General features: G+C 40.6%; 3 protein-coding genes across 3 annotated transcripts; 1 reads left to right on the forward strand and 2 right to left on the reverse strand.

The window, feature by feature from the left end:
• Positions 1–4,613: 4,613 nt before the first annotated feature.
• Positions 4,614–12,656, forward strand: LOC306693891 (cytochrome c oxidase subunit NDUFA4; the record flags this gene model as incomplete). Its single annotated transcript, XM_079156551.1, has 4 exons — positions 4,614–4,655; positions 8,487–8,572; positions 11,520–11,583; positions 12,600–12,656. The coding sequence occupies 4 exons, from the start codon at positions 4,614–4,616 to the stop codon at positions 12,654–12,656; spliced, it is 249 nt and encodes an 82-aa protein (XP_079012677.1).
• A 9,626-nt stretch (positions 12,657–22,282) lies between these two features.
• shmt2 (serine hydroxymethyltransferase 2 (mitochondrial)) lies at positions 22,283–42,706 on the reverse strand. The gene is made up of 12 exons (XM_079183547.1): positions 42,604–42,706; positions 35,347–35,538; positions 32,493–32,572; positions 31,197–31,397; positions 30,906–30,987; positions 28,684–28,806; positions 26,935–27,074; positions 26,595–26,757; positions 26,108–26,207; positions 25,129–25,284; positions 24,252–24,359; positions 22,283–24,002 (listed from the first exon to the last, which is right to left on the reverse strand). The coding sequence occupies exons 1-12, from the start codon at positions 42,634–42,636 to the stop codon at positions 23,875–23,877; spliced, it is 1,506 nt and encodes a 501-aa protein (XP_079039673.1). The 5' UTR covers positions 42,637–42,706; the 3' UTR covers positions 22,283–23,874.
• A 3,372-nt stretch (positions 42,707–46,078) lies between these two features.
• On the reverse strand, positions 46,079–87,908 carry nxph4 (neurexophilin 4; the record flags this gene model as incomplete). Its single annotated transcript, XM_079156821.1, has 2 exons — positions 46,079–47,169; positions 87,855–87,908. The coding sequence occupies 2 exons, from the start codon at positions 87,906–87,908 to the stop codon at positions 46,357–46,359; spliced, it is 867 nt and encodes a 288-aa protein (XP_079012947.1). The 3' UTR covers positions 46,079–46,356.
• Between the last annotated feature and the right edge of the window lie 56,271 nt (positions 87,909–144,179).

Here is a 144,179-nt window from a genome sequence, read left to right on the forward strand (position 1 = left end):
TTGCTGATTCATTTTCTTTTGATTGACTGATCGATCAATCAACTAATCGTCACAGGTTTCATATTCATCATTTTAACATAAACACACAACATAGACAAACTGTTTTAATAACAACCCCTTCAATGTAGTTATTACAGAACTGTGACCAAGATGTACTCAGCAGGACATGCTGGAGTTGTAAATAAATAAATAAAATCAATGCCATAGTGACATTGTTACTGTATTACCTAAAATGTATACTTCTGCATAGTATCATCATTAATCATAAGCTGCCATAAAATCTGATAGTGTATCTGTGACGAGCTAAAATCAGCTGATAATATAGGTTTATGACTCGTTCCATGTCAAGCTCCTCTGGCCTCCACACCCATCACATTACTAGTCTTGGCTGGTGGTCTACCTAATAGCCCCTCACTCTGTACACTGACAAAGCTGCTCTGTTCATGCACCTCGCAGTCTTTGTGTCTGAGGCAAACCCACTGGAGGATTTAGCATTTCTCTCCACATGTTATTTATCATATTGTTGTTCTACGCGGTAATTCAAAGTGTTCGGTATCCAATGCAGTACGTGGCCAAAGATAAACAAAAAAAAATTGGAATTGAAATTGGTAAGTAGCTATCACGCTCTGTGGAAAGTCATTGACTTCAGACTAAACCTGAATAAAACATGAAAAGCAAGATTAAACTATGTTCATTCTAAAAGGACATGTTTTGCATTTGGGAAATATGTTCAGTTGCATTTTTTACGACATACACAAAGTGTAAAGTTTATTGAGTAGTATGTACTCCAGATTATGCAGACAGCAGGGTTTGTCTTACAGAACCGAACAATGTATACTCCAATCTGAACCCCACAAACCTCTATTGTCCTGTTTTTATGAATATTTTGCTTTGTGCAAGTTCTTCACAACTCAACTTTGTTAGTCTACACTGAAATTAATTGCAGCTTTGGGGCATGAAGCACCTATTATTAGAGGTGAAATTAAAACAGACCTTACAGTGCATCATTATTCCAGATAGATCATGTTCCCGTAGTGAAAGGACACGGGGAGATATACGCCTTTGGGGTCCATGTAAGAAGATGACACTGTATTACACTGAATTAACGGAATATTAGGAACATTTACCTTTTTCGTTAGTGAAAATATCAATTCCCATTCACAAAGGAATGTGTAGTCACAGTGACTATACAAAAACAAAAGAGTGTTAAATAAAGAAATGAGACAAAAAAGATCAGGAAGCTATGCATAGTATTTTGTTTATTCAGAGTAAATGTCATAGATCAGGGTAGGGGGCCCTGTCTCACCTTGTTATTGGGCCTAGAATTTAACAGTGGCATCCTGGTTCTGTGTCCAATATCTGAGGTGGAAATAGAGGTTACAATTCACAATAAACACCGTCACAGTGAATCTCTGTATGATCATGAGCCTCAATCCCAAGGAGAGATATCAGTAACACAGCCATCTATTATTCGGAAGCTGTCCAGGTGGGACCACATGTTGGGGCCAATACCACCTATTTGTACAGTGGGGCCGACTGAGCGACATAACGCTGCTGTATTCCCTGGACGTTTCAAAGTCGTGCCAGTGAGGGGACTCGCGACTACTCACAACTCTCTAAGGAAAGAAAGAAAAGCTTGTTCGAAATGTACAGGAGTTCAGTGTGTGTGTGTGTCCTGTGGTGAATTTTGCTGTAGTGAAGTATGTATTTATCGAAGTGTGTATATTTACACAAGAGTGAGTGAACGTCTGTGTCGACGGAGAGAGCAAGGCAGAGTGAAAGAAAAGAGAGACTAAATAACTGGTACCATATGTCTTAAACCTGCAATTACTGTCTTTTTGGACACTTGGTGGCAGCAGAAACATACTGTGAACACAACATTGACATTGACTAGTTAGCAAACACTTGCTTATTTAGACATCAAGCAGACCCAACATTGTCATTCATTTGGGATTTTGTGTCCGGACACCTGATGAACGCAAGGCCAATATTCACCTTCCTTTTATCTCAGTTTTGGTCTCACCCGACTCCTGAGAAAAACATATTTGGCTCCTTAAAAACAGGTATATGCTGCAGAAAAACGTTGTCTGCTGAAAAGGTAGGGCACAGTGGTCTTTAGAGCTTTTTCGCTGAAAGCGATGTATGAGAGCAGTGAGAGCATAATTACAGGAAAGCAAAACAATGAGCTGGAAGGCACGACAATGCTTCATAAACCTGAGGGGAGCTGAAGAGTCGGTAAACAGTCATTTGATCTATTAATATGAAAATATCGATTAGTGCAACTTTAAATAAATCCACCCAGCTACAAAGAATTGACTGGGAAAGTAGTTCAAAAGAAAAGTAAAAAACAAAAGAATATATATATATATATATATATTCCTCTTAACTATAACGCCAGTGGGAAACAGATGTGGATATTGCACTCTGCCTCTTCGTTTAAACATTCGGCCTGCAATCCGTTAGGGGGAACAATGGAGGAGACTGATGAGGGAGGGGGAGCATGTATTGACTTTTCCTCGCTCCTCTTTCATCTTAATGCATCTCATTTCCCCCCCTCCCCCCATCCTCTTTCGTTGAACACCTTTCCTTCCCTATCATCCTTCATCAATCTCTCTATCCTAGCTGGGTGAAAAATGGCACCTATTACTTTTGTCATGTGGTATACAGAAAATAGCATTCTTTCCACTGACAAACGTCAGGTAAAACAACTTATGGTGACTCACGAGACTGCAGGACCAAGGCCCCCGCAGCAGCAATCACTCACAAACTTACTGGGCAACTTTTACACAGTAAACAGAAGTTAAAAATGACTTTGTGATGCCGTTAAAAGTTAAAATTGTGGTTGTGTGAGGCTGAACTTGGCCACAGATATCTAACTATAAAGCAAGGAATCTCTGTCCGTCCGTCTGTCTGTCTGTGGGTATGTCCTTTGCATATCTCGAGAAACTTTCATCCGATCTACTTCACAGTTGGTGGGTGTATTGTTGGGGACCCAAGGGAGGGCTTTGTCGAATTTGATGCAATTTGGTCACGCATGCAGTTTACTTTACAATCAGACTCTTCTCCATAGCCAAACATGTTTCACCGGGTGTTTTTTTGCTTTTTTGTACATTTCCACGATGTAAGACTTGATACTTACAACACTGATAACGTTACCACCAGCAAAAAAAACTCCGCTAATTAAATCCATGCTCTACTTTCTAATTGCAGTGGTTGTTTCAAAGCAAGTGACTAATACGCCTATTTGGAAATTACCTCCACCAAATGTATTTCACCGGTGTTTCTGACCACGAGTAACCCCGACTTCATTTGATTTATTGATTTGGGGGCCCCAGGCAAACATGGTCTTGATTTACTTTTCACCTTTTCTCTAACTGGGAATGTTGGTATTGGCAGTGATAGAAGAAAAGTCTATGTAGTGAAAACTTCTAAACTACTAGTGGTAAAACAAATAATACTGCATCTGTAGCTGTTTGGGGTCCTTATGGTTGAGGCCCCAGGCAGTTGCCTACTTTGCCTAATGGTAAAGTCTGCTCCTGGGTTATTTTCCTGTAAACCAGAGTGTAAGTTGCTAACATTTGCTAATTAGCACTAAACACATAAGACCAGCTGCAGCTGATGGGAATGTTAGTTTTGGAGGTATCTCATCATAAAACAGTACTGAATATCTTAAAATATTGATTCATCCTCTGGAGACATAAAATGACAAAATACAAAACTGCAATCCATCCACTAGTAATGGGATATTTAAGTCAGTCTAGAGCCACGACAGCGCGGCTAAAAATGCAACCACTTTGCTTCCCCCACTTAAGCATGATGAATGGTGAGAACACAACAGGTACCTTAACTTAGGAAAAGCGACGACCTGTGCATTTTGCACAGTGTGGCATTGGTGTTAATTACATTAGGTTCCAAAGTGCGGTTAAGGAAAAAGTCTGCAGTTGCTGTTTCACTGACTAATCAATTGACATCATCATGCCAGGTACAAAGGTCTCGACCCGAGGGACGTGTTGGACGCCGCCATTACTTCTCTCTTCTCTGCTGCAGTGATGCTATTCATAAAACAAACAGTGAACAAACGTCATTCTTGGAACGACAACAGAACGCGAAATGAACCAACAGAGTGTGAGGTCTAAACATGAAGCCATTACAGGAGCAGGCTGCACCGCTGCTGCATCTCCGGGAGAAAATGTTTGGAAAATGTCAGTCTGTATCTGTCGTGTCAGTAAAAATCGGATTTTAAGTACCTGCTGTTTTGTTGTTGTATAACAACACACTTTAGGACACAGAGAACTCAATGAGCCTCAGTGGAAACATACAGTGTCCTCAACAGATGTGATTATGAGGATTAGGACTGTGTCTCACCCCCTCTGACCCTCTCATTCATCCAATGGGAGGGAGAGTGAGGGACAGAGCTGAGGGGATTGGCAAAAGGTTTCACTGCACTGGCCAACATACTTCATACTTCAGCTAACAAACAGCTCTTTCTTTTTAATCTGCACAGGACTTTAATTCACATGGATACGTCCGTCAGACATTAGCTGTTTTTACTTTTTATGTAGTTTTATTTTCATTTGGAGAATATATTCGCTTATTTCGGAATAATAATAAAGATGATAAAGACCATGATTGAACAAGCGAAGAAACACCCTGGGGTAGGTTGCATCATGTTCATGTATCTATTGAGCTCTGTGGTTATTTCTATGACTAATATCAAGCTCTTTTTGTCACATAACGACAAGGCCTAAAAATCTGACATTTGCAAAAGAAAGTTACGTCGTTTACTTTTTGTGGACAACTTTTCTGGGATGTTTGGTATTGGTTTTAACATTTTAGACATTTGGTCATCACTTTTGAATTCACTGAATGGTGGGAAAGCCTTACTTATCTATCTATAAAAATAAACATACTGTACATATATGTCTAGAAAGGAAACATGTGCAGTATACAGTATGTACAAAGTATATATGGACACACAAAGCAAATGTTCCACTAACTTTCAGTTTGTAATTACTATACCTAAAAGAGAAGATACATTTTTTTTATTATGGACCAATCTAAACCTAAAAATTGAAGACATTTGCTGATTTCCAGATAAAGAAATGTGAGGATTTGCTTCATTTCTTGGTCCATAGAAAATTGAATATCAGTGTTTTGTGCTGTTGGTTTTATAAAACAAGCATTTGCAAAATGTCTCTTTGGGCTCTGGAAACTTGTGATGAGCATTTTGCACCATTTTCTGATATTTTATAGACAAATCAATTATTCAAGAAAACTATTGGCAGATTGATTGTTCATGAAAATAGTTGCAGCGCTAATCAAGTGTAACAAAAAATATTATACTATAATATCTGCCACAATGACAATGTCAAAATATACCTGAAAAGGACGATATTCCTACCAAGCTGTTTACAATATAATATAATAATATAATAAATTATCATATAACATAATATTCAACTAATATACCCGTTTACATGCAGCCGGTGGCGGACTTGTTTGACCGTGTGAACACAGCCTCCCTCTTTCATTCCTTCAACCACCTTCTTGAAAAGGTCGGCGTTGTGATCTTTGTGCATATAAATCCAGTTGATATGAAAGTCTTTCATAATTTATAAAAGTAGGTATATCTCTCCTTCTGACCAGAAAGGTGGGCTCTCCTTTTGGGCATGCATATCTACACCAGCCTTGTAAACTGTTGGTTTGTGTACAATGCACAGAGCTGGCCGCAATGACGCAACTGTGGCAAAAACTCCAATTGAGACACTTATTCAGAATACGTGACCAAAGAATGCTCCTAAATCCTGTATAATATCGGCATGTCCCACATGTCTTGAATCACAAAACGATACTTTCGGAATGAGGCCTAATTGGCAATATCCAAATAGAACATGCGATCTACATGACCCGTATCAAATTAGTCATTTTCGATTGAATAGTAGAATATTAGCGTGCGTTGTCAATATTGACATTAATATAACATTAACACCTTAACCGGCCGTAAGTGGACCTTTGACCTTAGATTATTTTGTTACATAACATTAAAACAATCATCATTACTGTTTTGGTCATCTGAACTAAAAACAAGCACTGTGACTGCACATGATTACTGAGCATCATTGGCATGTTAATTTGCTTCATTGCTAGAAAAAGAAAGACACAGAAGCTGCCTGTGCTTGTTTTCTGTTGCCTCAGAGCGATGCTGAGGGTGACCCAAATTCATGGATTGACGGGCTTGGTTTGGCAGTGCACCAGAAAAGTAATAAGGGCAGCAACAGTATCGAACCCCAGCGACTATAAAACACTTCCTATATCGGTCAGACTCAATGGTAAAATGGGAAACTCTCTCTTGGGTGGCAGGATAAAAAGATATCAGAACTAGGGAGTGGACAGCTCCCAACACACAGGCCTGTCTTGATTATTTGTTTTGTGTGTGTGTGTGTGTGTGTTTGACTGATCAAAGCTGACCTGCTTCTGTGTTTTTGTGTGCGGGTGGCTGTTTGTGTTTACTTTAATGATCGAAGCTGAGCGTCTGCAGTCAGCGTTGTGTGTGTGTGTGTGTGTTTGAATGGTTGTGTGTGTGTGTGTGTGTGTGTGTGTATGCAGTGACAACGAGTTGTGCACAATAAGCATTTTTAACAGGGTTAACTTGGGTTCGTTCAAGTTGGTTCATTGTTGAGAAGCTCACAATGAACCTACTTGTAGATTTAGCAAACATGAAACCCCTGCTGAGGGAGCACCATGTGATATTTGGGTAAGTAGGGGAGCGCACGCATGTGCACGTGTGCACCCGTACAGTAAGGTTGTGGCTCATGTCCAGGGTTATGTTTCCTCTGTTCCTACGGTGGCAACCTGAGTTTACATACAATAGTTAACTATAACTGCCGATCAAATGTTGGATGGACTTCATGAATAGTTTCATCACGTTGAGAATATTGCGCGGCATACTGCCAACTTACCTTAAATGGCAATATGACTTCAACCATTGCATTTGTTTTTATATGCTCTCTTGCAAGCACTTGAAACTTCAAGCACTCGAACAATATTTTCAACCTGATTATGCAAACTGTGAATATTATTTCCTCAATTGGAGAAAAAAAAGTGTCGCTCCAGTGCACTCCGGCAGCATTACACCTATGGTTAGCACACTGCACAGTACATTACTAAGACAGCAGACTGGCATTAAACGGTAATTAACTTGTTATTAATTGAATAATCATTTAATTAAGTCATTTTTTCACGACAGTAATTTTCTTATGGATTGAAAACAAAACCAGTAATTTGAAGATCTCACTTTGGGTTCTAAGAAATTGTGATATTTTACCGTTTTCTGACTTTTAATAAACACAATTGATTTGAGAAATTAATTGGGGTTGATTGGCAATAAAAAAAAAAAGTTAGTTGCAGCCCTAATCTTTACAATACCGACACTTGGGCATCTGATCACTTGAGTGTGTGTCTGAATAGTTGTGTGCCGAGTGGTTCAACTATGTACCCGAGGGAGAGACATTTTCCTCATCTCTCTACTGCGGCTTTAAGGTAGTGAGTGTCAAAGTTTTATCATTCTCCCAATCAACAACAAGGCAAGTGGCATTGCAATCAGACAGAAAAACAGATGTCTAGATGCAGCTGAGAAGAGACATCCTTCAGTTCAACCTGATCAAACTGTCATCTCTCTACAGCTTGACTAGATCTGTGCAGGCTGAGAACAGCTGTTTGAATGTGGTGTGCCCCCCCCCCCCCCCTCTTTCTCTCCCTCTGTCTCATACAGTACACAGAGAACCATGTAGCAAAGTAGACAGGGAATGTATGGCAGCGTAGCGTTGATGAATAGATGCTGCTCGGTGAGAGGATTGACACAGCTTAGCTTTAGGTGTTTAAGATGACATACCACATTATCCCCCTGTCGCCCTTATGCGCTTTTCTATTTTAATTCCTGTCATCATCACTGCACAGCACATCAAATAAAAGTGTATGTGTGTGGGTGTTCACACATTCGTGCCTGTGTGTTTGAGTGCTCAGGCTGTGCGTGTGTGTAAGCTCATTTACGTGCATGTGTGTGCACATATATGCATATGTCTCGCTCTCAATTTTTTTGTGTTTGTGTGTGTGCGTGTGTGAGAGTGTGATGCTGTCGATCAGTCTGACAGGTATAGTGTTGAGGAGCAGAGGCTGGCACACACAGAGATGCAGCAGCTCTTCTTCCCAGCGCGTCCTTGCCCGCTCAACCCAGGCTGACAGTGAGCTTCCTCACACATGGCCTGGGCCTCATGCATATGGAGGAGGGCAAGGAGAGTAAAAACAGGAATAACAACTACCCGTGTACGTGTGTCTATACAGTGTGTGTGTGTGTGTGTGTGTGGGTATTCCACACAGGTGTATGTTTATGGTACATATCACAGCCAACCACTTGATAGAATATATTTGTTTATCCTCATATGTCTCTGTGGTCTGGGACTAATGCATTCCTCCTCTCCTCTCCTCAGCTAATCCCTCAATTTGTCTTCCTGACGCTGGGCATTACAGGTGCCACCCTTTATCTGCTTCGTCTGGCAAGAGGACCTCATGTCACGTAAGATGGTTGTCTGTGTAAACTTGTAGCCATTGTAGTAATCCTCCACCTTGCTTTTGATACTGTGAGAATTTACATCTTTTTTTTCCTCTATTATCTGAGCCAATCATAAGCCTGGGGAGAGGTTATGTCTTCAGACTGTCCGTCAGTGTGTGAGTCCGTGCGTCCTTGGTAGAGAGAGTCTGCACCTTTGTGTGTGTCCACGGTTAATCTTGCATTCTGCTGCAGCAAGCTGCATAATATTTTGGGTGCCCAGTTACGGCTGCATGCTCAAGGACCTCTGGTGGCTGGAGTGACTCACACTCTATCAAAACACATTTTATTACCTGTTTCATACTGCCATTTACTGCCTGCTTACTCCTCACTCACCACTCGTAACCGGCCCCTGGCTGCTAGGGGTCCCAAGTGATAACACAGGTGAGGTCATCGACCGCCAGCCGCTACTCTGCAGTTAGAGACACGGTGGGGTATTGTTTTGGACTGTGTGTTTGGCTAACAGCTAACGGAACTACAAGTACACAGTAGTACTCACTAATATGCAGTACCTGTACTTCAACATTCTACTCTTTGGCTATACTCTCTGCCCTCTCCATATCAAGTTATCTGGATGAGTCAAAGGCCATTTGAACAGGAAAACATTGTGGAGAGCATCTGGACAAGCCAACGCTTAGCCCGGCACGGAGGAGGGGGGGGGGGGGGGGGGTGAGAACTAGATGTATATGTGAGACCATATAATTCATGAAACAATATTTAAACATTTATAAAATATGATTTAACAGAGCAAACATTGCCAGAAGAGTTAAATGTGAATAATAAAATTATCATTTGACTATAGCAAGTTCTGTCTCTAAGCTTTTGGAGCTAGTAGCCAAAAATAATGGTCCAAAATTAAAAGTAAAATTGTATAATTGCATTGTCACAAACAGCAATGTCTGTAACGCATTGTATTCACTGTAGAAATTCAGCATAATATGTACGAGCATCCTGATACTGCTTCTAATATGTGAGGAAAAAAGATGCTGGGTGCAGCACTTTCTAAGACAGGCGCATGGGGCAGCACACACGCTTTCCTCGTTGGGAAAAATTAAGAAAGACACTTGCGCTCAGGAAAGAAAACGCTATATGCTCACAGACAGTGGCAACTTCTCACTAAACTACACTGTAGTCGACTTTATTCGCTCCAAACCAGCGCCTAATTAGCATTTCTTGTTTTTTCTTGTTTGCTTAAATTTGCTTGACAATTGAATGGAAACATGGCTATTATGAGCTGAATCCAAACCTTGGATACATAAAGCTGGGGCTCATTTGAGAATTTTGAATCGTGCCAATAGAGTCGGGTCCCGATAGCCAGTCATCTTTTGGATCTGTGTCCCGGCTTGAAATAAACCCAGATCGCTCAGATCGCTCAGCTTTGAAGCAAATAAATCTCACTTGTTCTTATTAGCAAAGAGCAGGAAGAAATAACACCAAGTGTCACAGACAGCAGATAATCAGTTATACTTTGTTAACGTACATTTTGTAAGTAACCAAAGGCAAACAAAAAGTTCTGTAAGACTGTGTGCGTACTTGGGAGAGAAAGAAGAAAAGGTTTCTGTCTCTTATACCAAGTGGACGGTTGGTCTTATTGAACTACAAAAACCAACAGACCGGTGATTCGTCTTTAGTAAGTCAGTTTCAGAAAGCAGAGTTACCCTTTTTTTTATTAATAATAAAACAATCTTTGAACCTTTTCAGCTAAATAGCTCTGAATCTGGACCTCCAGTAATTGGGACAAGTATGGAAGAAGTAAGGTGTGCAAAATAAGGAAGCTACATCTTTAAATTCAGTGCATCAAGTATCATCATGTTATGCAGCTAATATCATGTTCTACTTTGCTTCTTCCTCAGCCAAAACAAGTTGTTTATATTACAATTGAATTGAGAGCACAATGAAGTTTCTAAAAATGTATTGGACAATGGTCTCTTCATTTCTTTTTACTTCAACAACGGACATAAACAATTTGGATTAGGATATCAGATGAATACAAATTCAAATCTGCCAATAATTCCAGCCCCCGGATTTAAAGGTTGGGCTCTATTACAGATGTTAAAAGTGAAACAATACGATTTTGGTCAAGAATTTGAAAAATATTTGGATTCAATACGCGGACACTTGATTCAGATTCGATAAAATGCGATCGAACTCTAACTCTAAACGCCATGCACATGAGTGCACTGAATTTGATACTAAATACATTGAATTAAAGTTTAAAAACAAACAAAGCCAGCCATATTCTACTATCATATCTCAGAATATGCACTGAGCTCAGGGACTGCCCACATACAGTAAATGTGCACTGTTCGCGTCCTATTTTTGGCCTCACGCAACCACTTGTTCTGAGGGTCAGCCATAAAGCCTGACCTCATCACCGGCTGATGATGAGTGCTGTGGTCTGTGGCTGCCTCTCTCTCACAGACCGTCCAGTGTTTGTGGTAATGGGGCGAGAGGGGGGAGACATGCTCGCTCCACCACCAGTGTCTCGGTCTCTTTGTTTGTGCTTTGGTGGTGTGACATGTTGCCAGAGCGGGAGGAGGAGGAGGAGGAGGAGGAGGAGGAGGAGGAGGAGGAGGAGGGATGGACAGTCACAGTGGAGCTCTGTGAAATCCAGACTTTGGTTAATGAAGGGAGAAGCACAGCCAAGTCACTGGGCTGAGTTCACCTCATCTCATAATCACCTCTCTTTGTATCCAACTTGTGTCTCCGTCCAACATCCATGTATTTATCTCCTTTTGTCTCCGTCCTTCTGTTCCTCTGTCTTCTCTGTCTCGGCCTGTTTGTCTTCCTTTACGCTGCATCTGATCTGTATGTTGATATTTGCCTCCATCGTGCCTGCCTTGCTGTTCCTTATGTCCCGTCTCTTCTCTTCCTCTTTTTATTCTGCATGGCCTCAATCTTTCCACATTTGCAGCCTGTGGGACAAGAAGAACAACCCGGAGCCCTGGAACAAGCTGGACCCAACCTACCAGTATAAGGTAACTACTCCCCTCACACGCGCTCGCTCACACCATCACGCCGGCCAGAACACTGATCTAGACGAGAATACCATTGTTTCCTTGAGTCACTGTGAATCTCACATTCATCATCAACAGCCTAACAACCTACCAAAATAGATCTGGACTAACCAATGTTGGCAAAATTATGTCAGATCAACACGGCTGCGTCTGGCTTTCTTTTTGTTCTAACAAAAGGAAAACAAAGTGTCTTTCAAAAACAAATTAAGGCAGATGGAACCGGGAGCTGTAAGTGGTTGGTAATAATTTGCCTTACCTTTTAAACAAGGCCAGAGCCTCAGACAAACTAATGAAAATATTATCAATGATGACCCAAAATAGAGCAGAAAAACAACCAACTCAAAAGTCCCAGAAGAGGAGATCTGGCTGATGTGTTTTTCAAAGAAAAGAGAGTTTTTCTGAGCGTTTCAAGGCTTTACTGCTTGACAGCCGAATGAAAGTCGCTGCAGACAAAAGGTCAGGATACTGCATGTTTAATTCTTGATGGCAAGGCAAAGGTCTCGCATCGAAATTCCACAGAAGTCCAAACAATGATCATAATGAGGAGGGGGAAGTGGGAAAGAGGTGTGGGGCAGGGAAGGGGGGGGGGGGGGGCTGAGGGTTTTAATGGCAGACCAATCAGGAAAAATACACAGGAAAAAAAAGAATCACTGCCAGACGCAAAAATGTGTGTTTTTCATGGTTGGAGGGATGTGATGTATGCAGAACACATGCATGTTGTCACACAATATTTATATTATCCATTACGTATGCAAACTGTTGTCCTAAAAGACTCAGCAAGACAAAATCTGGTAAATAAATGAGCTAGAAAGCATATTTTTGAATAAGTGTGTTTCGGTGAGTGTACACTTGCACTTGAGGGGAGATAATGTTCACCCCTGCCTTTTCTTTTTTTCCCATGCGTTCTCCTAAAGACGGGACTGATGGATTTAATTTAAGCAAAACATATTTAAATCTATTCCTCCTGCCTTACACAGTTTGTGGCCGTCAACACAGACTACAAGAACCTGAAGAAAGAGGGCCCTGACTTCTAAAAGGTCCTTCGGGCAAATCCAGGGGCACCAAGTTTGGCAGGACCTCCTGCTGTCGCCTCAGTGATCAGTTTCACCTCGTGCTCCATGACAAGAGCTCTGAATTAACACTGTAACCCTGTCAACAATAACTATTAAAGATTACATGAGAAAAAAAGCCTGGTTTCTTCAGTGCACAATTTATGTAGCCAGTATTTAGATGCTGTGAATTCATCAAGGAATATTTTATATTTAAAATTAATCTTTTTAAAAAAAGAGTGAAAAAGCACAGAGTTTGAGTGAGATTTGACTGGCTACAGATGTCAGTTGCAAATATGAGTGTCCTGGTTTGTAAAATACAATAGAGACATAAATGAGAATCTAGTGACAAAGTCTCACAGGTTCTTAAAAGTTTTGGTTATAAAGTCTCAGGTCAAATGAGATAAAACAGAGGACGCCTCATCCAGGTCCTATAGGTTAATGACAATTGCACTGCTTACTACCGGACGCCACCCTGCTGCTACATTAATACAAGTGTGTGCCATTGCTATGCATAACACAAACCGCCAACATCTGTGTTGTGTTGACTGTGTTAAAGAATTCATACATGCTCTACACAACCAAAATATTGCTTTTAATTTCCAAGGGAAAAAACATTATTTACTGAGCTCATCACGTCACAAATCGAGCACTGCTGGGACAAACAAGTCACACATGCACACACGCTGAGATATGAAGAGGACCGAAATAGAAAACAATCATGAGAGACGAGTATTTTGTGTGGGTCACAGAGCTCTTTTAAACCGGTTTTCAGTCCCAGAAAGATGCAGTCCAAGGAGACAAATCACTGGATCTGTTTGATCACTGCTCCTCTGTAAAAAAACAAACACTATTTTCACTCAGGTAGGGAGCAGGAAAATGACAGAATCAGTCGTTTCTCCAAGTATGCCTCCTGCTGGCATAATTCTCCTGTGTTTGAGAGTTCATTGAATGATAAATGTTTGTGTCTGTGTGCGATTGTATATATATATATATATATGTGTGTGTGAGTGTGTGTGCTCACTCAGTATCACTGGACACCAGACAACAACATAAAATTCCGCTCTAATGGCACACAAACTGTCTCAATGCCAGACCCCTGGGTTCTCCTAATACACTCCTTAATAGACAATCTATGTTCCAGACCCTGCATGGGTCCATTTATGTTTTTGTGTGTGTGTGTGAGTGTGTGTGTGTGTGTGCGTCTGCTTTTTTTAAACAGCAATATGCTTCCCCTAACAGTGTGGTGACCTGCCCAGTGGGTATTGTCTGTTGCTGGGTGGTGATTTGTGTGTGTATGTGTGTGTTTGTGTTAGATGCACAAAACCTGCTGACAGGTAATCAGCCAGGCCAAAGCATCACACTGGGGCATAATCACAAGGTCACACACACACACCTACACAACTACACACACACACACAGACATAGGGGGGCAGTTATTATCCAACCAGAGCAGCTTCACAGGTTGTGTGTTAGTATCAGTATAAAACTTAAAGGCAGAGGGTGAGGCACACTAGTGGCTCGCCATCAAACAATTTACCTGTTAGGATAAGATGTAGGATATACAAGGACATTTTGTTTCATCTCTTTTTTATGCCATTCACATTTCCCCATTTATTTCCCAACATTTCAAATATGACTGTTTTCTAAAACATCGCCTGAACACACCGCCCCTTCTCAAATGCGTCTTCCAAGCTTTTCTTTATCTAATAACATGTTTTGCTTTCCCAGCCTTTGAGCAATTTTATCAACTCTTACCACCCATAAAATAGGACTACTGTGCCAAATTACTGCATTCATATGGCTTCAGCAGTTAGCGTCTGTGTCAACAAACCCACGCAGCCCTTTTCCAAAACAGCAAATATTAAAAGCAGACATGCAATCTCAGTCAGGCCTCAGTAGGAAACAAAGTATGGCAGTGTGTGATCAAGATCAGTTTTACAAACACAGGTTGTGTTTGTCATTTTTCTACGTCAGCAGCAGAAGTGGGAGCACTTTCTCAGATAACTTGAGCACTTGTGAGGGAAGGAGACGGAGAGAGGCCATCTACTCCTCGATTACATCCTCTCTAACGATCAAGAGTAGATATTTTTAGATGAGGATTAATTTTAATGGGTAAGATAAGAAGTGAGTCGTGGGTGGAGGAGGGACGAATAAATAAGTAAATAGGACATGCCACAAAACAGGAGGCGGCGGTGCGGTAGTGAGGCCCTGGGCAGATCCACTGATCCAGTGGAGATAGTGAGGCCTTTCATCCTTTAATGTTTTCTCCCAGAGGTGGAACTTCAAAATCAAAGAGCAAACAGTGTTTGTCCAGAACTCCAAATGAAGCGACCTTTCATAAAGCAGAGGTTGTTAGGTGAGATTTAGTTCACTGTCATTTCCAACAAATATATTTGATCTAATCTAGTGATGACAGAAACCACGTTTTGGGAAGAAAAAAAATATTTAATGCTATTTTTTAAAAGAAGACAATCTAATGAAGTAAGTTTAAAAGAAAAACTTAAAAATACCTAATTTCAGGGTTCAAAGAGCTTTAAAAGTTCATTTGATGAGCACAATAATATATTTCTTCTGACGTTTTCACAGCTGGTGGAGTTTCATTTTCACAATAGAGCAATACCCCCTATATATTTCAGACCAAGTCAGAGTCAGAAGATCAAAATATTTTGGAGAATAATTGTCAAAGTCATTAGAAGTGTCATAATGTGCTACTGGAATATTGCAATTACAGACAATATGGTGGATATTCTGGACACAGATGCCACTGGCACCGACCAACAGAAGCCTTAAACAGACAGCAAACCAGTTCCAGTCATTTGAAAGTGAAATCAAATGTTTAAGTTAAAAAGGTTGTACCAAAGATTTTAGTTACCAAAGGTGCATTTTACTACAGAGCTATACTTCCCGGTTCAATTTGTAACCCAATTTGAGTTTGGCAATCAATCTGTTGCCTTTGTTACATGTTTTGCCTGTTTCCTGAATTTGTATTTGTATTTCCTGTTTTAAGAAGAAATGCTTTTTTTTTTAAGGCGGCTCTCAGAGTAAAAACGGAAGTAGAACTGTGCGCGCGAAGAGTAAAGTACGGAGAATATGACGGTTGAGAACGTATAGAAACAGTTACGGTATTAGTAGCCCCTGAAGAGGCACATGGTTGCTTAATGTTTGAGTAACTGTAATAGCTAATAACTGTAATAACTAATAACTGTAACAACTAACAACTGTAATAACTGTGTGTGTGTTTTCAAGTAGCATAAGTAACTGACATAAGTAACGGCTCTGTGTGTAGGCTACAGTAATGCTAACGGGAAGGAAATGCTAACACATTTGTTGCTTTGTGCTTTGTACACAGCTCTTACGATGTTTGTGGGATTTAGAAATAAATTGTACAATCATCAGTCAAGTGTCGGATCATCTTTCGGAGGGAAATGCTACAACTGCCATACTTACATAGCAAATGACGTGAAAAAAATATCATAATTTGAGGCCCAAAGTCTTTTCAACAGCTTTTTTCAGTATATCTATGTATGAATTGCAAAACGACAACAAGAAGATCTTCTATTCAGATTTTTCTCATTCATATGGAAATGAAATTAAAGTAAGAATACTAATCCTTTTATTCATAAAAGGAAGATACTTACAAAACTATTCCGTCAACAAGGCAAAGACATAACTTAATATATAATGTTTCACAAACACTTTCAGTTTATGCCGTCTCATTACAGAAGTTCTTAAAAACACAAATGATTCTGTAGTTGTAAAATAAAAAAACTAGCCAATTTAATTAAATATGAATATAATGAAACTAATGGATGAATATATTTCAGCTGCTGTAGCCATAGGGTGACATGATGGTTTTGTATCCCAGTTTATCCGTGTGATAAGAACTACTTTAGTAGTTTTATTCAAAATTCATACAAGTATGCTGAGCTGACCAATGCAGATTGCTAAACCTCAACACAAGCAAGCCACACAGCTGCAGAGAGAAAACAAACAGCATATCTCACTAAAAATACGACAATGTAGGAGGTCACATCCTGCCTATATGAATTTCTAAATAAGCCAGCGGGATGTTTATAATATACAGCATGAGAATAGCTCGTGCTGTGTGAAAAGCAGGACAAAGAATTATGCTGCATTGGCAGTCTTGTTCTTGGAATCCCTCCGTACTTCAGGAGCGAAGACAGTTTCCATAAAGTTGGAGAGGTGAGAAAAAAAAGAAAAACAGGTTTCAATTCTTGGCTCCCCGCTGCAGGTTTCCTGCAGATATGACAAAATGTTTGTTTACCAAAAAGAAAAATGAAAAATGAAAATCTGCGTATAAAATAGGTAACTGGCTCTTTCAGACACGGATGCACTATCTCACTGCCTGCCTTAGCACACACGCACACACACACACACACGCACACACACGCACACACACGCACACACACACACACACGCACTTAATTGAATTGATGTGAAAGACTTTCTTGTCCTCCTGAGTATGAAGTATCATTAAACCGGCAATAATCTAAATACAATGAAAGAAACAATAAACTGCCCTATACTATACTTTCTAATTATCATTATGCCAATAAAATAAACCACTAAAGAAGTAAAGATAAAGGTGCAACAACATTGAATTAATGAAATGAGCAAAATTTACTTTTTTCAGACTATAACGACTTAATTCTCATTCAAATACAACTTTGTTCTCGTAATATTATTTTACTAAAAACACATGAGCTATTAAAGTGCAGGGGTTTATAGTATACATTAACTAAAATGTATTAATGTATAAGATTCGGATTACTTTATTGTCCTTTAGATTTGCATGAAATAGAAATTTGGCCTCGGCATGAATAGCTTCCTTAAAGAGCTTACGTCCCCAAACACAAGACCCTAAAGAGGACGGCAACAGATGCATATTGACTCAGTCAGCAGAGATAACATGAAATTAGAAAAGTTGATCCACATGAGAACGAATATTTGAGAGCAAGACAGAATGCCTGAGAACCTTGCTGCGTTATATTCCATCATGTTTAGAATTGTCATCCTTCTGTAAAGTTTTCGTTCACATAAATAAAGACAAATGTCTTCAGTGTTTGTCCCTAAAAATCTCCTGTTAGCTTTGCTGCATCAAATTTCACCTTCATCAATCGTATAAGCACACAAAGCTTTGCGACCTCGTGTAATTCCCATCTTTGCTTTGCATCTTGAAGCAGAATAGCAGAAAAAGTGAAAAACCCTGAGTGTGGGAGTTGCAGGGCTTTCAATATTGAGCATTTGCCCCACTTTGTTTACATTAGAGGCAGCAACGTGTTGCATGGAATCAAGATTGTATTATCGCTATTAGAAGTAGCAGCGACAGCAGGTGCAGTAGTATGGAAGGATTAGGACGGGGATTAGGATTATTGTACATACAGACAACACCTGCTCACACTGAAGAGATGCCTCTAACACTACGAGGAGCCCTCATGCCTCATTACGGGATCATTACAGCCCATTAGTGTGGCATGAATGTCTAAATATGACAAGGAACATCATTACATCCAGGCAGCTTTTCCCGGCTATATTTAGATATGTTTTTACTGTCATATCAACTTCTGCCAGGTTTAATTATGACAGGTATTGAAGTCACAAAGGTACATTCGTGCATACTACACGCTACACTACTCCGTGTCTCTCACACTCACCCACAGATATGACAGAGTGAAGAGACATTTCTAATTAATTGCTGACATTGTCATTTATTCGTCTCCTCATTAAACAGGCATGATTTATTGTTAGATTAGCTACCTAGAAAACTGAATTTGATCATCTTTTCATTTAAAACATTGTGTGTGTTTGTGTGTGTGTTTCGACAACAGCAGAGGGCAGATCAGAGGGGAGATTTAAGGCTTTGATAAATGACCAACATTATGAGGATATGTACCAGATGGGTAATACTGTGTACAATTATGACAATTACAACTGAAGAGTACTTTTTCATTGTTCTTTTTCTTGCTTGTGGACCTATTTATTTTACAGAGTGATTTTACGATCTGTTCTGCTGCTAAAAGATATCGCTCATCTGTGTCATTTCTGAGAAGTGGAATTTTTTTTGTTAACTTCCCCACAGGGTAAAGAGAAGACTCAATTATGTAAAATGACCAACAACAAAAACCTGCAAGAGGCCCTTAGAATTCCTCCACCTAAGTACATTTTGAATTTTTGATGCTGCCTGTGTACATTGCTTGCATGTTTATTCGTTTACGTATTGTAGCTTCTCAATGCAGTTTCCATTTACAGCCTTATTCATTATTCTGTTTAAGCATTGTGTCCCAATGCAAAGGGACTTTATTGGTCTACAGGCATTATTTTGTCCAATACTGATATTAGAGAGAAGTGGCTTATTGTGAACCGGATCCGACTCCCGGCATCCCAATTTTAAAGTCCAGCTGCAAATTACATTTAGTCAGCCCTTTTTGTACTCAAAAATGTCAATGTGTTCTTTTTAAATGTAGTGTTAATAGTTTTCTATTGTTAATAAGGAAGCACACAGGTCTTTAGGGGAAATGCTCCTTTTTTCTCTCAAGGAGAACAAAGGGCAAGTGATCTACAGAGCAGATACGTACGCAGCAGACAAAAAAATGTACTGCACAAACACTGAGGGGCTGTTACTGATTTGATTCTAAGGCATGCTGAAATGTCCAGGTTTTCCTTAAAAGATACATTTTACCCCATCAGACATTATTGCTGAATACTCTGTTCATCCACGTTTATTTCAAATAAACCAAAATATGGAATCCATGTGCTTCCACTAGCAACATATAAACACAGCTCCAGTTAGTTACTTTAACTAAGTCATTTTACCTATATGCCCTGACAACACACGTGTGGATGCTCCATTTTTTCTTTTTGCTCAAATGAACACAAATCAGTACATGCAACTCTAACTGATCTCATATAAGGATCATGCGCAGGGTAGATAGGGTTTTTGGGATTATGATGGTAAAAAGGCAGCGGTGTTACAGAAGAGCTTGCATGTGAGCAGACGTGCCAATAATTGACCTTCCTCCAAAACTGCAATGGATTCAGATACAAAACCAGCCTATACAAGCACTTCACATATGGCTAATAGCTCAGTCACCAGTGAGGGGAGCTCCACTGCTAAAATCAATATAGTCAGTTCAGTTTAAGTACTTGTTAAGTACAAGGCCTACTTTACACCCCTATAGTCCAGTATTTAGGAAACTGGTATGGATCAATCCAAGTACAACACTCCTCCTGATATACAGCAGCAGACTAAAATAATGCAGCAGATCCTGGGGAATTTATTGAAAGCCTCAGAGCAGACAAAGCCCTTATAAAATGTTACCTGACACTAAGTAGCAGAAAACATCAATATGTTGATGTAAGCTTAAGATTTACAACGAATGCAGCTGCAGCAGTGGAATAAACCCAAGACAAGGTAACCATTAGATTCAAAAGGGTGTGAGCAAACGCAACAGTGATGTTTGAATCCAACGTTAATATTATTATACTACATAGAGCGAGTAATAAACAGCAGTCTGGGGGAATGATGACACAATTCAGCCCATTAACACTTAACATGAATGTAAACTACTTAACAGAAGAAGCAAATGTAGTGCATACTGTAGGCAGAAGTCAAGTAAGAAGAATATAATCAACATCAGCAGACAACAAGACATCACTTAAAGCAGATGAGCCAACAGAGAAGAGGTTCAACAGCACAAACACTTCACTTTGGTGAAGCGGTGGTTCCCCAGCGTCTTGGCAGATAGTAAGGCCTTTGGAAATAGTCAAAATGGTCTCATTGCAAGTTGTCCACATGGATACTTTGTCCAGTGTAGGTTTTCAGTTAGCAGCGCTGAGCAGTGGAAACACAATGTCCACAGAGCCACAATCTAACATATTAAGCTAGGCTATGTTATCTAGTGGCAGGTTAGCTTCTTTATTAAATGGTACATGAACAGCAGAAGTGGTGGCTAACAGTGTTTTGTGCTACAGCAGTTCACAGAGGAGTATTTGTGAAGCCAGCGCCAAGAAGACAACCAGACACGTGGAGGACTTTAACGGATTAAATAACCCGTCCATCAGAAAGGGTGAGTTGGATTTGTGTTGCAGCGTGTAGAGGGAAACTGAAAAAGATGTTCCTCCAACTCTGTATTCCTGTAATACCACACGGGCTATTGAGGGAACTCGCCATTAGGCTTTTCTGTTGTAGTAAAGTTATTGCTGTGTGACTTCCAGTGTAAAAGGCCTAACGATGCAAATGGTTGGAGTCACGGAGTCACCAAAGGTCACAGCTCCTGTCAACCATAACTGGCTCAGAACTAGTTAGCTCGCACTCACCAGACTTTCAGCTGAATAATCATAAATATAATAATAATCCACTGGAAGGACGATGTATGCACGTCATTTATAAACATTTACAAACGTTAATGGAGGAACTTGGAAGTATACCAATACCGCACTGTGGAAAAGTTCTGCACTGACAGTATCATTTAAAAAAAGATATATATATGAAACATAAATACTTATTTTATAAGCTGAACATTTGTGTGTAAAATTGTATTAACAAAGTAACTAGATGTCAAATAAAGGTAGTGGAGTACAAGATACAATATCTCCATTCAAAGTTTAGGATGGATCTGTGAACTTACTTCACTGTCTGGTGGGATGTATTTTTATATCCAAACCCTTCCAGATAAAGTATATATATATACAGTTGTGTCCAAAATAATAGCAGTGTGTTTAAAATAGTGAGTAAAGCCCAAAATCCTTACAATAGCTTTTATTCCCATACACGCCAATGCATTGGGAACACTGCATTCTATTCCAAATCAAAACATCAAGAACATTTCTCAAATTTGTTATTACTTTACAGAAAGTGAAGAAAAAGTAATATAAGGCTGTTCAAAGAAATAGCAGTGTCTGCATTTGTCTTTACAAACTGAAAAATGCTTGAAGATTTAGCTTTCCTGTGAATCACTGAACTAATATTTAGTTGTACAACCACTGTTTCTGAGAACTGCTTCACATCTGTGTTGCATGGAGTCGACCAACTTCTGGCACCTGTGAACAGGTATTCCAGCCCAGGACGATTGGACTACATTCCACAATTCCTCTGCATTTCTTGGTTTTGCCTCAGAAACAGCATTTTTGACGTCACCCCACAAGTTTTCTATTGGATTAAGGTCGGGGGATTGGGCTGGCCACTCCATAACATTAATCTTGTTGGTCTGGAACCAAGATGCTGCTCGCCTAATTCAGGGTCTAGAGGCCGCAGACAGTTTGTCAGACGACCCCCAAACACTGAATTCAAGCCACAGTACACTGTGAAGACAGTGAAGCATCATGATATGGGGATGTTTCTCATACTATGGTGTCGGGCCTATTTATCGCATACCAGGGATCATGGATCAGTTTGAATACATCAAAATACTTGAAGAGGTCGTGTTGCCTTATGCCGAAGAGGAAATGCCCTTGAAATGGGTGTTTCATCAAGAGAATGACCTTGATTTTGACTAAAGGACATCTTCCTCCACACTAGATGTTTTTTTTGGTGACAAAATGTGTAATTAGTGAGGTGTATTGATATCAATGACAAAACACAAACTATGTAAGCATTATTGGATTTTATTTGGACTTGGCTAATACCAATTAAACGTTAATAAAATGTTCTGTAAAAGAAAGTTAGTTCAAACTGAGTTGATGTACAGTAAAAAGGCTGGCAACATATCAGAGATGATGAACAGAGTCATGAGCATAGTAGTAAAATACTTTTGGTATAGTTTGGCAAATGTTGAGTCTGTCAAAAACTTGTGATGTGGATAATTCATATGATTTGGTTCACTTTAGAAGCCGTGTTTTGTGCAAAGTAGAAAGTAACCATTTCTAACACTCTTTTCTCGATTGTGCTGTACGAACAGTTCACAAACAGAATTGTTGCTTCCTCACTGATGCAGTGATAATGACAACACTTCCTTTCTGTGAGCCAGACAAACATTCTTTTTTCCAAATAAAGCTGCTTCACAATTTCCATTATTGAACACCATTGTGAAAGAGCAGGCAGACTATGGACAGTCTTTCTTCTAGTACAGCAAATCAGCTGGTATTGGAAACCTCAAGATATATGTGAGATGATGGCGGTTACATGGTTAATTATTTTTAAATAATACATAGAAAAGTTTAGATACTTTGTAAGCACACTTAAAAGTATAAAATAATCCAGTATGACATTTGTTATTATTCCATTTGGTTATTCATCCATCATAACAATTTATTTAGCAATTCAAATCTGACATCACTGATATGCTGGAAAAAAAAAGAAAAAAAAAAAAGGCATTGCAGAAGCAACAGCGTCAAAAGAAAATAAGCAACAACTGTAAATATATGTGAACACAGTTTCTAGTGTTGCTTTAGTTGCTTAGTATATATATAAAAAAAATGTTTCAAGGATGTAGTCCACCTCCTGTGTAATCTAACTTTAGAGACAAGATGCACACATCTCTACTTAGTTAAAAGGTCCAACTTTCATAAATACTGTTTGACAACATTTTGGGTTCATTTCTGATCTTCAAAAACGGTGCCCCACATAAATCTAAAAGCCAGCACAACACTGTATGGCAGAACATTCCATCACCTCATACGATCTCCTTGTGTACCTGGTTTAATAAACAGAAAAGAAAGCTATCATGCACACATCTCCTTGTGAATATAATTAAAACAGTAGTGACATTAATTAAGACTCCTAACAGCATTAAGACCTCTCAGTGTATCTCATTATAAAAAACTAATTATACACCAATCAAGTCACACAGTCTGACACCAAGAGCTGTTGGTAGTTGTTTGATTTGACATGTTTTTTTCTTCCCACACACCCACATTAAAGAACAACTGAGATAGATCTTTACGCATACAATAGAAAATAGGTTCTTCAGCTCTACAAAATCCGTTACATTTGACTGTTTCTTTACCCCAAACTGAAGGCCAAGTTTTTACATGAAAATGAGATGATGGATTACAAGAAGTACAAAAAAAAAGAAATGTAGTATCCCCAGATCTGATTGGAAACAAAAAGGGAGTCAACCCGTTTCACAGGCAGCAACCACAATTCACTATCGTGACATTTTCCCATCTCCTGGTACACTTTTGCTCAGCCAGCTTTACGCCACCTGGCCGTTATGGCCCCATAGACTCTATAATGTTTGGTTTAATGGTCGTGGAAGCCTGGCATGGGAAAGGGCCTGGCAAAAGCTTCAACGCGATGGCGCAGGTTGGCGATGCGAGCCACGGTCTCTGGGTCCTGAAGAAGGAAGTTCTTGAAGTCCTGGAGCTTTCCTAAAGAGAAAGAAAAGGCTCAGCTTTCCCTTATGGCCATTCAGCTTCCTTTGTTTTATCACCATTGGGCTTTTTGCTCCAGCTAATGTTTTAGTATCCAACAATTTAATATAACACACAGCATATTGTACTTTTGTTGCCTCTCTGATAACTACATCATTTTAAAAATAAAAAGGCAAAAATCTGAGGCCCATGTTGTCAAATACCAGGCTACATTGTTATCGGTCTCCCCTCTCACGGTACGCTTACCGGTCTTTTTCTTGACATCCAAGGCGATCTTGAAGCCTTCATCCATGAGCTCGACAACTTGCACAAAGTCAGCTTCTTTGAACTGTCTGGACGTCAGGGCTGGAGCACCTGGGTTGGAGAAGAACACAAAATGTGCAGTTTGAAATACAAAGTTAGGACTGCTAATCACTTCCTTTTACAGGTTTAATGGTCTCTAAATACATTTTCCTGCATTATATTCTATTTCAGAACCATATGCTCTTTGGAAAAAGAAAAAAAAACACACAGAGCCCTAGAGCTTCTTGAAATATCAGTAATAAATCTACAGACTCCAGATGGGTCAAACCAACAATGATGCCGATGGCGATGGGTCGTTACGGTGCAGATCAAATCTCAATCAAATAAACCGTTGAGGAGGTAATAAGTGCAGTTTCTCGCCTTAAGACAATGCTAAAAATGTGGCAGTGTAGATGTGGAGCTCTTGAACTTCCCGGAAGATGATTAAAAACCCAAACATACTTAATTAATCATGATCTGCTCAGTGCTTGTGGCTTAATTGGTGGCTGACTAATTTCCATATGTAGAACTACATTTGTTTTTTTTAAAAGTGAGTGAAATTGAAATTAAGTAAAGAAGATGCTTCGTGAAAAGTAAATTCGACCACAAGAAAACTCACCTTGTGGTTAAATACAGAACACATAATGCTGAATTGTTGACGATCATATCAAGACTGATTACCTTGACATAACTTACAGGTATTTTGGGGTTGGAAACTTTTTGAATACACAAATAAGCACCATTTTCTTTATGTGGTTTCTGAAGTAATCCTCAATGATAAGTATGACAAGATCTTGTCTGAGTCAAGCTAAATGCAGTGTAATGTGAAGCTGCTCCTCACCTAGCCTGAGGCCACCAGGAGTCAGGGCGCTCTTGTCCCCGGGGCAGGTGTTCTTATTGGCGGTGATTGACACAAGCTCCAGCACCCTCTCGGCCCGAGCCCCGTCGATGCCCTTAGGCCGCAGATCAACCAGGACCAGGTGGGTGTCGGTACCGTCTGAAATATTCAGCATTCGTAGTAAAACACTTTTGAAGAGGAGGAAAGTCCTAGTAATCTAGTCTAATACAACATTTCTGAGGCTAAAGTTCAGGGTGCTGCTGATCTGTATTGCGTCATAGAGAGAGGTGTTTCTATTGTTTTGTCCTCCCTTTGAATATGAAGGAGCGTTGGCTACATCATACACAAACTGCATCCTCTGAAATGATCACAGTTAAATCAAAACCGCTCTTAAGTTTCAACAAATTACAACCTTCATGAAGGTCGGATGTGTTGTATTAGACTGCATTGATGTAGTAGGATGCATCTAATGAACTGAAGACTGGGTGTATATTGTAGATAAATGTAGTACATTTTACTTCAGCTATCAATATAACCAACTCAATTGAGTTGGTACACACTCCTTTTTACAAGTTTCCTGTTAACTGAAACCCTAACTCTCTTTTTACACATACATCTACAAAGAGATTGAAAGAAGGAGCATGCACACAATGCAGTGTAAGCACAGGACAAGTCTGTATTTTTTAGGGTATCAATTGAAGGCTATACATCAAAAAAGAGCTGAGGCCAGCGGATTAAATGCAGTACAAGATTCAAGCATTCGCTCACAACCAGCAAGTGACCACTTTCATCTGGTTTTATTTCCTTGACTGACAGGACAGCTACACTGGCATTAGCCTATTTGCACTTCATGAATTTAAATGCCTTTTTTTCCCTTTATTGACTAGGTTGTGTGTTTTTTCGGTGTTTCTTTCTGCGGTTTGCTGAGCCAGTGTCTCCGTGTGAATTACTAAAAACAATGTTTTAATACAAGTTAGATTACCTGATACCAGGGTGTAGCCTTTGCTGAGAAGAGCTCCGGCCATAGACTTGGCGTTCCTCAGGACCTGGGAGATATACTCCTTGAACATGGGAGACTGTGTCTGGATACAAACACACACAAAATAACAAAAGGGTTGAGCAAGACAGAAGAACTAAAGTTAGAGTTTGCTTGTTTTCAGTTGGGGCTGAGAAATTAATCAGATATGAAGAAAACAGCTTTCTATTATAAAAACATATGTTGTTACAAGTGAGAGACGGTTGTCTTTCCATCCTCTTTAATGGATTCAATTTTAATTGCTCCAGATAGTTCACAGTTGAGGAAGAGAAGTAACAGATGCCCACTGTAGCTCATGGAACAAGTTCCTTTGTCAAGTAGAACTGTTGAAATTGGATCATCAAGTTCTTATTAGGAAATACCAGACGACGGTAATTAAGTGTTACATCAATACAAATAAAGTTGAAATTGTGCGTTAGTGTGTTGCGCTGACCTGTCTGAGTGCCACAGCCACACCAGCGATGGCGTGATTATGAGGTCCGCCCTGCAGGGAGGGGAACACAGAGAAGTTGATCTTGTCCTCAAGATCGTACACGACCTCCTTCCCCTTCTTGTCCACTGAGCGAACGCCCTTACGATAGAAGATGAGGCCAGCCCTGAACAGAACGGACTAATTAACTGACAAAGCATTTTTACCGTTGTTTTTCTCTCCAACCCAACAAGGCTCAACAGCCACCTCATTAGAAGGGGATCAAAACATCACAAAATTACTATAAGCGCAAATAATAAAAAAGAACTAGCTAAAATAATGCAGCGGTGTGTCTCGTTCTTACCGGACTCCTCGGAGGGACTTGTGTGTGGTGGAGGTGACCAGGTCAGCGTGGTCAAAGGGAGAGGGGATGGCTTTGGCGGCCACCAGGCCGCTGATATGAGCCATATCAGCCAGCAGGTAGGCCTTAATGTCAGTACTCAGCTGAGGGGGAAGAGAGGGAACAAACACTACATTAGGATTCACATGTATACCATGAAACAGGACATTTTCAAACAAATTACTTTTGAACTTTTTCGGTACAAGACCCTAAGTCCCCAAGCTAGATGTAAACACACTCAAACCTCCACTCAGCTGAAATGCAGCACGTCAGCTTCGGTCCCTGCTTAATTTAAAATCTGGAGCACAGAGCAAAAATGTGAACTGACCAAATATTTATACCATATATATATTTATGCATATATTATCATTGATGTATAGGGTGCTACCAGAAACCATTATAGTTAATACAAAACTAAAACTATATACCTAAACTTGCTGCATATTATATTTAAATGTGAGATAAAACCTCTTTGCGCTAAAACATTTGCATTTTACCCCCACCGTTAAGATTTGATGATAACTCTACATCTGTAAGCAGTACCTATCTTCTCAAAGGGCAGACATTTCAAATAGGAGCTGCTGTTATTACACTCTTCGGCAGTCTTCAGAGGCCCGAAATATTACGGCGTAATTCAATAAATCCTTGCAGTCTCTTGCCAGCATTTATTGAAAAAAGCAAAACCAATAAATAGCTCGCTAACATGCAAATGACTCGCTGGCGAATGATCAGAGCAGTAAACAATCTTTTTAGTGTTCCAATTAATATTCATTATCATGACAATCTTCCTTTCCACTGATATCTAAACTGGATCAGCACATGTTTATTAGATTAAGAGGCAGGATAGATGGCAGGGTTACTGGAGGGGGTAAAGAACACAAGAGGGTGATGTGCAGTAGCTGATGAACGCCGATAGTGATACAAAATAAATAAAAAAAGGCTGCTCAAATCTAGGTAACAACACTCTGAAAATCTGGAGAGGAGCCCGGCCCGGCAGATTCTGCCATAAAACAGTAAATAGTTCCGCAGAGACACGCCAGGGGAAAAATATGGCCCCCACTTCAGGCCTAGTGGCAAAGTAGTTATGGTGCTTAATAAAAACACAGCTCCGTAATGGTGGGACACTCCATCTGACGGTACTAGCTAAAGTGGGGCTCTGCAGCAACAAAAGGGAAGCAGTCATGGAGTGAATGAAGTGAATCAGCGGGCGGGTATAACAAAACAGATGAAAGGGCCTCTTGTGCACTGCCAAAGAGGGCAGTGAAGTGTGCAGTTAAAAGTTGCTGCCGTGCACGCGCGAGTCAGTGCGAGTATACACGTTCAGTTTGGACGAGTCGGCAGGAGAAAAGCATCTGTGTTGTGAGAGACTACAATTTGGTTTGTGTCGGGATACGTTGAAGATTGTAAGTGAACGCTCAGTATTTAGAGCAGACAGGTCTCCACTGTGGGAAAGGAATTAGTGAAGATATGGTGGGGAGTGATCCTGGCTAGGTAACAGCCTGCTCTCAGTGAGAGGAGCAGGTGTGAGTGACAGTTCAGAAGAAAAGGTTGACTGAGTTTTAGATACGAGTAATAAGCTGCTCTGACCTTCATATTGCAGAATGAGAAAACAGGTAGCAGGAGAGGATGAGGTAGAGCAAAACACACACACACACACACACACACACACACAAAAGCTGGGTGCGTTTGGTAAACAGAGAGTTCTCCATGCACCTTCTTGATGCGGGCGTAGTCAATGAGGCGGGCATAGGCGCTGGTGCCAGCGATGATGAGCTTGGGCCTGAACAGCTTGGCCGTCATTTCCATCTGGTCGTAGTCTATGAGTCCTGTTGTAGTCTGCGGAGAAACGAAGAGGGAGACAGAATGAGAGACAAAAAAGAGGCGGAGAAGTGGAGGATGAATATGAGAATATTAAAGGGAGAGCAAGGGTCAGGAGGAAAAAAAAAAGATGAGAAAAAGTTGTCAGATGAAGAGCAAACATATCAACTCGAAAGAGAGGTTTTTCCATTTGAAGCAGCTGCATTTGAAGTACTTTGGCTACCTTAAAAGGGGGAAGGAATTTATGGAAGGGAGACATTTCAACCCATCATATCAACGAAGAAGATTGAGCAATTGCAGTAATGCACCCCTACTTATCCAAATTCAGCCTTTCAGAGATCTACTCAACTGGTGTGATGAGGCTGAACAGATCAGAGGTTGGTTTGGAGACTTTATCTGCTCGTTTCATTGGAATAAGAAATTTGAGATATGTTTGACAATCCATTATCCGGGGGATGAACATCTGAGTCACATGAAATGGAGTCAGACTGGAACAGTCAAATGACAAGTGTGCCTTGCGCCTGAACCTCCGGTTTCACACGTCTACTCCTCCTCCAAGCGTCAGAGAGGAAAGACAGCACAGGGGAGAGAAAGACAGCAGGACGGAGCAGAACAACAAAGTGGGAGACAGAGAGGATGGAGAATAAGGGAGACACGGACAAGAAAGAGAGAAGAGAAAAGAAGGTGGGAACGCTTTATTTAGACAACCTGATAATCTCCCATCTCCAGAGCACACCTATGGATGCCCCCTCACTCCATCAAGCTGCTCATTGTGAAGACAGAGCCAGCGGTGCTGGCCAGCCTGTCGATTTCCCATTATCTCCCGCGCAGAGGGGTCCTGCCTGCCCATACATCAGCAGGTCTGGACACGCAGACTCTCATGGCCATCCATCAGCCGCTACCAACACCACCACACAACTATGACCCCAGGAATAAAATACTATACACCAGTACACAATGCGCCCATATCTATGAGACCCTGGTTGTATACAGATTTCAATGCTGGTGGAAAACAGAGCACTTTCAATGTTGAACATGTACTAAACCAAGAGGACTGAAAGGTTGCATTGTGAGTGGAGAGGCCATATATCCACCAAAACACCTGCGTTTACGCCCCTCTTTTGCCAGCAAGTGCTTGTTGGGCTGAAGTTTGGACACCAACGCCTTGTATCGTCCCTGTCGGGTCACTAAAGCAAACAGGATTTCCCCAAAAAAGGAAGCTTTTCTCCTAAATTTTCTCTTTTTGGTTTATTTAAATCAATATCCTGTTTTTCTTCTTTTCTCGAAGAGAGCCTAAGACAAAAATATTTAACATAAATTTAGATATTTGTGCTCATTGTAGATTTATAATTTCTTCTTCTTTAGTCAATGATTCCAACAGAAGTAGTTGACCAATGTGTTGTTTTGCCAAGTTTTTACATTTGATAGCTTCAGATAAAGCCGACTGAAATCGCTGTGTACTATATTGCCAATATATTAGTAACATTCTAAAAACAAAGGTTTATTGTACGCAGCACATCCATTTTTTGGTGGTACAGCTGCACACTGGTCTTTATCCAGTGTAACCGTTTTCTCACAGTCACTATTACAGTGAATTGCAGGGGCAGCGCAAAACACCTTATATACAACATACTTTACAACATATTCACACAAAGTTTTTGTTTGAAAAAAAATTTGTTTGTCCAGCACAATTTCTTATTGACTGTAAAATTAGGGGAAGAAACTTACAAAGTAACAGAGATGATCAATAATACAACTGAAAGATTGTACATAGTGCTGCAGCAGAACAAGCTTTGCTTTGCACTGGCGAGTTTTAGACATCTGAAACGCCTGAAGCCTCCGATACACGGGCAGTTCTGACCAACAGTACTGGTTCATGTGGTGGTCGGTTCATAAGTCGGTCAACTGACTCTGAAAACCGTGCCTACATTTATCTTGACATTAAAAAATGGAACTATTGGAATTGAGAAATGTCTCACCGGACACTGAAAGAGGTATACATTTAAATAATATTTAACCTGTATCTGCCTCACAGCTTTTATAACACACTTTCATGGTGTTGTCCCATTCCCTTCACAACATGTTAGGTGATATCAGCAGAAGGGCTCTCTACTTACATTTAGCTTGTAAGGCATGGACTCAAAATAGATTGAGGTTGCAGAGATCCTCTTCACGTCAGACATGTAGCCATGGGTCAGACTGGGGTGAGAGAGAGGAACATGTAAACAGATGGAAAGAAAAACACAAAGTTACATTACCTTGAAACCAACTTGATTTTTTTGTGCAAATGGTGCACGAGTGTTGACCAACAAAGACACTAGGGCAGCTAACAAAATTATGAGAAATTAGAGATTATAAGTGACCGGGTGCAGGTCAAGAATAAAAGGAAAGCTGTGGCGACTACTCACTGTCCTCCGTCAGGCAGGTCCAGGCCCATGATGCGGTCATGGGGATTGAGCACGGCCGTGTAGACGGCAAAGTTAGCGGGGGAACCGGAGTACGGCTGGACGTTGACCCCCCACAGAGCTGGGTCCAGGTCGAAGGAGTCCAAGGCTCGTTTCTGACACAGCAGCTCAATTTGATCGACCACTTCTGCTCCACCATAGTATCTGAGGGAATGGATGGGGAAAAAGAGAGACACCCTCGGGCCATTTAATAAGAGATGCGTCACTCATGCAAATAACCTGCTGGATTAAACTATAATATGAATTAAATTGAATTAAACCGGTTATAAGTGGGGGTTTTTTGGCAGCAGTAAAAACAGTTATAAACTATGATCTCTCATCACCTTTTAACTTGACATGGCTATCTTTTTAGCAAATAGTCGCTTATTACACATTCAGCAGTTTTAGTGCAATATCATCCATTTTTTGGAGTTGTGATTTTACGCCAGCTAGTCGCTAACGTAACCCACCGTACAAGTACTAACAAGTAGTGTACATCGATGTTTTAGAGCCATTTCACTGGAAACATCTGCTACAAAGAAATAGTGACAGTCCACATTCCACCTTCCACCTCCTCTTCCTCACACACACACACACACACACACACACACACACACACACACACACACACACACACACACACACACACACACACACACACACACACACACACACACACACACACACACACACACACACACACACACACACACAGTGAGCGCTGCGTTGCGTCCTCGTCTCTGTAATTGTCTCAGTTTGCGATTGTGAGAATGACAGAGGAGCAGAACGATCGTGCCAAGTTCAATGCAATTATCGCACAGATAGCCTATAATGTTACACATTTATTATGCCGTTGTTTTATTTATTTAGCCGTTTTCCTCACAGACCAGTTGCAAATGCTTTGTGACCCGGTGTCGGTCCGCGGGCCGGTGATTTGGGGCTGCTGACTCAGAGTAATCTAGACCAACGTTAACCCAAAACTACCACAGCAAATTGGGGACATCTTAGGTGATAACGCTCATTCAGATGAAGGAGCAACAGATGGCTACTTTACAAACCACTCATTCAGTGAAATCATCCTTTTGTTTCATTGCATTTAAGTGCAAACAGCAGATGAGTAGGATGTGGGGGGAAAAAACATTAAAAATCAAAAACACATTCAGTGGGAGGGAGATTTATGGTAGGCTTGTATTGCAGGAATCAAAATGCATCAAATGAGAAGCATTTCAAAACAGGTCAGCTCTCAATAAACACACTCACCTTTTACCTGGATAGCCTTCAGAGTATTTGTTGTTCAGACAGGAGCCCTGAGCTTCCAGAGCTGCTCGACTGCAGAAGTTCTGTGGCGAGGACACACGCAAGCAAACACACACACACACACACACACACACACACACACACACACACACACACACACACACACACACACACACACACACACACACACACACACACACACACACACACACACACACACACACACACACACACACACACACACACACACACTTGGATCAATGGCTCGAGTGGACAGAAGGGACAAGGACGGCAAATTAAAGTCTGTTAAGTGATAGTAAGAAATCCCCCTCCAGCTAAAGGCAATCATTACAGTATTGAACCTCTGGACTTCCATAGACTAACACTCTGCACTTTACAATTCTTATCGCCTTGCTGCTGGAGGATACAAGATAATGCAATAAACTTCTCTGCACATGCTGAGATACATCGGTGTGGCCTTTTTTTAATCATTTTGCAGAAAAACAAATTTTTGTAGGTATGGTTTGTTTGCTGCAAAAGGGGTATAATACCCAAAAGGTTTCCTTTATATCTCGTCTGTGAGCTGGAAGATGGAAAGACAATTTCTGTTGAATATAAAATATCAGTAACTTGTAATGGACTCGCTGACACATTTCACTCGCCTGATTTCAGCAAAATGACATTAGAGATAGACAAATTATGATTAATATTTTAATAAACTTTTTTGTTATGTCATAAATTAAGGAAAGTAAATACCAAATATTCCTTTGTTCTAGCTTTTCAAATGTAAGGATTTCTAAGTTTCTCTCTGACTAATGTAATAATAAACGTGTATTTTTGGGGGGTTATGAATGTTAGCTATAGGAATTTGTCAGTTTCAAAGACCAAACGATTAATCAAGTCAACAAATGGTAGATTGAGTTATGATGAAAGTCATCTTTAGTTGCAGGTAACTGTTACAATCATACCGCTCTTTCTTCTTCTGAGAATTTATTTTTTGAGGAGTGAATTGTTACTGTTGGTTAGAAGTCATTTTGGTATTTAAAAAGGGTATTTTGAGGATGCAGGAGATGCAGAAACGTCATCCAACTCGTTTCCAAATGTTGCTGCCACAACAGATCCAAACGTCACCTTTCTTCTCTCCTCTCCACAGGATTATACAAATGTGTATAGTATAGCACATTATGCAAAACAAATTAAGGGAAAGCAGTTATCTTATAGTGAGCCTACTGTAAGCAACTATGTTATGTGGAAAAAGACATTAAAATATGCTATAAAACACGTTTCAATGTTTACATGATACTGACCAAAACGAATACTTTTGGAGTGACCACCTGTTGCATATACTTCACAATCCTGACTCTGTACAGTAACTGACCATGTGAACCTATTCTGGTACGGCCCCCTGCCCTGACGCAACACTCTTACTGTATTTTATCACACTGGCCAGTTATAAAGTCTGACACAAGAACAAATAGTACACTCTGGTCTCCACACTGTCCCCCTTGTTGAGGTGTGTGTGTGTGTTTATGCTAATTCTTCACCTAGATACCAAGAGGAGATCAAGGGAGATAACAGCTCCAGTAAAAGCTCTCTGCTGCATCCGTCTGTCATGCAGACAACTCTGCATATATTACAAAAGGAAATGCATGTACTTCTCAGCGCCTTTAAGTGTGTGTGTGTGTGTGTGTGTGTGTGTGTGTGTGTGTGTGTGTGTGTGTGTGTGTGTGTGTGGACATGTATGGTAGTCTTTTCATTCAAGGAATGCCTTCCTGAGCCGTTACTGTGATGTGCCTCGCAGAGTGAGGTGGGGAGGAGGCAGGATGAAGATATCAGCTTTATCTCACACTACAGCGGTCAGGCTTTGTGTAGAGAGGGGGGCCGCTATACTCCACTGAAAAACTACTGTGGCGAAGAAGAAACCGGAGGAGAGAGACAGAACAATACAAGATAAAAACCTCTTCTGCTCTTTTGAATAGTAACATTTTGCATTTCACACCATCCAGCCTTGGAATGGAAACAAAGAGTAACCCACATGTTTCTGCAACAACTGACGATCCTGGCTTACAAAGAGTACTGTATCCTGTGAGCGTTTTCACTACTTAGGAAGCTACATTTGAATAATAGGAATTTATTCTTGGCAGAGTTCATGATATCTGTTTTATCATTTGTATGTCTGAGCCAGAAGGTCACAGTTTCACGACCCTAGCAACCCCCTTAAACAATTAAAAAACAGCAAATATACTGCTATAAAAATATTGAAACATACAACAGCAAGATGAATTAGGAATAAATATGAATAAAGAATTAATACACTTGCAGTGTATGCATTTCAAATGCAATACCCATATCATTTTATACTGGATGTGCTGTGTGCACTGTAGTTATCTCCAGAATGAGCCCTGATGAAGCACTGATAAAAGCTTTTCTATCAATGCTGCCAGCAGTGATATGGGTAAAAAATAGATATCCATGAGGCTAGCAAGACTATTCATTTATCCAATCATTTTGCCGAAACATTAAATCAGACGTGATGAGATGTTCTCAGCCATCTCCATTGCCAACATGCGGTGGAGGTGCTGCATTGAGTAAGTGTTTACATCGACTGTCTTTCTTTAAAAATGAGAAAAATCAGTCGGAACAAAATGGTATAGGATCAGTCTTTATATTGTACTTAAGGCTGACTGAATGAAAAAATATTGCCGGCATTTTTAAGGCATTGGGCAAATAATGTTCTTGACAGACTAATCAAGATGTTGAAAGAAATATCTATACCATCCTTTCCTATCTCTCTGTTAACTGCTCAATTAAGTAGAATGTACATGAACAGTGAAAAACATCAAGCAAGATGTCTGACCTCAGATGCAATGAGCTCCAATCCGCGGCACTGCCGGTCCTTCTCCTTCAGCATCAGATCCCACATCTCGGGGTCGTCCTCGGCCAGGCTTTCCGTGCCCGTCCATGGACGATCTTCTTCCACCGCACGGGAGGCGGCGTGGGACTGCTGGCCACGCACACAGAGACGAACCGGGGCTTGCTGGCACAGTGGCTGTGAACAGGTGAGAGAGAGGGGAAAGGATCAATTGAAAGCGTAATAGTTGTATACTGACAGTTCTCGTCAACACATTTTCTAATCCTGGACCGCTCAAGTGGGTCTCATGAGTACCGACGTATCAACCAAAACCACTGCTTTAATAACAGTATGGTAACAGAGTTGTTGCAGCTACAAAATGAGACATATTTAAAATGTGGGTGTGTAGAAGAGGAAAGAAAATGAATAACATACATTTTGGAGTTATAGAGCTTTTCATTGCCATTCTGTTGCTAGGGCAACAGCTTTTGTCCAACTTTACTTCCTGTCCACTATTGCAACAACAAACATTGTAACAGGAAATACAAACGGGTCCATTGAGAAGGTTTATGTTGTCATCTTTAAAAAGGTCTTTATTATCTATGAAGATTAAACCAGCGGGGGCTCCACCCGTCAAGAGCAACCACAACGTAATGAAGACACGTTGCAACAGAGAAATGTGTTTCTACAGAACGTATTTGATCGTTTCACGTATTTGAGGTAACAACCTGATTTGTCGTATATAAATAAGGAGACTTTTGAAGTCCCCTTCTCTGTTCCTACACTCAGATATGTAGCCCGGTATAATTAGAAACTGGCGTGTTTGCATGATATCAATAATCAGCGTGGTTGTTCAATTATGCCTCTATCAGCACTTCCACAAACTGGGGGACTGACTTTTACAGCCCCAGTGTGCCGAAGGAGGCATATAGAGAACAGATTCAGCACTTCCCGCTTATCTAATCTGAACCGGGGCTGGCGAGTTCTGCTGCTGCTGCTGCTGCTGCAATGCCCGATCATGTGAGTGTGCAGAGTCCATACCATTTTCACTGTCTCTTCTTTAAACGTTAAACACGATTCCTATACTGGCTTCAACCCTGTGATGGATTCTCCAAACACTACATTTCTGGCTTGGTATGGCATACAGTAGACACTTTCCATAGGTGATATACAAACTTTGACGGCACCAAAAGATTGCACTGTATTCTAGCTGTACTTTATGTGTGCACTTCAACAGAGAGGCGCTGTGACTGTGTGGGAGAAGACAGAGATATAGAGAAAAAAAACCCTCTTTGACAGGTCGATAGCATTTACAACAAAGAGGCTCACTCCCGTCATTTAATCAACAATAAGATGACAATGTGTTGAGATCAATCCCACCACTGCCAACCTATAGTTATCATCTGTACAGGTGTGCTGGGGTGTGAGGGACAACCTCCCTTTAATGGCGCCATTAAAAAGCAATTAACACAATGCTCAGCACTGGATGAGGACACCAACATGAAAAAAGAAAATGCAATTTACGCTTATTCCATGTGGTGTAAAAAATGTCTGGGTACTTCATCTTTTGTTGTGACTTTAAGGTGCTTTAAATCTTGTGAGGAAACCAACTCTAGTTTTTCATACATTTCAAGAAAAAAAATTAAGAATTTGAATGTTGGGCAGAAATAATAGAAGCTTTCTGACCAACCTCAGTTCAACATTCTTTGTAAAAAAACAGTTAATAAGAAGACTTTATCCTCAGGAGCAGCTTGCAGATAGTTTATCTACTCCATCGCTGTTAGGCCCAATCCTCTCTACTCCGCCTCTTCATCTGCTCCCCGGGGTGGCAGAGGGAGCAGCGGTGACACACCAGGGGAGGCAACTTGCACATTAATGGCCGATTTCTAACAGTTTCTACTCTGGCCTTCTGTCACCAGTGGCGGTGGTGGAAAAAGGGAGAAGCCCCCCCCCCCCCTTCTGGGTTCTGGATGAGATGAAGGCCTGGGGAGACAGGTCGGGCTGCCTCTGAGGACAAGTTTCTCGCTGAGAAATCACACGGGTCATTAAATCTTGACGGGAACTGTCCTTCGCTGTCTGCACTTCTGCCAGGACACACCGAGGCTCTGGAAAGCAGCGGCAGAGAGAAAAACACAACACAAGCCAACACTGCCATGGTTACAGCGCTACTGAGGACTGCAAAACAGACAAGGGTGACTCTCCCTCCTCCTCCATCCCTGCTTTCCTTTCCTCACCCTCCTCCTGTCATTCAAAGCTGCTAAGCACGCTCAGCCAAGCAGCACTCATGCAGCGTTTTTATTAGTCCACCTTGTCATCGCCATCACTTCGGTGGCGTCCGGACGGGACAGCACTGAGCTTAAACAAACACTCGGGTCAGTCCCCGTGGTCTGCCTCTCCGCTGTCCCACCTCGTCTCCCAGCCCTGATCATTACGGAAGACTAATTAATGAACACAAGATAAACTGATCCAAGAAAAGTGAGAGCCAAGATACAAGCACCGAATATGTCACAGCTGGACTATTTTTAGGCGACAGATGACGCCGTCGTTTGAAGGTGAACTTGATGAAAACTTTGCTGTGAGAAAATGGGGCGGGACAGGCCACATCAACCGGGGCGCCGAGCACCAGATAATGGCAGAGTCACAGATGCACTGCATATGAGTGACAATGATAAGGCAATTGTTGGCAGTTTGCCTTCCCTGTCAAACATCTGTGGCCAAAGACAAACGGCGGAGAAGAAGAAAGAAAACAATTTCATTAATCCTAGTTCTGTATTATTTTGCCCATTTCCTGAAGCAGCTCCTGATGCGGGTCAATTTTACAGATGACTGCTGTCCATCAGAGGCTGTACCAAACAACAATCAGCCAGGTATCAGAAGCAAAACAGAGAGGAGACAAAAAAAAAAGAAGATATGTAAGGTTAGAGGGAAGAAGTGTCAACAGTCAGCGGCATCCGTCAGTCTGACACGTAGTTGCCTCTTTCCCCGTCACTGACTAATAGCAGGGCTGTCCGTTACAAATTGTCCTGTGATTCAGTTTAGATAACACCAGACAGAGATCTGGATGGGGTGCGGAGGCGTGAAGGGACGGAGGCCGAGTTCAGGGCAACTCCGCTGTATTCGGGTCAAAGGGTTGTCAAGGAGACAATCGGAGACATAAGCGATGCTCGCAACAAAGCCGATCTTCAGGAGGTGTAGGCGGTGGAACAATACATGTATGCTTTTTGTGGCGATGATGGTGAAAGAGCTCTACTTTGGGATTCTAGATGTGTGCTGTGGACTGTACTGTTGGCATTGTCAGAGAGTGCCTGTGCCCACAACCCTCTCATTGTCCCCGTCAAGTGCATAGTTTGTTAAATCAAAAATAGACGCACTTAAGAGGAACAGTGTGTAGGATCCAGGGGGATTTATTGGCAAAATACTCCTAGTATTTTCACCGTAAACGTAGAATCGTTATCTTAGAAATGGCCATTTATATCTACATAGGGAGCAGAGTCTGCCATGTTGCACTTCTATCTTGCATTGTCATGTTTCTACAGTAGAAGGACAAACCAAACACAAGATAGAGCCCGTCACGTCAACGCAGCTCTCCAGCTAATCTGCCAATAATTTAATAATTTTTGTCAGTAAAATGTCAGAAACTAAGTAAAAACGCCTGGTATAATTTCCCCTAACCCCATGTGATGTTTTCACATAGTTAAATATTCAATGTTATGAGACAGATAAAAGCAGCACACGGTTTTATTTGGATGCAGAAGACCTTCGTGTACCTTTCGTGATGATCAAGATGTGAGCAAACAAGAGCAGAAAAGCTTAAAACATGCAGTGGTGTAAAGTAGCTCAAGACACTGGCAGATGTTTGTTTGTCTGACGTGTGTTTAGGCTGGTCTTGGTTGAGGAACGCTTGCACATTTAAAAGGAAGTGGCTGTCATCTTTCATGGAATCAGAGTAGCTCCAAGCAACTTGTAAACATCGCTGTTGAAAAAAAAAAAAAAAAAATGGATGAAGTCATGACACCTGAAAAATGTGTTTCTGTTCAGTTCCTGTTAAATGAATTCAAATAGTTAAAGAATAACTCCGCTGTGACAGTGTTGTGTTAGTTTTGTGTATAAAAGCATTAAATTGGAGTTTTAGTGGTTTCGGTGTGGGAGGTGATGAAGCCAGACAGGCTGTGACTCTGAAACACTATTTCCGGGTCAATTTATAGAAGTAGATTTGAAGAAGAAAAACGTCAGTCATATTGCTGGGTAATACTGAATGCACAAATACCACTCAGCGGGTTCATGTTGACAACAGATGAAAACAAAAATGTATTCTCTCTTCCAAACGTGTCGACCCCTGTTGACTGTAACTTTGGAGAAAAGTTGAAAAAGCTGCTGCAAATCTTTCCCTCAGAACTTCAAAACAAAAGCACGATGAGTAGGAGTTAAGGAGGGCAGCAGATCCGCTCACAAACGAAAAACAAAGCCCTGCAAAACAAATCTCTAATCTATCAGCACGGATAAGTACGAGTACTTTTAGTTTGGATTTTGACGACTAACCATTTGTTCATACATTTGTATTTACATGTAACCCTAAGTTACTCTTGGTTTTCACTTGAGTACACAATATAACTAAAGATACATAGGAGGTCAATTGTCTATGAGGTCAATTTCCCGGATTACATTTTTTTCTACTTTTCCCTATTTAAACCAAACATTTTGTCTAGCATTGATAAGAACCAGAAGGTAACTGTCCAGATAGGTTCATAGTTTTCTTGAATATCTGTCTTTCAGTGTATATTGATACAGGTTTCCTGGTTACGTCACAGAATGTTGACTCTCCTTGTTGTCTAGCTGCAGTCATTGACTAAGGTCATCCCGGTAAATTATTATCAAGCAGGAGCAGAAAGTTAAAAAAAAAAACAGCTTCAGACATGGGAGCGTCATCTTTCAAAGCTTCTTACTTTTCTGCATGTTTAATCACTGAAAAAGTAAAGACCACATTTATTACCAACAATGAAACATTTCTAAGTATTCAGCACAGCAGCCCTTAAAGTTAACGATGTTTCAGCAGTCTTTCTCTAATGTCTCACAAAGCAGAACCTACACATTCAAAAATAAAACCTGAAAATTGAAATGCTACATTCTGTGATATTCACACCCACTTTGCTCTACTTAAGTCTACCACATTACAATTTAAATGTGTGTCATTTTGAACTCGTGGATTAAAAGCTGGATTGTCCAGGTGCTTCATCCATCACAACACATTGAAACTAAGCTTGAACACCTCTTTATTTGTTGAGAAGTGAAGATCAATGCGGAGCAAAATCCATGTAATTCAAGCATCATCTGCACAGAAGCTAAAGTTATTTCAACTGCCTAAAATTGATTAAAAAAAAAAAGAAAGCTTATAGAAAAGTAGATGAAAATATATAGAAAATAATCTATAGAGAAATGTTCTCTTCAGCCATTACCTGCAGCAACCCGGCCTGTTTAAGAGCAAGCGCCCCCATGATGACCAAAGTAGTCGGTTTTCCACGGATATGCAGATAACAGCCACAGTAACAGATGAACTACTCTTTCATGCTACAAGTCTCAAAAGTTGAGTTTCCCTCATCTTTAGCCATCTTTACACCAAACCTAAAACTGTACGTCAACAGCAACAAGAGAAACCAGGCCATGGCCTGAAATCTGCCTCTCTCTTCCTCACACGGACACAGATCCTGTGAGGACACTGCATTCCTCAACCAAACAAAGAAACAAGGGTCTAGTGAGTCCTTTTAAAATTGGATCAAGATGCACACTTAACCAATTAAATTACCACCAATAGGAAAGGCATGCATGCGAATCAGTCAGTTGAATGGGAAACTTCAAACACACTGACAGTGACTTATAAAACTAGGTCTGAATATATGCCACACAGCTTTGGCACAGACGTGGCTTAGCCTAGTTGTTTCTGAGAAACTACATGAAATTTGCACCATCTCCAAAATGGGTCACTTCATGAAGTTCAAAATGAGGGTATTAATAGCCCTCAACCAACTTGTTTTTTTTCCCCAACACCTCTCCGTCACCCTGATGCCTCAACCCACCAAGCAACTTATTTAATTAAAAAATCTGTCAAATCACAAAACTGGATTTCTTTGAAATGAGATCACTGGGCAACTAATTTCTCAATAAAAAAAAGTTTTAATCAACAGGGAAAAATAGTTAAAAAATATATAATAATAATACATGCTAATAATTAACTAGGGTAATTGAACCCACTCCACATTGTAATCTGTGATCTGTACTTCAGCACATCTGTAAAGTTAAATTATTAACACGTCAAAGATAATATTTACAAACCTGCAATAAATACTTGGAGGTTGTAACGTTCAGGTTTTGATGGATTGGGTTCAGGAAGGGTGAGTGCCTTTGAATTGTAACGCTTTTATGAAAGGTATTTCAAATACTTTACTCGAGTTTCATGATTAGTTTGAGCGTGCAAGGTATAAGTGCACCTTTGATTCACCATACATATTAAGATACTATCAATTCGGAAAACTAAGCTTACGTTATCCTTGTAGCTACCCTAAAGTAACGTAACAATCTGCTGACTCAGCTGAAACAAAAACACAGCCTTATCTGTTACATACTTACCTCAAAGTAGAAAGTTAATATTTTCTCAGTACTCCTGCAGTACACTTTATTTTGCACTTTGAACGTTATCGGGGGCCTTTCTGAATACCCATCCTTGCATTATTTGCATAGAGTTACCATGACTGAGGCTTTCACTTGAATCAATAACCCCCCAAAAAGCAGCTTGTATAATTCTGATTGATTATAGAATAACTTATTTAAGTTACCGTCACTAAATAACCCAAAAGAGCTCGTTACATTGGGATTTGTTGTTGGTACAGAGACGCGTGCTGAACGCTGATCTGTTTCTTCCACATGATGAAACTGAGCTGTGGCTGTTGCATCATTACGTGGACACAACTGCAGCTACATAACACTGAGAGCTAGCCTGCTAGCTTATCGCCTAACAAGCGACCGACGTGTCACACAAACAGGGCAGAAAAGACAGCTAACGTGTAGCTGACGGAGTTATTCTTACATTTGGTGACTTGTTAAAGCACAGGTGGACAGTTAAACCCCTCACACCTGTAGTAACCACATTGACGTTAAGCTAGCTAACGGGTCAACCGTACAGAAACGACTGCTAAGGTAACTTAACTACCCAACTCAAACACATCGTAAAAGAAACATTGACTCAAAACCAGTAGTCTATAACACACGTACCCGCGTGACTCGTCTCAGAGCGAAGGACAGCATGTTTCCAGTTCTCAGGGCAGATGAAGTGGAAGCTCAGGCACAGCTGACAGGCTCTGACAAGAAGAGTTGGTGGCAACGTGTGGTTACGTTTAACCTGCCGAAAGGGTTGCTGGGAAATGTAGGTCGTTGTGGAGAAATTACGCAAGACAGCAGTGACAGGTACTCACTACTGCTGTAGCTCAGTGGTAGAAGAAGTAATCCAACCTTTTACTAAAGTAAAAGTAGAAATACCATTACCGTGTAAAATAATACCAATTCTTTCCTTTTAATTAGCCTAAATATTAGTAACGTTTTATTATCAGAATATAGGCTACTTAAACTTCTTATATTTCTTATATATAGTCTATGTACTTAAAATACCAAAAGTAAAAGTTCTCAATTATAAAGATTGACCCATTTCACAATTATTTATATTATGTGATTCTTGTTATTGATACATTAACGTGTATATAATAATAATAAAAATACATTTTATTTGTATAGCGCTTTTAAAGGTACTCAAAGGCACTTTACATGGTAAACACAGAAACAATAAAAGCAATATTGATATAAACAAGTACAAAAAGTAAATTTGCTTCTGTGTAGAGGAGTAGAAATAATATAAAGGAGCAGAAAATTGAACTATTGAAGTAACCTTAAGTACAGAACGTGAGTAAATATAAACTACTTTGTTAATTTCCAGTATTGATTTTATTCATTCTTCTTCATCTTCTATATCATTTCATTTTAATGGCCACAGGATGACTGAGCCTATACAAGTGAAGAGTGAAAGCAGTTATCACTTAATCATTATTTTTGTGATATTTTATTTTTCAATACATATCTATAATTGTTAATTATGTGCAAGTCTACATCTGTGACATGTGAATGCACACCACACCTCTGAACTTTGTCAAAGCAAAGAGATTTCAATCAAAACATTTGTCTTTGCTTGCTGTAAGCAATTGTGTTATCTTGTCTGAGTCAGGTCTCTGTTCAAACCGGTTTGATAACGCATGGTGCTTTTTGCCGACTGTCCAATGACTGTTGAGAAAGGCCACAAGTGCTCTTGCACCACAGTATTAAGTAGAGTACCTCGTTGGCCTAGGGATTAAAGTGCCCACCATGAACGGTGGTTTGAGTCCAGCTGCATGTTTTTCCTCATCGCTCTCCTCCCCTCATATCTTTGAAATCATGGGACTCTAATCGACACAGAGCAATGCCCAAATTCGTATTTTCTTGTTTCATGCTTGAAATCATAAACTTTGACACGAAGAGCAGGTCATGATACTATTAAACTTCCTTCCAAGCAAAGAACGAGAGGTGGCTTCACTAGAGGTGCCTTTAAGGGCAGATTTCAAACTAATTCCATTATCAAGACCAAGTTCTGAGACTTTGTGTATTTGTGTACTATAAATGTTGGTAATTTATTTTTATGAAGATTTCTCATAAGAGAAAAACTGATAAGATGATCGATTTCCATTATCTGCAATAGTTTACAGAAGGAAATCATTTAAAATACTGACAAAAAAAATCTGTTTTTGAGATACAGTTCTTAAATTTACCACACAATGCACATGTAATTAGTTTTTCATGAACGAGATGTATTTAGCTACGAAGCGTCTAACCATTTCTGTTCACCAGGGCATACATTTTGGTGAAAGTTGCAAAGTGCTGGCACGCATGGCTGATTTGTTATGAGTTTCCTTTAACTTTAGACAGTTGCTGTAGCACCACCATCAGGACTACTGGTCCACAGAGCCAGTCGATGAAGTTTGGTTTAGGAGCTTCTGGCCTGCCCTGAATAATCTGGCATGGAGAACATGGATGAATTAAAGATAAGAACATTTTGTGAAAACATGAAACATTTGGCAACATAGAAAGAGATGTTCTGAATGTAATATTTTATTTCTGATTGGTGTTGCCTAGTGATTAGACATTTTCCCATAATAGAGGGGGTTACACGTTTCACATGTATCACCATATTTATAAATTAATGTGTTAGTTATTAGGTGCTGTCAGTGTCTGTAATCTCAGTGGATTAAAATGTCGGCGTCAGACACACACACACACACACACACACGTATGGCCACACACAAAGGAGTACATAAGCATCTGTCCACAACAACTAGTGCAGTGATTCTTCACCAACCCGCTGTAGAGAATCTGTGTCACAAAGAGGGGAACTCTGGAGAATCGGGGTTGCGGCGACTTCATCAATCTCTGTGTCCCAACTGGCCACAGCAACTTGTGTAAGATACACGGACTTCCCTGGACCTCCATCTCAATGCCATTGATCAAAAGCATAATAGGCTATCGAGCCTGAGTGAGATGAAGATTCAATTAGCGTCGATTGTATGTTTTCTAATGAAATTTTGAGCACCATTAGCGTCAGATCAAAAAGTGTGGAGAGCAAAGAGTCTGTGTTGAGAGAGAAAAAAGGGAGTTTGTGAACAAGGAAAAGGAGAGACAGTCTGAGATAGTTGCAAGGTGGATGTGCTTAATCTAATCAAGAAAGAGGTGGGTGTTTTCAGTTGTTTCCTTTAATCTGGGTGCATATATTTATATATAGCAATGATGAAACTATCCTGATTCATTTTTCCATAAGTTGGAAAACAAAACAGTTGGAATAAAGAAAACAATGAAGTAAATATTTCTAAGTAGCTGAGATCATAACAGTGGCTCCAGTAATACAGCAGTCAGGAAATTGTGACAAAGCCATCTGGAGGTTTAGGTGCAACTGAAAAATGTGCAGTACTTCCTTTGCTCGCACGATCAAACAAACAAAGTCTGTCAGTCATATTGCCTCCAATGCAATTGTTATTTTTCCTTTCAGTTTCAGGGTGAATGTAATTAAAATTATATCAGTCACCTCGCTAGGATTCAATTACTGCACACACCAACTCCCTCAAAAGGAGTTATCATCATTTTAAGAATGTTTCACGGTTGGTTTTCAAGTTAAAATTAAATTCTCCCCTTCAATATGTTTCAGAAAATTAAAATGACATATCTTCACAGAAAGCTTGGGCACGAGCTCCCAATCAGAGTGAAATGTAACTTAATTCATAATTGCGTCCTTGCTGAGTTAGATAACGTGAACATGCTGCACAGCTTGTGCCCTTCAATTGTGCTTGTAGCTCTGAACAAAAAACATTCACCCAGTAAAAGACAGACAGTTTAAGAGATTTTAATGTGCTTTTTCATACAGTATATTGTATGCATATCCAGCATAGCATTTCTCATACATATAACTCTCTTATATCCAGGGAAACGTAGAGCTGAGAGGATGATTAACAGTCAGTCTACCATAACATTATGTCTGCCATACAGTGATGGCACAGCCGAGGCTCCCTATGTACTCGGAGGGCATAATACTGATTCCAGCTGTTTTCAACCGAATTCTCCAACTGCAAAAAGTAATAACACAGAGAAACAAATATCTAAAAACAATAAGTGTGCTGAGGTTGAGTACATTATTTACAGAAAAAAGCAGACGAAAACAGAAGTTAACAAATACAAAGTTGGAAAATAAGTCAGAGAAATCAGCCATATCCTAACCATCCATAACTCGATTATACTTGGTTTAAATCCACAATTCACAGCAGTTTAGAGGCAAAAAACTGTCCCCTGCTTCTTCATCGTAATCAATATGACTATGATTTCCATCATTATCATTATAATCATCATCGTCATAAACATTGTCTCTTTTTTTTTTCGTCTTTGCATTTCAGTCTCACTTACTTATCCCAAGTAAGGGTGCTCACTTTGGAAGTTGTAGTCCGGACACACTTTTTGAACCAGCTTGTAGTCGATGCTGAAGAAAGAGATGAAGATGCAGATCACCTTGAAGGGTTTGGCACAGAGCCAGGCAGCGTGGGACTGGGTGTGCTCCGTGAAACAGGTCTGAGAAGGGTCGTACAGGCAGGGTTTGGGCTTCTTGGATCTGTTGGTTTTCTCATACTCCACCCGACAGTTAAAGGTCTTTGTCTCCTTCGGGTTGATGGTGGTCTGATGGGTCTCCTGGATCTGGACGTTCTGCTGAGTGTGGGGGTGCAGATGCTGGACGACCTCAAACTCCACCACTTTGGTCGGTGGCACGATACTGACCGACACGTTCCCCAGGCTGGACGAGTTGTGGCGGAAGTAAACAGTGAACGTCCCATTAATGTGGTCCACAATCTTCCCTGTCACCAACAAGCTGAACTTCATGGTCTTGACGTTGAAGTAGAAGTCTCCCCAGCCGAAGATCTTCTTGGTCTTCATGGATGTCTTTTGTGAGGGCTTGCGCTTAGGGCGGTATCCTGTCTGGTCCATGAGCAGGGACTGGTTCCGGGCCGAGTCGTATGGGTTAAAGAAACTGTAGGTGGGTGGCTTGGATTTCATGGGTGTCTGGTCAATGGAAGTGGAGAAGATACGGGTTTGGTACGGAGGCTTAACCACCCCTCCTGTTGTTCCTCCCACTGTGCCTCCACCCATCCCATACGGAAGAGTCTTCATCACCGACCCCACTGGGCCCAGTTCTGAGAACTCCACCTGCTTCTCCAACCCTTGGACCTGGAGAAAAGAAAGACAGACAGAGAAGAAGAAAATATTATTCACAACGGGCCAAAGACTATTCAATTTAAATGTTCACATATTCTGCAGGAGAAAAAGCAACAGCCGTTTTAGTTTAATCTCTACTTAAATGTTTTGTCAACACCACAGTTTGCCACAACTTGTAAAATACAACTGTAATGATGTTAAAACAAACTGGCAGTAGTTTAAATTGTATTAAAAGCCAGATTGCTGATTGTTTGGGAAATGAAAATTAACGACAACTGATCAGGCGGGAATTCGACCCAGTTGAGGGAAACCAATTCGGGATTCATATCTGTCTTAATCCTTGCAATGTCTGTCCCGCATCAGCCACAGTGCTGCATCGTGGTTAAAGGGTTCTACACCTTGCTCAAGGGCACTTATCATTACATTGTGGGCAATATACGATGCATGTAATACCAGCCCTGACAAAGCCAGAATACACTGCTCTCAGTACTGGAAGTTGAACCAGCAACCTACAACCTCTAAGCCACGCTGAAGACATCAGTTATTCAGAAATTTACATTAAATTTGATCTGGACAAATAAGCAATGTCCCATTTCATTTCACAGACATTATCATAATCCGAAGTGTTGTATAGGTCACTCCTCTTTTTACCTCTATTTTTTCTTCCCCGAGCATCCAAATTGTTGGATGTTTTATATTTCATCCCTTGAATTCCAGAAAATAAAACCATCTATTTTTGTTAACACACTTTAATTTTGTTGTCAGTGTTGCTCCGGAGAGAAAAACAACTCTGCATGTAAGGTAATGGATGTGAGCCGTTGTTAGTTCAGACATCTTTCTGCCTTTAATCCACAGCCTAGGTGGTTATTCGCCGGGCTGATTGACTAGAAGTCTTCCTCTGCTCTCTTTCATGTCTCATCAATCACATCACTGCCATGCTACCATCCATATGTACATATGAGCACACTTTAAAACACACACACACTGGAGCACACAGGCGCATTTGTACACATGCAAATTTCAAGCTCAAAGCTGTCATGAAGTGACAGCGAGAAGTATTACAGCTATTCGGAGGGGTTACATGTGGATCCCCTGAGGATGCATTTGGATAGAGTTATAAACTGTTCTAGTAGATAAACAAACTAAAAAATAAATGAAAACAGCATTTCAAAACAAATACGGGATCAGATCTTTGTGTCTTCTCATGCAAGGACAGTTTTCGTCTGCCTTCATTCTTATCCAGGGCAGTGGAACCGACAGGTTTCTGCCAAAACGCTCCTCATCTTTCATCAATCACTGAACCTAATAATAACTCCATATTGCTATTCGCAGAGGCAACAATGCAGCGCTCAATACAGCTCCTAATGTATTCAGTCATTCAATTAATGTATCTATGTCTGTTGGCCATTCATTAACATGCCCGCAGAGCTGATTTCTAAGTAGATTGATTGAGGGGAAAATAACTGAAAGTTTATTGACTACGGGAGGAATGAATTACCAAAAAACGACAGGTGCTGATAAATGACCAGTGACTGGGATAATGACCCACTGAAGATTTTTAACAGACCTCAACTCCCTTTGGTGTCATGACAGAAGGCCGATGCAGTGGTCTTGCAATTTTAAGCTGGTGAATTGGTGATGTGAGCCGACTTTGGCGCTGACAGGTAGGAATAAGCCACAGTTGATGGCAGAAAAACACCACAATATGTACAGCAACAAACAGTGTGTACAGCGCATGCTAGATAGGGACTTCCTGTGAATGCGCTGTCAGCAGTGCTGTCAGCTAGCTCCATGTGTTGCCATCTGTCAGACTAACACTCTGCTGGTGCAGTCCTAATCATTTCTCTTGCGGATGGCACGGAGCTCGAACTAGCACCATCATCATAATCCTTAACAATCTTCAGCGGCAACATCCCACTAGGAACCTCAACCTAACCTTCAGGGTCAACTGTATGAAGCTCAAAAATGATTTTGTGAAGGGGTCTGAGGTCGGCGGGTCTTTTTGAAGGGGGGAAAAGCAACTGTCCACAGTCAGCAACTTTAATAAACATTGATTGAGTGGAAAAAGATGAGTATGGAGAGAAGGCTTCTTCTTCTGTGGCACGAAAGTAATACAATGCCAACAGAAACCAATGAATAGATGGACTTTCTATTAGCATAAATATGAAATCTTTTTTTGTGCTGGACAGTAAATCCATTTAAAGGGTGAGGATTTGTTAGAAGAAATATCAGATATTTTTTCTTGACATGAAATCCATATACTATGGACTTTTTGCAAAACAGCGGATGTTTGCTATAAGGTCACATCAGGCTGCCGCAACTTGCAAGAGATTGACGGTTTGAAAAATACAGCTTCATGCTTTTTCTTCCTCCTCAGCCTCTATTCAGTTAGGTTACAATACGTGAGAAGTAATTCAGAGCCAAAGGGATGTTGCTGGGGATGATAAAGAGGCTCTGAATCTCTGTGGTGCACACAGTAGATAGATACACTATATTTACATACTGAGCAACTCAACTAGAGAGAATATTTTAGTCCCATACATGCATGTATTTAATTTACTTTAGTTACTTTTATCTAAATGCAATTCTGGGAAAAGCATAGATTAGCAGGAAAATTACCTCAATGTATTTTCTTATGTATCAATATAGTCCTATTTATGCTTATACATCTTCATAAGAATGTAAAGTATCAAAGTAAGTACTGTTTCAATTGCATAAAAACTGAAATTACAGACAGGCTGTGTGTAAATTTAGGGGAAGATATATAGTAGAGGCTTGTTTAGGAAACAGAAGGTAACCTTTGTAATGATTACCACCTGGGAGATGTGTATCACATTTTGTTTGAATGTTAAGCATGCAATCATAATGAATAACAGGAAAAGGTACTTGACATACTATTTGAATTGGCCATTTAAACCCTAGGCCTGTTTTGAGACCTCTGCTCGAAAATGTCATACTCAAACTCTAGAGAGTATAAATCTCTAACTACAAGGTCTATTTGAATAATTTAAATGGCAAAATAACACAAATAAATGTGAGCTTTGTTAATATGTGTTAGTTAGTTAGTATGTTTCGCAATTACAGTGGGATAAACCAAAGATTACATGCAAATTACGTGTGTTCCTCAAAAATGTTTTGTCTCTGATGATGAGGTAATTCATGTTCGCTACCGCCTCTGTGAGGCAGTACTTAGTGACAGCAGTGCTTTGAGTTAATGCTAAAATTCCCATAACATACAAATGAAAACGTCATTAGTCTTGCAGGTATTTCGTCAAAAACGTAAGTACTGGATGAACTAAAATTACCCGCCTTACGAGAAAGGGATGGATGGACGGACGGACAACCCAAAAACATAATGCCTCCGGCCGAATAAGGCTTCTATATACAAAGTTATTACACATGCATGTTTGTACCAAAATGAATGGCAATCCATTTAATTGCTCTTGAGGTGTCTTACTAAAAAGTGAACCAGATGGTGGTTCTAGAGGAGAAATCAGGAGATCATGAAGGTCATTAAGATTTATCCTCTGGGGACCATGAATCTCTTTACAAAATGTCATGACAGAACGCTAGCATGGCTTGTTATCTGAATCCAATAATGGTAAAAGTTGTGCTCCCCAAAGAAGCTACACAACTCAATGGCTTTACCTTTCCGATCTCTTTTACCACATTCGATACAAAACCAACTGTGCCATGGAAAACAGCACCTTTAACAGAGACAAACCATCTCAGGGTTGTGTGACTTTTACCCATTCAGACCACTACAATAACTAAATAAAGGTAAAAGAAAACTTGACTTGGGGGGGTGCCTTGGGTTCTTCCATGCTGCAAAGTTCCCCACATAGTGAAGCTTTACACACATCAACATGGCTTTAGTGTTTCCTCCATTTAGGATTGAGATTCCTGTTTGGGAGCATGAGATGGAAAAAGTATAGTGGTGGACTTATACATATGTATGATATAGGCAACTCAATAACAGCACAATCATAGAAAGAACAATCAGATTACAGAGCTTGGGAGATAGAGGGAGATAGTGAAGAAAATGTTATTAGCGGAGAAGTGAGATGAGCGGCGGAGAGAGAGTAAGGAGATCTTGTACATTTTCTAGGAACAGGGAGCATTAATCATCGATAACTTAATTTGGAAGTTCATATGAGCAAAAAAGCATCTTCAGTTGCTGCTTAGATGGGACGCCTATAATCTAGCTGGAAGTACATGCAAGAATGAAATGTAGGAGATGTTCAATGAGGAGATTATGAGTGTAGCTCAGAGTGAGTGACAGAAAAAGTAGACACACATATTGGCAGATAGAGAAGGGCTCAGAGAGAGAAAGAGAACGACAGAATGGAGCGGTGAAGGGATTCACACATGCTTATTAAATAGCAGAAGGTCAGATGACTCTCTAGAATTGACTGCTGAAACCTGACATATCACATGCCACCACAATTAAGATCTCTTTTCATCGTTAAGGAAGCGTTGGATCAATGGTAGCACCTCTGCTCTCCCTTTCTTTCACACTCTCTCTGTCTATCGGGTGTCTGATCCTCCGTCGGGCAGTTCGCTGTCTCGCCTTCATCCATAACTTCCACTCCTCCTTGATAGCGAGAGTATTCAGAGGGAATGGACCTCGCTTACCGGCTCCCCAACACACATTCCGACTTCCTCTCCTGCCTCCCGCCCTCCGATCCTTCCCCTCCAGAAGGACTGATGAGAAAATGAAAGCTACTTGTCTCAGAGCTCTCTCTCCCAGGCTTGTTTCTTTGTTTAATTGGAGTTTTATTGGTGACAATCAATTTATTTCTATCTGTGCTCCAGGCTGCATTGATCGGCTGTCACAGAGAAGAGTCAAATGTACAGTTCCACTCCCACCACACTACAGACTCTGATGCCAGCTACTGACTTTTACTACTTTACGGCTTGTTGTGATTAGAAGCAGAAATGGATTTTGTTCTTTCACATTTTTCAGGTTAACCTCATAGTTCCTCGAGAGGAGTAAGAGAGGCTTCAAACTATTAATAAGCAGTGAGAGGAGACACTTTCAGGATGAGATGTTGAATGCACATCAGTTTTTATTTTGAAGTCACTATTTACCTTAAACACTCCCAAATGCCATTAATCTGTTCAAGCTGATGGTGGAAAAGCCTAACATCTTAAGTAAGAAAAAGTTATCTTACTGTAGTTCTGGACTTCAAGGATGAATTTGTTTTTTAACTACAGTAAGGAAGTCAATGTAATCAAGAACTGTCCTTAAGTACAATTTTGAGTTATTACTTGTACTTTACTTGAGTTTCTCCATTTTATGCTACTCTACTACTATACATTTACATCACTACACTTGTTTGGCAACATTAGTTACTGGTTAATTCATATTATTAATACAAAATATAATCTACTAAATTTGATAAAGTATGTATTGTTATAGATTAAAGCAGGATATAAAATGACTTAATTAGCAGCATCTTTACCAGCAACAACATTAGAGGGATGAACACATTAATGCATCAATAATGAGAATCACATGATATAATAAATATTATTGTGAAATGGACTATAATGATTACTTTTTGTACTTTAAGTGTATTTGAAATGTTTGTACTTTGAAACATTTTGAATGCAGGACTTTTACGTCAAACAGAGCATTTCTACACTGTGGTATTACTACTTTTGAGTACTTCTTCCACCACTGTAGGTAATACTGAGATCCAGAAAGCCTTACAGTGACTAGGTAAAAGGTCATTATTAAGGGATATCTCCACAGGACTTTCCCCATGATGTAGTTCAGTTGGCTTCACTAGGCTGTGACGTCCGGTGCACGCTGGGGCAGTATGTTGCAGCCAAGTGTGAAGCAGATGAGACGAGGGTCAGCACCTCCAAGTCAATGTACTGCTGCCCCTAGTGAAGGAGTTCAATTATCACGGAGTCATGGTGACAGCTGAAGGTAAGAGTTCAAGGTCAACAGGTGGATTGGTGCACCATCCACAGGAAGCAGCAAGAATGCTAAAAACGTTCATCTGGCTTGTAGTCCATGAATGCGATTCATCTGTGTGTTGGAGACAGTTGATGGATAGCTGTTGCAATAGCCAACTGTTCATTGTTATTGTACTGTTACTTAACAGCTTCAAGTGGATTTCCACCTGCAGTAGGGCCAAAACTGGATTTGCATGTAGCCTAGGAGAACCAAGAAGCATCTGGTAGATAGAGGCACAGTTGGAGATCTGAGTTACCAGAACATCGCAGGGTGTCCCGGCTCACCTTTGGGGTGACGGGTAAGGACCTAAGACCTCCAGAAGAAGCGCGGCGTACATGTGCTTTGGGCATTTACAGTTGTTCTATCATCATAGACGCCTCCCTGTAGCACCTCAGGGCAGACCCATAGGTCTCGTCCCAGGGACTACAAATCCCATCTGCCTCATGAACATAACAGGAAGTGACTAATAAGAAGAACGCCTGGGCCACCACAACCTTTAGCTGAACGGTTTGTCTTATAGATAGAGCAGTCTACAGACATATAAGATATAAGTTGAAGCTATGGTTATTTGGTTAAAGGACATTTCATAATTTTTTACAAAGTGCTCATTGTTGTTGAAACAATAGAACAAATTGGTGAGGCAAATAAGTCAGAGAAAGCTGAATTGAACATATTTAGGAGTTGGTAGTGAGGTACTGTGGCTCAGACATTTTACCAGCAGTGACTTTACTCTGTTTTGACAACGATCATATAATAAAAAGATTCCAAAAAAATCGGAGAACTGAAAATGACATTTAATTAGAAAAAGCAAAAATAAAGCCAGGAGGAAAAAAGATAAACCAGTAGGGGGAAAATGGAGAGAGAGACGGAGAGAGAGAAGGGAAAAAGAAGAAAAAGAAAAGGCAGTAAAAGCGATTTCGCAGTCCAGTGGTGTCGCTGGATTATCATGAAAATGAAAGCTTCTGAGTCAGGGAGTATCAGGGAGCAAGGAAATGGAGCCGAGACAGATAACACAGTAAGGGAGAAGAAGAAATACGAATAAGAGGACGAGTGTAGAGAAAGCAGAGAAGTGTGTAAAACAATGTGAGGGGAAAGTGCAAAGAAAGAGAGAAAAGGTAAAAAGACAATATATATACGACACACAGTGAGATTATGAGTGCAATAAGACAAAAATGAGAATCACTTCACCCCCATAGAGAATAATCAGAGGTTTCTTGAGAAGTAATATCTGTAATATTGTTTCGAGAAGACCAGCTCAGCTCTCAAATATTTTTTAGTTAAAGTTTTTCCCATGTATCAGGCAAAATATAAAAAGTATGCTGGTTGATCATGACAAAAGTTTCATATAGGAGAATATGTACTTTCTCTATAGATCAACATCTTGTAGCATATACAGCAAATAAAGCTTTATTAAAGTTTTATTTGGATCAAGCATCAACTGAGGAAGAAAGAAAGAAAGGAGTGAGACGGTACTCTCTGCCATCTAACGTCTGGATAAGAGGATTTATGAAGGTATTGTGTGCTAGCTTAAGTGTTATATGCTGACAATATTGCACAATATTGCAGACGCCACTAAGATTGGACTGAAAATGGAAATGTAGAAATCCCCGGTTGGCATTCAAAGTAACACGTGTAGTAAGAAATTTAACATGTGTCGCAATGCAAACCTTCAAGACAATTTTCTGTCTCTGTTACTTTGCTTTGGCACTTTTAAAAGTGTTATGTCTCAATCAGCATCTTAAATTTAACTTAAATAAACATTAAAGGTATTTGTATTTGAAAATGTTAGAATATTTGTACAAGCCATATAAACTCACCATCCCTAACAACAAGAAAGAAAGTCTGCAACAGAGATCCAGTGGAGGCAGATGTTGGGACACAATATATTGCTTTACAGGGTTTATGTTTACCTTTACTATTACAAAGACAATCTACCACCTTGCTAAAAGTCACCATAATACACCATAATACTCTGCAGTGGACACATCATGCACAAAGACTGTCATGTATTGAAAGCTATAGCACGGCATTTTGGCAAACACAGCATTTTGCTTTCTTATCAGCTTAGCTTAGTTTACAGTTGCACGATAGAGTGCTGCAGAGAAGACGTATTTTTGTAGTTAGCGTCACACTCCAACAAAAAGCCAATGAGATTTTTCCCATAATGTCGTAGAACAAAACATTAAAATATCTTAATCGTGTGTTAACCACAGACCTTATTTCAGCCATCTAACCAAAAACCCATCAAAAAAAGCAATGAATTTAAGATGAGAGAACATAAGTGCAAAAATGCTGATTCACTTCAAGGTTTTTAGGACTCATTCCTGCAGCACTCTATTGCAGGAAACAACCTAACAGCACCTTTAAAACCCACAAATCAACAGATTATATCTTGTTTGTTTAATCCATACAAAAACAAAGGTGCATTATACAAAAACATTTGGGCTAATGTGCTTGGTCGGTAGCAGTAACTTCTTAAAGTGACAACAAACACGAGGCTAGCTGTTTCTAGTCTTTATGGTTAGCTAAGATAACTGGCTGAGGGCTGAAGCCATATACTTTAAGGACAAACACAAGTGTTTTCGATCTTCTCATCTAAGTCACGGAACACAAAAGCAAATAAGCGTGTTTCCCAAAATGTCAAACTATTCCTTAAAACATTCCCCTCTTTACCACAATCTAACAATCCTTTTTACTGTTACTCATTAAGATCAATGCAGTTACGTTTCAAACTCTCTACGCATCATAAATTGTCAACTATCACACTCAGCCGTAAAGCACTTGCCTGATATCAGACAGAATTGTCAACTCAGTTTCCATCTTCAGTCTGACATTGCGGCCAATCTATTGTTTTTTGATTTTCCTAAGTAATCAATCAGTAGAAAACAACACATCTGCCTGAATCTAACGTCGTTTTAAGTTGACATAGATGCACACTGGTTGTTGGGTGATATCGAGACAACATGCCGTCGCCAGCGCACAGCTTAACGATGCTTCACAACAACTTGACAATGATGATGGACCCCCCCTGGTGCTTATTGGCTAATTGATAGCCCCACAGCTGCGCTCATTGGCTCAATTGCTTTTTAACCGAGAAACCGCTGTTTCATCTCACGATGCAGATTTAAAGGTCTGGACCGAGCAAGTAAACTACTCCAGTGCACATCAGTATCGCCGTGCAGTGAATCACACATTTAAAAGTAACAGCCACAACCAAACACTGGAGGTAAGGAGGACGAAATGAATACTGCCTCTAAAGCACAAGGTGATAAAGTGAGGTTATATACTCACATAGATTGAGTGCCCTAAACAGACCATACCGCTCTCTTCAACACCACCTCTTGCAAAAACAAGGTGGGATTATGTAAGATATTAACCCAGGAGACTGCACAATTACCCCGTGAACATGAATCACTGCCACATAAGCACACATTCAGTGCCAACATTGTGAGTGGGAGTTTTCAGTCATGTACGTTAAACCAATGCTGCTGCAGCCAAATCAGAGAAAACATGAATCCCAAATGTTACAACCTAACTTAAGTTCTTCGGACCGCTACAGTCCTCCAAGAAACTAAGAAATCAAAATGTAGCAACGACGCTTTAGGAACATCAGTCAGGCTTTGGTGTATTTATATACGTAAGGTTAATGTTGGTCACTACGAGGGATATTGATAGCAGTAAAACAGTAACTGACACCTTGTGGCTGGATTGGCTTCCTCGGGGCATACAGTAATGCATGTGGCAAGGTAGGCTGTCTCAGTGGTCACTCTCATTGAAGGATAACATGCACTTTAACTCTATAATCATTGACATTCATTTCATTTCATTTAAAAGGTGCAAGATACAGGATTGGGTGATTGTTTTCAATGAGAGTGAAGCTTTTTGCACACTGCTTTGCGTTTTTCTGCTCACTGCGCCAGGCTGAATGCCTCGAGTTGAATCGGAAAAGTGCTTCGATTTTTTTCTCATTGTGTTGACATTTTCTGGAACTATATGACTTTACCAAAAGACATTTCGGGGTTGTTTTCGTTAATGTAAACGGTACTAATATTAAGTACCGTTAACAAACTGCAAAAATGCTCTCTGTCTGATCAGGCCCTAACAATGAGGTCACTCATTTTGTTGAAATATCTACATTGGTAATTATGTACAACATAACAGTATTACTGCAGAATATCAGAATCAAAGACAAAACTAAAAAAACAACTAAAATATTTATATATCAAAACAAAACTAAATATAGAAAATAGAAGATGAAATTACAAATTGTGGCTTGGTGAACTACTTGATTCTTCCCTCACCTTTTCATCTGTCTTTTACAATCAATTACCAAACAGGACTGTGAAAACACAGCTAACGCCTCATGGCTTCTCTCACATCTCTCTACACCGTCTGCTGAACGGTGGACAAGGGAGGCAGTGAATACAAACCGAGGTATGCTTTATCTATAAAGTCATTAGAAGATTTTGCTCTCAGGAGCCTGACTTAGGAGGCCATAGATCAACTGTGTGCAGGAGTCCTCCCTTGTTCCTCCTATCTCACTGATCACATCAGATCAGCATGCCGGGGTGTTTTTTGCCTGGCTGGCTGGCTGGGTGGGCAGACTTCCCACATGTCTCCAGTGATGCCACGGCACCTGATCAATCACACAAGGCAACTCTTTGGGGACCCGTCGGAGAGGAAGGGAGGGACGACGGAGCGGGGAGGCATTGGTGGATTGAGGGTGTCTCGTTTGCATGCGGGATGGCAGGCAATGCATCAAAAGATGACAGCTATCCCATTCTTCCTTAAACAAGAGTGGTGAGACTCTCGCTGGCTGTGCCTTAACTTTAATCATTCATCTAAATAACTGTTGCAGAAGTCTGAGAGGGCCGCAGCCAGGCAGGCTGCCATGGGCGTGGGGAATATGAAAACTGACGTTGCGCTACTGAATTGCTCATTTGTAAATGTGTAAACATATATTTGACTCAGATTGCAAAAGCACAAAAGCGCTTGTTCTCATCACCCACAACCCTCCCCCTTCCCTCTTCCCTCCCTCTCTCATAGATTTATGTATTGAACTAGTTTGAAATTCATCAAGGTTAGAGTGAGCAGGTTCGGAGGAGGTGCAGGGTTCTCAAGCTCTGGCAGCATGAGCGACGTGTCGAGCGGCTAAGTGACAGTGATTGATGCCCTCTTTGTTTCGCAACTTATCAAGCGCATATACACACACGCTCCGCAAACAGATAAACAGCAGAAACATTTGAGATAAATAAAGAATCGAATGAACACAGGGGAATGGTAAAAAAGAGGAAGAACCCCCCCCCCCCCCCCCCCCCCCCCCCCCCCCACCCACCCACCCTCCCGGACTATCTGCATAATGACTAGACGAGATGGAAAGAAGGAGGGAAGAGAGGCAATGATTCCCAGCGGGTGAAACTGAGCCTGAGACGTCTGTTGGTGGGGGATACAGGGACACATGGGCCTGTGACGACTCCGACAAGTCACCCAGGCGGCAAAATAAAGCCCGGCTTCCTCCCATTTGTTTCCAGTGCTCATCAGTAGGAGAGCTGGATGACGGATGGACTGGCGCTGGGCGCAACGCGAGCGTGTCAGAGTTACTCACCATAATAAAGACCTGCTCCTTTTCCTTTGATTTCTTTTTTTTTTTTTTTTTTTTACCAGCCTGCGGTCACACTGCCTACAACCCATTTAATTTCATTTTAATCTGCCTTTGTTTATCTTCCTTCACCCCTCAATTCCTTCATCCTTCCTTTATTCCATCTCTGATCTGTATTCCATCCCTTAGTTTTTTTTCATGATTTTCCTGCATCCTTCCACATCTTTATCCGTCCAACCATGCATGACTGGCTCCAGATTTTTTCTTCCTTAATTATTTTGTCTTTCCCAATCCCAATCGCTTTTAGTCCTTTATTTCCAGCATCGTTCTTTTTTTTCCATCCTTTTCTCCAACAATTGATTCACAACATCATCCTGACACTTGATCCATTCCTTCCTTAGGCGCATCCTTCCCCGTCTACATCCACACATCCTTCCTTCTACTGCCAATCCCTCCATCCTTCCATTCAAAGTCCTAAACCGTTAAAAGATGCACCTTTCACTCCACCCCTCCATTCAACCTTCCTTCCCACTTTCCTTTCATCTTGCTGCCAGGGCCTCCCAGTCTGTCTCCCTGATTTGGGAGTCAGCCGACTTTTGGGACGTAAAAGGATGATTAGACAAAGATGAAAAGACTAAGCGTTTCCATTTCTGCTGCTTCCCTGCTGTGAAGGATGCTCTCCATGCTTTTGGGAGCTTAGCCGAGTGGGGCCTTGCAGGGGGGCAAAGCTCAAGCCTGCGAGGAGATGCGTGGCTCTCCAGTTTCAGGCACACTGTCTTCACCGGGGCTGATGGCAGAGTTAATTGGAGAGAAAACAGTAGGAGGTGCCAATGAATAAAACCCCTCAGAGGTGCTGGCAGCAGGACACGGCGGCATCCCCCTTTCACTTCAAGGTTATGCACACACACTGAAACACACACCTGCTACTGACGCTGAAGCGACAGACAAGGTTCCTGTAATATAATTTGCATAGAAAGCACAAGATTAGCTCCACTTTATTCTATGCAAGAAATTTGATTAAAAAGGAGCTGGAAATAACACGATAGATAAGATAAATGAAGATAAGATAACACACATACACATTCGAGCGCACAATATATGGCAAGTTTTCTCCTCTACTGCCTTTTGGATGCCTTTGCCAGTGTATAAATCACCCAGCTTCAAGGACGCAGCACTGGGACCCCTAACTGGGATCTTTCACATCCACCATCTGGACGCAGAGTGCTGACCAGCGGCCGTGCTCTCATTCTGTTCCTCAGTACGAGCCGCAAGATGGGGGGCGGGTGTATAGAGATGGAAACCTAATCAATCCAACGACTGCTTAGCTTGTACTGGACTTAATAGAAAAATGCACTCTGGAGATGAGGAGGAGTCGAATAGAGCAGTAATGATATTTTGAGAGAGAGACAGCGGCCGCAATAGACAAAAAGAAAGCTCATCCAGACCTGTCGCACATATTCATTCACACACTCCCTCCCTCTCTCCTCTTTGCTCGCCCTCCTCCAGAGACGGTGTCCTTCCATCATTCGACTTGGTTTCACACTCCGAGAGCCAATATCAGAGTAGATATGAACAGATCAGAGAAACACATGATTGTCTTTCCACAGACAATTGTGTCCACTACGGTTATTTGTGTCATGCTATCCACTGGTGTAAGTAGACCGATATCTCTCTGGCCCGCCTGTCTGCCTGCCTGCTGTCTTTCCATCAGGCCGAAAACATTACGGAGGACAGCAGTATTCCTCTCCCCCCCCTCCACCTGATGGGACAGCCGCTTTGTTTCAGCTCAGGTCATCTTACCTGCTGTGTGCTGCCCGGTGGCTCATCACTTGGTCACTGTCAACACCCAGATGTGCACACACACACACACACACGGAAATCATCCTTGACCACAGATGCCCACATACATCATACACATATGTGGTGTTAATGCTGAAGCCTATTCTTCAAATGTTGAAATCAGTGATTTATATTCTGAAAATGTATTTACTTCATCACAGTGATGAAAACAGGGCTATAACTGAGTAACCTGCAGATTATTCTTTATTATATTGCCGCGTTCACATTTATGCAGACGGAAAACACAAACAAAACGAAGCACGCTTGTTGATATGTTGCTATGTTGATGGATCAAAAGTATTTTAAATAAAATGATCTTGTGTCTATTATTTTATGTAATTATTCTAGGTATGCATATAGCTATAAAATGCAGCTTTCTCTTAATATTCTGTTGCAAACTTAAACCCCTTTCTCTGGTGTAAGGAAGCTACGGTTGTAAAGAAAAATACTTTGGTTAACCGTCAACCCTTAACAATATTCCCACCTAATTTACCGCTCTGCTTTCGTCCACTAACATGATACGGTATCCACCTAACGATATTTAGTTTATTATCACAATTTTGTAATTATGGTCCCATTTAGAGTGAAAAAGACCATAAAGCGGAGTACGCTTTAGGGCGTGGCTACCTTGTGATAGACAGGTTGCTGCCACGGAGTTGTCCGTGTGTTTGTCTTAGAACTTTCACCGTTCAGTGTGTTTTCTCTTCATGAAAGTTAATTGTAACCTTTTTAAACACTGAAAAATCTTGCGTTCGTTTGTACTTAGTGCAACATTCTTGTATCACTTCCAGTTGCGAAAAAACCAAGATGATGACGGACAAAATGCCAAACTCAAGGCTTCAAAACGGCACCACACTAACAAATGCGTGACGTCACGGTGACTACGTCCACTTCAGTTTATTTGTATATTCTGTGTATGTACGTGGAGAGCAATGAAAAACCGGAGTCAAATTCCTTGTATGCGTATGCATACATAGCCAATAAAGCTGATTCTGATTTTAAACAGTCTATGGTCAAGACCTTCGAACATTATATTCATGTAATAATACATTGCAATATTTATTCTAAATTTATTCTAAATACATTCCTCAATATAAACAATAAGGTAGAAACTAATTGTTTTCCTCTCATTGACACATTAGCAAACCTTAACTTTGTAACACTTGTGTTCTCAGATAAAGGGAACATGTAGCGGAATATTGGTATAAATTGTACAAATTGTGGCACTGCTATGATAGCTACATTTGTATTACTGACCTGCTCTCGTTCACACTGCTTGTGTTGATTCAACAGCGATAAAAGACTCTGGACAGACCCAGACTTGTGACTAATAGTCCAGCAGGAACTGTGGTTCAATTACCGTGTGGGGCAGCGCTCCTCTGTCCCTGGGCTAGATGCTTTACTGCAATAGCTTCAGTAAACACACACACACACACACACACACACACACACACACACACACACACACACACTGAAGCACACGCCAGAGCCCACGCACACACACAGCCTTTATAAATGTGATGTCACTGACCAAAGGATATCAACACTGATACATTTCTCTCCCTCGTTTTTTCCTTAAAGATATGTCCAGAAGAAACATATTGGAAGATTGGATATTGGCACTATCTAAATGAATGTTTTCAGGCCCTGGGGAGGCAAAGGCTCACTGCACCGTCTGGGTCTTTAAAAACCAGGGGACAGCTGATGAAAAGCTTGGCTGAAGCAGCTTATCCACAATGAGTGAGAAAACTCAGGAAATGAATAGTGACCTATGAAGTCAATTCCAGCACTTTCATAGAAGTCTTTTGACAGTTAGTGGGTGCAACCAGTTTCAGCTGAATTTATAGCTTCACTCAGCTGTTACCTGATCTTTTGTATGTTTGAATCCAAGGACTCGTCATGTGGATCTTAAGTGAACAAACTTGTTTTACCAAAATCTCAATGACATTGTGTTCCGTGTGGCACAGCCTCCGTTCGGACAATATGTGATTAAACACCTTCTGTCAATAAAACCTAGCTGGGCCTTGGCAATCACAGGAGCAAAAATTGATGAATGAAACAAAAGCACAAAAGAATGTCTTGAGGTCCCCCACTGGTCCAACCAGACCTACAGAAAAAACAAAACAAAACTGAACCGACTGACAAACGGCCACCCGGTGTAATAACACAAGACAGGTCTAAGGATCTGGCCTGCTTCCAGAGCAGATGGGTGGGTTGGGTAGGGGAGTGGGTTTGGCCTTGTGGGTGGTGGGTGCAGGAGAGCGCCAATCTGTCATTTCTAACAAGCTAGGAGACTTGCAGCCAGGGCAGGTCACAGACACAGGACACACACACACACACACACACACACACACACGTCCGCTGCTCGTCCTTACGCAGGCGTCACATTCCAACTGTGGCATTCCTGCTAATTAGAACACAAATTAATGATCCAAGCAAGTGAGACAGGCTCCTTCCCTCTCCTTCCCTCCAGTCAACATTTAGCCTTCCTCCCGTTTGCATCTTCCTCTGCATTGGCTTCTCACACTTATTTATTCCTCTTCTCCTTTGTTTCTCCTTTGTCTTTTATAAATCCCTTTTCCCTTTTGTCTCTTTATGCTCTTTCTCCTCCTCAAAGGCAGGTGAGAGAAACACTTTTAGAATGACGTTGTTTCTAATTCCTAAATCAAGAAAAAACTAAATTATTTGCAAATTGGAAAACATCTTGTAGGCGAGGGTAAACAAACCAGCATTACTGCTGTTTCTCGTAAATATGCATGTAACACTTAAATAAATGATTTACATTTTTTAAGTGCTCTTTTTCAGAAATCTGTCACCTGAGGGATCGTGTAGAACCTTTTGATGCTGAAAATATAGTCATCAAATGTCATTGAGATACAGATTTGAATCTGAAGAAACTAAAACATTTCAATGAAAGCTCACTGTCTTTTCTGTGCTGCTGTCAGCTGCTCTAACAACAAGCTGAGACTTTGGTAAAAAAAATGGAAAATAAAAGCCAGCCTCTCCTCCATCAAATCAATTCTACTTTATAAATAAATACTTTATAAATCTCTATGCAGCTTTTATAAATCTTCATTAAATTGTTGGCATGCTGATAAAGGAACGACCAGGGACATCTAATGACTGACGGTCTGCCTTCATGGTGTCGATGGCGAGACGCCACTCCACACCTTATCTCTTTTAGCTAGCTACTCCACACAGCACTTTGACATCCCTACTGGGAAGGTAAGACAGAAGCTTTAACATTACGTTAATGTTATTTTTGTCATAGTTAATTGGATTAGTGCTTTGACACCATAGTCTGTATGAAATGTAGAATTTTCTAGACGTTTCTGAAGAGCTTACCCTTTAATACAATTAAATAATAAACGGGTGAGTAAAAAAAAGCCCAAAACAGTTGTCATGAGCAGGGATCGTAGCTATAGAAAACCGCAATGTTTTTTTGTACCAGGCTGTAAACACGGGGGTCTACGGGGATTGACTCGCTTTCGGAGCCAGCCTCAAGTGGCCATTTGAGAAACTGCAGTTGTATGGCTCTTTGGATACATTTCTCAGCACCAGAGGTTTCCGCTTGTTTGAGACTGAATAACTGCCAGAGTCACATAGACTACCATCAGCTGTTGACTATGAACAACCCAGACATATGTCGTTTCACTTTCAGTGTAAATGTGTTCAATTCAGAGCGCAAAACCTAAATTGGCTGCCGGATTTGCAGAAGAATTTGGAGGAAATGTTAATGATGCTAGCAGTAAAGTTAGCCATTTAGTTCAACCCCACATTGCTCTGCCCCTTTTGTCTCCCTTACATTGTTTTTCCATTAGCATTAAATTATCGGTACATAACTTGGAGAAACTGTGAAAAATCACGTGTGTGACTTGCGGAACAAGTGCTGGTATAGTTCCTCTTCAGAGCTGCACCGCTGAATAAATTGCTTGTTCTGTGATTGTATCTGTTACTCTTTCAGGAAGAACAGTGATAGATTCTGTGGCAAAGTCACAGAAAACAACAACAAACTCGATCTGGCAGTGCTCTTCAGCGGTCCAGGACACCTTGTGCTAGGCATTAAGGTCAGGAGGCATCGTTAGTCCTGCTTCCCCACTACACCGGCTAAGAATAGCAACATGAACACAATCACTCACTCATCATCTCCATATATCTTTCCTTTCTTGCTTTTATTTCTTTCGGCAATTCATTACTTTTGGTCAGGGAAAGACTAAAACAATTAAATATCCAACCGTACATGTGTGTCTAAGTGGGATTAAATGAACAGTAGAACGGTTATGAACATCATCTAGAACTCCTTTTTCTTTAATACTCTAAGCAAACAAAACAAAAAAGAATACAAAATGTTTCGTATCTCTCTCTCTCTCTCTCAGACTGCCTCCTCCTAATTATATCACATATACAGGAGTACCTTTGTAGCATTGACTGGTTCCTGTTGCTACATGTGTCACACACCTATTGTTACTGTTAGATTTCCTCTACATGCCAAGTCGTGCAAAAAATGTCCCCATGGTGTTTTTGTCAGGGACTGAAGTACGACTGCTTTGATTTATTCAAATAAATAAATGCACGCCACTCATTTAACTGGAGTACGTTGGAAGAAAAAAAAACACCTTACAAGATGTAAGAAAGAACATATTATTATAAACAGATCACCTGCTGGTAACGGCCCACACCCTCCATCTCTGTTTCTTTCTCTTCAGTCCCAGTTGGCGCTCTGGCTGACAATCAATACCTTTCACCACTAAGCTAATCTGCAATAATAAAGGCATTACAGACGGGGAAAAAATAACACCAAATCTTATTAAATATGGGAGATGGTCTCTTCTCTTTTATGTCTTCCTGTCTCTTGTTGCCTAGGTGAGCAGGAAACTGCTCCGTTGGACAAATCGCAGCGGTTGGATTGATCCCTAAATGTTCTGTGATGTCCGGGCTTAGGATCAGCCCTGGTATTGTTGGGTTACAGGTAGAGTTTGGAGCTTAGCATTCTGCTCAACTCTCCCACCAGCCATGTATATTTCACAGAGTTGTCTTTTATATTCAGTCTGTGGCTCAGTGGAGCACTCATCTTTATTTCATTTTGTGGCATTTTCTTTAATTTTAGCAGAGATTTTTCTTTTTTTGCACCCTCCTCCTCTTCCTCCTCCACTCCCTCCATCCTTCCTGACAACCCCCTCTGCTGACTGAATCAGTAATGACATTATGCATCTTCCACTCTGAAGCTTTCAGCAAAGCAAACACGAACTTCTAGCAATCGGATTTCTGCCCTTACTGCACCAAGCATGGGAAGAAAACTATTCACAGGGTGAAAACACAATGCGTAAAAATATACCAACCAGTCGTTCTGCAACTCACTCTCTGACTGCTGTTTAGAAATTACACATAAAATATGATATATTACATTTACAAAGTGTCGTTTCCATAAACAAGTAACTATCGTAACTATTTCTTTGGTAAAATTGTGAGGGTGATCTGACCCTTTAAGGTTTTTTTAGTCAGTGGTGTAAGAAATATTCAGATCTTTTACCTCACTAAAAGCAGTTGTAACACTCCATAAAATACTCCATTACGAATAAAAATCCTGCAGTTAAAACTGTACCAACTGTAATTAAGTAAAAGCTAAATTTACAGCATTAAGTACCAAGTGCAGGCAGAATTTCCTTGTTCTCAGTGCTAATGTTATAATTATGTTTGATGCACTAACATGAAAGCTGAATTTTAATGTTGTAACTGGACGAGGTGAAGCTTATTCCAGTTATCTTATGCACAGTACTGGTTACTTAAATTGACTGTATAACGAAGCATCACATTTTATATGTAGATTACAGATTTGAATAAGCACTATTACGAATAAGCTGTAAATGTAGAGGAGTGAAGAGTACAATATTTATTCATATTCTTAATGTGGAGAAAAAGAATTGCATAAAAACAGAGGTATAAGTACTTCAGAATTGTACACTACTTGAGTGAGTGTTACTTTCTACGACAGACAAAGATTTACAGAATTGTGATAAGAAGAAAAGACGATATTGTTCTCTCCATCTTTAATCCCAAACATATCAATCTAAAACGTGTTGTCTCTGAGCAATCACACCTTCTCTGCAGTGTCTACAGTGACTTTCCTTTCACACTTCTAAGCTACCACCCTTTCCAGAGGCCTCATGAGTGACCGGGAAGGACGACGGAGCTTTTCAGATTGTCTCATTACAGTTGGCTCTGTTAGCTTTGCCAATACACCCTCAAGTCAAGACAGCCAGCAGCAGCCCACTCTTTATTTACACTTGTGTTGGTGGTCTTGGTAAAGCGGTTCAGGGGCCCCCTGGACTTTCCCAATTAGCTGGGAATGGAAAACGTAACACTATATTATAACAAATCCACAAAACGTCAATTTACTATAAGAGAGTAGCCAAAGCTAATTTTACAATACAGTGTGTGCAAGCTGCTGCTCCGATCAAACCAAAAATAGTGTTTGGAAAATTCTGCAAAATACAATGCAGTGTGGATGTATTTTCTACACTGACATCTACTGCTGCTGTTGCACCACCTCGACCTTTTCCTCTGAAACTGATACATCTAGGAGTCATTCATTTTTAAAATACAGAGTTTGCTTCTGAGTCCTGATTCAGCAAACCTTGTCCTAAGCTGTTAAACATAAGACTATAAACAGATGACAAGGAACCATTAATAAGTACTACAACTAAAGCTGTATTGCTGGGTGGAGGAAACTACGAGGTAGCATTTTGTGTTGATTTTTTCGGTCCCTGGAGACAAAAGCGGTAGTATTTCAGAGCACCAGAGTCCATTTGGAAAACCTCTTATTTTACTGCAACAGGGTCTGAAAGTTTGCCCCACTCAGTCCTGGTTGTCTCGTGCCTCGCCTGATTTTGCACTCAGACCCAGTGGTAGCGATGACGAGCATTAAGAATAAATAGAAATATCCAATCTTCTTGCTGATCATCTCGTTTTCTTATGTACATCATAAAGAGGCTTTCATAAACAATTAAAAGTTTCTCACAGTAACTTAAATAAAACTAAAGCGGATGACTGGATTTAAATGACTGAAACACGTATCTGATAAAACTGTCAGCTGAGCGAGTCGCTGCATAACATTAGTGAGAACACGTGTGAGTACAAGCTAATTTTACACAAACTCAGAGAACTCGACAGAACACGTTCTCTCATGTTACAGAAAAAAGTGATTTTAGCATTAACTACGTGGCGTATTTGCAAAGCTCAGATATAATGGGTGAATTCCAATAAGCACAAATATCTATATGGAATCATTAGCGGTGCTTTGAAATAATCCTACAAAAATAAATTCCTCATAAACAAGTTGATTAAATTTAATTTAATATCATGTCTTGTGCTCATCTCAAAAATCCTCTTCACTGACTTAATGAGGAGCTTGTATTGTAATTTTGCATACCACATTTCATTGTTGAAAGTAATGTCATTTTAATTATCTGCCTGCAAAATAATTTTCCAGATTTTTCTGATGCCTAAAAAAAGAAAGGGGAACAACATACATACACTACTGCATGTAGCGCTACATGTAGAAAACCGTCGCCACTTAAGGGATTGACACCTCTTTATCTAACATGACATTCAGACTGATCCACAAAACAAGTCTGAAATTATTTGGCAACAGATTGCAATCTCCTTTTCTACAATGAAAAGGAGACGTGGGGGTTTGATATCTCAATGATGAACGAGAATGAAATCATTAACTAAACCATTTGGCGACAGAATCTAATCTTTGCTACATCAGAAGTGGTAAATGAAAACGGGAGGGTGGGTTAGTATCTCAACAAAGAACATTTGTTATCACAGATGAAAATAAAATCTCTCCAAAATAAAATCATTGTAGAGGCAATGTGCATAAAGACACCAGAGGTGTTTGGTGGAGCTGGTTGGTAAAAAAAACAAAACATGTTTTTATTAAGACCTTAAAAATGATCAGAAACACAATATTTAAGAACACACATTAAATCCCAAAGCCTTTTGTAATCTATGTCCTGTAAAAGATAATAACTGGAGCAGGTATGATGCGGGAGGAATGGGAATTACAGAATTGATATGGGTGACACATGGGGGCTTGTGGGAAGCACTGACCTTGCGGATTAAACATCCGAGAAAATTACAAAAAACATTTATCAGCAACATTCATTTGTAAATCTCATTTTAATCTCTATTTAGTGGATGTGGCAATCTCCAAATAATGCACATCCAGTTAAATACAAATTGCTTTGCCTGATGAGATTTTGTAAGATGTGATAAACCTTGAGGCACACAATAATGTAGGAGCGAAATTTGTGTACGCATCATTTTAGACATTACTCTAAGGTTAAGTTCTCAAGTCCATCTCAAGAATAATGTTCAGATAGTAAACTACGTCATAAATTCTGTGTGTGTGTCGCTCTCGAAGCGAACGATTACTCATTCAAGGTCTACACAGGGATTGTTGATACCAGACTACCGCACAGGTACACACACTAGTATGTTTTTTTTTAACCTTTTGGCGGTTCTATTTTACAAGGCAACAGGGTAGTCAATCTCTCACAGATATCTTTTTAATCTCTTTCTTTCTGTCCTTGCATGTGTTTGATTTATGTGGCTCAGCAGGCCATCAGGACACGGAGCCATCCCCTCAATACTCTCCTGTCTGATGTAGCAAGACACGAGCTCACGCTGGCCTGCTTATCTCAACTACAAGAAAACATCCAACCACAAAGTGTGACAGAGAAATAATACAAAGGAAAGGAATACCTTGAAAACAAGAGAATTTGGGATTACACTGAAGAGTAGAGGAGGAGGCGGGACATAAGGGAGAACTAAACAAGACGCTAGCGGCCCCGTGAGGCTGAGCTTTGGCGAAGCTGTGAGCTGAATGCCAAAGCATGGCGACATGCTCGCATGCTGATACTTAGCAGGTATAATGTTTACCACTGTCACCATCTACATTTAGCATGTCAGCATGCTATAATTTGCTTGTCAGATAAAACGTTAATTGAGGGGAACGTGTGTACTAAATTACACTGCAACACGTCCGAGAGTTGACAAAAGACGTCACTAAGAAAACAGAAATGTCAACTGCATGGTGATATAAGAGGAAAAGTGAGGAGATCACCAAAGTCAATTGAATCAACCATGTGGGCATCATGGTTATCTGCACACAATTGAATGCGATCCATCTAGTTGTTGTTGAGACATTCAGTGTAAACCAAAGTGGTGAACCCAGCAACATGCCATAGATTGACCTTGCACCCTAAAGTGGTGGACTTTAAAGGGAAACGTTACCGATTTTCATCCACCTCTGTGTCACCACAGTGTGTGCAGACGAACGGCGTTGGAACAGCGGCCAACATCCCCCAGAGCCACCAACACACGGAGCTCCCTGCCCATCCGCCAGCAAAAGTCCACCGGCAAAAGAGCGAGAGATGTTACATGGAGGGAACCAAACACCATTCATCTGCACACACTGCGCTGACACAAAGAAAATTGGTAAAAGTATCCCTCCAAGGCCACATTAAAATCATAAAAATCATTCCTTTATCCTCCAATATCAACGTGATTTTCAAGTTTTATTAGGAAAAAAAAGATTAGGACCCCAGGAGGACAAACAACCAAGTTATGAAAGCTAATGGAGATCTAAGAAAAGAATAAAGAACAGTAAAATTAATGAAAAAAATAGCTATTTAAAGAACATCAGTAGAGAAGGAGTACATCAGAAATGCTAGTCATCCGGCCTCTGAGTGGGTGGGCCAGTGTCCATGTTTGATTGACAGCTGAGCCAGCAGGGGAATGGAGAGACAATGTAAACAAACAAACAAATGCAAATCATGTCTGTCAGTGTAGACAAAGTAGCAACAGTCTGAACAGACTGGGCACACTGTCATGAGACCAAAAATATGAAATATAAATCATTCCCTTTCGGGCATTTTTTTCCTCAAAATAGCACACAGGACACGTAATTTACAGAGCGGATCTGTACCCTGTAGCAGAAAGCAGAAAACTATTTAATTTCAGACTTTAAATCCAGTAAACATAGAAAATCGGTTTACAACTCAAAAGTTTGATACAAAAAAGAGAATGTAAGAAATAAAGACTTCTAAAGTCCTGTAGTGTGTACAGGATGAGTCGAATGCATCACAGAGCTCGCAAATTAACTTGATTCATTCAAGCGTTCACTGCCTTTTCATCCCTAAACTGTAGTTGGTTGAACTTCACGCAGTCACTCATGCAACAAATCTCACTACAGCAGACATGCGCTGACAGTTTAAGGTTATTCTGGTGCCAACTTCTCTGCCCAAAGTCATAAGAAGGAGAAGAATAGTTTGATCAGCGTTGCCCGCTGGGTCCTTCAGGAGGTTACACGGATTCTGCTGGTGCCCTGCTTGTTTATGCTGCATTACATTGTTCACACTCTCCTCAGCTGAACATGCAGAAGCACAGCTGTCTGCAGAGAGGCGTCCAGCCTCTCGCTGGTGCAGCATATGTGTCCGTTTCTCCGTCTGCCGGTCACTTCCCAGCCCTCATTCTCTGTCTGCCTGTTTCTCTAGGTGCCACATTATGTCGGTGTCACTGACTGGTCATGTCGCTACATGCAGGTTGGGGTCTGGTCCAAGTGTCTGCCGACGGGAGGGTGACATCCGGTGAAGTGAACTGGGGCTTCATCTGGAGGTTTTCTGACCAGGACACACAGAGAGAAAGCTATCTCTATTTTTCATATGAGCGGGTGTGATCCAGCTGTGACTCAGAATGAGTGACGAGGACTAAAGTTCCAGCTTTCTTTATTAAGGGCAGAGTCTGAATTTGCGTCACAACCTGAACTTTCATCCACTGGGCTTGATGTAAAAGAGCTGAGTTGTTGTGAGCTGGTTCTGGTAATAAATAAAGGTTTTAAAAAACGGAGATGACAGTTATTTAAATATACATTGAAATGGTGACACTGTGACAAAACAAAATCTTTACAATCCAGGTAATGATATTCTAGCCTAAATCTCACAAACTCAATTTTTGACAGTATGGATTAATATTGTAAAACTTTCACACAGTTTTGGTGCCTTTTTTTAGGTAAAATGTGAGAACATTTTCAGATAAAACAAAACCAAAAAGGATAAATCTTACATCGTCTGTTGGTGCTTTACAAAGTGACCCCCATGATTGTTTTCCCTCACCATAACCTCTTATTTCAACCTCTTAGTGAAGGTTAAGGAACAACTGGGAACTTGTTCGCCCAGTTGTCATGGGCGAAATTCAGTTCAATTTCCATATTTGTGAGCACTTTAAGAACTCATTGTTAATGTTGACTTAAAGAAGGTTTATTCTTTTCCTTGGAAACAGTTATTGAAAAAGCAATCTCACCAGAAGGTCATGGAAGCAGAATATGAACTTAAGTTTCTACCCCACCCTTACACAGTTACATAAAAGATATTCATTCATTTTGACTCATAAGAATACATCAGTGAGTTGTATAGAGAATCTAAATGTATACAGTGTAGCTACAAATTCAATTTTCTGAAAAGTGAGTTCCATACGTTCTCCAAGTTAAATATGACAAACACAAATTCAAGATATCTTCAATGAAGTTCTGACAGTTCAAACACCAAGAAGAGCCAAGTGAGTGACATGTTCCTCCCTCCAGGTTTTAAATGATCAGTTCATTTTATAAAATGGATGCTTGGGACAAATAATCTGCCCTGGCATTTTGGCTCAAACCGGCTCAAACCGGCTCAACACAATCAATCACACCCCACCCATCTTTGCTAGATTAAAAAAAAAAAATCATCCAAGAAAAGAAACCCAGCCCAGTGTTGGCAACTCCTTTCCAATGAAAGTAGCTAGCAGCACTAGCTCCAAAAGTCGCTAAATCTCGCGAAACCCTGCCAAGTCAGCAACACTGACAGCTCGTCCCTTCAGGCCTCCCTCCAAAGCCACTCTCCCAAAATGATCATAACGAACATAAACAACAAATATGGCTATTGTTAGTACTCACAGGAGATTGTGGAAGCAACGTGCAGTGAGTGCACAGGCGGAGTTCACGCAGGTAGGCAGGCAGGTAGCCCAAATTCAATTATTTAACAAGATTATTACATTCCTGCAGCAGCCGCAGATTTTGTTTTTTTTCAGGGAAATAGATTTATTGATTGCTGTTGGGAAATCAAGAGAATTTCAATAAATATAGCAAACTAGAATTACTGTCTTGCGGTTGTTTGCCTCCGCCAACCAGTCAAGTTGCAGTGTCTATCCAAAATGTCATCACTTCATCATTTCGTCCTATGAGACTCATAATTAGCATATGTAATATTGTGTTATGGGCAAAGATATGTTTCGTGAGGTCACAGTGACCTTTGACCACTAAAATCGAATCAGTTCATTCTTGAGTCCAAGTGGACGTTTGTGCCAAACTTTAAGAAATTCCCTCCAGGTGTTTCTGTGATATGATCCTAACCCACTAGAATGGACAAAACGAATGTACAGACGCACATCCTGAAAGAATAATGCCTCCAGCCACTGTTACTGCGGGCGCGGAGGCATAAAAAGGTTTTTGAACACCATATGAACCCGAGCTTTAAGCTATGAAAATGCAGCGCTTTCAGTGGACTTTTGAATGCTTACTGCACAGTCGTCAAGTCGCTGCCACCGGTGTTTTCCGAAGTAGCCCGTCTAATGAGGATGTCCCCTGTCTGTGCAATCAATGCAGTTCGTAATGTGTTTTGTCATCAAATATTTTGCTAATATTTGTCAGCAAAACTGAAGAGGACTTTTCCCTCTCTACTCGGCAGGACACAACCTCTCAGCTGAGCGTACGCACACACACACACATATTCATTTAGAGCATGTGTGAGCGGATATATACAGATAGGCACGTTTCTCTATCATCATCACCTCTTCGTTGTCAATTTAGAAAAAAGAATTAAAACAATGGGGCGATCTACCTGTTTTATGGGCCGGTCAGACAAAGAAAAGGGAAAAAAGACAGTTGTGTCGGCCTAAAAGGCACGTCGGCCCACCGGGAAAGTGCCCGGTCTGCCAGATGGCCAGTCCTGCCCTGGGTCGATCCAATCATCAACAAAGAGATTTTGGTCTACACCAGCTGATATTGCCTCTAACCCAAACAAACACATAGTGAGCCTTGTCAGACTGCAGTGAGTGAACTAAATTTGTGGATTGTTTCTACAAGGCTCTCATATTAACTTCCTCACTGACAGCTGCAGCCCTCCAATATGTAATTCTCTTGTTCACAATCTGTAATAAGATCAAAAACATGCATGTCAAGGTTCTCTAACACACGCTGACAGTTAAGCTCTTTGCATGAGGAGTAACCTCAACAAATTTGCCAATGTGAGGGCAGTGAAGTTGTTTGACAATTTTCTGATGTTCCCCTTTTGCCCGCACAGCTTCAAGTTCAGTTTGCTCCGCACTCTTCTCCTTCCTTAGTCCTGACCTAGACTCCTTCCCCAGCGTCCTCCTTTGGGCCAACTTGGACCGAGTTAAAGGAGGGAAAGTCTACCCTCGCCGCCTCCGCATACACCACTCCTTCCCTCTTGCCATCAATCTCCCCATCCCCCCTGCTTCTTCTTCGATGCTCGGGCTAATTAACTAAAAACCAAGAAGAGATTTAATATAATTCAGCAGCGAGAACTGCCATGTCTTGATCCAGAAACACCCAGAGAGAAACATGGTGGCTGGAGCCAGAAACCACCAGGAGAGGGAAAAAAAGGAAAACACGCAAATCTCTCCAGCAGCACAAGCTATCAGAGCACTAGGAGCTGGAAGCTGAAACTATGAAATTCTCCTCACATATTTTATATCTTCCAGGGCTACATTTTAATCAGACACAAAAGTAGTTGCAGGCCGGGCATGACCAGTATCAAGGCAGGGGGGGGAGCGGGAGTGAGGCGGATGTGGAAAAAACATGCAAGAGGAGAAATGGGGCGATGGAGTGAAGGATAGAGGCCCGATTGTGACGGTTGTGACAGGCAGGTGGCAGGTGAGAAAGGTGTAAGATGAAAGACAGTGAGAGAGAAAGACTGAGAAGTACTATAGACTGAGAGAGGAGCCAGCAATCTGTGACCAAATGGTTCTGCAGAGTGCTCGCTTCTCCCCTGCAATCTCCTGACCGTTCTCCATTAAGCTCGCATCCAGGAAACAATATCTATAAAGGAAGTTTTGACATGGGAAAACAGTCCGCAGGAAAACAAATCCTGCCTTCAAAGAAAAGAGAAAAATCACAGCTTGCACAAGCATACTGTCTTTCTTTCATCTCAATAATGTACTGTAATGTAATCCCATGTACAGTAGCTCCTGAAATCCTGAAATGACAAACAACAATGCAAAAAAGACTCCATTATTTCATGTCTTCTTCAGAAAAACATGAAATCCCTGAGATTCTTGTATGTGCAGCATATTTCCGCAGGATCTCTTTTTTATTAAGATGCTGAGGTTCAGTGCATAGCGAGGCTTACCAGAGAGGTCACAATCCGAGCTGCGTTTCCTGTGTCTCTTATTTTTTTTACTCTCACCCCGCCTCAGTTCTCCAATAAATTCAATGCATGTCTGAATTAATGCATTACAAGCCACGCTGGAGATATTAAAAAATGATTTTTAAAAAACTAAAAAAACTAATCCCTCCTCCACAGTCTCATCTGTGGCGGGGTCCTCACACTGAGCTGACCCTGAGCGCTCTCTGCTGTCTGCACCATGAGTTATGATATTTGGTGTCACTCGGATTACACTTAATATTTCATTTGCACATAATCCTTTTCTATATTTCTCCCCTGGCTGTGTCACTATTAATCATTGGACGTTGTGAAAACCCAAGGCTGTTTAATACTATAGGTGCTACACTCATTTACAAATATTGCTTGCATACGTAGGAAAACATAAAAATAAATCAAACACCTGCATCTGCAGTATATATAGCGGTAATTTCAAATTGTGCACGTTAACAGCCAGGCGCCAACATTGCACACACACATTTTCTTTTTTCTTCAACAATTCAGCGCTCTGTGTGAGCCCGTGTTCAGTTCTCATGCTTGTCTCTCGCACCAGTAAACACACATGAACGCATCAGAATACACACTGCTTTATCAAATAGAAAATGTACGAAGCACAGCGTGTTTTCTCCCAGGGGGAGCTGGAGACTAGGCAACACACTGACCACGGGCAGCGGCGGGATGCCATAACTGATGGCCCCCGCCGAGAGCCGAGCTACTCATCATGCATGTATGAAACAAACACGGTGCCCATCATCGGGAGCCAAGTGTCCATTCTGATGTGATTTATCTCCAAAGCTCAACTCTGCTCCTTGCAGCCAGGAAAAACAGAGAGGGAGGGAGAGGGGGGGGGGGGGGGGGTCGAAAAGAGAGATTAACACACTGCTCACATCACGAAGATGACTGGGGACCTCTCAAAGTGGAGCAACACCAGTAGAGCAATCCAAAGTAGGGCTGACCCCTTTACACCCAGAATCTCCCCCTGCTGCTATATTTATTAAGTCATGCAAAAGAAGACAAGAACAACAACAAAACCGCAGTGGAGACTCAGCAAACTAATAGTTAAATACATAACTAGAGAAAACAAACAAAAAACACACAACCTCTCAAAAAAGAGGAAGTGTTCTGATTGACAAGAACTTTCAACTTTTCAATTCTAGTACGTACCACTATGACACCTGAGTGTCAGTACATTACCAAAACAATACTTGTTTTCCGTGCCATATATTGAGAAATATAAACATATTTTTCCTAACGCACCAAAGTTATCAAATATTAAATATTAAGCAAGACTAAAGTAGGGTGACCATATTTTAAAACCCCAAACCGGTGTACCACACGTTCATGCACTAACACATGCAAGCACTAAAGTCTCATCAGGATAGGGAACAATTATTTGAGCTCTTAGTATATTAATACACGTAAAAAGCTAACTGTAGCGTTTTTTAATAAGATGATTGATTGAAAAACATGCAGACAAATACAGACGTGTTTTTATACTGGGTTTGGTAATAATGAGTGGGACAAAACATGATAAACATCTATGTAAGCGCTTGAAGCAAGTATTACATAGTAAATATTATTATAATTTTAATTGTGACGAAAACCAGGACATTTTAGTGTTTTACAGGTATTTTTCGGGACACAACATGAACCTGGGACAAACAAACAAACTTGGACGTCTGGTCACCGTAGACTTAAGAGTCCCCAGTCATGCTAGCGGCACTGAGAAGATGCACTTACAGGGGTGCTTTGAGCTAAAAGCTAACATTAGCATGCTAACATGATGATATTTAGCAGAGATAATGTTTTCCATGTTCAAGATCTTTTTTTGGCTTGATAGTAACGTTTGCTGGTTAGCACTACACACAAAGTACGACTGAGGCTGATGGGAATGTCTTCAGTTTTGCTGGTATTACGTCATAAACCAAAGTGCTGGAAACACATCAGACCTGATGATGGCACTAGAAGAAAAGTTAGGGGATCACAAAAGTCATAAGGAGTCATCCTCTGGGGATCACGAATGCCTTTATAAAATGTCAGGTTAATCTATCCACTAGTTGTTGAGAAATTTTGGTCTGGACAAAAGTGTTGGACCGACCAACATTGCCATGAAGCCATGACTCCAAGGGTGCTAAAATCAAGTAGTCATACGCAATATATGTCTAAATAAAATTAAGTCTAAAAAAAATGAGGAACTATCTAATCAAACATCAGGAAACAGAATTACAAATCTGAACAGATATTCAATGACTAACCCCAAAAAGTACAAATACCCAGCCTTACTGCCTGCAGTAAGTCACTGTTAATATTTAAAAGTGTACTCAAACATTTTGGTCTCACTCTGAGTTCAAGTCAACATTTAAAAGGTGAGATGATGGATGAAGTTGTGGAGCTCCTCCCTGCCCTTCTTCTCTGTTCCGGAGGACACCGTGCGGTGATGGATGTGTGCCCTCCTAGCAGACAGCGTTACAGGGCCATGACACAGCCAGCTGTAATGTCCCTTTATCGGCTGCAGCTAAGTGTTCATTTTCTCCCCTCTGCCTTCGTGGCCGTATAGTACCTCAATGGTAATTGCTGTGTAATAGATAGGCTCTTTGTCTATCACACCTTGGTCATGACAACATGAACAATCGGGGACTCGCATACACTGCATTCCTGAATTTCCCCTCTTGGTTGTATACGTGTGTTTATGCCTGTGCTTGGGGATAATTAGTTTTTATCAAAGCTCCATTCTATGCATGTACGTCTGTGCCATGTATTTTTTCGGCAAACAGATTACGAGTAATATTTTCGAATTGATTCCTTTTCAGACGTTATCGCCTCCACATGCATTTTTGCACCTTTCTTGCCCCCCACAACTCCTCTCAGGGAGCAATTTTCCACAGTCGCTCCATAAGGCTTGGTGAGTCATACACAGTACTATTGTAATAATGCTAGCCCATCCATTGGGGCAGGCCAGGATGCATTAAAATGCTATGTGAGTGTGTGTTCTGCGCTGAGGGTAGAGCTCAGTTCAAAAAAGATCAGGTGTGGTTATCTTGACCTGGACCTCTATATGTGCTTTGCCTGCTCTGCCCTCATCCTCCTTCCCTTCACTCAAGGCGAGAGGGGAGGCAGAAAGAGGGAGAGAGCAAACAGAGGATACAGAGAAAACACAGAAGTTGTGTCAGTATGACTGCCTATGAGCATAACAGAACAACGGGAAACATGAGAGTTTCACAGACATCCTGTTTGCTCACTATCATCCCAGCCCACAAACAATCTCCAACATCACCGCTTCCTCCTCCACGGCCCAAGCTGGCAGTTACACAGAGAGCCGTGTTTGGAGGCTGGGCGGTCGGTCAGGCCATGAGACACGAGACCCTCTTGGGGTTGAGGCAGCAGCTGTCCACAGGTCTCCTTCTCCAGACTATCCTGGCAGTGAAGCTGCCTGCCATGGACTGATGTGGAGCCCGGCATCCAGCAACAGGTCAGGGATATTTCATGCTATCGCATTAAAGCTTGCGCTGTGCATTGACTGTTGAAACACTATTTCCCCAAACTGTGTTACCGCTGGACTTGTATGAATTACAGAACGGAACGATTTTTTTTCTCACCTCGAATTTACATTTGGTTTCAGCCTTCCCCTTTAGTATATTAGTTCATTATTTGATAAACTGTTACATTGAAAAGCTGACTTTGTTTTGAACTTCCCCATATTGACCAGATTGAAAAAGCTAATTTCGCACAGTGACAGTCAGCTGATTATACTTCTGTACGTTCATTAAAGGTATAATGTGCAACAGTTTCCTAAAAAACAATGTATAGACTGATACAAAAATAATCCTTCTATTCACTTATGACCCACTATTAGTGTGTGTGTGTGTGTGTGTGTGTGTGTGGGGGGGGGGGGGGGGGGGGGGGGGGGGGGGGGTCTGTATCTGCAAAGATCCTGCTTTCTGCCTTTATTATCTGTTTTCTCCTTATTTTGCTGTGTGTTTTCTGGGCGTCAACAGAGAGCATTTGGACCCCAATAAGCGGAGTGTGCTGCCCATTCTCATTCACAGGTCAAACACCTCCGCTTTGTCCCGCCCCTTGGCGACAGACAGGCACAGGGATGGATGAAGCGTGCCTTGGGCTGCATTCATTTTAAATCCGGCACCTTACCGCAGGTATATGGATAGGTGTCGATGTGTCTATTTTTTTTTAAACGTAACCGCCGTGAAACATTTCGAGAATAACGTTTCATTCTCCTGATTCACAGTTTGTCCTCTTCGTTCACTCTCTAGCTCGCTCCACCACCACTGCGCTCTCTCTCCCTCCCTCTCTGGCTCGCTCATTGAGCCGGAGAAGAGGCGTACATTTTTAATGCTGTGATAACAAACAGAAACCGACAATGTGACTTCATATTATACATTTAAGATTCTGAATTCAAGACTTTTAATTGAATTTTAACAGTTGCATTATTGCTTTTTTCTTTTTGGCATATGTTTGACGGCGGACAGTGTAGGAATGAGGTGGTGGAGGTGGAGGAATGCAAAAATGGTCACACGGTCATAATTTAATCTGGGGCGCACCTGCATTACCACTTTTACTAAGGTTAAGGATCTACAGTTGTATTGTTTTGACATATTGAGGAGGGGGTGATGGGAGGGGTTTAAAGAAAACATTAACAACCAGATCATTTTAGAAGTGAGACAGAAGGTTCAGCCTCCCTCCTTGATCGAATATACCAGCGCTTCACATTGGTTTGAAATTCATCAGCTGAAGCATGACTTATACGCCTTCTGGCAGATACAAACTGAACACCACATCACTTTATGACAGCCTTGACATTACGCAACACAGTTTGTTGCTTTAATGCAAGTTTATTTGGCTACTTGTTTGACCGGGCAACCAAACCCAGCAAAAATACTGGCATTCCCATAAACTTTCCACAAACAGTTGACATTGCGATATTTTGATTAGGCTTTGTACACCTGGAATGGTATTTAGAGTAACAACACAACTCTCAACTATGCAAACACAATCTGTGCAGCCATTTAAACGTTCCCGTTGTCAGCATGATTGCAGTTCATATATTCAGATATGTGACAATTTTTATATGCAAGCAACATGAATAAAGCAATTTTTTTATATAGACCACACATTCAGAGACTTAACTCAGCCAGTAAAGATAGTAAATCACTGAACAAGAACCAGATGGAAATAGGTTTTGTTGTATCTGATCATTGCCATCATGCCATAAATTGTTAATATATGAAACACATTTTGTTTACCATTTTATATTAACTTGAGCTTTCTGTAAATCCACAAGAGCCGAGACGAGACAGGAGGAGGTGTTTTATTCAAGTTGTCAGCTTCTGCTTCTCAGATTTCCATATTTTTCTTTCCAACATTAAAGCTTCAACCAATTGCCAACGTTATTTGCAGTTATGTGAAAGCCCACCATCTGGCATTCACAACCGAGTCAACCAAAGCAAGACACTTATGACAGCTGGAGGCGAGTTTGTCAAATTAAACAGAAAAATGTACTTGATTTTTCTCAAAATCCTGTCTTTTCGCACTGTGAGTACCTTGTCCTATTTAAAAAAAGCATTCATTTAGAAATTAGTATGAAAAACAGATATAGATAAAACAAAGGACAAAAGGAGAGCAAATACCTCACAACATAAGTAGCCTAAAGCATTGTAAAAAAAAAGCCAGGTGATGTAAAAAGAAAAGTGGCAGACAACAGGAATAATAACATAAATCATTCCGCTGTTCGACTGTGCATAACAGGAGATATTACTACCAGGCTGAAAGGAGGGAGCCAACAGATCATTTAACTGTGGTGAGTTTAACTGTGTTTGTACACAGGGCCTCCTGTGACACCTTCTGCTCAATGATTTGCAGATTGAGAGCACAACTAACTTCACTCCATCAACATTTGTTGGTCTTAGGATGCAGATATTAATTAGGTGACCTGGACCGATCAAAAAGCCCTGAATTTTTGCTGGTATTTTAAGCCATGCTAACAGTATGGCTCTAAGGATGGCAATGCCAGTCCGTTGCAATGAACTTGTGATGTTCATGTCGCCCGGTGGTTGATTCATCGTGACTTTGGTGATCCCGACTTTCCCTATGGCACTGTATCCCCAGTTGGATCTAGGCATAGCTGGTATAGGCGAATTATAGCCAATTAATCCATGGGGGGGGCCCCATAGTCCTGTTTTAATATGAATTTTTCAAAAGATTACAATACTACAATTACAGTCTCGCGGTTGTATGCCTTCGCCAACCAGTCAAGCTGCAGTTTCATGTCATGTTTTTCTTACTTGACATTTGTTGGAAATTGTCGTAAGAGCATATGAATTCTTGAGTTATAGCCCAAACATGTGTTGTGAGGTCACATCGACCTTTGACCATCTAAATCTAAACAGTTCAACTGGAGTCCACGTGGACGTTTGTTCCAAATTTGAAGAAATTCTCTCCAGGCCTTCCTGAGATATCGAGTCCACGAGGATGGACCGGACGGATGGAGAACTTGATTACATAATGCCTCCAGCCACGACTAGTGTGATCTGCTTCTAAGCAGTTTCTGTGTGAGAGTATGAATCCAATGATTGTAAAGGAAAACCACCTCTGTCTGGCAGATTGGTCAGTATTATCCAAGATGATATAACCTAAATTGTCGGAATAATTCTCCTGATGGTGGCGTAACAAAAAAACAGCTAAATTTTAATATGAAATTAAAAATATATGTATATAATCAATTGAGGAATGAAGTGTTTCACAATTAATTGAAGACATAAAAAAAACATTTAATATATTTTTTTGCTTCATGTCTAAATTGTGACACAGAAACCTGGTCGCCTTATTGCCGTGTACAGCCATCATTGTTTCTATCATTTTATAGCCAAAATGATCTCACGTGAACATGAAAAGCTCCCATGTGCATATAACAATTTATTAAAACTGATGTAATTCAATAACCAAAGATGATATTATTGGCAACTTTTCATTATTACAAAATTTGGCAAAAAGATGTTTAGTTATATCTGTAACGTTAAAAATCGTTTTAAAATGAATCAAAATTCTGAGTTCTAATGTGGGTCTTGACTTTAAGAAGTTTAATAAGGAGCCAACCCTTACATTAGTTCTTACATTAGTCCTTACATTAGTTAGATGCCAGTTGCATGTATGACAGTGAAAACAACACAGCACCTCTTCCCAGCTGTTTCCTGTCTACCCAAAGAAGTGTGATCTGCCTCTGCAATTAAACTTGAGACACATCTGCTGTTCTCCACACGGACGAGAAAGGAACTTTTTGGAAGACGCTGAAATGTGAAGACGCTCTGAACTGATTGAGATAAAAGTGTCCAACACATTTATTTTTCAAGTGTGTGGCAATAAAAAGTCCACTCCCTTATTATCCTCTCATTTGTGTTCTTCTCACATTTATGTTTGAACATTTCTAGAAGGACTTTGAGATATATTTGAAATGTGCTTTAGACTTACACACAAACTTGATCCTGTCCTCCTGATTTACTCTCCTCTTGTTTTTCTTGCAGCAACACAACAAATAGGACTTATGCATTACAATGTAGAAGTACTATTATTATTATAAAAAGTGAGAATCAGCCGTGTAACGCAACTAACATTTACATTAGTACTGTGTTTAAGTACACATTTGAGGTGCTTTACTTTTGTACCTCCATTTCATGCTGCTTTGTACTTCAACTCCACTATTCTGGAGGGAAATGTTGTGTTTTTTTGTCCATAAAATTGCAGATTCAGATTTTAAATACAAAATACATGATCAGTTTATAAAATATGACGCATTTTTATAGATTTACCTATTGGTTAGCTTTATGCTACTTACACATGAATGCATCAGTAATAATAATCCAATAAAAGTGTAATTGTCACAGTTTGTGAGACAAACAGTTGCCGTCCCTAACCTGTTCCAAAGAGTATAGAAGCAAAGAGATGAAACTCTGGTGCTTTTTTGACAACCGCTGCTAGGATTTTTGGACCCTTTTGCATTGAAAACGCCTGTGATTGGAGTCAGTGGCTATGGATGTAAACTAGCAGATAAATTCTGTTTTAGGTAAATCAACTTCCCATTCTGAACCCTAAAGTAGGTCTCATTCAAATCATTATGTCCTGTTGTAAAGTTCACTAATACCCGAGTCATTTTCCTCTGCTTATTGAACGTGCATCAGACCCACTGGACTGCGCCGCCCTACGACATCCTGTTCTGCTGGTTTCCTGCTAGATGTATGCGGCTGTTATAATGAATATACTGGCTGTAACCAGCACTTTCTTAATTAAAGTATCTTAAAAACACACCAATGCTGTAAAACCTGTGCTATGTTCCCAAACATGAGACGGGCATCCTTTGATATAGAGTCCTGCAGGAATGAGTCCTAAAACCCAGAAATTAGTTAGCATGTTTGCACTTCCGGTTCTCTCATCTCAAAGTCAATGGTACAGTATTAAATACGTCAGTAAATATCCAACTCGTGAATTGAGAAGCTTTTACGTGACTTTAAAAAGGCGGTTGCTTACAATTGGCCAAATGAGACGACTTAATGTCATCAATCCAAACTCTTCGCCTTTAGCTTAATGGTGGTGAAGTGACGTCATGTGACGTCAGCTTTTTACATCTGGTGATTGTATTGACATTTCAAACCTGTGGAGTGTTTGTGGAGATTATCTTGCTGAACAAAACATGTAAGTTTAATGAATATTTGTTTGCCACAGAGCTTTTTTTCTGCAATAATCCAAAATCCAATGGACACATCCCATTGGCTTTTTGTCAAGGGGACCAGTATGAAAGGTTTGGGAAACACTTCTTTAAAGGCTAAGCACCATTCAATATAAGTTCTTTGCCGCTTCGCCAGACTTCCACATTCAGATGCTCACCTGCTCCCACTTCCCTCATCAGTCACTCACTACTTATACCAGCCCACTTCCTTTGTTCCTTTGTCGCTTTATCATTTTTGCTGTATGGAGTTTTCATTACCTGTTACCTGCCTGCCTCTTGGTAACTCAGCCTGAAAGCCATTTTCAATAAATCACCACATCCATCCCGCTGCCTCATCTGTTTCATCTGTGTTTGGGTCCTTCCCTGCTGCCTGCCCTCCCCACCAAGAGAGTAACACTCAGAAAGGTAACTCTTCTGCATTATGAACACCTTTTCCTTTTGATACCTTATGTACAATTTGATTATAATACGTGTGTATTTACTTAAGTAATAGTTTAAATGCAAGAGTTGAACTTGTAATGGAGTATTTTCACAGTGATACTTTCACTTTAAGGTGCTACAGGTGAGGATTCTTCCTCAAATCGTTACTGAGATTATCTAAAACAAAATAGCGATGAAATGCATTTACTATGGTTTAATAGTAGCCAAATCTCTGACCGAGGAACCCCTTTAACATCCCTATATCCAACATGAACTGTTGGCTCCAACAGGAAGAGAACCAAACACCAGCAACAGGCCTTTTCAGCAGAGAGCGTCAGCAGCCGCAGCTGTCAGAGAACCAGAATATGTTCTGGGTTTCTCTTCCTTTGTGCCTTAAAAATAATACCATCGCCTTATCAATAATTTCTGACATAATGCTCCCTTTCTTGGAAGCTCAGGTGCAGTCGAGCTGTCAGTCAAACACAGGGTGCACACGTTGTTTGTAATTGAATTTTGGCAGCGTAGTACTTATTGTTTTTGCCTGCTGTTTGCCTTCAATATTATTACTGGATCCTCTAAGAATTGCAGAAAAGTAGTGGGATTATGACGCAGTTATTATACATACCATACTTTGTCTTTACATTTTAATAAAATGTTTTAATCAAATCAACAACAGTGCAATTATGTTTAGGTTTACAGTCCTACATGAGCCCCTCAACCTGAACAGTGATGACAGGTGCTTGTACAAAGCAGGACCTACAGGTCCATAATGATGTTTTATTTTACATTAGTCTAAAATATATGACATCTTCACACATTTAAATTAAATTCCCCTCTCCTTAAGGCTAATACCAAGCCTAGGGTGGAACTGTTCACTGCACCAAGCAAGTGATAAATCATTTCTAAAAGTAATGGGTTGTCAAAAATGGGGCACAGGGCTGTTGAAAGGGGAGAAAAACAAATTAAATAAAAATGGATTGTTGCTTAACCTTAAGCAAACCATGTTAGAATCCATTAAAACACTGGATGAATCTGTGCCATTTTTTTGGGTTAAAGAATGCTTTGATCTCTGGGAACAATTTCAGAAGCAATAGATATAGCAATAATGTGATTGCTTCTATCATCATGTTTCAACAGATTACATATCTAATCGGTTTGTGAATAGAGAATATAATTTGCGCAGATTACAGACCAGTGGTGCCTCCTGCTTGTTGAAACTGGGCCGTTTGACAGTTTAGATGATCACAGACGGACAGATGGATGGACAAAAAGACATAGAGGGTGTGTATGTTTGTGTGCGTGTGTGTGTGTGGGGGGGGGAACCAACAACCACCTGGTTTAATCTGTTGTTTCCAATGGCGTGAATATAAATACATAATGTGGGCACGAACATGAGGCGTGGAAACAAACGGCGCTGGATTTCTCATACAGATTTCACCGCGACAGAAATGCAAAACTATGCAGAATATACTATGAGACACGATTGCAAAGGAAGGAAGGATATACAGCATAATGATATTAAAGTGACTCAGTTGCTGTAATATCCCTGGGGTGTATAGCTAGTTGTTTTATGGGGGGAGATAAGAGGATTTTGTCAGGTTGAGATGCCGGCTAATGCTATTGTTCCTACTGGGAGCATTAAACAGCAAAGAAGCTTTTCACACATCTTTTCTTCTTTTGTAGTGCTGTTACTGTAGATATCGTTTCAAAGCAAAAGGTGGAAAAACATTTCGAATATTGCAGCGTTGGACATCATATGCAGGATTTTTTGCTCCTTTGATAAAAATATGAGAACCCACTCGTCGCCCAGTGTGTTAAAAGAAATACTTTTTTCAAAACACATTTCTAAAAATGACATTTTTGACGGAGTTAGAAAATACAAATGATAAGAGTTTGAAGCTATATCATGAGAGGATTCTCATCCTCTCTCACTTTCTTTTCCCGTCTCCTCTTCTTGCAAATGCTCACTGATGCACTTACTCATACTTAAACTGGCCTCTAGGTTAAGGGTGGGTTTTGTTCAAAGAGACCATGAAATTAAGTTAGAGAGATGGTTAATATTACCCTTTATTCCTTCCCCTCCGCTGACTTCTGCTTCTCAGATTCCTCGCCTCTCTGTTTACCAAATGTTACACCTGCCTTCACTTCTTCACAGCCTCTTTTACCTCTTCACTTATTAATCCCTCAAGCTAATAGCGCTCCCAAGGATGGAACTTGTCATCTTATGTCAGCCGAATCACTGCGTCATCTACACAGCATACTAAACAAACAAGACTCTTATTCCCACCCGACTCCTACATCTTTTTTTTTTTTAAACCCCGATCCGACACAATTTCAAATGGCACATTACTGAAAAGCATGGCTGATATAATCTAATACCGAGTCAATCCTAATACTTGAACCAGAGTTGCACTCTCATGCGGTGGAGGCTCAGCAGTCCCACTTTGCAGCAGAAATGATTTGCATTCAATCTTCAGAAAAAGCGTAGGTGTTATTACCTGTCACAAAACAACATAGCCCCAATCTGCTAGCAGCCAACAGGGTGTTTTTAAAAGAAAATCTGTGTTTGCAGAGAATGCTGGCTATATGGGCCACCAAGCAAATCTGCAGTGAAAGTTCCCCATCCGTTCGCCCCCTCAGCTCTTTAGACCTAACACTCCAACTAAGTGATGTTTATCTGCTAATCAGACTTGTTTTACACTTTCATGGATGCTTTTCAAATCTTAAATAAAAAACTGATTAGGAAAAGGAAAGGAACAGGAGAGGGTATAAGAAAATGAAGGAGTCAGAGGTGAGGGAGAAAAAAAGGAGGATCATGGTGAAAGGTCATGTTTTTATTCTCTTTCATTTCTTGCTGCGGCCAGAGACATACAGACGACAGATGGTGTGTATTTGCTGGGTCAGACAATGTTTCTCTTTTATTCTGTTGTATTGTATTCCATTATGTGTGGATATTTTTATACAATAACTACCGCTGTCAGTGTAAAGCAATCAGAAAAACGCTCTGATATAGGCTAATGCGCACAAACACAAAAACGCGCACGCATTCAACCAGACTGCATCAGCAACATCAGAGCCAAATTAGCCGTAGCCTACAAACTCTTTGCCATAGCGATGCCGAGATAAAAAAAAAAAGAAGCCACGGGCGGGTTTAACTTCTGAAGAAATATATAGAGGAAGTTGCTGGGAGCGCAAACAGATACGTAGATAAGAGAGGCTGCTTAACTGGGAATAAAGGGGGAAACGCTCAGACGGCAGAAAACTGCGCGTTTGGAGATCCGGAAAAAAGTCCCACACCCGTCTATTCAAACTAACAAAACACCATTTAAAAACGTTTAACAACTTAAATCAAGTTCCAGCCAACAGTTTTTTGCAGTTGAAAATACGGCACTATCAAATCAAACCTGCTGTTCCTGATTCCGATAAAAAGAAATATTTCAGTGACCCGATTAAAAACGTTATTGCATGCACCTTTTCCCCCCAGCGGAGTGATTTCTAGGAAACTGACCCTTTAAAATGAGAAGGCAGGTGTTTCTCTCCAAACGCAGCACCCACCTCTTTGTGGTTGGATATTTAAAAGAGAGAGTATTTTTTTTAGTTTTAGTTTTTTTCCTCTCAGGATGATAATAAACTTACCTTCCGTAGGATCCACTGGCACAGGAGAACTACGGTCCAACCGAGAACCTGCATGTCACCTTCCTTATAGCGGACCACCCCGAAAAACTACACGTCTCCCCGGCTGAACATATAAAAGAAGCACCGCGGAATCCAAGCAATCCCAACCGGCAGGCGACAATCAAAAAGTGTCTGGAAAGCAGAAACACGCACAAAGTTGTGTGTTTGTTCGGTCAGTGTCACAGTGGTCTCTGTTGGCAAACTTTGCGCGGTGGGCTTCAGTTTGTCTGGTCCGCCTCATGTGGCACATCCATGGTGTTTTTCTCCGCTCATGCTGCACGTTTGCTGGAAGTTTGCGCGGAGGCGAAGTCAGTTTGGAGGGCGGAAGCAAAGAGAGGATTTCATTGAAGGTCGCCAGCGCTTCTTGTGTTTTTGGGGATACTGACTGGTTGGTTTAGAGAGATGATATCTAACTCACTCTCTCTCTCTCTCTCTCTCTCTCTCTCTCTCTCCCTTCCTCGCTCTCCTTCTGTCCACGCGCGCGTCACGGCGCACAGCAGCTCTCGATTAATTCGTAAAACACACTGACCACGACTCCATGTATGATATTTTGTTCTATCAATGTTTGGATAATGAGTCGACGATTCTCGTCACAGCACTTGATGGGAGAGAGCATTCCAAGAATTGTGTTTTAGACTCATTAAAGTTAGTGTAGTGCATCTAAAGAAAGTAAGAGGTTGGCTTACAAGACGACTTTCAGATGCTAACTTTCTCAGAAGAATTATTACACTCATTGTTTCAAACTAGAGCTAAAACCGTCCATTGATTAAACTGTTGGTTGATCGACAGTTAGTATGATAATTGTTCATTTTGAAGTAATTCTTTCCGCTCGACAAATGTGAGGATTCACTGCCTTTCTTTGTCGTTTATGTTAGCGCATTTGAACTATTTGGGTTTTTTTATGGATGGATAGATGGATAGATGGATGGATGGATATACCGACGACAGTACCTTGTGACTTTCTTGGCAGCTTAAACTCTAGTATACAAGCAAATGGAAAACAATTGTTATCTTAGGCAAAGACAAAAACCTTAACAATTGCTTCATTTATGTGACCATGTGTGATAGAGCCCAGCGGCTAGCCAGACTATAAATTCCCGGAAAAACAATTTTGAAATATTAATGTTGCATGGATATATTGGGGCAGCGCGGCCCCACATCTCTCCCTGATGGCCAGTCCAGCTGCCGCCTGCCTGATTGTGGACCTTTAAAATGAACTGATCTGGGATGCACAGTGTTTGCTCGCCTGTCTCGCGAGTTTATCTGCGTGGAGATCAGTGTGTCTGTCAGCTGGATTGTTAAGAGTGTCTGTCTGTGTAGCGTTACATAATGCTGTCAATCAGTCATACGTATCTGACTGAGTGACTGGTGGACGTCTCTTCCGTATAAGCATAATATCTGTCTCGACTTTCTGTCTGCGTATGATGACGTGTGTCCCTTCTGGATAACTGTCTGTCTGAATGACTGACTGACCAACAAACTGTTTGTTTTTCCCCCCCAATGCCCCTTTATCTTCCTTATCTGTCTTATTGGTTTTCTTTTTTTTATCTGTTTTTCATCTGTGTCTATGCCTGTCTTTTCCAAATACTTACAGCATTCAGTACACCAAAATACCTTTTTTGTCTTACTATTCTTAACTACTTTCCCTGTGTCTCTCAACACTATTTGGCCATGAACCCAAAGATATAAGTCTACACATCAAACGCCGACGTTGCAACGCTTCCTTCTTGAGATAACAGTAATTCTAGCTCACCTGTGGAGTGTCCTCATGCTTCATCGACAAGGCCGGTTTTTGAGACTGCTGGCCAAAGTGTACATCATTTTGATGGGCCTGTTCTGCTGGACCCTGTCACAGATGGAGAGGAGTGTCAGTGTAAAAATGAGCTGCTTTGTGGTTATGTGTGAAGCTATATATCGTATATTAGCAATCTGTTATCACTCTTTGAAATGCAGGCTTTTTACAGTGCGTCTGTGGCGCTCTCTCATCAGTGTGAGAATGACACAGCACTGCCTCCCTGCGAGGTAAAGAGTCATTGCATGCAGAGGCAAACTTCAGTGCTGAGAATATGTGAATACTGGGTTTCTACAAGGGAGGAGAATGAGAAAATTGACATTTACATAATCTGGCAAGAAACCAAGAGACTAAACTCCAAAGTCAGCTAAAGTACAGGAAGTGACACAACATCACATTTCTATTCTTAAAGTAGGAGTAAAAGTATTCAGATTCATTCAATCCTATCTGAAATAAATCGCTTTTTTTTTTTACCACAAATCTTCAACAATTGTTTTTTTTCTCTGACATAATGAGGAAACATTTTAATGAACATATCTGCCAAGTCGAATGGTCATGCTGAACGCATCTGCAGACATTCACTGACCACATATTTCCTTTGTTTTCCCTACAGTATCCGCAACTAAAGCATGGTTATATTTGTATTGTGTTTTAACTCATAGCACTTCCTCCTGGTCTGGAAAGATCATGGTCTTGGTTATATATTGAAAATATCAATTGAGACTTGAAGCACAACACGTTTAATATCTAAATGAAACCACAATTTATTAAACCTAAACCTTCAGTGAGTAAAAAGCAAACGACCACATGCGGGACTCAGGATAAAAACGACAGATCTTTTGTCAAAGTAATTTGTTTTTATGCCCATCATCCACCCCGGCCACCTGCATAAGTACTCCTGTCGTACAAAACCACAGCAGTCTTTCATGCAAGAAACCTTTGCCTCTGAAACATATTCAGTTAGAAGTGACATTTCCCTGAAAACTAATTCTGGCTAAAAATAATCTGTCGGAATAAACAAATTTTCTTGTCAAACATTTCAAAACACACAAAATCTCACTCAGATGACAAAAAACTAATACAACTTAAAACATGCAATGGGTGATACCAGGTCACATGCTCCAAACAAATAGGGGGCAGTTGCCTCTACTACTTGGTCCATACAAATTCAATTTACAGTCATCTGTTATTTTAAAAGAGCAGGGCAACAATTCAACCGAAATACTGAAACTCTGAGAGACAGTCAACGTAACACTGCAATCTTATAATCTTCACTTGTGGCGCCGGCCCATATTGTGTTTACTGTGCCACAAACCGGGGGCTGTATAGTCCTTGGATGGTCCTTCCTGCCACCAGAAGATTACTTCGCCAGGAGGAGAGTCTAAAAGAGACGGACCTTCAGTTATTTCAGAAGAGATTGATCAGCGGCAGTGCTGGGTCTAACCTGTGCAACTAGAGCAACAGAAAGTTTACTGATCTGGTGAGTTCTCTGGGATCCGACCCCGGGCGCTGGGATTTGCTCTGTCTGAATTCAAGCTGCTAACTGATGGTCCGCCTCTGCTGGAGCTGTCGATCGCTCTCCTCCTGGCGAAGTAGTCTTAGTAGTCCCATAAACAAACTATCAAAATGTACATTCAACGTGATTGACAAGCCTTCAGGGCAGCTGTACTTCTTCGTACTCTCATGTCGGGCTGAGGACAGGCTGGACTATTACAAGACAGGAGGGGCTAGCTGGCTAGCATGCTCATTTCAGTAGATATCTCTGCAACACAATACATAGCTGCCTTGAGACTGTATCACCTCTTCACATTCTGTTGATAACGTTTGAACTCAAATTCGGGCCATATCTTACACATTGCACCTTTAATGTGTCCTCATTTATAAAGAATAAAACACTTCACTGGGGCCGTGGTAAGTTACTCTTTTTTGTTTCTGCCAATCTTCCAGCTGCTGTAAATCAGTGTGTTGCACCCATTGCTTCATCTTCAGTAGACCATGAAACCTTGTCTATCAAACACAGCAGGTCTCGAAGAATGTGACCATTTCCCATTTCCATCACTGCCCTCCATTCAATCTACTGTCCGTGATTTGTATGGCCACAGCACACTCTGTCCTCCTGTTTCCCTTAATTTTTCCCCACCACTGTCGGAAAGGGGCTGCCGGTGTGAGTGCAATTTCTGATCCACATTGGAAGTGGCAGGTGAATTTCGCCCAGCTGCTCCCCTTCTCTGTTCCACTTAGCAGCAACGCTCCTGTTCCGAGTCACTTGGTCGCCGCATGGTTATAGTAAATGAATGAACATGCTCTGAGCTCAAGCCGAGTGCATCTACTTTCACAAATATCATCCTCACATCATTATTCCTCTCTTTCCTCCCCAAAAGTCAAGAGAAAGTTTTTTATCATTTCCAAAACTGCACACTTAAAGGCTGCTCGTTTTTATCATCCTCGTGTTTGCAAACTAATGAGAAGTAGTATGTATCATTGGGGACAATACATTACAGTCAAGACTAAGTGCAGAGGTCTACACATGGTTAGTATTAACCAGCCTTAAAGCACGTTCCCATTAATGCCTTTTGATGGATCGACAGAAAAGCAGATGTAGGTGGAGGTGGCAAAGAAGGATAAGTAAGGAGGGCAACAATGTGAGTACGGAGGAGGATGAAGCAGTAAGTGGAAACAGGAGAATCAGCAAATAAGGAAAAGTAGAAAGGTGACGGGGAGGACGATTGGGAGAGAAGGTGGTGGAGGAACAAGGACATGGAGCAGAAGGAGGGAGAATAGAAAAGAGGACGTGGTTCTGCAGATTCAAAGAAAAGCTGGGTTTATACTTGATGCTCGTTCCACTGTAGATAATCTACAGTTTGGGTTTTGATTTATAACTCAGCTTCATATCACAGCAACACCAAACAGATGTACAGCAGTTCGTGATCAGGCTGTGTCGGGGTTTAATTACTTGCTTGGCCTTTTTTACACTTGTCATTACAAGGGTCTCATATCTGACACACATGACAACTGAAGGTTGGGAGTCCAGAGAGTAGTGGTAATGTACCTGAAGCTGTTTAGTGGCCAACAAAGCCAGAAGAGGAGTAACTTGTGCACTTTGGCAGTTTACATTGATGCTACAACAACAACAGTGAGGCTAGCTTGCTAATAACAATCAAAAAACAAACACATGAATGGATCATATTTATGGACTGCGAACGATAACAAAGTAAAAGGATAAAAATAATGTAAAAACCTTTTTAGAGGAGGTACACGTCGGCTCGTCCTCAATGCCGATTATAAATTCACTTAAACATGGTGCAACAGTAGGACGATGGAGGCAAAGCAGAAGAAGTGGAGGGAGGGACAAGAAAAGATAGCAGATGTGGGGAGAGGGGGAGGTCTGTCTGTGGAAGTATGTACTTGTTAATGTGTTAACAAACACACACTCAGGCAGTAGACACACTCCAAAGATTACACAAAATTAGATACTATTGCAGAGCTGGAAAACACTACATGTGTCATCCTGAGTCTATAGAATGAAGTCTCTTATCTTCTCAATAGGGTAAAACAATAATTAAGGATACCTATGAGTAATTGCAAGCATAGATGGACAAAGGAGAAATGCCGTTGGCATTTTTTGAAAACAGGAATTCTAATGCTAAAAATAGAGGGGCCTGCAGTCAATACAAACATAACTGCAAAAAGAAACTGAGAAAAAAAAAATAGATATGAATGGCAGATTCCTTGCCATTGCATGAGGAGCTCTGGTACATACACAATCACACTGCTCAGTCCCACACACACACACACACACACACACACACACACACACACACACACGCACACATACTGAAGCACCGATACTGGGCTGTGTAACTCTGGGGTTAAAGAACAGAATGACAAGAGGTCACCTGGCAGTAATGGAGCCTTTTGTGTGTGGAAATAGTCATTTCCCTGTGTAGTCTCGGGGTATCACAGCAGTGATATGAAACCCTGTCATTTTGTTTCCCTTTCAATTGATTTCAGAAAGGAGAACGTGTGGAAAGGAGAGAGGGCGAGAGAGGCACAGGAGAAGAGCATGAGCGGCGTGCCTGTTGCCGGTATTAGGACTATGCCATTGTCATTCAAATATTTTGTTGCAGGAAGGAAATCTGAGAGGACAATGGGAGATGAGCGCTAATGGGGAGCAAAGGGAGAAGTGGTATAATTGGATTTGATTACGTCTGTCTGTCAGAACAGGACAGGACATAATATGCGACTGGAATTATTTTGACAGTGTCACAATGTGGAAGATTCTTTGTGAAGTTTGTCCGATGTGAAGAATGAGAATTGTCTAGAGCAGGGGTCACTAATAGGCGGACCGCGGTCCGGATGCGGACCCAGACGCCGTTGTATCTGGACCCAGACCTAAACGAAAAGATAATTGAGAATTGTTACATTTTGACGAAGCGCCTCTATTTCAACCGGCGCAGATTTTCTAGCCTTTACGGCACTCGTTCAGCTGTCCAGGAAACACACCGACCAATTGCATGCGTTGTAGATTTTCTCACGTGATGCTACTCGGCCAATCAAATATGTGTATTCCGATCATTATCGCCCTTGACCATTGATCATTGACCTTGACCATTGATCATTGACCTTGACCAGAGTGAGTTAAACACACACACATGGCAGAGACGTGTGTGTGAGAATCTTTTGAGCAAACAGATGTACCGTTAGACTCTGCACACTAATTTATTTTATTAGAAGATGAGAAGAATATAATATCGTGGCTTTTTTGGATGACATCACTGAACACCTGAATGACCTGAATTTTAAGCTGCAGGACAATTCGGTGAAATTCATTTTCATTGAACAATAATGATACTCTCATCAACCTCAGCTCTGTACTTTGCATTTAGAGTTATTTCATCAACGTGTTAACATTTTCATCGTGAGCATGTTAGCATTTTAACTTAAAGTTCCACAGTGTCTACAGTCAGTGGTGCCTCACGGTCATCACTGCAGACTCTGTTGAGGGCATTCAGATGAAAACAGCCCTGGAATAAAATTGAGAATGTAAAAAACAACCCGCACCAGTTACTGGATCATGAATAGATATGTGTGAATGTGATCAACAGAAAATATTCATTCAGACTCACCCCCTCTCTCTGTCAAAGTCAAAAAGGTGAACAGGTGAATGCGATTACATGTAAACGCTATCATTTACCGCCCCCGAGCTCCATGAACAGGCCCACCACCATTAATAACATTGCAGTTAACAAGACAAGACTATAAACAGAGAGACTGTACATATGTGGCTCCTAGTGTATCAGACACCAAAACTGCCATTTGTAATGCTCTGACACAGCATTTTACAACTCTTCATCACGATGGCAATAATCTTTTGTCAAGTTGAACAGTAGGAATACAACATCACAAAGTATTCTACCAGGAAAGTGAGCTTACACGTATTTAGTTGGCCACCCACACCAAAGTTGAGCTTAGTTTAACTTGTTTTTCTGAAAAACAGTGTTTCTTTGCTGCAGCCCCCTGCGATGACGCCTGCTGCATTCCAGGCTTTGTTGGAATGAATGAGAGGGCTGCGTTTATCACACAGATAAAGCTGGTCTGAATGTAGCCTTACTATTGTTACATTTGCATTGGTGAGAAATGTTTGTGCAGCACATCTGCCTGTGACTGACAATAAAAAAAAATCTGAGCATCTTATGTCAGTTTTTCTAATACTGCTGTTATCCACAACCATTTTGTTCCAATAGTAGCAGCGTTTGTTTTTTTTAATCTACCTTATTTACAACTGATACCAGAAGTTGTAAAAAAAAAGGCCTCAGGATGGCCATGAATAATGAAGACTGATGCGTGGACTACAGATAAGACTTGGATACAAGCTGCGAACTGATCGATTCTAGCCTGTAGGCAGGGCTGAGTGTGTCTAATGTTGAAAGACCCAAAACACTTTGTGACCTCAGGTTACATCGCTGATGTGTCCAAATGCATCAGATGATGTACAACATCAAACTCACCTGACAACATGTACAAAATCCATCTAATCACACTGAGGCTGTAGACAAAACATCTTAAATAGATACATCTAAAAGCCACTTTGATCAAACATAATCAGATTGCCCCGTCTGACTCGGCCGTACACTCCAGTTTCCACAAATCCTGTATTTGATTTACACAGTTTTAGGTGCATGTTGTACTTTTGCCAAATATAAAACGGTGACTCATTGACAAAGTGACTCTACAGTTTGAGCGTCTGGTGCAACAGGATCTATTTTCTTCTTACACATTTAACACAGAAATATAATTATATGTTATATAATTAACACTGGGGCTCAGTTACCAAGTTTCACCACATTTGCAACCATTGAGATCAAATGTGTAGGACTCAAATTTGTCTGCAATTTCCGAGCGTCAGTCGTGCTGCCATCGTTTGCAATCTGCACTGCTCACAAATTGCTTTTGAAACGAGCCAGCATGGCCCGACATGAGTCATGACAGTCTCCAAAAAGGTGACATGTACGAATACGTGTCACATATTAGCTGCTCACTTGACTCTTTGTAAGTCAAGAGGGCTAACAGCTGTTAACTAACCTTCATAACGAAGCTAACAGCCAACACTAAAGGAGGTTACATTGAGTTGCATTATGATGCGTTCAAGCTCTACTCTAAAACTAGTATTGGGCAAAGGTAGATTATAACGCTATCATAATGGGTTCAATGTAATCTTGTAAATGTACTCTTTGTAAAAATGCTTAGTTAAATATAACTCTTCGAAAGAGATGTTTTAACAGCAATATAAAATAGTTATTAGAGAAGGAATTAAAGCCTGTTTTTCTTCCTAACACTAGATCTAAGCAGCTTATAAAACATAATAAAAACTACTGAAGCCGGTATTTCTTTTTTAATCAAAGCTAATATTTAAAAACAAATAGCATAATCTACTTCCTAATCATTTGAATAGTGTGTTTTTTTGCAAAAAAGCACTATAGATGACAATAAAAAAGTCAGATATCATTCAGAATTGTATTCAGACTTTAAGATGGCTGAAACTATTTTTTCAGGACTGTGGTGACAGAATGTAGTCTGGAGTCATGCTGTCAATCATAGTTCTCAAAAAGAAAATCAGAATCGGCAGGTGAGGCTTTAAAAATCAGCCAAGAAAACTGCAATCGGTGAATCTCTAGACAGCACCTCTACCCTCGACCACGTACAAATACAAATACACAACAAAAACAAATGCATAAATAAGAGAAAGCACAAACACACAAATATAGAGATGCAGTCTAAACTAGAACCAGTTGCATCGCCGGGGTTGGCGAGTGTTGTTATATCAGTAACCGTCGGAGATAAAAAACCCTTTAAGCAACAATAGTTATAAATGACCAAAAATAATCTGGCACCCAGGAAGCATAGAGGGCCTGTCAGCACTCCGCAGCTCCCCATCTGTCACACACACACAAACATACACACACATACTGTAACAGCAGCAGCATGCATCTGCTCCCCCCCCCCCCCCCCCCCTTCACCCCCACCTTATTAAGATTCATATCCCCGAAAGGTGACTTCTTAGTCGGGCACAGTGACAACCCCCCCCCCCCCCCCACCCCCCACGCCTCACCACCCTGCCCCACAAGCTGCCTGGAGGTATAGGCACAGTGACAGGTAACTCTTCACTCCCCTGGGCCCTGGGCAGGGGTGCAGAGGTGTGTGTGTGTAGATTTCAGGGTGGTAAAAGTGACGAGGAGCAGGATTATCAAGTCAAAGTTGCGCCCTGTAGATAAGAATCTCAGGGGAAGAGTGCCTGTCTGAGAGCACTGGGAACTGAAGCCTCTCTTTCCCTCTCTCGCTCGTCCTCTACCTGTGTTGCTCCTGCTCTCTTTCTGTCTGTCTGTCTGTCTCTTTTCTCTCCGGGCTTATCTACCTCTCATCTCCTACGGCTTGCCATTCTCTTTATCCTCTAACACTGATTCCCCCTCCTCCTCTCTCTGTGGCACTCCTAACTCTGAGCACTCCCTCTGCACTCCAACAAATGAATCCAGCCACTTGACTCCTGATCCGACGTGCTGTTAAAGCACAGCTCCCCACGGCAGCCATATGGGGAGGAGGGGGCAAGGATTGCTTACTGTTGTTCCCCTTTGATTGGACCGTTTTGTAAGAGGTTGAAAGTTTCCTCTTTGTTTGTCTTGCAAAGGAGGCTGCCATTGAGTTTGTTATATTCTACCTCAGCATATTTACTGTGAAGCCTTTAATCCTTTTCTGTTGGTTATAATATAATTGTACTCTGGAAAACAACACTGACAGGGCAAGACATGAGTGGTCAACAGTTCAGCCAGATTATCCAAACCACTTAATTTCTAGGTAAAATTGAAAATGAACACTTTTCAAAATGTCCACCACAGTTGTGCACATGGTACACTAGGTCAAAGCTGAAGCAGGAATTTGATCTGTAAACCGTGGATGATGTTTACAACGGACAGTTTAGTTAATGGTTCCCTTTTTTTCTTTCAAATAAATAAATAAATATAATATAAGCTGTCTGATCATCTGACTTCTTCTCCTGGACCTGTTTGCATGTCACTGTTTCATACCTCCTCATTTATTATTATGTTATTATTACCAACAGGAATGATGAAATAAGACAAAAAAATAAGAACCAGGTTGTATGACACAAATAAATCCCTTAAAACATGAACTCAGCAGACACCTGATATCTTGCTCTGCCAGTTCTGTGTCACAAAATGTTGTTGATGTTCGCTTCTTGCTCATTTTAGGGGGCCTCGATCAGGATGACCAAGGTGTCCAGGTGCTGCTTCCGACATCTTGGTCATCGTGATTGAGGTGGAAATATTCCCACTACTGATATAATAGAAGGTAGCACCTTGCAGTCTGAACAGCCGGAGATAATTCGTGTTGTTCTGAAGAAGTGCACATTTGTCTGCATGAGGTGCGGATGCAAGGATTTAAAGTTACTGAGCTTTGAAGAGACGGTCACACGCTGAACTTCTGGTTGTGAATTTGACTTGGTGACTTTTTCAGTTCATTCAAACGCAACCCATATAGTGTAAAAAATAAATAGGTGGATACAGTTTGAATTCTTCTTAACAAAAGTGACAGCCGCAATACCTACACCATCAAAGAAGAATGATTCATTTCTCTGCATGCAAATATTCAGTAACTGCTAAGCAATTCAGTCATAAATAAATCTGAACTTTCATTTATGCCGGTTTCAGGCTACAAAGTATTTTGATGTGTTAAAATGGTCACTGTGTCAGATGTTGTGGGACATGATGGACGACACATTTTTCACGGCCTGTGTGATGTCATCTCGAAGGTCAGGAAGCTGCTGGGGACTGACTTCTGGGAACAAGAATCTACACATACCTTGGCGTCCGAAGCGCTGTGTAAAATACTGGCTGTCTTGGGTTTGGAAAAAGCTTAACAAAGAAAGTAAAAAACGACAGTGACCTTTCTTCTGTTTCACAGTTTCACATAGCGGCACCAACAATATAATTTCTCTTTCACTTCGCCATGTTTACAGATGTGTGCGTAAGAGCGACGCAACAGAACGCACATTGTGGAATTTTGCCACAGTGATAGTTCGAGAGAAAAGTTAGGACACGCTCGTCCTTTTGTTGGGACATCGTGAAGCCCGTTTTCGTTCCCAAATCCCTGCGTCTGTTGGGTCGGGCTGAACCCGGCTTTAAACACTTGCTTTAAAACTTGCTTTAAAACTGGGCTGCATTTGAAGTTATGGAGATGTTGCAAAGGAAAACCGGTCAAAAAGAAGTGAGATACTGCACAAGGAATATTGTAGGCCGCCGAGCCGATGTCTTCAAAGAAGGAGAGGGCCATCGAGGGACTTCAGGTGAGGATCTGGTTGGTGGCACCCATCAGGTGAGGTGTTTAATGAGGCGGTCCAAGCAGACAGCCAAGGCTAATACCATCACACCAGGCTGATTAGTGTGAACCTACCCCAGGCTGCCAGCTAGAAGCAGGTCTAGGTGGCAACCTGGGCCTCATTATTACTCTTCAAGCAGGGAGGAAAGAAGCTGTGTTCATTCAACCTTTTTTTCCACAATCTAAATGTACTACTTATAGACTGCAGAGCTCCGGGCATTTCAGTTCGCTTTTGTGAGATTGAAATGTTGCCACTTTCCTCAGCTGAGATTTGTGACTTTATTATTAGAATATAGAATATAGAGATGTTTTACCAGTACATTTACCATAAGTCTGTCCTTACAAAAGCACAGTGCTCAAAAACAACATCATAATGTCTCTTTCATTTCATGCGCGTTTTTTACCTAAAGACTAGCAAGATTTTTTGAGCCGTGGAGCATACCTCCCATGAAGCCACTTTCAATTCACACGGTCAAAGGCCAACTCCAATTTGAACCAGCCAACATGGTAAACCAACATTCATACTGATTATTGACTACACCATTGTCACTATTAATAAGACAATAGGAACATGAGTTCATGAAACTGTAGTTGACTACACTATCTTCTAGTAGAACTAATCAACAGCTACTAGCTGAAAAATCCACGTGATAACGACTTCTTCACAATACGGCCTTTGGCTGCCTGATGTGTTGTGGTTGAAATAAAAAAAACACCTACTGCACATTTGCAACAGAAAATGCAGCTAACGATGGTTCTGTGGTTTTCTCTTTGCTATTTGCAACAAAGGCTTTGAGCCCTTAACAACATATGGCACGAGCAATTAAATGTGTTTGCAAGCCACAAGCAGAAAGAAGCCTTTACTGGAAATTACGTTTTTTTACACCCTGAAGTATACAGTCTTAAAAACATAAAAAGAAAAAGAGAAGAAAGAAAAGGGAAAACAAAAAGAAAGGAATGAAAGAAGCAGGTATGTGTTGTTAGCACATATTAAAGATGATTATTAGTATCAATAAAATTAACATTAATAAATGTATCTATATATACAGTATATATCTCGATTATAACGCGGCACCACAACTATGTAGGTGTAGTTGCTCGAGAAGGCATTTACAAATCAAAAGTAATTATTAAAACCCCCAAATAATCAATAATTATATTGAATATTATGATTGAATTTATATTAAATCACCGCGGGGCATCACCTTTCCTAACAAAAGGAAAATTAATATTAATTTTATTAATACTTAAATGAATAACTATAACCAAAAGATTACCATAGAGCTAGTAAGTTCTTGACATAGCAGAGGTTGGCAGTATTCGTTTTAATGCAACATCAAACAGACCACTGTGTATATTTTATAAATATTTAAGATAAAAATGGTGAAACAGACAATATTAATCCAACTAAATAACTTAAGTGTGTATGTGGGTGGGTGTGCGCTGTAACGAGTATGTGTACTGTGGGTTTTTGTTGACCCGCTATGACGTCATGGTTCACAGATTATAGTTACTGTACTGTTACTGTTCCTCTTTTAAAGCAGGTGGCTACAGTCCACTTGAAACAGTGTCATCAAAGCAGTGTCCAAACATAACCATGTCAGCGGCAGAGCTTCACACTGCGGCGACCATAAATTCTGTCGACGGACCTGAGATGGAAGCTCACACACATGGTCAAAACGTTTGGTGCAAACAACTAACGATCAGGCCTTTCCACACAGTGAGCAATGACACACAACAACCCGAACACTCCCCTGCAGGATGCTCACTGTTCATTAGCATGCATTGTTCAAAGTGGGATGCAATGTTCAGGTCCTGTCCTTCATTCTGAGATGTGGACGGAGCAGGGTCGGGCAGGAGAAGGCAGGTTAGCGGAGGATGGGCCGCGGCTCTTAATGAGCTCCTTGGAGCCTTCCGATCGGCGCAGAGCTGGATTCCCCTTACACAGCACCCAGGGAGCTTGTTAAGTGGCATTCCCTTTAAAGCAATCATCTGCCAGCAGTCATCCTCTCCCTGTTTCTGCGTCGGTATTTCCAAACTTATCGCATTTCATGCCGTCTGTTTCTCTCTGCCCAAGCCTCACTCTGGTTTCCTTGACCCACCTCAAACGAGCCTCTTTCCCCCACTCGTATTGCCGTCTCCTTTCGACATCTACATCACCTGTTATTCAGGCACTTGACTCAGTATTCACATTGGTAGCGGTGGCTTTCCCTGGGGAGCAGATCCAGAGTCTGACATCTTTCAGAGGGATCAGAGTGGTTGTGGAGAAGGGAAGATAGCAAACTGAAATGCAGCATAAGCATAAATACAGTCTGCATCTCTACTGCTGAAAGGTGGTAAAGAGATGGAGATATAATGTATTTGCAAATGAGGGTAAAGCAGAGAATTGAGGGAGAGAAGTTATTTATACAACAACATTGTCTCTAAAAAATTACATTCACGTGCCACTATTCTGCATTTGGGATTTATATTCTGGAGCAAAATAAATGTAGGAGATGTGTTATATGAGAAGAGTGTGGTAATGGACAGCCGTAAAAAAAAAGAAGTGTCTGAAATCCTTACTAGCAAATGTGTCACATCTTGTCCAGTGTACAGAATCACAGTACTCTGTGAAATATTACATAATTTAAGAAGGTGAAAATGGAGTTCTGTCCCTGTGATCTTTTTCTTTTTTTGTACACTTGTACATCTGCAGCTTTGAAATCTTGTGTTGAAAGTTTGTATTTTAATGTCTGTGCTTCAGGTTTCCTACGTGGTGTCATTTTGTCCACAGAGATACGTGAATCCATCTTTATGGAGCTGCTACATCCAATAACTATGAGACAGCTAGCCACCTTGCTAATGGCTTTACATAACCTGCTCAAACTACTTAATTTACTTAAGAACAATTCAACATGTAACATATTTTGTAAATATGTAGAAACCTTAGAACAGAAATTAAACGTGGGCAGAAGGTGGAAGCTTGCAAATAGAAACTGAATTGACAAACGTGCAAATCACGGTTCAAAGGTGGTTTTCTATTTCTACACTTGTTAAATACAGAAGACACAATGTTTGGGATGGGCAGATTTTGAGTTGTTGGAACTGGTTTTATATTTCCATGAATAAGACGAGACGGCACCGATGTCATCAACAGGTAATGCAGAAGTGCCTTAAACTTGCATTCTTTCTGCAGACTCCTCTGGTTGCAAAAACGAAGTCCAATTGTGAAGAAGTCTATGAGAAAATGACCCTACGTTTTACGTGATTGATTACCTCAGTAAATATATTGTACATGAGTTCATGGTCTCAATCTCTAGTTTGAAGTCTTCTTTAATACAACATGCAGTTCATTTAGTAAATTCAGGTCCCATTTAGAGTAAAACAGATGATAAAGCAGGGTATGCTTTACGAGACACCTTGTGATTGACAGGTCGCTACCAGCGTGTTGTCCAGTCTGAGAGTTAGGACTTTAACCCTTTCACAGTGTGTTTTTGGTTCATGAAGTCATATTTAACGTTCGGTTGTACTTTGCTCCACCATGTTGCGTCACTTCTGGTTCCAAAAAGCCAAGACGCCAAAGGTCAAACTGTCAAACTTAATGCTTCAAAACCGTTGTCCAAAACCAATGTATGACATCACAGTAACCCGGTCTAATTATTATGTATAACAATACAAATTTGAGCAGAATCTCTCTTTATTTGTGCTGACAAAAAAGAGTATAGACCAAATATTATGAACAGGTTTTTTTTTTTCAATGCAGCAGTTCTGTGTCCTGTGCTGCAGGCGCCTTATCAGGTCTACACCGGCAGCACACAATGAGCTCAGTGAGGAGGACTCGGAGTAAATTTACTTAAATTAAAGTTAACAATGACAACAACAGGGCTACAAATAAGAGAACGCAACTAGATGATGTTTTGGCTGGACCACATAAACTGAAATGTCTGATATAATCTGATGACTAAAATAGAGTAAAATGTCAAGTTTTAATTGATTTAAACGATACTAAAATAGTAACGGTCTTCTTTGACTAAGGTAAGACAGAAATGCCCAGACTTTTACTCAACTAAAAAACGGGATGAGGTTGACTAAATATGAGAAAGATTAACAAGGACATTTGACACAGGACTGAGACTAAAACAAAATGTGTTGACAAAATGATCACGAGATGGAAGTCACCTTTGTCAGAACTGTGCTGACAGAATAATAATGTAGTGATGAATGCAACTATTTACTTGTGCTGTTAAGTAATTAGTAAAGCAAGAGAGGTACTTTCTCACTGGGTAAAAAGTAATGAGTAATTGATCTCATGTTGCAATTAACTGACTCAGCACTGGTCCTGATTTAGCCCCAGAAGCAGTTTTCTAAAAAAGAATGCACTATTCCCAACATTTGCAGATATATTCAAAATTAATATGATTTTTGATAGATTTAAAACCCTAAACCAAAGATGGCATTATACATCCAAGGATGCAAGGAGACTCGCTATTGTGAAATCAGCTTGCTGCAGAAATCAGAGAGAAAGTGAAGTGACTGGAAGTGTAAGAGAGAGAGAGAGAGAGAAAGAGAGAGCGAGAGAGAGAAAGAGAGATGAGTGGGAGGAGAGGTTGAAGAGACACGAGAAACATGTTGCCAAGTCAAATGAAAGTAAGAAATTGTGACAATACAGAAGTGCAGGTCCAAACAAGGCACACCAATGTCATCACACCTTCTCAAACAAGTTCAGAAACAGCCCACTCACAAGAGAGAGACACTGTCAGAAAACAAGGTACAAAGGTTTACCATTAGTCATTGAGTCATACCTACTCTGTCTGTTTATACGCAGCAGTATTTGAAGCTAAATCAAGGTTGATGCTGGGAAACAAAGTATCTTTGCTTCTTTGCCACAAAAACATCCTGTATATTAAGTTGTTGTTTTTTACACTGGTCGCATCAACTCCGTGAGATGTGTGAGGATCTTTTCATGAAGCCAAGGGGGGGTGACTATTAACAAGATTTGGTTTGAAAAGTGTTAATGCAGCCCAGCTTTGCTGTTTGTCAATTAAGAGCATCTCAACACCATTATTGCAAAACTGTCAGAACTAAACCACATGATCCTAAAAATGCATTAAAAGACATTCAAATAATGTCAAACTAAATTGTGTCTGTGATAAAATTCGACTCACTTTGACTTGTGCTTGTGAATCAGGATGACATATGCTCACTGTGACAAACATGCGTATGAGGAGTATTTGGAAAGCGGCTACACAAATCTATTAAAGCCAACGCCGAATCTAAGATGAGGAACTTTTGTTTTCAGTTTGTGAAAATTAGTCTGCGTGTTTTCGGCAGGATGAATACTCACATATATAAGCAAACAAACTAGTATAGCCTTCAGTGCAACAGTTTGACATCAGCATCCACTCATTCTAGTCGGGAAATTGAAACTTCACATTTCACATGACACAGTGCCGTGTCCCCACATTTGGTCCATATTTCTGTAAAAGAAAAGAATCAACTCTGTCTTTCGTGAAAATCCACAAAATTAACTGATGGAAGGAGCATTGTCTCTCTGCTCATGATATGTCTACAGCTCAAACATTTACTTTAAAATGCTTTGTGAATGTGCAACGTTCTCAGGTATAAAGTAAGCCACTGATTATGTTATTTTTACACCTGTAAGACCCGTTTTACACAAGCTATAAGGAAACTAAAGAAACATGGTTATCTGTAAAATGTTCCTTTAAAACTCATTAATTTGCTTAAATTGCATTGGAAATCTGAATTTATCCATTAGACCTTTTCATTGGACCCATCGGATTTCTTTCATTAGATGTACTACATCATATATTAGCATTGGATTCATAATAATCCAATTGTTGAATTATATATCCCTTGTGTTTTGAATTTGTACTACTAAAAATATAGAGAATAGAGTTTCTCACCTACAGCTTCAACTACACACCCAGCCATCAGAGCAGGAGGGAGGGAGGGGGGGGGGGGGGGGGGGTTTCTTTGCTTCTCCCACAATTTCTCTCTATTTTAACTTGTGTGTGCTGAGGTATTTCTCTCTAGACAGGAGAGTTTGGGCTGGGTGGCCTGTGACTGAAACATCGGATGTGATGTTGAGCGATGGAGATAAACTCAAACCGTGATCTTGTATCATCAGTGCCACACAGCAAATTGAGTATACAGGACAGTGCTTATTTGATTCAACTGAACCAGTGCAGAGATATTTAGTGCACTGGATCAATGTAGCATAAATGTCATCTAGCCAACATCATCTAGTAACATATCGATTCCTTTTGTATATTGTAAATGTAAGAGAGACATTTTACTTGAACAAACATTCAGTATGGACACTGTCATCAAATCTCTTAAATTGTTTAGTTGAAGATGCTCAGCTTTTATTTAAAAAAGAAACATTGATTCAGATTTCCTAATGTAGCTGTTTTCTCTCTATCTCTATTAGAGGAATAGAGAGGCAGAAACACAAGGTACAGCAGGGTCTCCACCGTGCACAGAGCTGATCCGTGTGTATATATTGTGACGTTTCCAAGTGGTCTCTGATGTAGGGACGGCACACCTGTTTAATGAGCCACTAATGGTGGCACTAATTGAGGTGGGCTAATTTCATGTCATCATGAGCTCGTCATATGCCAAAGGATTTGGATCCATGGAGCAGGAAATATTCTGCGATAGCTGCCGGGTTGAACCGAGTCATGCCTGATCTCCTATCACCTCCCTGAATCACACAAGCCTCTCTCAGCTCTCGGATCTTTTGATTACCATCAAACAACTTATCGATTTATTGACATTGATATTTGACTTTACATCATCACAGCAACACTCAACTCAGCAGCCGCTCCTTAGATACAACACAGGTTATATAAATAGGCTTTTTACGATGTGAGTTTCTTGTATATATATTTTTCCTGCAGCAACACCGCTGTAATGAGCAGCGTTTTAAAGCTCGTCTGAAGGTTTCAGTGGGGTGGTCTGAAGGATTGTAAGGCAGCGGACAGTGGAGAGTTGTAGCTAGGGAGAAGACACAATCCTCTCACAGCCCCAGGGTTTTTCCATTATCCTGCTCTTTCTGGATCATAAAACACAGTGTGTGTGTTTGTGTGTGTGTGCAACCAACTTGTGTTTGGCTCTGATTGCTTGCATGTGTGTACTCTATATGGTAGTGTGCAGATTCACATCCATCTCATCGAGTCCCTGTTCATCTTTTGCTCTTCCCTCCTCTTTTCTCCTGTCCAGTTCCGTTCTTTTAAAGCTTTCTTTTTATTACTGTTAATATCTGGTTTGTTCGACCAACTGGGGCCAATGACAGGCGGCGTGTTTGATATTAATTTGCACAGTGCCCTCGGGTCTCGCGAACTCTGTGAGCGGAGAGAAGAGAAACGGTACAGGGACACAAGAGGAGTGAGGTGAAGGAAACGTGATGAAGAGAATCTTTTCATTCATCGTCTGATGCCAAATTGTCACACCACAGTTGTTTCCCTCTTTACTCTGCAGCAAGACAATCACACACTGTTAGGTACAGAGGAAGCCAGACACAAACAGGTTCACTGACAGATGTGCAAATGCAACAAACGTTTTTTAAGTCTGTCTAAATACAATACTCACATGCCCATATGTATATTTAAAGAGTTAATGGGTGCTGTGATCATGCCTCCTGTCCATACTGGCTATGACATAGATGATATAGTGTATTGAAACTTGTCTTGCAAGAGCAAAAGGAGGAAATGGTGCAATAGAGGCACACATTTTGCAAGGGAAAAAAAGGTATAGGTCAACAAAACGCTGGCCTTTAACACGGGCGATTGCTGTTTATTTCCAGCTTCCTATCGACAGTCAGTGTTGGTTTCTTTCAAACATGATGTCTGTCATTCCCAAACCTCAACCAAGTGGTGATTGCTGCCATTATAATGATGGTGCCCCAAACTTAATGAAATTGTCATTTAAACCCAAACCATTATCTTTCCCCAAAACCTTACCACGTTAATGTTATGCCTAAACCATTGACAGACCATAAAACATCGTATTTTCAACTTTGATTTGTAACAGTTAGAAGGCAATAAATGCTTATATCTGTTTTTCTAGAGGGCATTAGAAATGATCTATTTGCTGTTTGATTTGGAGGACTTGGGATACCCACTTGATTAGCTAACTTAGATAAGTTGGTCTTTTTTTGTTGTACAAAATGACTGTGAAGACAGTATTTCGTACTAAGATGACAACCTTTGGAAGACTTGACTGATCCATACCAATGAAGTCTCATGGCTTCAGCATGAGTAAGCATTTTTACTCAGAATGAGGACTGTGGATTTTTCATCGCTTTAGGAAGTCATCTTTTCACAGCTAGCATGGACAGACTGAATGTTACTGATTACAGTCACTGCATGGGCATTTTGTATCAAAGTAGACTTAGAAAAATGTGAATCCATCTTTTAACATTGCCTGCCTTCCAGTATTCATTGGGTGAAGCTTTTGCGTTTCCTCTCACTGATGCTGACCCAACACAATATTACATCGTCTCCTTGCAGCATGCATGGACTCCAGCAGGGCCCTGAGCAGTCGGTGGACTGTCGGTGGCACCGTTCTACCTCTAAACCTCCCTCAGTGCGGTCAAACCCTGTGTACTCTACGTGGGCGTTGATAGACACTCCATGTCAGCGCTTGTGCCCTGGGTCAGTGTACGCTTTCTCTCTCTTACCCACCGCACAGCCGCGCGACTGTCTGCAGCCTCACAAAGCAATGGAGTAATGAGTCCCATGACAGTCCGGTGGAATAGGCTCTGAATAGGTAATGATGGAGTCTGAAGGTGCTGGAAACACTGGCTGTGTCTGATTGGAGGGTTATAATGTAGTCTTGGAGCATTCTTCCCTCTGCTTGTCAGCGAGAGTTGTGCTGGCACAATGCCTGCTATCTAAAATGTATTGTATAACGGGGCACGCTTGTGTTGGAGTTGTGTTCCCCACACACTGCCCATCGAATCACATTCTGATCCCTGGCCTGGTTAATGGTCTATACATAGTGCTCCCCCCATATGTATGCTATACATGCTGCTGGGCTCGTAATAGGGAGGTGTACGGCCAAGCCACTATGAGGTTTTATATTCAGAGGCAGTGGAGCCCAGACAACGACTAACTGACTGGACTGAGGAACCTTGGGACCTGACAGTTGCTGTGTTACATTCAAATTACCTGTGTTAATGTGCTATTCTTTGCAGCTCCAGTGATTGCATCTTATTGTGTTTATGTGCGTGTGTGTGGCAGATGACTTTGTGTGCCTTTCTGTCCACCTGTCTGTATATTTTTCTATCTGTGCTCATGTATTTATGTATTTATGCTCGGGGAGAGGCCTCCTAGTAGTGCCTTCGGCATAATTAAAGCCCGGGAGTTGAAGCAGAGGAAAAGTTCTGGGAAAGAGCAGCGCCTGGCAGACGCTGATAGACAGGAGTGGATGGTCATCTCTGTACCTTACTGCTCAGTGGGGGGAGGAAATAGACCCATAATGCTTCACTTCTCCATCTCATCTGCAGCATTAAGACAGAAAGATAGGCCACATATTCCAATTCATGGCTTATCTCATCATCATCGTTCTTCTGCCTCATTTTACCGCCCTTGAGATTTCACCCTTGTCATACGACTGGCAATCAGAGTATTGAGAGTTACATTTATTACTGTACAATCACATATCTCTGATTAGCTGCTCAGTGTAACTGCTGTCAACTCCTGGCTTGCTCTTTCTTGCACTTTGGGTATTCTAGTCTGTTACCTTTGGATTACGTTGCCTCCACATCTATAAGCAATTTCCGTACCTATCGAGTAAGTGAAAGTAACAATGTGCTTCATTATTACATGAGATCCTAGACAAAATGTCACTCTGGTGATACATTCAAAGAGCTGAACTGGAAAGAAAACCAAAAGTAAGGTGACGTTGCAAATGATCTCACATTTGTACCAAAGCTTGTAAAGTTATGAATTATCTGACATTCATGTATTATGTATGTAATCGCGGCTACAGGCGTTTTATTTGATTGAATCACATTTCTCACACACAGTGACATGCTGCTCTTTAATGCGCATCAAGTGCATGAACACCTGCTGTAGCAGGAAATGCTGAGCAGATGAATAAAACGGTTGTTCATCATCAGGAAACATCTCCAACCACGTGCCTCCTCCTTAAACCACCATGTCTCAGTTTTATTTCCTCAAGTATTAAATACATACATTATTAAAACATTTCCTAGATTCACGTTGCCTCTTTGCACAGTCTCTGTGGGGGTCACAAGCTTCTCTTGAGAGGAGTTTAATCAGGACACCAACATGGACCGGCGAGAAAAAACACAGTGAGGTTTTTCAGCTTATGTCAGCATGATCAACAAAAGGTATGGGAGGAAAGGAGAAGAGGAGATGGTGAAGGAATGCATAAAAAAACTAGTAAGAGTCTGTCAGCCATAAATCTTGGTGACTCCTCACCAATCGAGCGGCTGCAGAATGGTTGCAGCGGGCTTAGCCCCTTCCTCCCCATCTGTTAAAAGCCTGTCTGTAATGGTGGGAATCTGGTGTGTGTGTTTGTGTGTGTGTGTGTGTGTGTGTGTGTGTGTGTGTGTGTGTGTGTGTGTGCGTGTGTGCAGTCAATATGTGCATGCATGTGTAATGTTTCTATCTGTCTTAGATGGGGTTGCGAGGGCCAGCTGGTTAGGGGATGAAGATTGGCCCCCTAACACACTGTGCAAGGACCCATACAGTCACCTCATGCTATTGATCAAGGATAACACAAGCAGGGAGCTCACCAACTGGACAAATTCACTGCCAAGCTTTTACACCACAGTAAGCAGCAACTTGCTTTTACTGTACTGTCATACATATACTGTGATATTCTTTATCCCCCCCCCCCCCCCCCCCCCCCCCCCCATACACACACACTTTCACACTCAGTCTGAAGTTGAGAATACGGCCATTTTTCATTGTCAGGAACCTGCTTGAGGAAAAACACCGACGGTAAGGTCTGCTGATTTCAGCAGGATAGGGATTTAAACATCATACCTGCATGGCATTGTTAGTGTGAAAGCGTCTTTACTCTGCTCAATAAAGTCATCCATGAAAAGGTAATTATTCTTTTTCTTGGTTCCGGCAGCTGATGTTAGGCTCTAGTGGTGAAGACATCAAGAGGGCAGTGGAGCTCAAATCCCCACAGTGCTTTAACTGACTGGGGATAAACCACATTGACCCTGTTACATTTGTAGACAAGACTTGGGTCAAATACAAGCAGCAACCACAACGGCTGAGTGGAGAAGTCAATGTGAAAATGCGTTCAGATACACCACCTCTGTGGCCGCTTAATGCCAGCCAAAAGGAAACGAAAAAAGAAAAAGGATAAATCGGCAGTGTGGGAGCATTTTAGATGTAGAAAATGACCAGGGAGTCATGTGAATCGTGGATTAATTACACAGTTTAACCATTATAGTGTGAAAAAAGGTTTTATTGCCGATCTTCATTGGCCTAGGTGAGGGAAGAAATATGCAATCTGGTCTGATAAAGATACACGTGAACAACAAATCTGTGTTGAAATCGACAAGAGGAGAGCTAGTAACGGCAGTAACGTTGACATCAACAGCCGTTGCTATAAAGTACGGCGCAGAGCCAAACAGAGTTTCATTTAAATTACATAGTGGTACGTTCAAGCTCCATTACATAAAGATTAGTATTGAATGAAAGTAAATTATTACGTTATCATGATGTGTTCAAATGTAATCTTGTGAAATGTAGTTTTAGTGAGAAACTAGAAACTGAATCCAGTTGTTTGAAGGAGATGTAAATAGATATTAGAGATGAATTATGACCTGTTACACTTCCTAACACTAGCTCTAAGCAGCTTATAATACATCCTTAAAATTACTAATGTTAAGATTGTTTTATCAATAAAATTACAATCTTTTATCTACTAATAATTTGAATTGTTTGTTTTTATGCAAATCACGACGACTTAGATACAACTGATGTAAACAAACTGCATAATTTGCAGTTGGAAATAGGAAATTAATCTCAATATATCGCAATGTTTGACATTTCAGTACTAAATATGCAATAATAAAAGAAATATTGCAAAATCGTAATAATGTCATATCAGGACTTAAGTATCGTGATAATATTGTATCGTGGGGCCTCTGGTGATTCCCACCCCTACGTCTTTTGTGGTGATATGAAAATTGCTTCGGTCTTTTTTTTGGTTCGATTGTTGATTTGTCTGATGAATGTAAAAAATGGTATAGACCATCAGTTTGTTTTATATTTGATTTCTGCAGACATTTGTCATATATTAGGTAGGAAACATATTAATAGGACTATAACGCAATATTTACATTATAAGTATTTCAAACATGTTGCCTCTTACGTCCCTGTGTGCATGCACAGGATACACACAAGAACAATCCACTGATCCATAACGCTACTAGGTCAAGAACTTCACAAGGTTTCTTTACAAAGATCCCTTCAGGGATCTAAACTATGGGCAAAAGCTGCACTATACATTCATGATCCATCATCAAGCACCTCTTCCAACGTTTTGAGAAATATAAAAGTACTTTGCTTAGAATACATTTACATAGTTAAGAACTGTAAAAATTACATCTCTTCCTTCACTAAGATATCCACAATATATCGTAAGGCAAATATTTAAATTTCAAATGTTTAACCACTGGACACAGTATGTCTCTGACATCACTGCACACAGTCCATTTTAAGTGTATGTTCGCTGGAGGCTTAAAGTTTCAACACATACACACTTCAGTAAGGCGCATATTGGAACACGACTGACTGACATCAAACTAGTTGTGATGTCACAAAAACATACTCGTTCAAACGTGTGTTAGACTCAGATTTAGGGTTGATTCTTCTGCAGAAGACTTTATCTGTCACTGTAAGCTGATCTTCACATCATTTTGTTTACATGTGGCAAGCGTCATCCATCTAGAAGCATTTATTAAAAGCAAACTCAATGACTTATTCGTTTTCCATCCTCCACCTCTCCTCCCTCCGCAGCCCCACTCTTGTTAGTTGAACCTTTACGCATGAGTGCTGACCTTCCTATGAGGATATGTTGGAAAAGTCTCCTCTGGATTTTCAGTCATAATGCGTCTTAATCAACCTGTTTGTCTCAAGGTAGAAGTACTTGCACTGTTGTCGTTCCTCTGTGACCAATGTGCCTCTGCCAAGTTTGAGTACTTGATTTGAACCTCTTCATTGTGAGGGGAAAAAAAGAAAACCTTGCACAATTACCTACACGTGCCCTTTCCTGGGCCCGTTGTCTGAGGGGAGTTCTGTTCCTTAACCTTTATCCAGTGATGTATGAGTTTAGAGTAGTGGCTGCAGGCCCGGGCATCCATAATGTCAGAGCGGAGTGGAGTATGGCACAGGAGGAGTGAGAAAGACATAAACAGGACTTTTATCTTTTTAATTGGCTTTAAATAATTAAAAACAATTTCTAAATGTGCAGTATTTAACTCTTCTCCTTCGAAATCCCCTGATTCAATCTTCTTTAATGTGAGAATGTTATTATTTCGCATTAAATATCTTCGGATTTTAGACTGTTCGTCGGACAAAACAAGCAATTTGGAAATATTACCTAGGGCTCCGGGAAATCGTTTTGGGCATTTTTCACTATTTCCTGATGTTTTATAGACACTTTGGTTTACTGAGAGACATAATGGCCAGTTGGCTCTTCTTTCTACGCTCCTACTTCCGGCACCCTTGCACCCGTCTTCAAACTCTGCCTTCATTTTGTTATCAACTACACACTTTCATAACGCCAAATCAGGCCCGGAACAAAAAGCTGGGTCGCCAATGTCCCCTTCCACACTTCCTACCCCCCTTCCTCAGACACACATCCATCTTCGAACTCAACTACACAGCTGCAAAGTGTCTGACTGCATCTTGCACAGTTGCAATGTTATTGCGTTGACACAATCTGTTCACAGACAAAATAACACCTTGCAAAGTACCAACAGCGGTGCTGACGTAGTTTCTGCTACAGGTCACTCCCATCGCCACATTTCACCATGGTAACACACATCCACACACACACACACACACACACACACACACACACACACACACACACACACACGCACACACACACAAGGTGAAAACGACACCAGCTTTGCTCTTGTGGCTGGTAATCCACTATAAACCAGTTTTTAAAAAAAATAAACATAAGGGAGGATTTATTGTATTTAGACTGCATTAGTTATAACTAGGTGTACCTAATAAACTGGCAACTGAGTGTAGTTTTCATGATACGGAGGATGGCACAGTTTTATTGCCCTCATACATTACAAATCCTACTGCAACAAGGTCCTCTCACTAACTAAATAATGTCTGTATTTACCACATTTTCTGACTTGCACATTGTTCCATATATGTAATGTCTGTCATAACCATAGATGCGTGGACACTGTCTCCGTAATTTGTGTTTTTTTCTCGCTGAGATACATAACTGCTCACCTACCAGGCAAGTGTACAGCCACAGCTATAATAGAGGCTTATCATTTGGAGGCAATTTCACACCGTTCCGCCCCTAATTGAACAGTCTGTTTGTTACACTTCCATTTTCCCCTCTCCGCCCTCTCGGCGAGCCTGTGGGACAGGCCTGAGAAATGACACTCTCTGCGTCTCATTGAGCATCCTCAAGCTCAAACAAAGCTCACAGAGGAGCCACGCATGGCTGCCTTGACTCATTGCTTCTACTTTGTCTGCTTGTGAAGGAACGCGGTAGGCAAAAGGAGGGACGGGAAGAGGGAGGGTTTGGCTGGGACTGGCTTGGGGAGAATATTTTTACGTTTAGCTGTCAAGGCTGTTTTGCTACATGACGAAATTTGTGGCGATAAAAAAAGTACAGACCAGATAATATAACTGATGACATGTGTACATTCACCCACTCTCTGTTCTTCTGTGTCTCGCTAAAGGTCAATACCTCTGTTTCATAAGAAAGACGCTCCCACATGTATCATTGCAGAGACTGAGTGAGATGAAGGGCCTGCAGTCAGTGACCCTTATTCGTTGATCCTAATTAATATCCCTCTAATTGGGAGATGGCTGCATGTTCATCAGCTTGAGAGGAGAGAGGCAGGAAGTCACAAAAACAGTTAATTGGGCTAGTGATTGGCTAGTGCTAATTGAAGGCGCGCACAGAGAGAGCGGAGAAGTGGGAAAAAGCAGAGCACAGGGGGGCACGAAAGGGAAACGGGGGGCTGTTGATGATGGGAACGGCACGACACTTCTGCATAGTGTGAGATGTTGTTCCAATTAAAGCCACTGAGGATCTGTCTTTCTGTTTGCCTCTCGCTCTCCCTGTGCCTCTCTGCCTGTTAATTACTGGTGCATGGGAGTTTTGAACAATCTGCTTCTGAAAGCAAAGTTTCCGCTATTTTCTTTTTAAAAAATAATTCCAACAGATTTATTGGAGACATGCTTTTGGTGGCTGCGGAAAGAGGAGGGAGGGAGAATAAAACGTTCTCACACCCTGTAACAAGGGGCTGCAAGTGAAAGGTGATGATGCTGATAATGATGATGAGAGGGATAATATTGTCAGATGGCCCTGCGTCTTCGTTCACGATTGCAACAAGTTGCCTCTTTATTGATTACTTTGACTCACTACAGAAAGTCATGTCTTCATTCCTGCCAACGTTTCAAAACATGTCCATCAGACAGCTGTCTATTCGCAAACAGCTGGACAGAAACACTGCAACTAAATCACAATCTTTTTAGCTCATGGAAAGTTGACAGTGATGCTATGAGACAGTACTAAAAATGTAAACTTTTAAATTAGACCCTAGTTGGCTAGCACAAAAGCACACTGACAATGTTACGCATTTATTATTCTGACTGTCAGTGATAAATACACTTGGTAAAAATGACTACTTATGTCTGTAGAAGATGAAAAAAACGATTTTGCTGGCAGAGCTACCAGTCTATTTTTATGCCTGTTAGCAGTACAACATCATTAATCTTTACCACCATCATTTTGACGTGAGAGAACAGTGCCAATTATACAGATGTCTATGTATATAATGTCACAACGAGCTGATTAAGATTTGATGATTAAAAAAAAAAACACAGCTTGGATGGAAACGTAAAAGCAGCGACATGTGTGTGTGTGTGTGTGTGTGTGTGTGTGTGTGTGTGTGTGTGTGTGTGTGTGTGTGTGTGTGTGTGTGTGTGTGTGTGTGTGTGTGTGTGTGTGTGCTTTAACCCTGCCACTTGTTTTGTAGTTCTACCGCCTCTCCCCTTGTTCCTTTGCTCACAGTTCAACTCAAGAAATATGCCAACTTAAACTGGTCCTTTCCATTGGTAAGCATCATCCAGCTGCTCTAGATCTCATGACAGACCGGTTCGATCCCCTGGCACCTAAAAAGGACCTTACCAACAGCCTTCCATTTCTTATAATAGGCCTGTCGGCCTCTATACCCCAAGTTGTGCCATTCCTCCCTTCTTCCTTCCAGACAACCTCACTCGTTTTCACTTTCTCCGAGTCTCTCCATTTCCTTCAACAACCCTTCCTTACTCTTCCTTTCTCCCCAATCTATAGCATCCCCCTTCCCTTGTTTCAGTGGCTGTCTGGTATATGATGAAGTGCACATATTGAGAGACTCTGGTTCCCATCTTCATTTCCCTTTATCTCTCCCGTTTGGAGTGTCAGTGTTATTAATGCAGGCCCAGGGTCCACAAAAGGGAGAGAGAGACACAGGCCGAGAGAGAGGCAATAAGAAAGAGAGAGAGAGAGAGAGAGAGAGAGAGAGAGAGAAGTGGCACATGGACTTCCAGCAGCAGTAAATACACAAGTAGGAGTAAAGGAGAAGGAAGAGGTGTGTCACAGTGTGATTTATTACACAAGTTTCATTAGGAAGCAAATAAAAGGTCAGGGAACCTTAAGGTGGGCCTTGGCGAATGATGGAAAATGCAAACAGTCGTAAGTATTCTTAGATACAATTAACCTTTTCCTTCTCTCTCTGTCTCCTTCTCCTCCTCTCCCTCTCCCTCTCTCCCCCCCCCCCCCCTCTCTCCCTCTCTCTCTCTCTCTGCAGACTGGGTAAAGCAGGTTTTTCTGACTGGAGCTGACAGCAGCTGCTGTTTCCCATCACATATTTGGGCTTTATTATTACAGTTTTAGATTCCTCTTCTGTTTGTTCTTCTTATTCTTTCTCTGAAAGACTGGGCTTTGCACTGGGAAGTGACCTGTGCTTTGGCGTGGAATATTTTTCTCATGCTGATTTGCAGACAAATCAGAAGCTGCCTGTTCTTTCAACACAACAAGACCAATTTTTAAAGCTAAAACTAAAGTGCAACTACATTAGCCATATTCAGGCACTATTATGGTGTGCTCTAGTGCAGATTTGTATTTCCACTAAAATCAACTACATATTTATATATATTAAATTCAGCCCAGTGGCATACTGCTGCAGTGACTACGGGCCTTTGTTTTTTGGGTAACTCAACGTAAAAGTGCTCATTGGAAAACAATGCAATACAATTGGAAAGTACAACCATCATTACATTATGTTAAACTTGTTTTTTGTGTTTTGATTTGGAGTTTTCATCTTAAGAACAGCGAGTAGAATTTATTTTAGTGAAAAGCAACCAAAACCTCACCAACACTAAATTATAGGCAACTGATAAGCCATTTTCAATACAGTTACATTTATTCTTTATATTAACTGAAATACTAATAACTCTCTCTGTTGCGCAACACTGACAAGCAAATTGCCGTCACGCTGCGCTCATACGGCGGTTACCTCTGATAACGTTTTCCCTGAAAACTTTGTTGTCACGGAAGGTGACTCCCAACCTCCGGTTCCCCCTCAGGTAAACACGGTTAGTTCTGACTGCACTGTTGCAGTTCTTTTCATTAATGGTGCTGTTAGCGCCGTTGGCTTCTAGCAGGGGGCTCAGTGGTAGCCATGTTGAGAGCTGTGTGGAGCCAATTGATATGCTCTCAATATCGTATTGAGAACCTTTGAAGAAGAGATTGTTCTTGCTTACCTCGCACAATGGAAAGTTCTGATTTATTTGATGTTCAATTATACGATCGCAACTCAATAAGTAAATAATGATTCACCTGTGCTCTACCTTAACTTTCAAACTATTGTACCAGAGTGCACGGGAAAACTACCAAGACCTTGAAGCTTGGGATGCAAGATGGATTCCTCCTCGCCATCCCATCCTCCCCAGAGGCCCAGTAACAAGTTATTGGCCTCATAATACATCAACTGGAGGAGCCATACGCCTGCACAAAGTTACAGGATGAAACAACCACAGTGCAGCAAACAGGCTGGAGGACATGTACTGGTGCCATTCACGCGTAATAAGTTAGCCAGTCTTTGGGTTTCATATGAAACTCATGTTATTAAATACCTGGACACTTTATTTATGTAAGGTTACCAGGTTTTTATGATGAACACATAGGGCAAACAATCAGTATTTCAAGGTTATCACATTTCATTTCAGGGCTATTTAGTGCACTTGGCATTTCATGTTGACAACACAGTTGGTGAGGACACGATGGTTTATGGAGGGTTATGATTGAGAGATACAGTTGAGTGGTTTTGGCAAAGCAGTGGAAGTGGTGGCGATGGCACTAGACAATTTGTCCAAGAGGCAGCATAGAGAATTTAATGTTGACCAAATGTTGGATTATGTATTTCAAATAATAAATGACAGAGACTGTGAGTGATGCTATTGTCACATAAAAATGTTTTAGGGGTGAGGTAACACAGATGTTCGCCTGAAGACTTGCTTTATTCATTTGTCTGAGTAACAAAAACTGTAAAGGGAAAACTTTACTCTCAGTGGGATATCTAGGAATTTAAAAATAAACTAGGGTTGACACCAGTAGCAATGAGAAAAACATACAAAGAGGACGAGTCAGCACTCAGATTTACATCTGAATTCAACATTCAGTGCCTCACATGCTGTGAAGGTGTTGAGCTTAGGGTGGTGGATTCTGGCGCGTATCACTATAGTAGAGGTCAAACTAACATTTGCGTTTTTATTAAACGTAAAAACTAACTTTCCCTAACGATAGTTCATGTGACATAATCACGATATTTCCTTTACTTAACCATACCGCAGGTGCTGTGTGCAGATATTGTTGAAAGTTGAAGTATGAACTTGGCACTGGACATATATTATTTTATCATTGACAGTATTCTGGGATTTGTCAGAATCAACATAGAAGTTCTTGTCAGGTTATATGGTTTGAGTGCTCTTAATATTTGTCCTTGTGTTACTCAGACCACATATTTACAAAAAGATTGAATCTGCAGAAACATTGTACACTACCATACAAGCACTTAAACTAGCCAAAAACTAAAAAAAGGAAACCTTCAACACAGATTTTACCAAAGCACTTACATTGCTCAAAGTGAATTCCAACTGTGCCATAAACTTCCATTCGGCGTGGTTTTTGTAGCAGTGATTTATTGGTTGCTATGGTAACTCTATCTCTTCGTTCATCAGTGACCATTGTTCTAAAGAAAAATGAAGCTGTAACTATTGTGTCAAAGATAGAATACCCATGGCAACAGTTACTGTTATTGTGGATAATTAACGATGCTGAAAGTTACCAGAGAGGTTTGATGAGAATCAGAGCAAAGAAAACAAAGATCTGTGATGAACATTTTTTCCATAAAAACGGTCGATTACTGGGGAAACTGGATTTAGAATTTTTTAGATTTTGTCAGCAATTATTATTTCTGCCACATACATCGGTACGAGGCAGTGAAGAAGCAACAGCCACTAAAAACTGCAATACCTTGATGAAAAATATACATTTAAACCTCAAATGAATGACATTATACTTTTGAAACAGTAAAAACATTAAATAATAATAAATCAGATGGTGCAAAATGTAAAAACAATCTGATTAGATTCTGATTCCCATTATTTATGATTCTCATTATATGGATCTAGGACCCATCACCCCTAAAATTCAGTCTGTTGAACTCCATACTGCAGAACACCTGCAGGTTTACTGGGTTATCGATGGTCTTAAATGTCCTGTTGTGAGGCTCTTCTCTGCAAGCAGATGCTGACGTAACCGCTAACTGGCCGCTTAGATGAACATTTGTGCTCGGCAGCCTCTAAAGCACCACGCTGATATCATAACACCACCTGTTCTCTCCAGATCCTAAAGAAGCAGAGTGAGTCTGCCTGCCGTACTCTCGCTCACCTCTCGGACTGACTCACACTCCCTCACTTATCTCCAACCTTTGCTAAGTTCCACTTCCCCGCTCTTAAGTCTTGAGTCAACTTGTAGGAGACTCTCCTTTTACTGTAAAAAAAAGTAGGTGAAAGAGTCACAGTGGAATTAAATATAGCTCCATTTTGTTTGTTGCCTGCATTAGTTCAATGAGCCTCCGCCATGACATTCAGAAAATGCCAAATGCCAAAAAGAAATGAGGACAGCATCTCCACCTCAAATCCCAGACCATACACCTCCTTTACACTTCATTTTGGGTCAATATGATACATATAGCTACTGGATATCAAAAAAGTTAAGTTAAGACGGATTGAAATCAAGTTTGAGTTTGTTGGAAGGTTTGAAGTACCTTTACTCAAGTACTGTGCTTAAATTTGAGATACCAATACTTTACTTGCCCCTTTACCTCTACTCCACTACAGGCAAAATGTTATACTTTTAATTCACTATGATTATCTGACAGCTTAAGTTACTCGTTACCTTAAAAAGTACGATTTTTACATACAAACCATACAAAGAGCTTCACAACTACAATGTTTTTTTATAAATGAAACCAGGAATATTTACAAATACAGCTGAAATGATTAAACGGTTGACAGGAAATGTCATGGTCCCAGCATTACAATTTTCAGGACTTGCTTTTTCCTTTTTGATGATTATTATAATTTATCTTTATTAGTTTTGAGGTTTGGACTATTGGTCGGACGAGACACAAAGCATTGGGCAGGCCTGACTTTGGGCTCTGGGTGATTGTGACGGCGCAGCGCCGGGTCTAACTTGTGGAACTGCTGCTACAGAAATAGTACCACTCCTCCCAGAGGAAGTATAGTGTCTGGTGGTGAGGGATGACAGAACAAAAATCCGGGTCGTTCTCTTGTTTCTGCAACTTTGGATTGAATCCCAAAAACAAACTATCATTCTCTGGTTAGTGGCACAGTAACACAATATAAGGCCGACGCTCCGTGTGAAGAGGAACCGTTAAGATAGCAGGGCTATTTTTGAAACGCTGTCAGAGCTTCAGCAGTTTCAACGATTTGAGTGTTTTCGCAAACACTTTCATTTACACCTCTTTAATAAAAACTGTAAAGCCTTTTTCTGTCCGGTGTGTTTTCTTGACAGCCCACTACAGGTATGTGTGATTACTGTAATCATCTGCTTTAACTTACTGTGATATGTAAGTGTTAATTGTCAAGAAGAAAACACACAACAGTGCAACTCCAGTCAGTTAGGAAGGAGCATCAAGGTTGTTAGCGGCAGCTATGATTCTGAGGAGGCCACAGATGGATCAGTGTTATAAATATCCTCTTTCACAAAGTGTTACATTGGATGTAGTCTCAGGACTTCTTTACATTGTGCTGGCCATCTTTATTGTATTACAAAATAAACAGTGAACGTTTTCATTTCTAAAAGGTCAGTTTCGATGAATAGAGTATTATTTTGTTCTGGGACTGAGATACATAGATATTCTTCAGTATTTAGCTGATATGTGTTTGGGAAAACAGATCTGTTCATTTACAGGTGACAGACGCTGATGTCATCCTTTGTGATCAGTTTAGTTAGTTGACTGCCTTAACAATAGACTCAGACATTTTGCTGTGTGAAACAACACACTTAACTTTAACACAACTGTACTGCTGCCTCGTGTCAATCTTTTTTTGTTTTATTTTTTCTAACTTCCTCATTCTATTCACTTAGAAAGCTAGTAATTGTTTTGTGATGGTTGTGAGATTAACACTGCTTGTATCTAGTCATAAACCACAAAGGTGTACAAAAAACCTCCTGTGACTAAAAGTTAATTAAAGTTTTTTTGAGGGATAATGATTCTCTAATGTACAGATTCTTTACGTGAAAGGAATATTGAATGTTACAGTGTAAAACCACTGGATTTCACACAAAACCACATCAATATAATCGTTGTCTCTTGTGATTTCAGATGTCGATGTGTCATTATATCACATATATATATATATATATATATATACAGTATATATACGTATATATATATATCATATTTGCTCATTCCTGATAAACTTTACAAACAACAAACAAGCTGACTGCAAAACAGCACAACACCTTTTTCTACTAGGTTTAATTTATAAAAATAAGGTAACACATGCAGTAGAAAATAGTGGTAATATAGGGAGATAGGTAAGGTATTGTAGGTAAACTATGAGCACATTTTCACACTCAAGAAGAGAAAGATTCGTCTCATGCGAAAACGGCAATATCTGTTTTAGTTTTAGTTAAAAAGTGACTGGTGGAACATTATTTTCCTCTCACACGTGGAGTAGCTGAATGCATATGTGCTCATTTGTGTCTGTGTGGCTGCAGCAGCGACTTGTCAGTGATAGGGCGACAGATGGGAGTGTGTCCGTCTGCGTTTCTGGACTATGTGTGTATTGTGTGTTTGAAGCAGTGCAGTGAAGAGCTGGGTGACCTTTCGGGTGGCGTAGAGGTGGCATCACTGTGACAGTGTGACAGAGCGGGCCTCAGCCCTCCTGTAATGGATGAGCACTCTCAAGGTGAACGCCTCTCCTTCCTTTCTTTTCTCTTCCCCCTTCATCCCACATGTCCTCTTGCCGCGCGCGGCCCGTCTCCTTTGCCTGTTTTTGGCCCAGTGTGTGAGTGTGAGTGATGATTTGTTGTGTCTTGGTTTTTGTTTCTTTTCTTTTTTTAGTGCTTTATGTACAAGCCTGTCCTATCCCACAAATGTATCGCAATAATATTAGGTAACTTTTGAAATGAACCGATGCCAGTCTGTTGTGAAAAAGGAAAAAAGGAAAATCACACTCGGACGTATGATGTGATGGCTTCAAAATCAGTTTGATTTAACTAGTATGTATCCTGCTATATCTCATAGAGCTTATCCCGACAATTGCATTTCTCTAGTGTTCCAACAGTCTAGCTGATACTGCCCTTTCAAAGAGGGGATATATGATAATGATGTTGAAAAGGCACACACTGATCCCTCAGGGAATAGAGGTGAGGATGGGGCTTTGTGGGGGAGGGGGTGCACAATCTGTTCGTGTTATTGATCTAAGCTGAGGGGACATGCACGGCAGGTCACAGCAACATACTTGCATGATATTGATGGGTGGGCAAGCAGCCGGCCACCCACATCTCTGAGAAATGGACCCTGCTGTTCGTCCTTTAGAACGAGCAGACTGTGCGGGACTGTATTCCTCGAGCTTGGACACACCGGGGCGGTTTCCACAACATGTATGATGACCAACAGCATTCCTTCACATAACCTCATGTATAATCTGAAAAGGGTAAATTCTCTATACTACTAAAATAGTTTTACATTTGAACTTAATTACCTCAAATGGATCTAAGCTCATCTGAGTTCTAGTGTAATTAAATAGAAAGTTGACTTTTTTATTGCTAAAAGTTTTAGTTATTCAAGTGTAGATGAACATTCACAATCTGACACAAGTCAAATCCAAGTCGATTGCCAAAATGATCAGTCAAATTTCAAGACCAGGATCATAGGTTGAACTGTAGTTGAGAGTCAAAACCGAATTTGCATACTGTATGTATTTTTGACTCATTAATGTATTAAAAAATGGTGAGCCATTACGTGTGTCTATATAGGTTACAACTAGGAATCTCCTGATACTGATTCCGATACCTCAACTCAAGCCATCTGCAGATACAGAGTACCAATCCAACACCAGTCCCCTCTTTATGCCAACTTCTGAATTCTGTTTCAGGATCATTTAATGGAAGGAACATGAGGCCAGGGGGCTATTTCAAATTTGAAAAAACACCATTCATTACACTTTTAATCAATTTAATCTTTGTGTGTAGAAATACAAACACACACACACACACACAAAAGAACAAAGAAGAAAAGGGACATGGCCATATATGCACTCCACGGTGTGATCATAGAAGACTATAAAAAGAGGTGGACGAGATGGAGATAAAACAAGGTAGCCGAGATGACAAAATGTGTGAACCCATTGGGCCAATAAATAGCTCAAATACTAGACTCACAGATCAAACTGAACAACTACATTCCTCATGTTTAAGAGCCCTCTATTATTAGCACATGACAAGTATTCAATCTCTTTCACCACAAAGTTACATGAAATATCAATTGTGTTGCTTTTTTTTAAAGGATTTTCGAGGGAACTGATATGGTTACTGACTAAACACAGTGAGCTCACTCAGCCCAGCTGTGTGTTTCAGCTCAAAATGTACATCATACTGTATAAGCTTTATGTCACTTCAGCTCCACAGCTACAACACATCACTCAAAGCTAATTGAATATACCGAAGCTTTGCCTTAATTGTCCAATATGTTACTGTAAACAAGTCTAACGACATTAACATTTACACACACTGAAATGAGATATTTGTCATGCATGTGTGCTCTGTAGTCGTTGAGTTAATTGTCAGATCATTAAACGTTAATGACATGATTAGGGCAACGCTCTAGCTGGTTCAGCACAGCACACGAGGCCTTGGCCTGAACTGGGAAACAGCAGAGCGATTCAAAGAAGATTGCATTTGTGACAAACACCATTCTCGACTCATCCATCATGCTTGCCAAACTTAGACATTCATTATAAAGTTTGCCGATGGATGCAGCCCGTTCTGCTCGGCCATTCATTTTTAGACTCTCTCTCTCTCCCTCTCTCCCTCTCTTTCTCCATCCCCTCTTTCTATTTCCATCTTTTTACCTCTCACTTTCTCTTTTTTGCGATCTCTGTGTGTGCACAACGCGGTGCGAATGACTTTCTCTTGTTCCTTTTCTCTCACTGTGGACTGAAAGATGCTGAGCAGCAGTGTAACAAAGGAGGCAGTGCATTAATTAAATACAGCAATTTGCTTTCCTCTCCTTTTTGTTGTGGGGACAGCACCACTAAGATTGATGAGGCACTGTCTGATGCACAAGAGGCCCACTACATCTATATCGGAGGCTGATTGTGATGGAACACCCATTGAATGGTCAGTATGTATTAAGATGTCAACTTGTATATTATAAACTGCGTTGGTCTGTTTATTCATATATTATTTCATTTATTAATCTTTTTTCCTCTCTTTTGAATGTAAGCATATTTGCTTGCCAAGCAGCAGTCACGCTAATAGTCTGTTTGCAAGCAGTTGTGAATGAAGTACTCAATCAAAAATATTTCAGTGAAAATACAGACAATGCCAATTTGCAAAGTGCCCAATCTAAAAAATCTGAACTTTCTCTGCTGTCTTCTTTGACCTTACAGTTTGGGGTGTTGGCAAACATTTAGCGTGAAGGTCCCTGTGTGATATCCATGCATCTTTGCAGACTCACAAAATGGCTACAGCATGTTTTGACTCTATGCATGGAGGGAAAAAAAGAGTATGACACGAGGAGGGCTGAAGGAGGATAACAAGAGGAGAAACTGCCATGGAAGAACTAAAGGAGCCCTTGAGGGTTGTCTCATTATCATACAGGTCTGTATGGATTTCACATTGCAGGGCCGTAATGACCATTTAATGAAGGTTTTCATCAGCCAAATTCACATAAATTACAGCATAATAGTAAATGTCTCTGTTTTGGTACATGAATTCTACAAGTAGGTGCCTAAAGGCACAGAAGACTTGTCCCAAGTGAAGAGGGTCAATTTTGGTGTAGCATAACCCAACGAACACTGGGTTTTCAAGGTCAATACTGATATTAATATTTAAGAGTTAGAATAATAACGAATAAGATGCTCCAGGCTGAGATGTTAGCTCATGGGCAGGCAAATATTAATTATAGCTAAGTTAAACAAAAACATTTTAGCTGACAATTAAAAAGAAAAAAAGTCTGAAGGGAGACGGGTTTGCAGCTATGAATGCAACAAGGTGACAAAAAGCCAGATAACAATATGGGTCAATATATGTTTTTGACATAAACACATAACATTAACATGTTCTAATTAGGATCCCTTAAATCAGCTTCTTAAAGAATTCTGACAAACATATGTACTGAGAGAGACATTTTACACATTCTTACATTCTTACAACCCCAAACATATCGTTGCCATATCTTTGACTTTATAATATATATCTGGTATATATCTCTATAGACTGCTCCTATTTACTTGTAAATATGCACTTAGTGACATTGAAATTAGTCACAACAGAAGCAATACAACCGATATTACAATTCAAATAACTTTGAGAAGTGAATGTAGATGCACGGTTTAATGATTATTTGTGCAGCCATTTTCTATCATCCTCCAACTCACTCAAGTAAGGCTTTAATTCCAACGTAGTTATCTCAGAGCTTCACTAAACACCCACATCTTTCTCAGCACCGCTGTTCCTTGCCGTTTCGTTTCTTTGTTGTATTTCTCTTTTGTCCCTCTCTCACCACTGGCCTCCCCTCGGTGCCGCAGACTCTCGATGCTTCAATCTAATTGATAGGAGCAGACTTAGTTAAGACGTCACGCGAACACATCCACTAACCCTCAGAAGTGGCGACAGCCCACCGTCGACAGCCCACCCCATGCCACACATGGACTAACCGATGGTTAAATTGGTGTTGTAGGAGGGTCAGGAGTGCCTGTGGCCCTCAGGGAACATTTGACCCTTCCTGTCACACACTTGCAAACTCATGCACACTCTCCACACTTCAGATGGTTAAGCTGCAGCCCCACAATCCATCTACTTCCACAGCAGCTCAATTAGCAAATACAGCCAGTTGTGCAGGTATTACAGGCTTTCACGTGTGCACATAATTACATATATGCACATGCACACCGCTCACTAGCAGCATGAATTGTGATTGGTAATTGCTTCTCTACTTGTGACCCAGCCGTCATGATCAATGGGTGTGACCAGGTGATTAGACAAGACAAGCACCCAAAGTCATTGATTAGAGACATCCATTCCATTGGATATAGATTTATGAGCCCCTCCACTGCACAATGAGTCAACCCAATGGGATTTCTTGTGTAAAGGTTACAAAAGGGTAGAGAATCTTCTCCTAATGGATTTTCATTTCTAACAGGATAGAAGTGACCTTTTCAAAAAACTTTGTCAGAATAGTGAGGGTTGCAGTAATTGCAGAGCATGCATCTCTTAAATTCAGAGTATGGACTGCCTTGTTCAAGTCATTATTTATTCTTCTCTGATGCAAAATGGGCCAAAGGTTGGTGGATGGTGTTGATCAAATGATTCGAGGAAACTAACCGTTACCACCACTGTATTTTCAATGTACTGAACACTGGAAAAAAAAGGTTACATGGTTCATTCATTGTCATTGTACAACAGGGTAGCGCAACGGAATGCAATTTGTCCCATTTTGCTACATAAGAAAATACACAGAAAAAACTAAACTGAACAACAAAAGTCAAACCACTGTGTCAATTTCTGTTCTTTTAACATGTTAGAAATCAGTGGTGGGCCGTGCATTTTATACCTGGGCCTTCAGTGCTGTCCTGCAGCTGAAACACCACCTAATAATCTCGTTATGACGCGCAAGCTATGGTTATTAGTTTCTAGGGGTGTAATAATACACATATTCGTATTAAACCGTTCGGTACGAGGTTTACGAACCGAACAATACGTTTGAATAATACTAGTGCATTTGGAAAATGCAGAAGCTTAAATTGTGGGAAATATAATGTTTTCGGTGGACTGCGCTCACGTAGGAGACAACGGGCTTTGTGACCTCTGAAACCGGAACAAAACAAAACAAAAGTCCGCTGAGGCACCGCACTTCTGGGAGGCTATGCTAAACTAGCTTAACAAACAATAACTGCGCATGACGGTATGCTTCGTAATTAACGGACAATGCATATAGTCCAAATCAATATAATGAACACAATGACAACAACAAACACACAAGAACCAGTCACATATATTCATATGACAACAGAGCATGACAAATCAATCCAGCAACACTGAAGCAACACGCATTCTGCTACACACTCGAGGGCCATTCAGATATTAGATGTAAAAAAACAAATGCAGTTGACTTACCAAATGCTGTTCACTTAAGAAGTCCTTCTCGATTCATGGACGCCAGTGAAGACAGTCGAGCCTCCCCAGTTGTATTTCTTGAATACGTTTTAATACGTTTGAGGGCTGAAAACGTCTGCTCCACAGAGGCAGCAGATATTGTGATTGTCACCGCCCAACATGTCACGCTAGCCCACTGACCAATCACGTATGGCTAGGCCAGCTAGCAGGCTCGGACACGTCAAAGAATACGCCCAACATGTCAAACTAAAGATCTGATTGGTTGAACACTATGACAATCAACACTATTGTCCCCATTCACTTAAACTGCACATGGAAGCACTGGTGAGTCTGCAGGCCTCGGGCCTCTCTTCTTACCTAGAGACACAGAGGTGAAATCTGATTGGATAAAAGCTCTACTTAAAACAAGCTGCACTGGAAGCAGAGCAACTGAGGAACACAGTAGCTGTGCAATGAGAACATAAGATAATGGGAAAAATATTTTTATAAATTATAATACATGTAGTGTATTTAAGAAAAAATATTAAATTATAAAATAGCTCTAACTTTGTGATTCTGTTTAGGCCAGCAGAGAAGGCCTTGCTGGCCCTGACGGCCCACCACTGATAGAAATATTATAGTACAGCAATAATACATTTAAAGCTCATTCTAATTACTGCATTTGTCTCTCTTATACATACACATATAACAATATAAGGATGACTTTTAAGCATTTTCAGACCAAAAGTAAAGCATTTCAAATAATGTAGAGCTGAATTAGTTGAGATCAATACTCTACAGCTGTTATTGCTGCATGGAACAAATCAATAGACTGTAATATAATTGTTTTTGTTGTGCGTTCCTATGATACTGTAGCTGGAGGTGTGCATACAGTAAAGTAGATGGGACATGGCTCAATAGCACCAAATGGATGCCATTTTATTAGTTTTTGCAGTAGTCAGAGGACAAATTCATGAAGAAAATGCAAGGTTGTCTTTTTTAAATAGCCTAGTCTTCCAATTGCATGATACCCATAACTTATTGAAAACATAAAACATGCATGCATATTAAACAATTTCCAAAGTATATTATTGTTTCACTATCTTACTTTGCTCTGCATGTACAACATTGCAACTGCACTTATGTTAAGAATGAAATCCAAAAACATCATGCAAAAGGCTGCAGATATCATCTTCATCATAGTTTGACAATAATAATTACATTTTCTGTTCTTAAAATGTTCTCATTATTTCTTAACAACATCTCGGCGGTTTTGTTTACTGGTCTGACGGGACATGATGTGTCAAGTCGGATGAATTATCTTTAAAAGTTAAAGGAGACGCTAAGCTGAACACCTTCAACTTGCACTTGAAAATACAAGACTTGTGCACCCCGGAGGATCTCATTTGTGAAATAACTTAGATGAGAGAGCATTAACCTAATAGGATAAGGAAAAGTACGAAAATTGAGAGTGAAAAAAGGCCATTCAATAGTTCTGGGGGAAGGGAAGGAGGGGATATCATTTATCTTATCTGAAGATAAACAACCAACAATATTTCTGTGGATAAAAACTGGCCACAGGCCTGGGCTGTTGTGCCTTTGTAAACAAAAAAAGCAAGACTTGGCATCTTCCCCTTTGCTGTTCACGTGGTGATCAGCAAAAGTGTATCTCTTGAAACTCGCCGTCAGGCAGAATGGATTGTACTTAATTTCCAATAAGGTGCTTAAGAACGATCCCTAATCATGCCTTTAATTAGAATCCCTTGGTCATTAAGGGGAGATAATTCAGTGAAAAATACCTCTGCTCTCTGTGGGAGCAGCAAAGCAGCAGACGGACGAACGGTCTGCTCTGTACACAGGCCAGCTCCTCTCCTCGGTGCCGAACGTGTCACAAAAGGCCTATGCAACTATGCAGCACAAAATTATGCTTTAGACATCTGACTCTCCTCCTATTTGAGTAGCCAGCCAAAACTGTCAACCCTTTATCCAAATACAAGGTCAATAAACCAGATGAACATATTATGTGACCTTGTGTGGACTTAAAAACTATAAACAGAAATTTTAGGCACAATAAAGGCCCTAAAAAAACATTTTCTTAATCAGCTTCTGACTATGCGCACTGGAAACTTCATCATCATGCAATTTGCCAAAGTTGAAAGAGTTTTAGTAATTTCACAAGAGACCAGTTGTTTTGTTTTGTCTTCTCACTGGTGTCAAGTGGAAAGGGAATATATATATATATATATATGTATATATATATATATATATATATATATATATATATATACAGTATATATGTATATATATGATTTATCAAGATGTGATGATGGTGGAGGGTTTGTCAATCAAATGTGGTCAAGGCCAATTGTGAATGGCTGAATAGCATCCGGGCAACGGTCACTTTGCAAGAAATGAAAGAAAACAGACTAGAAGAAAGATATTGAAGGCTGGATGGCAGTAGGTTATCTGGAGCTTACCTCAAGTTAGCATTGGCAGTTCAAGCTCAGGCCCCACAAGTGGTCAGCCTAATCTGTGTTTATTGAAGATGTTCTGGTTGTGATCTGTTTGGTTCAAAAGGAAACAAATCTGCAGTTAGTCGGTTGAACAGTTCTCAGCTAAAGACGAGTATAACAGGTGCAAGTTCTCTCTCACTCAACAACTCCAATGCTGCTGAGCATTAGCACTGAATACACCTGGTTCTCTGAGTGAATTGATAAGGTTCTACCAGCTAGACAAAACAAAGGAGACAATTTATAGAGTGAACAAGTATACAACTCAACCTGATACCAGCGAGAAGGACTGCAAAGCATACTAAACATGTCGCCACTCAGGAGATAATGGCATGAAACTGTAGTTGTTGTTTTTTAGGGTGTGACTACACCAAATTATTTTCCTTTGTCCGAACTACAGTAGAAAAGTTTACTTTGTTTACTTTTGTATGTTTTTAAGGTCTACACTAAATGGTAAATGGACTTCTACTTGTATTGCGCCTTTCCAGTCTTCTGACCTTGCTGCTTTAAAACCCGACATGTCATCATTCACTCTTTCACACACTGATGGCAGGGGCTACCATGCAAGGTGCCACCTGCTCATAGGGACTAACTAATCATTCATACCCATTCATCCACTTTGAGAGCAACTTGGGGTTAAGTGTCTTGCCCAAGGACACATCGACATGGACCGGAGAAGACGGGAATCAAACCTCCAATCTACCCAATCACATGCTGTGAACCATAACGTGAGAACAAACGTCACATGAATCCATAAAGACTATAGTGCATTGCGTTTTAGTAAACTGGTGTATCACCAGCTCAGGGTCTTCACAATCAATACGAGTCCCGACTGCGGTGGGAAGTCATGTAGCAACGTATGATCTCTATCACTTGTGTGTCACTTATTTTCTGTTTTTAATTATACGTGTTTGTGTGCATGTGCGTTACTATGTGTACAGTATGTGGATATATAGTTGCATTTGATTAATAATCTCCTGACCATTTCATTACAGCAATCAGGTCCGGGATCGGCAGCGGTGGCAGGATGACTTAGAACTCGGGGCCTCGCCTCATTAACTCCCCGCGACCAACGAACGACACCCTCGCGACAAATTGGAATTGCCTCAGCACCCTCACTCAGGCTCTTCTGAAGTGAGAACGTACAGATTAAATCCCTTCCTCTCTAATCTTCTGTCTCACAATCATACCTAAGATACTGTCCAGTGTTTCCCACTATTTTTGGAGACTATAGTGTGTGGACCTCGGACCAGCTAGGGAGTGCCGTGGACATGCTCCACCAGAAGGAACATTTTATACATTCGAAAGTTCAATCAATCTGGTGCAATTTCAGAACTAAATTAAGAGGCTAGATCTATTTCAATCAGGAGAGACAAGGGAATGATTAGTAGTTAACATTTATTATGACAGATGCTGCGTTAATGAGTTACACAGAAATTCTTTGGCGCTTGAACTCGACCAGATTTGTGATCGAGTTGTGATTGCCCTGAGCGGCAACAAAATAAATCCCCCCGTGAAGTCCAGACACTGGTGGTGATGGTGGCTGATGAGGTTAGAATGATGAGTTGATGAAGCTGATGAATCTGTGAAGATTGGGCAGAGATGGGGAGGTGGAGGGTTGCGTAACAGCAGCTTGAACGTTGAAGCTTGACGTGGTAGAGAGACGATCATATTTAAGAGACACAGCAGCAAGATGGTAGGCTAACGATGTCTTTGTGTCGTTGTGCTATTGGCTAAAGAGACCAGCTGATCTAGACAGCTGATCATGATTGACAGCCCCGAACAATAACAGCAAGGAAATAATTAGTGTGCCTGCATGAGGAGTGATGGCAGATGTATGGTAGATAAGCTATGGGCTTAGGCATGCAAGAGTTTAGTCTTCCTGTCTGAACTTACGCTAGAGCTTCATGAAGAACGGTGTGCTCTTGTAATCAATTGTGTGCTCTAGTAAACAATTTAATCATAAACACATTGTTTTTATATCAATGTTAATAACACACCCACAAAGCATGGTAAACGAAACAGGATCCGTGTTTCAAGGCGGGTCGGGTGGGTTGCCGACCTCGCCGCAGACCCTGCACTGAGGACACTCTGCCCCGGTTACCAGAGCCGGGGAGAGGGGTGTTGAAAGCTCTCGGCTGAAGCCACATTCAGCACAAGTCCTTTCCAAGCCAATGCAGAGACGGTCGCGCACTGGCAGTGCACCGCCACGGAGGAAATACGCCGGGAGGGGTCAGACAAGACGGATCCCCCCACATCGAGCAGTCGCCATTGACCCGCCGAGTTGAATTCCCCGGGCAGAATGCGCAGTCCCCACCCGCTGAGAAGTGTACAAATATTTTCGGTTCATAATGAAACTGACTACGTAGACGCGTCTAGGTAATTAATGTGAAACACGGATGTCCCAAATAACCTGACTCCTTTTCCTTAGAAGGGTTTTGTTTGTCTTTAACATTGACAATACTGATGTATCATTAATAAATATTAACAAATATATTCATCAAAACTATCCTAGTACTGGTAAAGCACAGTGTTTTGTAGTCCTTTCCTACTGTTGTACTTTATATTATTAATAATAATGCATTTAGTAGCATTGTAAACTGACCCCTTTTCTTTCATCTTCAATCCTATTTCCTCTAAAGTTCACTTCTATATTTTCTCTGCTCCTTTAATTCATCTTCCCTATGCTAGGTACTAAATATATTCTCTTCTTTACATCGAATGGTCTCCTGCCTCCAATAATCCTGTGACAGTTAGTTACTTTGAATAGAAAGAATTGACAACAAATCCTCTGTTTAAATCAAAAACAACCTGGTAAATACAGTGCAATGCATTCTGTTGCTTCTATGGGTCTACGACTGCCAGGAAATGTGGTTTTAAACGTATTAGCCATCACTAACTCCCACTTGTACATTTGAAGTGAAGCTTCACCCATGTTTGAAAAGAGTAGTGAGAGTGTCAGTTACTGTGCATTTATTTTTGTGTATGTGTGGATATTTGCTGCTGCCTGTGTTAGTGTGAACTTTGTGTGTGCGTGCCCATGTGATTTCAAATTGACACATTTTAGGCGACATCAAGATAAGAGTGCCCAAGGCGTGAATAATGACCTGCTGTCATCTCCATGCACTCTGAATCCCAGACTCTTAATCAGCCACCTCCATGTGCAGTCATACAATTTAATTAGTTGCCCACCAATGTTATTATTAAAACTAATCGCAAACATCCCAACCGGTCTCTGATCACATCCAGATGTTCATTTTATTTTACTTTGGTGAAACAAGTAGCTTCAAATCAAGGCATTTTCATGGGAAGAAAAATGTAAAATGATTTTGATGCAATGGGTTGTAAAGCCAATTCACTCAGTTCTGGTGTGATTAGATGGGGGGCTTGGAATTTGTTATGAATCAATAACAATTGAAAGCAAAAAACATATTTTTACAATAATAATAATACATTTTATTTGTATAGCGCTTTAAAAGGTACTCATAACTAGCATCACAGGTTAACTTCAGAGTCAAGTCATCCCCACAGCTGCATTACTCGAGGCATCCACAGTCGACAGAGCAGGGGGCCTCTTATTAACCACGGCAGTTCAAAATTAGGATCCTGGCTCTGCGTCCCTCTGCTATAGCTAAATGACCTCCATATTTCCCTTAGTGGCTGACACTAATGGGAACCACGCTGTGTCGCACAACTCACCGCCCTGCCTGCCTGCGCTCACTGATGCTCAACCTACTGGACTGGTGACTGAGGTCATCTTTTTCTGCTCTGACCACAAGTTGTGGAGCAAAACTTCAACAACCCGCTGAGCTAATGCAATCAGTAGTCAACAACCATATCACTTACACACGCAATGAGCGCTGCCCAGAGGGGAACAAACACTGTTTGGGTCTGTGCGAGATAAACAATGAGGTCTTCACAAAAGGGGAGTAGGGAAGGACGGAGGAATGAGTAATGCTATGATGCATCCTTGGGGTTATGGAGTCATTAGTGTGAGGTTAGGTGAGAGAGACAGAGAAGAAAGGTGAACACTGTGCTAGCATGGGATAGGATGTTATCTCAGAGGAATTTTGTCAGATTTGCCCTCAGTATCAGCTCTCTATATCTGATGAACAGTGTTCACACTGGCAGCAGTAAAAGTGTTTTTTTTTATCCTATTTAAAGATTGTTCTTTGTGAGTTAGACACCATATTAATCAAAAGGATTCTACTTTTATATTTGCAAAGAATGTAAAGCAATGTGTGTTGATGAGACCGGTAAATAGCATGCATCTCAATAGAGTATACATATAGGTGCATGTTGTTTATATAATGCTTCATATGATATTTTACAATAGTTCGGTGCATCTTAACATGTTTTTCAGCACACAAAAGTACATTTTGGAATACGTTGTTGAAGGCTATGTCTTATCGAACCATTTCATGAGAATAATGTTGTTTATTTTTGGTGAGTGATACTGGTTGAGTATTATGAAGCACTTAATAGTGGTGTTTGTAGTTAGTATATTACACACTCTTCAGTTATTATATGTAAAAAAACAAATACCTATAATAATTTAAGGAGGGAGTGACCAAAGTCTTTGGCAACCGCTGCTTCAACAGCAACATCCAGGGTGTATATTGTCTCGCCTCTCGTTGCGGTTTGACCTTTAACCTGATCACAATCAGCACATGATGTAATTAATGAGGTGATTAATTGCTGGATTGATATATTGATCAACCAAAAGGCTCTCGGGTAGAAATTGAAATCCTAAGCCCTGTTTAATTACGGGAATATTAAGAGTTTAATTGGATCCTCCGGTCAATTTTGGGGAAAATTCGTTTCTAATTTCTATTATGTTTGTCTGAACCTTTTTACTGCAAGTTATAGAAAAAGTAATAATACCAATAACTTAAATTACCACATTGAGTATAAATGAAGTCTTACAGACTAAACTTTAATACATTTTGAATAAAACAATGTTACAGTCACATCAGATGAATTTAATGTCCAAGCTTTGTTATTAATACAACATAACTCAACATAAACTGGGCTTGGGAACTAAAGTCAATCATATGAACTCAAAAGTAGCTCAAGTATTGGAAGGAGCTTGATCAAAGCGGCCGTGCAACCAGGTGAGAGATTTTGGCAGCACAGGAATCTTTTAGCTAGGCCTTATGCACAAGTCTGCACTCATTACCCTGATTTGCTTTTTGTTGACTTCACACCAGCTACAAAAGCTTTGCCAAATTACTCTGAGAACTGCTTGAATGCTCTATTTTACTGTTCTTATCCAGAAAAAAACAAGATGCTACCATAGCCTGGGTTTATTTTGTATTTCTAGGCTGTCTAAGGAAGGGTAATGCTGGCTGTGTTGTTGAACAAGCCATGCTTTGATTGTCTAATAACATCGCCAGTGAATGTCCTGCTGTTTCTGCAGCCGACCTTCAAGTCTTACATGGTGACATGGACCCCAGTCAGAGAGGGAAGTCAAAGTGAAAGGAAGAGCATCAGGGATAAACGTGTGTGACAGTGAAGCCATGATGAAAGACACAGGTATAGAAAAACACAAAGGCAAACATCGAAGGAGACATGAGGTAGTGGTAGTGGAGGCTTGTAGCTTGTGAAGGTGACCCTGAGACACAGGCAGAGCTGTTCATTTAGGCAGGCAGGGAGCAGAGCAGTGGCAGCACCAGAGTAGTGGTGGACCCCTGGAGAGAGGCACTGTAGCAGATGGAATAAGAGAATTTAGATTAAACAATCCCACACCGCACAATGTCACCATGTTGATGGTGCTCCCGTCTTAGAGGTGCTGTTGGACTTTTGCACCTGAAGGATTTTGGAGGGTGGAATTTGTCTGATATACAACATTTTTAAGAGGCCGCATACAAAATCTTTATGTTTCTTTATGGCTGAAAACCATGTTAATGATGAAGATAAAACTAAAGTATTTAAATGATTAATTATTCTCCAGTGTATTTTATTGATTAATCAATTCATTGTTTTGACAAAACATATTTAAAGCACCAATCACAATTTCCCACAGCCCAAGGTATAGTCTTCAATGCTTGTTATTTCCGAACAACAGGATATTCAATTTAAAATTATATTTAAAATTCTTCACTTTTCTATATGTTTACAGCATATTACAACAAACTGTGAACTAAGTGGATTCATTGTGTCATACTGTTCGAAGAAGACAGACGACAAAGTCTTCTAACACGGTACTGAACTCATGTCGTCTTCCGCAGTATGTGACATGAGTGTTTTCACTGGCTTTTGTTAGCAGTATGACAACCAGCACATGCATCCTTTTTTGTGAATCCTTTTGAGAACGACTGCGCAATTTGTCTGCAATAAATTGTATAGATATATATATATATATCAAGGATAATAACTTTCAGATAGAACGCTCAAGATTTGAGCTATTTCATATGTTTGTCAGGGAAGTCATACAAGCCATGACCATGAATAAGAGACAGAGAAAGAAGAAAGAGTGAGATCACATTGAGTGCGGACAGGGTTGGCCAAGTTCATCATTACTATACTGGACATCTAATTACTTCACCTCAGTCTCATTCTCCATTTCAAGGACACACTGGCTGCTGAGAGCGAGGCTGTACCAGCGATGCTCGCTCTATTGTGGTTGGACGGCCAGCTCCCTGATGTATTATATCTTCTGATTACCACCCACCACACTGATATGGTCCCAGCTACATGCAAAGACACATATACAGATGTGCTCACGTAGCAAAATCCACATGCTCATCCTATTGCGCATGCATGAACAAACATTAAAACACTTCCCTCTTGTCCAATGTACCAAAATAAATACATTTTCTTTTACTTTTTAATTTTATACATTTATATATATTTGGAATAGCTTCGTGTTGACACTATCCACAGCGAATATTAATAGAAAATATTATACATATAAGTGGAGAGCAATGCTGAAATACATTTCATTCCTGTACAATATTTAAATGTTTTAAAATTCTTTATTTAACTTAAATAATTTGATATACTTAACATATCGGATGTACTCTTGTCTCTTTTCAGGATTGATGTATTGATGTAAGTTTGTGTACTTTTTCAACTGTTTATTGTTTAGCGATGGAGGGCTTTGGATGGTTCACCACACACTTGTCGTCATCGGGGCCAACAGCAAATTGATATTAGAACTAGACCAATACATTTCTAGTCGCCTTAAACTTACATGTGATGTACATAAAAGTACACTCCTTTAAAATAGCTGGTGTTTATATTAGAAATAAAACATATTTCAAAGAGGTCTAAATGTTACCACTATTTTACAGGTATTTAACAGATGTGTTAACTACGGTTTGTTATGTGACTGTAGTGGTGACCCTTTTGGTGTTCATAAACAAGATACAAAGTAATCGCAACCCTTTGCCAAAGTTTAGCTCAATACTTTGACTGTGTATTGACAGTTAAGACAAATTGTAATAATTACTGACTGACAGTTTCACTATTAAGTTATTAGAAGTAACCAGATGGTCTCATTGTATCCATACTGTTTGCTGTTGTTTGTCTTTGTTGCGACTCGCCACTCTGCTGAGATCAGTTTGCTTTATTATCGCCATCGTTGTGCCTTCTCTTCATGACAGAGCCATTTCTCAACAAGACACTCTCTTCTAGCTAATTCATTTTTCCTGATACAGAATGTATCTCCCATTACTTCGCACATACAGAAATACAATCATATTCAATGTTCAATGAAAAAGGGGGAACTTTATTGCCAGAGAATGTCTCATCCTTATTTTCCTGATGATCACCTCTGTGTGTAAACTGTCAGAATTTTAAGGTGACACTGACGGATGCATTCATTTTCTTGGCCACGTGTCTGATTCAATATCATGTGTTTATCTGTGAGTGCTGTGTTAGAAAACTCCAGGGGAAAAATTACTCAAATGACGGCTGAAAATAGATGTACAGATGTTTATCTCTCTACCAGTCCTTCATGTCTTCAGTCTGATGTTGACATGGCATTTGTCACTTAAAGGTGTTTTGCCCAAGAGACCATGTATATGTGATAGCTGCTCTGCTACTGATGATGTGCCCAAAGCTCACTTGTAGATTAGGAACACACACATACACACACATACACACATATACTTTCAAGCTAAATAAATCCACACGCAACCCAAATGCAACACGTGTGTCGATGGATTTTTTTTTACATCAACAGCCCAAAGCCCTTTCTTCCTCATCTCTCCCTTCCTCTCACCTCTTCCTCTTCTTTACCCTCATCTCACTCCATCTTTCCCTCATCCTTCTTCCTGTCTCTCCCCTCATCTCCTGAACCTCCAGAGGGTTCCTCCTGATTCATTATTTCCTGTCAACATGTGTCTCCTGAGGCCTCCCATGCACTGGAGCTCCTACTCTAACTTCACTTGAGCTGTTAAATAGGGTACACACATCCCCTCATCCTCAACAGCTTAACCTGCGTGTCAATGCTTTAACTTTTGAACAGGTAACGGATGCTTTTTATTGAATAACATTGAATGGGGTTGTGCGGTTGATCCAGGCTTATCATGAAGTGGTGCAAGTTGTATATGGCTGTAACACCCAAGATTTAGTCACAACCTTCCTATGATTAAAGTGAGCGTGTCACTATAACAACAGATAGGTTTTTATAGGATCATGATTTATAATAATGATGTAGAAAACCAGGCCTTTCACCCACGCTGTTATATTATTAGACATCAATTTGCCCTTCTAAAGGCTCTGCTATAACTAAAGGCTTAGCAGCTACATAAAAGTGACATTTGAGCTCATATAAAATTGGGTTATCGTCCACAAAAAGGTTTTGTTGGAGTATAAAAACAATATTACAAGCGTAGTGTTAATGCCAGAGTTATGTAAATTAACAAGTCAAGAATAGAGCCGACAGGGAACATACCGTGAAAATAACTTTTCAGTGTTTGTTCAAATACATTTGGGTATCTGGAGTGCCTACCAACCCCAACACTGTGAAATAAGACATACCAGTCAGGTTTTTGTGGGTTGCCTGGACCAGGAAACATGTGATTTAATAAGCCATTCATTAGAATATAATCGCCCACCATCTGAGTACAAGCCAAACAGAGCAGACTGGGTATTTTTGGGAGGAGGGCTTAAGGTGTTAAAACGAAGCGTTTCAGACAGAGGTTGAATATAGGTATATTATAGTATCGAGAAAAACATTAAAGCATGTGAACATGTTCTTGTAGAAAGGATGAACCTGCAAATGAGCATGATGTCCCCTTTAATATTAACATTTTCTTTGTCTGTTTTTACTGTATGTATTTGGGCAACATATGCGGTCACAGATGAAAAGAAAACCTGATTAAATGCTGAGAGAAATTTAAAGAGAAGCTTTGATACGAGACATGAGCAGTCACTGAATGGTTTGATCACAAGCTGCAGTCACCAGATCTCAACCCAGTTGAACACATATGGGAGACAGCGAAGGAAGGGGAGAGAGAGAGAGAGAGAGAGAGAGAGAGAGAGAGAGAGAGAAAGAGAGAGAGAGAGAGAGAGAAAGAGCGATCAGATGGGATTTATCCAGTGTTGTACAGGCAGCCAGTAAAGGCCACATCAGGAGGTCACAGAGGCGATGGTCACAACTGTACAAATACTGACACGGCAGTTCCAGACATGATTGGTGTGTGAAGAACGAAAGACGTGACTGTGAGTGTAGTAATTATCTTTAAAATAATGTGTGTTACAGGCTGACCCATACTCATCTTCTTTAACAGCTTTTTTGTATACAATATTTTCCCAAAACTGTCCATTCCCATAATTTGAGAAAAGTATGCTGACGTTTCTGCTAATCTGAGTCAACATTATCATAACATGATCACAGGGGCTTTCGATATGGACTGTGACTTGCCACTTTGCACCAAGGTGTTGCTGATGTGGTTTTCAGTGAGTTATGTGCTGTTGCAAAGCAATCTGGCTGCAGTTTGTTGGGGTCAGACACCTTAATAATCTGAACTGAGACCTTGGACTGTCATATTGACTATGAAGGTGAAAAAATAAACAGCAGCGGGCCAGTTTGAAGAAGGTGTGTGCATTTGGACAGGTCATCGTCACAGAATATCAAACAGAGAAATGTACTGTATTGTATGCTTATCTTGGTACTATGACAGCATATAGGGAATTAATGTAATTACCTTTGGATGAGACATTTCTGTCAATCAATTCTATCATCATAGTATCAGATTTAAATCTGAGAGTATTCATTCAGTTATTCATTAAATCAGTGTTCAGTATGATAATTCTTCTCAGGGTTGACTGAAAGGTAAAAGGCCTGATAAGAGGGCATGGCAATAATATATTGGGGCTCTGATTGGAGTTTTGGTTATCAGGCTCCTACATTGGGGAAAAGAAAATCACTAAACTACTACTACTACAAATGAGTGTCACAAAAGTAACACAGCGTTGCATGTGTGGGCAGGAAGTATACCAAATGTAGCAGAGGATAAGCAGCCAGCTCACAATGTTTCTCAAAGAGCTGACAGCATTATTTTGCTTATTCAACTTAAAAATGAATTTGTTGCTGGTGTGGATGATGATTGACATGGTTCCAACTTGCTCTCACAAGTCCTTTGACATCTGGCATCCAAACTCTAGTTTCCCTCTCTGCCTCCCACTGTATCCTAGCAGTCCTGTGGCTGTGAAGGTCAGCCTGTCTCTCCCAACATATGACCCTGACTAACTGCGCTGCCTTTGGGCCAATAACCCAAAAGAACTGTGTGCGAGCGTGTGAGCACACACTAAACACTTAGATGCATGTTCTCGTGAACGCTGCTGATGCATGGGTGTAACATGTCTTCTACAAACACGTAGCTCGCTACTGAATTCATGGGCTGAGAGAATCAATCATGGGCAAATACTATACCTGGCAAGATGGCAGAGAGAATAAATAAACAGAATATCCTGACAGATACTGGATTTTTGAGGGCAATACCAATGTTGATATTTAATGGTTGAAAGAAATTCAATAGAATAACCTATGTTGATTTTTGTATCGTAAACACTTTCAGGCATCACACGTGGGCAATTATCTGGTACTTTTTTGTTTTTGCTTTGTTTGCTTGTTTGTATGTCTGTGGGTGGATCAGGGTGAGGGGCTTGTGAGTAGTTGTCTTTTGTTTGTTGTTACACTTGTTCTAAAAGTTCAAAATTAATAAAAAATTGTGACCAAGATAGTGTGAGAGCTGAACTGGATGTTTTATAGTTCGACAGTCAAAAAATAAACTTGTCAGATCTCTGAGGTATAGACAAACTAATGATATGTGTTAAAATGCCAACATGTCTTTGGCCTTTCTGTACTGCTATTTCTTGGCATTTACTGGTCGACATATGAGCTAATACCAATACATGTATAAAAAACCTTTACCTGCCGATAATATTGGCAGGCCATTTGATTGCTCAGGCTCTAACAAAAATCACGGATCAAAGCAAAAAATAAAATAAAAATGCTTTGATCCATGCTGATATTAACAACAGAAGCTTTGTATTCATAAACATTTGCATTATTTTACAAAATGCTTACTATCAAACTTAATTTTTTATGTTTATTTTGTGGTAGCACCGGGCAAGGCATTGGACTATTTGTAAAGTAACTGCTGTGTGAGATACAGAGACATTTTAGAGGAAATTGTTGTCCTTGCGCAGGAGGTGTAGAATTGCCATAAGCAAAAGAATGGCTTCTTAAATTGAATTAGCCTGGGAGAAGATGACACATTTGGTTGCCATGCTGCTCTGGTCCCAGGAGACCCAACGCCCAATGAAACAAATAGTTCAGTGATATCAAGTGAAGAGACAAACAGAGCCAACAGCAGTCTGCAGGGACAGTCTGAGCAGAGGAAGGGGACCCACCAGCCTCCTCTACATTTACAGAGGTTGTACAAACACATCACAGCTCCATGTTGTATGTTACATGACAATCTTTTAATCTACAGCCACATGGATAATTCAGACTAAAAGGGAATAAAGTGTTTGCAACTGTTTGGATTAATACGCATGGACATTACGTTTTAAAGCTATATAAATACAGCACAGATGCAATAGCTTCTACATGAGCAGGCAGGCAGTACAGATCTGAGTGATGAAATGTGCATTGCACTGCCGGACACACTCTTCTGTGCCTTTCCTTCCATTTCACGAATTTATGGAACGAAAGCAAAATATCAATCAGGTAAGGGGAGCAAAAGAGGACTGTAAAGCTCCAAAGTGCAATATGAGAAAGAACGGTTAGTCCACAGAGCACCCGATGTTAATCAATTTAAACAACTTGTTAGCAGCTTTGAGGGTGACGAATGCATTTTGACGGTAAATTAATTCCATACAGGGATAATTTAAAGCACCCTAATACAAGACTTTGGTTTATCACTCCTGTAGTAAACATGTGCTGGCAAAAAATGATGTCGTAAAATGATATTAACGTTAGAAAAGATGATCTGTCTTGCAGATTGTGTAGACAAGAAGGGACGAGTAGAGAAAGATATATACTCAATTATCAGTGAATAATTAATGTAGAACTACAGATTGTTTTCCTTCATTTGAAAGCGCCTTGTCGTTTTCAGAGGTTTGAGAAGTGTTACACAGAAGCGATTACATTATTATTAATATTCCATTATGTTGAGACCAATCACGTTTCAATATGTAATCTGCATTGTGATTTAATATTGTTCTTGTGTTGAACAAAGTAGGTTCTAAAGAGAAAATGTTTCCCCATTTTATAGAGACCTCAAAGTACTGACCATTATTGGAAAAAATCATTACCGGTACAATAAATAGTGTTTAGAAGTGATGCTCGAAGAAGGCCAAGTTGTCATCTAAATAAAAAGGGTTTATCCTCTGGCTCACACCTAAACTTTCAGTTGAAGCGGCACTTTGTGTAACACTGACTACTGAATGAGTTGCTAATTTGAGCATGGTCTCTTGGACTGTCAAGAAATCTCCTTGGTTTTAGAGATATCCTGTGTTAGAGAAGTGGACATATTGCCAAAGTCACCAGGAGTTATCCTCTCGGGACCATGAAGGTCCGGATCCAATCTGGTTGGATGGCAAACCACCAAACCATTCTCAAATAATTCCTTCATCACTTGAGTGCAAAATGAACAAACCAACACACTGACTGGGATTGCCATCTTCAAACCCCACCACTAGTGTGGCTAAAAACTGAGCTACATAAATCTAATGTAGTTAATATATGATTGCCATTTGTGTCCAATATTTACCCAGGGGATACACCCTAACCCTTGATAATATTTGTTCCCCGAATATTCATTTGTAGAATCTAAACTACAGGTAGCCACTAAAGCATATGGTTTATACACATACATTTATACACATAGCTTCTTCGGGTCTCTGTACTAAACATTGTCAGCTCTCTCATTTCTTTAGACGTTGTTTGCACTATTAGCGCTGTTAGCACCGTTAGCTGTGAGCCGCCGGCTCCATGTTAAGGGTTGTTTAAAGGCAGTAGAAATGTTCCCAATCTCGTAATTGGAGGCTTTGTAAAAAGTCTATAAACACTGGCAGAAAGGGAAACTGAATAAATCATATCACAGGAAAACCGCTTCAAAACTTAACTAATGATCAATACCATTGCTCACTACAATTGTAAAACATATATGGGGCATTTTGCAAATGGACCAGTAATGTTTACTGATTCTCAGCTGTCCCAACTTTTCACAAGTTTAAATGGCTCTCTGTTTTGCAGAAAGGCATCATGGTAGTTTTCCTGAACTTTTCTCAAGAGGGCGAAAACTGCTTACGCTCTATTGATTTCCCTTTTTTTATTCCCCTTCCCCATTCTGTGGACTCTTCACTTTTTTCTGCCTATCTGTAAGTCCTGCTTTTCCTGCCAATAGATACCAGTTATCTGCACAATTATTTGCAGCGAAGTGATGATCAATAGAGCTAATATAAAATGGTTAA

Source organism: Pholis gunnellus (genome assembly GCF_910591455.1).
Source record: "Pholis gunnellus genome assembly, chromosome: 3".
NCBI classification, from domain to species: Eukaryota; Metazoa; Chordata; class Actinopteri; order Perciformes; family Pholidae; genus Pholis; species Pholis gunnellus.

What these genes read in the sequence shown, in the direction of transcription:
- shmt2 (XM_079183547.1), bottom strand. Translation starts at nt 42,636, where the DNA reads ATGCTGTCCTTCGCTCTGAGACGAGTCACGCGG. An exon ending in AAGTCCCTCCGAGGAGTCCG is followed by an intron (nt 26,758 to 26,934) that starts GTAAGAACGAGA and finishes CGTTCTGTTCAG; the next exon opens with GGCTGGCCTCATCTTCTATC. An exon ending in TCCTGGTGGCCTCAGGCTAG is followed by an intron (nt 24,360 to 25,128) that starts GTGAGGAGCAGC and finishes TCTCCAACCCAG; the next exon opens with GTGCTCCAGCCCTGACGTCC.